At 39.7% G+C, this 143,662-nt stretch overlaps 8 protein-coding genes, 1 long non-coding RNA gene, 1 other non-coding gene and 1 pseudogene across 14 annotated transcripts in view; 7 read left to right on the top strand and 4 right to left on the bottom strand.

Annotated features, from left to right (window-relative positions):
- LOC103713488 (hydroxyproline O-galactosyltransferase HPGT1) overlaps positions 1-7,698 on the top strand; it is an 11,113-nt gene extending 3,415 nt beyond the window's left edge. Inside the window, exons 7-12 of the mRNA XM_008800440.4 lie at positions 583-706; positions 1,485-1,572; positions 1,682-1,732; positions 6,747-6,818; positions 6,937-7,052; positions 7,310-7,698. Of these exons, the coding sequence (XP_008798662.2) occupies positions 583-706; positions 1,485-1,572; positions 1,682-1,732; positions 6,747-6,818; positions 6,937-7,052; positions 7,310-7,335 (477 nt within the window). The 3' untranslated portion in view covers positions 7,336-7,698. The remainder of the gene's footprint in view (positions 1-582; positions 707-1,484; positions 1,573-1,681; positions 1,733-6,746; positions 6,819-6,936; positions 7,053-7,309) is intronic.
- Positions 7,699-8,416: 718 nt separating this feature from the next.
- Positions 8,417-16,800, bottom strand: LOC103713487. The gene is given in 7 exon segments (XM_039116707.1): positions 8,417-8,761; positions 8,763-8,807; positions 9,693-9,794; positions 11,938-12,088; positions 13,964-14,009; positions 14,012-14,032; positions 16,475-16,800. Coding segments are annotated over 7 exon segments (687 nt in total). The 5' UTR covers positions 16,629-16,800; the 3' UTR covers positions 8,417-8,593.
- Positions 16,801-24,286: 7,486 nt separating this feature from the next.
- On the top strand, positions 24,287-29,361 carry LOC120104847. The gene is made up of 5 exons (XR_005507201.1): positions 24,287-24,623; positions 27,284-27,363; positions 27,900-27,944; positions 28,050-28,142; positions 28,321-29,361. It is a non-coding gene; the product is annotated as an uncharacterized LOC120104847 (long non-coding RNA).
- A 3,348-nt stretch (positions 29,362-32,709) lies between these two features.
- On the top strand, positions 32,710-36,733 carry LOC103713486 (common plant regulatory factor 1-like). 3 transcript variants are annotated; one of them, XM_039116704.1, is made up of 8 exons: positions 32,710-32,784; positions 32,990-33,050; positions 33,205-33,361; positions 33,493-33,546; positions 33,656-33,705; positions 34,336-34,601; positions 35,151-35,472; positions 36,017-36,733. In XM_039116704.1, exons 3-7 carry the CDS (start codon positions 33,267-33,269, stop codon positions 35,235-35,237), a joined length of 552 nt encoding a protein of 183 aa, XP_038972632.1. In that variant the 5' UTR covers positions 32,710-32,784; positions 32,990-33,050; positions 33,205-33,266; the 3' UTR covers positions 35,238-35,472; positions 36,017-36,733. The 3 variants fall into 3 exon arrangements, with proteins under 3 accessions (XP_038972632.1, XP_038972634.1, XP_038972633.1); XM_039116706.1 differs by having other exon boundaries at positions 32,717-32,784; positions 33,179-33,361; XM_039116705.1 differs by lacking the exon at positions 32,710-32,784 and adding an exon at positions 32,791-32,809.
- A 5,407-nt stretch (positions 36,734-42,140) lies between these two features.
- LOC103713484 lies at positions 42,141-51,790 on the top strand (annotated as a pseudogene).
- A 1,490-nt stretch (positions 51,791-53,280) lies between these two features.
- On the bottom strand, positions 53,281-57,831 carry LOC103713483 (exosome complex component RRP41 homolog). The gene is made up of 12 exons (XM_008800428.3): positions 57,682-57,831; positions 57,557-57,603; positions 57,372-57,432; positions 57,002-57,040; positions 56,837-56,904; positions 56,310-56,388; positions 56,180-56,216; positions 55,850-55,966; positions 55,671-55,756; positions 54,611-54,700; positions 54,317-54,378; positions 53,281-53,659 (listed from the first exon to the last, which is right to left on the bottom strand). The coding sequence occupies exons 1-11, from the start codon at positions 57,736-57,738 to the stop codon at positions 54,331-54,333; spliced, it is 729 nt and encodes a 242-aa protein (XP_008798650.2). The 5' UTR covers positions 57,739-57,831; the 3' UTR covers positions 53,281-53,659; positions 54,317-54,330.
- Positions 57,832-71,150: 13,319 nt separating this feature from the next.
- On the bottom strand, positions 71,151-72,405 carry LOC103713482 (sphinganine C4-monooxygenase 2-like). The gene is made up of 2 exons (XM_008800427.4): positions 72,049-72,405; positions 71,151-71,882 (listed from the first exon to the last, which is right to left on the bottom strand). Exons 1-2 carry the CDS (start codon positions 72,268-72,270, stop codon positions 71,340-71,342), a joined length of 765 nt encoding a protein of 254 aa, XP_008798649.1. The 5' UTR covers positions 72,271-72,405; the 3' UTR covers positions 71,151-71,339.
- Positions 72,406-86,083: 13,678 nt separating this feature from the next.
- On the bottom strand, positions 86,084-87,141 carry LOC103713481. Its single transcript, XR_001879811.3, has 2 exons — positions 86,853-87,141; positions 86,084-86,435 (listed from the first exon to the last, which is right to left on the bottom strand). It is a non-coding gene; the product is annotated as an uncharacterized LOC103713481 (transcript).
- Positions 87,142-87,188: 47 nt separating this feature from the next.
- On the top strand, positions 87,189-93,948 carry LOC103713480 (vacuolar protein sorting-associated protein 25-like). Its single transcript, XM_008800425.4, has 7 exons — positions 87,189-87,330; positions 90,552-90,655; positions 92,402-92,541; positions 92,820-92,873; positions 93,010-93,098; positions 93,190-93,265; positions 93,561-93,948. Exons 2-7 carry the CDS (start codon positions 90,597-90,599, stop codon positions 93,680-93,682), a joined length of 540 nt encoding a protein of 179 aa, XP_008798647.2. The 5' UTR covers positions 87,189-87,330; positions 90,552-90,596; the 3' UTR covers positions 93,683-93,948.
- A 1,498-nt stretch (positions 93,949-95,446) lies between these two features.
- Positions 95,447-110,349, top strand: LOC103713479 (ubiquitin-conjugating enzyme E2 28). Of its 3 annotated transcripts, XM_026807123.2 has the most exons (6): positions 95,447-95,708; positions 95,800-95,886; positions 106,983-107,110; positions 108,984-109,088; positions 109,163-109,275; positions 109,922-110,349. In XM_026807123.2, exons 2-6 carry the CDS (start codon positions 95,817-95,819, stop codon positions 109,947-109,949), a joined length of 444 nt encoding a protein of 147 aa, XP_026662924.2. In that variant the 5' UTR covers positions 95,447-95,708; positions 95,800-95,816; the 3' UTR covers positions 109,950-110,349. The 3 variants fall into 3 exon arrangements, with proteins under 3 accessions (XP_026662924.2, XP_008798643.1, XP_008798645.1); XM_008800421.4 differs by lacking the exon at positions 109,163-109,275 and having other exon boundaries at positions 95,456-95,708; positions 109,922-110,346; XM_008800423.4 differs by lacking the exon at positions 109,163-109,275 and having other exon boundaries at positions 95,551-95,708; positions 95,807-95,886; positions 109,922-110,346.
- A 6,352-nt stretch (positions 110,350-116,701) lies between these two features.
- On the top strand, positions 116,702-118,543 carry LOC103713506 (ethylene-responsive transcription factor CRF1-like). Its single transcript, XM_008800461.4, has one exon. The coding sequence runs from the start codon at positions 117,435-117,437 to the stop codon at positions 118,293-118,295; it is 861 nt and encodes a 286-aa protein (XP_008798683.1). The 5' UTR covers positions 116,702-117,434; the 3' UTR covers positions 118,296-118,543.
- Positions 118,544-143,662: the final 25,119 nt, after the last annotated feature.

The raw sequence follows: 143,662 nt of genomic DNA, 5'->3' as shown, positions 1-143,662 counted from the left end.
AATCTAGTAGCTTCAATAAATGGATGATGAAATGTGTTTTTTTGTTGTAACATTGATGATTTTATATAATAGTGTTTAGCACCTAGATAACACTAAAGAATAACATTATTATCGCAACAGAGGACAGCCCTATTTGTTTGGCAGGATCTTATAGTCTTCTGTTTTCTTGTAGTAGGAATTTTTTACAAGGTTTTGCTTGCTGGATCTCCTTATTGTTAACTTTTTTTTTTCTTTTTCTCACTTCGTATTCTGTGTATCATAACTTCATGATGATATTTTTAGGACCTTGAACTTGTTAAGAAATCAAAACATGCGTCACATTTTGTTTTTATCCATTATTATTAGACACACCTCGAATCTATGTCTTGGACACATCTTTAATATCATGTAGTAAACTATGGCTGAGCTTCAGTTTATGTTGTGGTTATTTGTTTGACAAGTTAGAGAAGCCTGTGAGCTAGTAAGCTGTTTGTTTTAAGTAGAGAATTTTTAGTGGAAAAATTCCACAAATTGACTTTGATATAACCTATGTCTCTTTCTTTGGACGGCTCAGACTGGCTTATATTATTTAATCTCCAATAGGATAATCATATTGAAGTACCAGAAGAACGTCCAAAAAAGACAAAGCGGTTTTTCGCTCATGCTGCAGACACCTGGGATGCTGAGTTCTATGCTAAGGTCAATGATGATGTTTATGTCAACATCGGTAAGAATTGTCCTTAACATGTTCTGGATGACTTACACTGGCATTTTTTTTTGGTCAATACACTGTAAGAACAATTCGGTTCATCTCACTAATGCCAACATATATCATGCCTATAACTACTAAAAATTAGATTGAACCTTAAACTGACTTGCTGTCACGATAGTTTTGTTATATTTTAGAAATCTGATGTCTGATGCATAAAAATTTGTGGATCCACATCAAAATCAAAATTTGCCCTGTGTTGTAATAAAATCATGAAAAATCAACAAGTTATGTGGATATAGATAAATTAGTCTTCCTTGGTTGAGTCTTAAGGTAATATAGAAAATTGTCTGTAAGTGCTATAAATTATCTACCAAATGTTCCCTGATGATAATAATATAGAGTGATGATGCTGACAAATGACAGTCTGACATGCTTAAAGTAGCTTTTTGGCATATTAATGTTATATACTGTCTTCATCCATTTATGGTACACTATAGAACGAGGTCAACAGTCACTTTAATTTTTTTTTAAAAAAAATGAAGTTGGAAATTGCTGCCGACTTCACTTTAAAAATTTCAAAAAATATATATAAAGGTACCGAAGCCCCTGTTCTGGCATCTTAGAGAAGAGAGGGCTTCAAGTGAACCGGACAGTTTGCAACAGTATCACCAACCTTGCTATAGAATGAATAAGTGAACTGCAAGTGTGGGCATATACGCATCCTGAAATATTTTTGAAGGTATTTGATATTATAATAACTCTTCTTTCTTTCGAACTCTTTTTTTCTTTCTAGATGCTTTGGGAGCAATGCTTGCAACTCATTGGGACAAGCCCCGCGTTTATATGGGATGCATGAAATCTGGCGAAGTTTTCTCCCAGTCGTGAGTAGTTAGTTTTTTTGAGTCATTGATACTTTTTCTTCGAGATTAGTATTAAGGAAGTTGGTTTCTTTTTCATATTTATCAAATATTGATCTCTATATTTATCCAGGAACCACAAATGGTACGAACCAGACTGGTGGAAATTTGGCGATGGAAAATCGTGAGTGATATTTTACTGCCTTTTCATTTATGCTTAATTTAAGGATCATTAACATCTTGCGACAACTTACAAGTGTTGAGCATCCTTTAAAAGATCTTTTTTTGGTGTACTTATCTACGTAAATTTGGTAATTGCTCCTAGTTTGGTTTAATACTCTGAAATATAGAAACTTTGAGAAGAGGATTTCTATCATGTACCCTCCACAACCTTATAGCAGTATATGGTTTCCCTAATCTTTAACTTTCTGGGTCGCTTTAGCATCTGGTTTGGTCACATGCAAATTACAGAATATATAGCCTGAACTGTAACACCTAAAAAGATTAGAATGAAACTGCTGAAAAGCATTAGTTTTTTGACAGAAATGAATCACATCACATCATTTGTAATGCTTACCACAAGTAGCTCTTGTTAGGTTTGTCAAATTTATCAGCATGTTGCTTGTTGTGTTCGTTTTTGTAATTTTATTTTTTCATTCTACAATATATGACTATAAATGATGAAAATGTTGTAATATCTTTGATCTATGCCAAGGTTTTAAATTATGGTATTATAAGCAATATAAAGGTTTCGATGCCCTCCCATTACATTATATTTAATATGGGAGAAAAAGATAATGGCCGTTGTTTTTGCTTATACTTGTCTTTAAATAAAATAGTTTTTTTTTTAAGTTGAATTTGTTTGCATCCAAGTTCCCTCCAAAGGTAATTGTTTGGTCCATAAAATAATATTTTTATCCAATGAAAAGTGAATAGAAATATAAATTTTTAATTTCCCTTCTTTGCCCATTACTTTCTGCATAACACCATTACAATAGCCATCATAACGGTGATTATTTTTTTATTTTAATATAATTTGAAATGCTTCTTCTTGAGGCAAATAATGGTTGTTATAATTTTTTTAAATAACAGTTTTAGATGGGGTCAGTTATAAATGTGTAACACGTTATGAACCTTGATATATGCTATCTTACAAGCATGGATGCATGGTTACAAAAACTGGACCAGAAACCAACCCTGCCAAGGGTCTGGGTCACTGATCCAATCACTGGGTCAATTGGTCAGACCGGGTTAATATTTAAAATATATTAAAATATTTTGAAAATGTAACATATTAGACGTATTCTAAGAATAATATGCATAACTGTTGATAAGTTTTATACTTAAAATATCACTCATTTACATATATCTACATTCTACACTTGAATCATAAACAGACAAAAGTTATAAATCATTTAATTTTAAAATATAAAAACATATAACATAGAAAATATGTACATTGATATTAAAGTGTTAAAAGTAAAAGATAGATCTTATTTCTTTTCAAAAAAATGATTATCGAAAAAAATTAGTGTTGCACATTATCAGAAGTGTTAAAGTGCAACTTTTTCTAATGATTTTAGTAAACGCAATGAATAATTATTGTACCAAACTGATTTGGTTGCGTGGTGGCAGAGGGGGTATGTTGGTACCTAGGAGAACAGCAGTTCGAATCAAGTCAGCATGTAATTTTAAATTTTTTTTGAAGCTGGTTGACCTTGTTTAACCACACAGGTCACGTGTTTTCGTGAAAACCAGCTGGTTCAAGTCAATTCTTACAAGGCTGATTGTATTTTCGGTCCTTTTCCAAAACCAGACCAGACAGATGATCAGCTCACCTGTTTTCTTATTGGACCAGCCGGTCTGGTCCAGGTTTTTATAACTCTGTATGGGGAAATTCTATAAACTAACTCTTGCCTAGGCATTTGAATGACAGCATGTCAGGTAATCAAAGAACGGTAATTTTTTTGTTTAAAGCACTTGGATCACTGATTTGCATGAAAACCCACTGGTTCAACCTGATACTTATTGGGTCAACCACATTGCCAGTCCATTTTGCAAAACTGGACCGGACAGGTGACCAGTTCACTGGTTATCCTGTTGGACTGGCCGGTTTGATCTGGTTTTTACAACTATGGAAGTTCCATGAACTAACTTTTACCTAAGCATTTAGGATGACAGCATGTCAGGTAATCAAAGAACAGTAATTATTTGTGGTTTGCTTAGTGTTTATCTTGTGAGAGGTGACAAAATGATTAAACAATAAAGAAGCATGGAAGGAGTGATCAGATTGATCCCAGTGAAAGCTTGGAACATGAAAATAATAATTGGCAAAGTTCACTCAAGAGTTACTTGAACTTTGGTACTATTTGATTTTTGGTTGAATACTATGAAGAGAAGAGATCCAATGACTTGATTTTCGAACAGTTCTAACTTTTAAGGGTGTCAGTATATCAGGCTACCTTCTAGCACAAACTAGGCCCAACCTTGATTGGCAGGTTTTTTTGCTTTGCTGGTCATTTTTAAGCTTTTTTCGAACATCTGGCCATTAAGGGCGAGGAGTGGGCTTGATATGCTTGAGTTTTAGTTGGGCCTTCTTCAATCTTCTTTTATGGGGTTGATTTTTTTAATTTTTTGCTCTCTAAAGATTTGCTCTGGAAACCACTGGCCTGTTGTCTGCAGTTATTATATATGCTACAAGATGTCAGATATGTATATTTGGTTCACCTAAGTCATACTCATTGGATCTACGAGTAAACCGGATCTTATCAATTCATAGGACTTGAAGCAAACCCGAAGGAAACTCTATACCCACTGTATATCATATTACTTAGCAAATTAAAGAAATCGATTATTCATGCTTTTAAGATGAAAACTAGATGGTGAAAACTCTTAACATGGGTTGGTGATTGAGATGAGTTAATTCTAAATATGTCCTGAACTCGTTTTGAAGGTACAAATTAATTGGAACGCCATTTTAGTTGATTTGGCAACACGACGTTTTCAAATCAGTTTGGTTCAATCCAGGTAGTAGCGTCCCAACTGTATTTTCCTCAAGAGGGGAAAGGAAACCATTTTAGTTGACTTCTAATGTTATCACAGGTAAAATCTTAGATGCTAGGTGCGAGTTTGATATTCCAGAAGTTTCCTAGCAGATGCGTGTACCTTAGGTAGAAGATTCCTACTACAAGGGTAAAACAGAAAAGAAGTTTATTGTGACTACTTGTTTTGGGAATGATTCTTATTAGAGATATCTGAAACAAAACCAGGGAGTCTTTTTAACTTTACCATCAAATGTTGTCCTAAGTTTCTGGTGTCAACATCAGGAGAACTCTCTACTTACAATAGGTCCAACCAAGGACTGTCGAACAGGCCGAGTTGGGACATACAGAAACGAACTAGTCAGTTACTAGTATGGTTCAGCCTTTCGAAATGGATCATAGCCTCGCTCGCTTCGTTCGACGCCTCGCTCGCTTCGTTCGATGCCTTTGAAGCCCTAATCCTATTTGAAGCCATCTGCCATTGGCGACGGACGACAACGACGGCAGGTGAGTCTCCCCCTCTCTCTTTTTCTCCCTCTCTCTCGATCAATTGATCGATCAATGTCTCTCTTTCTCTCCCTCTCTCGATTTCTCTCTGTCCCTCTCCCTCCTCTCCTTGTCCCTCTCTTATTGTCTTCTACTTCAATTTCACAGGGTTAGGGTTTCCTCTCCCCCTCCCTCCCTCTCTCCCCCCCTCCTGCTCCTTCCCTCTCTTTTCCTCTCTCCTTCTCTATCTCACCCTCCCTTTCTGTTTCGGTATGTCCAAGAATGGCATGAGACAGACCCATACCATGTTGAACCAATTGCCGACCAGTACACCCTCCAATACTGATTCGGCGAACCTGGGGTCCAACACTTAGCAAGACATAAAATCTAGTTTTTTGAGCGATATTCTTAATGGTGATTCTTGTTGGAGTGAGCCTTGCCGGTAGGGATATTAGCAATATTTTTTTTTGTAATTTTGATTAAAAGAGAGATAGGAACTACCCAAAAGGATATAAGCAACATATCAAAAAAAATGCACTTTTTTGCATTGTAGAGGATCAGATAGAAGATAATTTTTGTATTACAAAGTGGCCAAGTTTGTTAATCAGAAACATATAAAAAATGCTCCTGTTTTATTTTTAAAAGATTAGATAAAAGATAACCACCAGTGCATAGTACGGGTTTGAGTCTTGAGGCTGTCACTTTGCCACAAGTGCAATGGTACAGGTTTGAGGCCTGGGGCAGTGACTTTGTGCAAAAATATCAAAAGTTAGGTCTGTCTCCAATTTGCCCCGATCAAGATTTTGGATTTCTAGAATCATAACTGCGCTAATGTACCTTCTTAGATAAATGATAATTTACCATACTATAAAGTGGCTTCATTTGGTCACAGCAATGCTCCCAACTTTGTGACTTGTACAGTGGACTTGTAGCCCGGAGACCATTAATAAATAAGATTGAACAGAAGTGGATTTAGTACCAAGTTTATCTGGTAGTAAAGTTTCAAAGAAAGAAACAGGGTGCATTAGAAGCCAAGAATGGAGGGTGAAGGCACATTTCAGGATGTTGAAGCCAATTATCAGTGCTTCACTGGTATATGGGATTTTTTTTTTTTGGAAGTGAAATAAAAAGAGAATAGTTGTTTAGGGATTTTTTTATTTGATCAGAGATCCTTGTTTATCTCATAACTTTTTCTGTTTATGAGATTATTTAGGGATTTGGATAGCACTATTTTCCCTGTTTTATTAGTGATCTAAATTAAGGCTAGCTGCTTACTTTCTTGGATCATTTTTTTCTCTCTTTTTTAGGTAAAATTGAAGATATTTATTCATTTATCATTTCTCTCATTTGATATCAAATCTTCTCTTTTCCTTGTTGTCTTCCTTTTTTAATAATAATATCTTTTGATGTTTCTCCATGATTTCTTTTGGGAACCTTATTTTCATATGACATTCCACCTTATTAATAAATGCTTCCTGCCTATTGAAATAAATTTTGGTCCTTCAGTCACCAAATCTCATTTGTGCTAAGCTTACATATTCTAGTGTAGATTTGCATAAATGAGCCATGGTGTTGTACTCGATAACATAGTTTTGTGCATGTAATTTATGGATTATGGATTCTAATAGTGCCTTAGCTCATGTCCTGTTGTTTTTCCCCTTCATTTAACAGATATTTTCGTCATGCTTCTGGTGAAATTTTTGTCATATCCAGAGCTCTAGCACAGTTTATTTCCATAAATAGGTGGGTAGACTGTCACTTTCTAAAATTATGTTTGAGTTGCATGAATAATAATGAGATCCTATTCTCTCGATGAATCACTTGTGTACTACTATATGACCATTTTTTTTTGAACCAATAGAGCTATTCTTCGTACGTATGCCCATGATGATGTTAGTGTTGGATCATGGATGATTGGGCTTGATGTCAAGCATATTAATGAGGGGAAATTTTGCTGCTCATCATCATGGTCCTCAGGTTTTTCTCTTGCCCTATGATCACTTTAATGATTTCTCAATGCTATTCCTCTGCACTAAATTTACTTATAGATAATTATGCTAGTCTTAGGTTGGTGTTATTTACCGTGCCTTGGCTGGTAAAAAGATCTGATGTTCATACTGTGCACATACATGTTTCATGACTTCCATCTTCCGCCATGCTCGAACTTTTCACATTCTGCACAGTAGCTAAGCATTTTCCCCCGTTGATGGAGTTGGTGACCCTGTACTTTGCAGGAGCCATATGTACAGCTGTGCGATGATGTGTTTTAGGAGAGAGGTTTACAATTCAAGTGGAGTGTCCCTGGCTCTGCACCGGCCCATCTGCATCACTAGTTGAAAGCAATGGGCAGCAAGTCTGACAGGAATCCACGTCGTCTTGGATTGGGTCTACTAGAAAGATGGCATGAGACCCCCAAATCTCAAGAGGACCGTATTCCTTCAGGATTCAGTTCAGAATACTACAATGGAGCTTTGTCCCAGAATTGAGAGAGGAAATTTTGCCTCTAATTGTTAGCACATTCTTTTGTCGAGGATGATGAAATTTTATGCCGCGCGATTGATTGATGGGACTACAGGAAATCAATTTTTACACGAGTTGCAGTTTTTGAGTTTTAAAAATATTTCGTGCATATGGCTGTTAGCACTGCTTCAGCTCATCATTTCTTCCCTATTGTTGGCAGTACTCGGAGCAATAGGCGTAGCAAATATAAATGCTTAAGAAATTGGTGATTTCGGCAACCGATGTTAGGGGGTGGGTAGAAGTACTGGTGAGATCTTGTTGTACATGCAGATTGAACCGGATATTCCTGGCAACAAGGTTAAATCTGTTGCAATCCATGGATAACTGCATCTTGGGCGGTGCTGGAAATTCCTAAGCCTCCTTTCCCGAGTTTAAGATGAATATCGTGCCTACAGAATATAATATAATACAAAAAAAAAAAATTGAAATTAAATATCATCTGCCACAGCTTCAGTGCAACGATGGATCCATGATGCGAATGTCTGCCCATTTATGCACACGAGAAGGTGCACAGCCGTTGATGCGCAATTTCGTCCTCAATTGTGTTTGCACCGCCCCCTTCCAACCACCTAGATGAAGCGGCAGAATACTCAAGATACCGGAACCCAGGAATATACATTGTTTATGAACATTTTCAGATGAGATTAGATGAACCCAAGAATGAGCAGCGCATCAAGATTTGAACCATTTGCAGATTCATGCATAACACGGTAAGTTGCAGTGCCTCGCAGGTATCGCGACAGAAGGAACTACAGCAGTTACAAATCATAACTGACAAGACATGGCTAAAGGGCCTCCTTATAAACCGAAAATGCATGAAGTTGCCCGTCAACACCACATTTCACATTGCTGGATATTGGATAAATGATCCAATCAATAGGATCTCGTACGGTAAAATATAGCTTCGATACCTTGAGTTCAACACTTAAATCCCAAATGTAGAAGAATGAGAAACTCCTATGTTTCAAGCACACAACTTGCCTACAAACACTCCCCTTCTATAACAGAGGGTGAACCCTGACATGTAACACGCAACAGTACAACAGTTTTAAACACAAATGATCTATGTACGCAGTCATGATGAACTGTTGAGGAAGTAAGCCCAAAGCCTTGTCAGTGTCATTATCATACATCGCCAGTGCTTCAGCCACATTCTTCGAAGAGAAAACCCATTTCTCGGAGAAGATTATAGCCTTTCACAAACTCCCTAACCTGGAAGGATCAAAAAAATCCCGAGTCGGTGAAAATTCATACCTCCAAATCATAAAAATTTAACAGCAAACTTAATTGCGCATTTTCATTAGCTTACCACCTTGACTCATCCAATCAGCAGATAATTCCACCGTAATATAGTCTAACAGGCAAAAGTCAGATTGTTACCAGACTAAGCTTGTAACACGAATGGCAATCTAATAAACTGGGCTAGTCACCAGATTAACTGATGATAATCAACTTGGGTTGCTGCCTTAGACTTGACCAGAGTGCCATGTTCCATCTATAGGTTGGTTTCACTGATCAAAGAACAATCCAATAAAGCTTGCAGATTCCTTGTGAGCCCTGCCAATTTAATCCTTAGTCCAGAATCAGGATTAGATGCAGGAGCAGGCAAAGGTGCAGGTGCATGGAAGCCAATATTCTAAAAATATTTGATGGAAGTGCTCAGAGAGCAGATGCTAGTTTGAGTTCCTTTCAGAGCAAGGTCGTCAACCTAGATAGAAGTTTCCTGCTACCAAGTCTCTAATCTGATGTGCCTCTGGTTCCACATTCCTTCTAAGGCAATTTCAGGCAACCGAACTACACCAAGAGGATTGGTTGGTAGGAGGGACAACCTATCTTAACAAGCAGCAAACAAATTGGAAACATAGTTATGAAAATTTAATTCACTTCAAATATTTATAATTGCTTGCGCAGATGATCTAGCAGCAGTTAAGACTTGACAGTAAAAACAAAAAAAAAATGTATTTATGGTGACACATTTGCTCAGTGACGAGTGGAGCTGGGCTGACTGGACCAAATAGACAATTAATTATAATTGCTAAATAGTTCATTAAATATAATCTCTTTTCTGACAAAGGAATTTGGAGATTTAATTGTTACCTTTGTTGGATTATCTCCATAATTTAGAACTGCAAGTGATACAGCTTCTCGTCCAAGCCCTGAGGCAACATATTTGTCCACTACTGGATCCCCTGTTGAACCCTTCAAGGAAAAGCAAATGTCAGGTTCATAACTTCTTGGAACACATACATATCATTCTATTGCATGCAGTTGAATGTCAGTCGACAGGCATCTAAGTCATATACATTATCATTTAGTCATGCTAATCTGATTTTGACTTGAATGGGCAGCCAGGTCACAACAAATTATCTGGTATTCTCATATTGTTCAGATGATGCATATTGTAAAGAGATTGCAGTGCATTAAAAAAATGTATATACAACAGTGGACATAACATATAATATCCAGTACATATGAGCAGCAAGGGAATTGGAGCTCCATGATCCTGAATAAACTGATTATTCAATTTATACTGCAGCTTTGCACAATGTCTTAGTTATCTGTCATCATCCATTAAGACTATTACAAAGATTTAAGCATATATCATGCACCATTGATCTAATCCCCGAATAAAGACCACGTCATGACAATGTTGAGGATGCTGATGTGGGTAATTCAGGCTCTTTTAAGATAATCTCAGAAATGAGGTTTAGTGGTTGCTGGGAATGCGACCAACCCAACAAGGCAAATGATGACAATCATCAGGGTTAGGGTTAGAGGTAATCAACATGGTGGTTCTGCATACTGCAAGGTTATCAGTCTGGGAAACTAGCATTAGAATAGGGCGATCAAAGATGTCCCTAGAACAGCAACGATATACCAGATTATGGACTCTATATCACTTTTCGCCTAACCATCCACATTGGACAAATAAGTACACCAAATATCATTAGGCAGCTCATCAATTTTGAGATATTGACTAGATAATGGAGAAAAGTACTTTTAAATTGCCGTTTTCGTTCACATACATGTAATCCGTACTATAACTAAATTCTAATATTGCTGTTCTGATTCACATACATTACAATCTATACCATTTAGTAAGTTCTAATCCCGCCCACTATCTATATTTTCAGCATAAAAGGCATATAACACGATAATCTTCCAACTATTATATTTTTTCAAATGATGCAATTTCATGACTACATAAGGTCATAACATCTTGTTCCGCCATTGTAAATTTTCAGAGCACATGATTTGCATCGGCTTCTTGCTGCATTGCACTTCGTCCAATAAACAAAAAATATTAACATGGTACTCCTATCTATTATAATTATGTTTTCAATTATATTACGGCAATTTAAAACTTTCTGAATTTTCTAAAACATTTCGACCACGGTTTCAGTCTGAAACTGTTTTAGCCCAAGGTCCGCCGTACCGGTCCGGATCGGCGTACCGGTGGCCGCCGGACCGGTACGGTACCGGTCCGGACCGGTACCGTACCGGTCCGGACCACTTTCTTTCCCATCAAAAAAAAAAAAAACCACAGCGAGGCACTGTGGTTCTCCCCCCCCAAAAGAAAAAATACCGTACCGGTGCGAACCGGCCGGTTCGCACCGGTACGAGGCCGGTACCAAGCGGTACGGCCCAGGTACGGCCGGTACGGTCTCCGTACCGGCCGGTTCACAGAAGAAAACCGGAAATACCGGTTTTCATCTGTGTCCGGTACCGGTCAGGACCGGACCGGTACGTACCGGCCCGTACCGGCCGTACGGACCGGTACGCATTCCTTGGTTTAGCCCTTCATCATATTGAGATGTCAACCGGAATTTTTTATTTTTTGCAGAGATTGAAATTGTAAAACCATGCCCAACGCAAAATAAATTAAGCAGTGTGTTGCTTAAAATTACAATAAGTTCCACCATTAACTATTCTAAGAAACCAAACTTCCAAAAAACAGATGTCTAGAACAATGTGACTTGTGAAAATGATGAGCAGGATATGGAATAATCTTTGACGCATAGACACCTTCTTATTCAGAATTTCAGAAAAGCATTTAGAGAATGTCTGAATCTGCTTAAACCAACTAAAGTTGCGTGATTATAATAACGATAGCCACAATCCTTTGATGGGATTGGTGTACTGGTTTTTTTAATGATCACTCGAATTCCAGAGTTATTGTTCTGTTTAATTGTTCTGTCCAGAAAGTTAGAATGCCAAAGAAAAAGGCATAAATTACCCTATGCTATTAACATCACCTAACTTCTAGGCTGTCAGAAAAATAAACACATACTGTATCTGCGCACTAATATTCAAATTAACAGTAGCGAGAAAAATAATATACCACAGATGGATGAAGCTGCAGTTTTGATGACTGACTTTCCACTGCAAATTTGCTCCAGTTCTGGCTATCTCTCTCTGCCTCAGCAAGTATTTTCTTTTCAAAGTCAAAGTCGAACTGAAATGTGCTCCTAGGAACCTCTGCCACTTGAGTACTAGCTGAGGCTGAAAATAAAAAAATACAAAAAAGAAAAACAATATAATGTAACAGCATTCTCATATAATTAGAGATGAAACTGGTCGGTATCATAATTAGAGATTTGCCAGATGCGAACTTGAAAACAATCAACAAAAACAACATACAATTATTCCCTTGGATGTACAAATACAATCTAAATAACTTAGTCCATTTTGCGAATCAATAGAAGCTCCATAAGAAGGACAAATACATTAATATACACAGCAAATAATTGAGAAGCATTTCAAACAGTTCTAATATCAGGTACTTACAGAATAAATAAGGAATAAATGCAATGTACCAGCATATAATCTGGGATCAAGCCAATAGTTATAGATACCAACATGAAACTCACAAGGTAATGACACAGATGCAAGAAGACAAGTTAAACAATAAACAATGAATTAACACAGTCTTAAGATCAAAATGTCATTGTCATTCCCTAAAGCAGCAAAATAAACCATCAGATGAACCAACATCTTCTCAAAGTGCACCACCAACCTTGTGTAGCCAGTCTTTCATGAACATTAACAGCGACATAACCATAAGAAACTGAACTTCAACATGTTCTGTGACTAGTCAACACACTGATGTTTATCCTGAGAAAGTCTACCAAACAGAACCGAAAGAATCAGTGAACCTACGTCTTAAAAAGACAAGATGATGAATCACCTTGACATTGTCACATAAGCATTGTCATCCAAGACCATAGCCATCAAAAAAGGGTCAGTCATGATCACAACTAAAAGTTCATAATGCTCATGGAAGAGTAAACCAACTTTTAACTGACTGTCAACTTAATGTCAAGCCTCTAAAAAACCAGCATCAAGTCTATAACCAAGGCAATTTTAGTCCAGACAGGGACCTGCCATGAAACCTAAAAGGCATATTTATGGATAGGAGGCCAACCTAGTGTTTTCAAAGGTTAAGGTGGAAATGAGACAGAGGCAGTTCAACCTAAAAAGTGGCTTATAAAGAGACAAGGTGCAGCATCAACATTGAACAAAGTGATAGTGATTTCAGAATAAATATTCATGCTTAACAAAGACAAATGGGTCCTTTGTCAACAAAAAGGCACGTGCTTGTGTTGATGGCTCAAGCAAAAAAATGAAAGACAATGGAAATAGGATAGGTTGCAAAGAAGGAATAGAATAAGTTCTCAAGGCTGAAACTCATAAGATGGTGAAGATGGATTCATAAGATTATATCAAAAAGATGATTATTTACTCCATCATGAGCTTCTTCTCTACTTGCATGTCAAACACGGTGTATAATTTTTCACGGACGGCTCAAAAAAATGTATCTTGAATTATCATAAGAAATTAGACCAACTTTTATGGATGAACTGAAGAAGCTTTCATTGGCTTTGTACTTGTGATCTTTTGATCCATTTCTTTACTATAAGGCTTCAACTGGCTATTGATTAATTCAACTATTATGGCATGCCAAGAAAATTTTCATTATAATTATACCTTTAATCAATAATATTTTCTCATTAATATGGCAGCTCTCAACATCAAAGTATGATCCACCAAGTATGTCAGCTCTCAACATCAAAGTATGATCCACCAAAGTATGTCAGCTCTCAACATGATGCCAACCTTACATAAATCATTTCCAGTATAGATAACTTTTGGCAGGAGAGGGATCTACAATTAACTCAAGTAGCTAATTTTGAGTAGATAAATTTACCTTGTCTTAACTTAAGCTCATGCTAGTTGGAGAAACCCTTAAGGTTCTCATAGTCACGGAATGAACCAAAGAGGGAAGAGTAAAAGTTCAGACATAGGAAGTAAACAAGTACTACGAACAGAATTCAATATCAAAATAAATCCGCATCAAAATAATTAACAGCAAATTGAATCTTACAGGAGGTGTTATCTGATATTCTGGTTTATTGTAACTCGAATGCCCAATCCTGCTGCAAAACAAGATAGAATACCTGAGCTATAAGAAATGTTCCATTCATGAGGAGCCAAAGGCTAAAAGTAAAATAACAAACAGCATTTCCTATGGAGTTAAAAGTGAATTGAAAACTATAACATATAATAAGTCTCAGAAACAAGCTTAGTTAGTAAATGTTGCATCCAATCATGAGTAACATAAAAACTATCCTGATCGTATATAACCTTCCCTGCTCAGATATAGCATTATGACGAAACTAAAATAAACATCAAATCATTCTAGTTGTGCATCTCAACTTTACAATGTGCTTTTCAGACAGATAACAAGAAGCCTTAGTGAAATGAGATGATAGTATGAAAGGAATTTGAAAACATTGGCCATAATGAACAAAAGTTTATTGGCCATGATTTTATACTCCAGATCTAAAAAGCTTAATCTTTTAGAAAGTATGCTATATTTTGACCATGATATTTCCCTTGATATGGTCATTGTAATGAAGATCAGAGAAACACAATGTGCTCATGATGTAAAAAAAATTGTAATAGCAACTGCTGCCATAAATAGGTGTATCTTATTTAATGATGCACAATGTCGGCATGCTATAACAAAAATTGGATTGGTAATTTGGTATCCATTGACAAATATGGATAACTGTATGGTATTTGAACATGTTAATTAAAATATAATTCACAAGAATCAAGCCAGGAAGGAGGGAGAAGGGGGAGAGAGAAGAGAGAGAGGGGGAAAGAGATTATAGTATGCAAAGATGAGAAGATATACCAGATTAAAATTATTATCTGAATTTAAGTACATAAGCTTAAATTATTATAAGCAACAAATATTTGTTTGAAAGTATCCAATATTGTCATGCAGTCAGAGTCCAGTAGTAATCACAGTATCATATCCCTGGAATAAAGTAAAATTAGATAAGGCTGGTAAACTGCATAATAACAGTAAAGAAAATAGGAACTCTTGTCATTCAATCCAACCAACATATGCCCAGGTCATTCAAATGAAGAAAAATTGTCAACACTCACCTTAATGTAATTAGAAGATTAGAAGTCACATTTTGCTTTACTTAATAAAAGTAGTATTTGACATTGTATGCAGGCAAAATGATGCAAAGGACCAAGCCCGAGGATAGGTTGGAACCAGGCATAAAATGTGCAAAATTCTTTTGATTCTATACCCAATTAATCAGCATCACTATGTAGTTCAGTTATCAAGTAACACAAATAGACTTATATTTATTGAATCCTGTCACCTGTGGATTATAAAATGATAAAAAAAGATAGAAATTGCTCGAGAATAGCATGATAATACCAATATTACGAAAGCTTAGGGTCATACAGAGAATTTTCTTTCAAGAAAGTATGCATGAGCCATAAATTGATATGAACTACTTACATAAAGTTCAAATTGACTTGTCCTAATTCTAAAATTTAGCTAGACATCGTGCTCAAATAAAAGACTAAAAAAGAGAAGCCCAATATTCTATCAATCCCATATAAGATTCTTTTGGGCTTGATGTGTGAAAATAAATCTCATTGGTAAGTTTAACACTAAAGAAAAGAAAATTGCCTCCCCAAACAATCCCAGAACATATCTAGAAACTATAGTTTTAATCTTCATTGTCTAAGATCTTATTTGTAGTGTAAAATGTTAGGTAATTCTGGGAAATAAACTTAGGAAGGTGGGGAATACGGAGCCATTAAGAATCCTAACTCAAACAGGGATTCTTTTCAAAACCAAAATCACTTTGTATAGATATTGAGAAAGAAAATACTTAGAAAAGGAGATTACATCAGAAAGATTTAATCTAATTCAATCACCTTTTGTAAGAACTGTCTTTCTGACGTGCTACTAAGTTCTGATCCTAAAGATTGAATTACAAATCATGAAAATGTTGATATCAAGAACTTGAGGGACATTGGATGACAACAATGTTTCGAGGAACTCGGGTATCAATCTCAATGGCACAAAATATCATCTCTGCTAATGCAATAACAAAGAGAACAGTAAGCCTGGTAAGTTTACACTACGAGTATATTGTAAACAAGGAACCATTTCAGGATTGTGCACGAAGTTAACATGATTGATGGTGCAGACATCATCAAAAAAAAAGAAGCAAAAAACAACAATAATTAATATTGCGAGACTGATCGCACTTAATACTTGTCAATTAAACCAATAATTCTTGAACTGGTCGAATTTATCTTAAGCGACAAGAAACCGATTATAAGAGATGATTATGACCTATTTTTGTCATCAACTATACTTCTTTTCGGTGCCGTGTTCCAATTAGGGTTCAAGAAAAAGAAAAAAAAATGAATTCCTCGTCATAACCACAACGAAACCATAACCAACAAAGCCCTAGCGACTTGGAGATACGATCATCGCTCATCGAGATTGATGAAAATAGGGTTTTCGAGGGAAAGGAGAGAGGAGAAGGTCTTACAGGACGGAGGAGCAGAGGAGGATGGATGAAGATAAGGGGCTCGGGAGACCGGCGGGTGGCCGGGCTGAGCGACTCTGGGGTACAAGGAGGCGGCGCCACCGCCGACGCCGGGACGGTACGTCGGGCCCGTCCGGTTCCGATAATCGTAGTCCATTGGAAATAGGATAAAAGAGGGAGGTGGAGGAGGAGGAGGAGGGTTTCGGAGAGATTTGGAGGTGGTCGGAGTTCGGCAAGAATTCCTTCTGACGGGAAGGGTAGCCTCTTTTTCCCGGACTCGAAAACTTCGCAACAATTGCCCAGATTGGGTAGAAGCGACTTCGGCAAGCTACATGCGACTTTGTTTTATTCAAGCGGACCAACCGTGTTGACGTTGGGAATTAGGAAGGGCGGTATGTGTGTGATGTCGGAGAGACGCTGTGGACGGCTGCGATCGGATGATGGAGAAGGATTTTTTTTTTTTTTGTATGAATCTAAAATTGGTATTTGCATGGGTATCCTAAAAATATTTATTTTGTTATTTTATTTTTTTATTTTTATTTTTATCATCTAATGCCATTAAAAAATAATAAATTAACGGTTTTAATTTAAAATAACTAAAGGCTCCGTTTGGAGAACCTGTTGGCAGTAGATCTTTTGAAAGTAGAGTTTTCTGAAGTGGAGTTTTTATAAAAAGTTGTTTGCTGTTTGGTAACTAAATTTTTAAAGTGATGTGCCGCTTTAACATGTGTTTGGTAAACAAACTGAGAAAGTATTTTTAGTATGACAAAATGACCATAAAGAATATTGCATAGTATTATACAACAGAGCATAATAAAATATAATATGTATTAATAAATAAATATATGATATAGTATAATATTACTGTAATATAATATAATATATTATAATATAGTAATATAATATCTCATACTATAGCATAATAATTTAATATAATATTAAATTATTAACGTAGTATATCAATGTATTATGATATAATGTAATATAATATTATATTTATAGTATAATACAATAATAAAGATATAAAATATTATAATTATTAGCATAAATTAACTTTTCATAATAACAAATTTCCTAGCTAAGTTATAAAATTGATTAAACAATTATTAAAGGACATTTTGTGTAATCGTTATATTTTATTATGGATATTTTGGTTAAAAAAACAGCTTTCCGGCCGGGCCTAAAAATGCTTTTTCGAAAAGCTCCAAAATGGAGCTTCTCCCAAAAAAATTATTTTAGTTTTCTGAAAAAGCTAAAATAGCTTCTCAAATTTTTTACCAAACATCCCTATTTCATTTAAAAGTGCTTTTGGAGGAGTAGAAAGTATTTTTTGGCCCTCCAAAAGCTCTTCTAAACGGGGCTTAAAATATACTTAATGGATAGATGTGTAAAAAAAAAAATATTTACAAGACGGCCATGATAGAGAACAAAAAATAATAATTTCAAAATTTATTTTATTTTTAATTAAAATAAATATGATTTTATTAACAATGTTAGAACAATTGTTATGTTAGGGGCATTTGTGCAAAAACAGTATTTATAAGAATATAGAAATAAATATAAATTCGAAGAAAATATTTATGTAAATTTAAATTTTTAGAAGGATATTTATGTTAAAAAAAAAAATCAAGAATGACTTCAGCGCATAGAATGTCAACTACACGCCACGTTGCCCTGTGGGCAGGGCCGGACCCCATAATTCGGATTTGATATCCAAACCAATGTTTAAAATCACACTCACAAAAACCTTTTGCGTGCCGATGCTTGGGAAACTAAATTAGCAATATCATATGAGCTGCTTTTAGGGAGGGGGTTGGACTTAAGCAATGCTAGTCCACTAGATTTTATATTATTCCATGCCTTTCTTCTTCTCTTCTCCATTTGGTGATATAATCAAAAAAAAAAATTATTCTTTCCTTTCAACAATTTCAACAATTGCTTCAGACCATCCCTTGCGCATACCTTTTTCAAATGTTCACATATCATGAGCATATTCGGAGACAACGATCCATTTCAGAATATGCGTGAGGTGTTTGAAGATATTTTCTAACTTTTACGACCAGTTTGCATTAAATATAACAAATACGGTAGTTCCTGACATGCAAACGTGAACAAACTTTTGTGCTGACTAAAAATATCCTTCCATGTCACTTATATTGCTCTTCTCTGGATTAAGAACTCGATCAAGCAACATGTTTTTATTTAAAGTCATATGTATAAGTCCTTTTGAAACAAGGTTTATGTTAGCAAAATAGGATGGCATTGGAGATCATTAAGACGGGCTAAAATCTTTTAACACAAAGTATTACATGAAAGAGCTGATACGTAGTTATCATTCTGTTCAATAATTTATAAATTTATTATCAAATAAATTAAAAAACTTGCTTGAAATTTATGTTTGTTACATTTACACTTATATATAATTAAATTAACGGCATTAGTGAATTCATTTACCTTATATAAAAAGTCAAAGTACATATATTTTCTTATATCCTTGGGTGATTGCTATGTTACATAAGGTTATTTTGGTTGTTTTCAAAATTTTTCTAATATGGTATTGGAGTCCTATTTTAAATCAATGGTTTGACTGACGTTTATTAAGTTATGAATTAAAGAATTGGATAAAAATATATCTCGAAGAAGTAAGCGTAGATTTTTCCGGGTGAAGTGTAATTTATTTCTAATTTTAATGAGGTTTTTATAATTTACTCATTATTTCTGATGAATACACGCAAAAGGTTTATAAACAAATACAATGATATGTTGAGGGCGTAGAAGCAAAAGTGCACGGAGGACCATGCGCAAGGGCACTCCCGTAGTTACATCCAAAGCCATGGGCGATGAAATGCCCTCAAAGACCCGGCCAGCGGATTTGGACCACAGGTTAATCCCAGTTTTCTCGATGGCCACGACACTCCGCCGAAACCGGGTCCTAAATGACAAAGCCTTTGCCTTTCCTTCTCATCCACGTCTTCTGGGCCCCACTTCACTCAACACAGCCACGTCATCCCGTAGAAGTGAGGCACGTCGAGATCTGTCCTCCAAAACAGCAGACAGCCATACACGGGCCCCTGACTGGAGCCGAGTATTACGACCGAGCATAAAGTTTTTATCTAGATGCCACGTCAGTTAAAAAGAGCCATGCTGTCAGGACCCAAGCAGCTTCAGGAGCTGGAAGTGCTGATAAAGAGGTATCGAAAGAGGAGAAAAATTAGTACCACGTCACATCCTCCCAATCGTCCGTGCCTTTCTCTCATCCAACGGCTGTTGTCTCGCGGTGATGTGGACCCGAGTGGATGACGTCACCGCGCACTAGGGCTCTCTGTCGCGTCTCGCTTTAATATTGGAGCTAGGCGTAACCTTCTTGATGAGGATGGAACGAAACAATCAGAATCCGACACGTAAAGATACCACGTGAAGCACCGCAGCGCCACGTCGGCGATCGGGAAAAGTCTCTGGAGCGTGAGGCGTGAGCTGGAGGCGAATCCCTGGGGATCCTCGTGGTGGGGCCCACGGGCTTTTTTGGGGGGCACGGGGCCCACAGGTTTTCGAGGCCACGGTGGTGCTCCTCGAGTGGGACCCACGGGCACCGACAGGAGGCCGTGGGGACCAGCTACCGGCTACTGTGGATGACGCCAGATCGCTGTACCCCTCTAGAGCGCGGAGTTATTGGACCGTTGATGCATTAGCGGTGTTGATGAGCAGTTGGATTTCGTGCGGGTGTCAGGTGCGGGGCCCATGATAGGAAATTTTCTCTCTTGAGTTGCTCGACACGTGGCGGACGAGGTCCAGGAGGAGCTTGTGTTATGAGTGGACGGTCGAGATTGGAGTCCGCGAGTGGGGGATGGCGTGGGGAACGGGGCGTCAGAGATGGGTGCGGTCAGACGTCGGAGTCCAACCAGAAAATGGAGATCAAATTACATAAATGCCAGGGCGGTTGGGTTCTTTTCGGGTGGAACGTTACAAAACGGGCTTCCACGTGATCGGGACACTTCTAAGGTCTCGCACGTGTCTTTCACGTGAGATGTAGTATAGCTTGTATCTTCTCGCCTCAAAAATTTTGTTGGATTTTTAATTTTAAAAACATTCTTATCTACTAACTTTTAGTTATTTTAAAAATTTTAAAATATTTTTTTTGAGGCATCTTTCAGAAGGGTTGTGACTCTTCCACACAGAACGTTGGTTTTCGAAAAAACGTGGTGTTTCTGAAACATTACGTATCTTCGGAATCATTGCATCTCTTCGGTCTTCGGATAGAGTTTATAAATAAACTTCTCCGAGATTAATCATAATCCAATCCAATCTTCCAAAAGTTTCTTCCACAGACATAATTTTTTTATTTTTCAATTTTATACTATCTACCTTCTTTTATTTTCTGGGCAACTGAAAACGTCGGTTGAGTCAAGCCTCTCAGCGATTGGGCTGAGCCAGGTTGTTGTATCTTGATGACGAGATCACTGCAAATTCGCACGTAGGGGGTGAATCACGTTCTTAGAATACTATATATCACACGTCTCGATTCAGACAAGCTTTTTTCAATTTGTTGAATCTATTTTAGTAAATTATTTTTATAATACTATCATAATATGACGATATACCAATTTCTAGACAATAGTTTTTCAACAAATTTAAACATTAGTCTTGAATTTGAAAGGCGTACAAGTATATTTGACTTGTTTCTCATAAATGGATTTATTTAGTTAAGATAAATTAATGGTGATGCTCTCAAAACAAACGAGCCATTCATATGAAATAATATGGTTTTTTTTGTATTGAAATAAATTAACAACCATCTTAGTGTGTCAAAAATGACTATGATAGGCTCAATAAACTTGCTAGTTTGGATGGAACTTGCATGGCGTAACTCGCTAACTTTCGTCAATGATGTTATACGCTTCTATGTTAAGTTACATTTGTTGTAGCAAATGCCATTTAGTAGCAATCATTTATCAGCATATTATTTTTAAAGGCTCGTCAATATATTCCAACAATAGTACAAGAAATATCAATGGCCATTTAAGTAGTCAAGACTGCAATAATTCTCTCATGATTTCTCAAAAAATTGTGTTAGCATCATGCATGGGCTATTTAAGATTATTCGTTGCAATTTTTTTTTCCCGGCAACTTGTTATGATTTCGAACTTTAGTATTATAAGAAATCCTAATATGTTCAAGGCTATGATTACCAACCATGCAAGACCATTCTGAATTTCACCTCATAGCATAAGCTCCAGAGCAATACACGAGGAGTAATGAGTTTAAAATGTAATGATGTTTGAAAGAATCTATACAGTGCACTAAATCCATGCAATATATATATATATATATATATATATATATGCAGAGGAATATGCAACATGGGATGGAGCAAATATAATTAGTACATGCATTCTAGATGTTCCCCGTCTGGCTCATCCGGTGGAGTCGTTATCTAGTCTGCTGGTACTGAGGTGGCGCTGGGATGACTACTCACACATGGGTGTTGATCCTAGTGGGAGAAGCCCATGGGTCGGAGAAGATACGCGAAAATTTGCGGCCTGCATCGAACATTCTTCAATGAAAAAAGGGTTACTAAGTGGGTGAGGTTCGCCTCCCTCCCTCGCCTTTTATAATTTTTTTTTTAAAAAAACTAAATTGAGAATGATAACCAAAGAGAAATTCGTTAGGAACAATTGAGGGAGCAAGATTGACACCCTTGTCGAGGAATGCATGTTAATTCCTCCATGAAACGCAAGTACACAGACCATCCGTTCCTTGTTACCAGTTTTATTTATGATCAAGATGACAATAAGACATCCAGGTGCAGCAAAAACAAAAGCGTCAAGCAAGGGGACAGAAGAGCATGAGCTCACCGTGACTTCAGCAAATTGGCAAGCTGTCGTTGATGATGACAATGTGGCACAGAAAAAGTAGAGTGGATTTATGAGGTGAGGGAAAAAAAGACATAAAAAGGGCTGTGAGAAAAATTGGTTTCATTCTTCTCCCTTAGAGGTGTGACATTCATGGACTGCTATGATTCTAAGTGACGCATAGCTCTAAAAATTCTCCAAGACATTCCGAAATAACTTCCCAGCTGGCCTATAATTAAGTTAGGACGAGTAGACCAGAAGCAGCTGATCTCTAGAGTTCAATTTTTTCTGGTGACCTCGGCAATCAATTTGGGTTGAGCAGAATCTCTCCATGACAGAGGCAGCTTGGTCCTTTTATGTAAATACACACGAGGTTTCAGTAATTCCATCATATTTTAGGTGGTTACATCATGTTTTTGGGGTGTTACGCTATGTTAATGGATTGTTCTGTCATGACTCTAAGTTTGTTAAGATACGATCCCTAGAAGATTTAAGATTATGGCTATAAATAAATCAAGAGTCCTCCTATAAAAGGTGAGACAAAAAGAGAGAGAAAAAAGCTCTATTATCTAATCTCTCTCAAATAAGTTTGCTAGCATTGATATTTTTCTTCTTCCTTCTTGCTTATAACTAAATAATCCTTTCGGATTTTTAAGCATCGCAGGCTCGGCCAAAGCTAATATGACAAGCTCTCCGGTTATGTTTTTGTTGCCTCACAAGTCCTTGAAGGTAATCCGCATCGGATCCTAGGATCGACGGCAGCAAAGTCTGATGCACGTGTTTAATTGTTTACCCAAAAAATTAGAAAAAAACATCATGATTCGGGACACCGGATGTTTGCCATTACAAAGATGTACGAAAATGCAAGAGATCGTCATCAGCTGGTTGTTGATATGACGAAATTTTTGATTTTGTTCATTGACCTTGCTTTTGCAAGTATAATTGCACACGAAACCCTAGTAGCAAATGTCATGCTAAGTGCCATAAGCCAAATAACAACCAAATAAGGTTCATCTGCCAATCACTTTGACGTGATCCGATGTATCAAACGTCAGAGCTAGTGAACCGAACATGTACTTGCATGTAAGGAACGGGTCAGCTCCGACACCCAAAACTAGTCAACCCATCAGCACATCGAGCCCAACATTTTGCGAAGTTGGTTCGCCGGACCGTGACAGGTGCTGCATGGCCACCTATTAACTAGTAGAAACTCGATGTAACAATATCCAAGATCGGAGCCAAGGCCTTTTTCGTCTTTTCATCAATGCCTTAAGATTCCCGTAATTTCTTCAATCTTCGAGGGCATTTCAGAGCCAATGCAAGAAAAGTCATAATTCGTCTACTTTTTTATTCTGAAGGCACGCGGCGGATCACTGGGATCGGGTGGTCCGTCCCGCGTCGGGCGTGAGGCGCAACTCCAATCGAATTTAATCTAAATAACGATAGCCAACAACAAACCACACAACAAATAATCTCACCTATCCAACCCAGTCAACATGCATCACGTGCTTCCAGGTGGTCCCGGTGCCAGGTCACGACAGCTGTCCAATGGGAATAAAAATGAGGTCTTGCGTAAGGACACGTTGTAATCGTGGTGGTGCCGGTCGTCTAGATTTCGGGGAGTCTTGGCGCCTCCCGGCCGGACCACGTCGGCCACATGACGGGAGGTTAGCTGGACCTCGAGAGGCGCGACCCTTGGCGCAAAGATCGTTCCCGAACCCGACACGTGTAAGAAGTGGTGACGAGGAATAAACTTTCCCTTCGCCCAGACCGACGGCCAACTCGACAACACCATCTTGTCTGCACAGCCGACGACCCCATCGAGCCAATGCCGGAAGTCAGGCCCCCGAAAAAGAACCCAACTCCAGTTTTCCATTGGGATTCGTGGATAGGCAGGTTTGGTTCTGTGGGTTTTCTTTTTCTGGTCCATGTATTATATGAGATATAGGACGTATGCCGGGAGCGAGAGATAGACACGTGTATGTGACGTGGCAGTCGCTTGGCGCCCGCTTCATCGCCTTGGCTTGTTGCTTCTTGGCTTTCTTCTTCCCGCCTCTTGCCCCCTCTCTCGCGGCCTCTCTTTTCTTGCCTTTTCCGCTCCGGTTCGAATTAATGGCGGAAGAATAGAAGCTAGGGTTTTTGGGTAAAGGTTTTGGTTTTTGTTCTCTTCGTTAAGTTTTATTGGGATTGCTCGAGATCGCGAGTTCTGTGGGTAGTGCTTCTTTTGTCCTCTGGAGGAAAACTGATAGCGATTTGGTGTATTTGGTGGGTGTGGTGAAGGATTTGTTGGAGGAAAGATTCTGGTATGTGGATTTTTTTTGTTTATTTCGTCGATTACCTTTTTTTAAATGGTGGATTTTGGTTCTTTTTTTTTTAGACAAAACTGGTTCGAGATCGTTGATATGTTGATGTGTTGGTGTTCTTGGACTGGATTTTGATTTCTCGTTCTTTTGGTTTGGATAATCGCATTTGCATGGGATTGGTTTCAATTCTGTGCGCTTTTTTTCCTTCCGACGATCACATTAGTATGGGAATTTGATTAGTTTGCTGGTACGATAATCCGAAAATTTGAATCCTTTCTGCTGAAATTTGATTTTTTGTGACGTAAATAATTTTTGTCTGAAGGGAGGGGGTTTAGATTCGGAAGAAAAAACTAGATTCCCGGAAAGAAAAAGAAAAACAAAAGGAGGAAAGAAAACCCGGAAGATTAGAAAAAGAATGAGCGGATACGGTAGAAATTTCAAAGTTAGTCTCTGTTCATGCCGAGAGAAACTCGCTCCGAGTTCGAAACCACTAGGAGCTCTGGTTTTCCAAATCGTTGCTCGTCTTTCCCTTTTTGATTTGGGTATTCTTGTCGTTTCGCCTACTAAATTACCATCATGATGCGATTAATGACTTTCCAAGGTTTATAACCATCAAGTTCTACAGGCCGATCTGTTGTTTTCTCTGATAAAATGGCACTTCTGCCCCTCTGATTAATCGAAAATCGGCTTCCAGGACCCATTACTTTCAGAAAAAGGAAAATTTCTATGTGGATCAGAAATTCTGTTCACGTCTCTTCAAATTAAGTTTCGAAAAGAACAATATTAGCAAATTTAACCACCACATTCACCCCTTTCTGTCCTTTTCCTTTCTTTTTTCCAACCTTTTCCGTTTATGTGGCAAGATTTGGTTGTGTTTGAAGTTTCTGGTTATGGATTCAATATGAAACTCTGAAACATGCATAGTTCCCTACTACTGCATGCAAATCCTTTGTTCTGTTTTGGTCAGAAAACCTTTATTCTTTTCTGGATTAATGGAATGACTGTAGCAGAGGAAGTTGTCACTTCTGCCGGTTGTGGTGGTTGTTACTTGTTAGTCATGCAGCTGCTTTAATGGTGTTGAGGATAATTGCCATGAATTACAATTGACATGGGATTTGTTAACTCATGAAATAACTAAGAATTAGTTATTTTGGTTTATCTTTTTGAATCTCACTTTTAACTATGGCTTGCTATCTGAACAATTATTATAAATTGGCCATGTCATCTTTTTTTTTTTCTTTTTTTTCTTCAAAATCACATTGACCAAAGAAAAGGTTGCAGAAACACATGCATTCATAAGGCTTAGTTTAACTCACTTTCACCATAGAAAAGATGGAATTTTTTTGATAAAATATTCCACTTAGAATTGAAAAAATTGCATATGGTAGGGAACTAGGTATCCAACACTTTCACCTGCAATTTTTTTTTGTTTTGTTATGGTACTGAATTAGCATCACTTATGGAAGGAATATTTTTAGAATCTGCAAATTTTGAGCTGGATCTGGGTCAGTGCTTGAGCACTTTTGTCTAATTCTTTCCGTGATGCATTTTGCCACATTTTTATCATTTTAGTCACCAACGCTTTGACATATTATTAACTTGTGACTGCCAAAATAGATGTATTTGCAGTTGCTTCTGGTTGTTTCCTTAAACTAATCTGCTATTCTATTAGCCCATTAAAAAATCAATGTTTATGGGATAAAATAATATTAAGCCATGTGATTATTATTTTGCCAAGGAATATTTACATCTTTTTTATAATCCTTTGGCAAAAGGTGCTAAAAAATGGAAACGAGGGGTATATATGAATATAGCTGGCTTTAGTATTTTGGAAATCTCCAATAACCTGTCAATTATTTAAAGGGATTTAGCACTTGTTGGAATCTTGTATTATACAGAATGAATTAACGAGAGTCAGTAGTGTAAAAGGTCTTAGTTGTTTGGTGGCATATGTTTGTTATATATTGCAATTTTGTTTTCTCCCTTTATTGTGTCTCACTACAGTATGCTGCTATATTAAAAATTATTTCTTTTCATGATCTTGGTGCTCAAGAACATGGTAACCCTTACATGATGTCAGGAACATATGACCTTTACACTTGGCACAATATTGTGCTGCTTAATATCATTTTTATCTGAGAAAGAAAATTAAGCCTACTATATTGCAAAAATTGGTATAGAATATTGTATTTCTCTGGTGCATCATGTATTCTCCAATATCTTTCCAATTGGAATTCCTTGCTATATTTTTCTGTTTGAGTGGTGATGCGCTGGTTTCAGCATTGCGGATACTCTCTATACCTATGAAACTTCATGTTTTATTTGTATCTTGATCATATACGATAATAGATGCATCTTTCTGAAGTTTAAATGTCATCTGGAAAGCTGAGCATGTTAGACTTTATACAGAAACTGGCATATGATTTGGGTAGTTTGCTGGTTCATAATCTGCTATTTAGCATGTTTGTATTTGGGATTGCCTCATTCCCCTTAGCTGTCAAAAGATTCACATATCTCTAGAGATATCATTCTTCCTTTTGTCCTTTTCTAGATTTTCTTTTATTATTTAAATATTTTACTTTATCATCCCTATGGAATTCGACTAAACTTTGAAAACTTCAAAAAAAAATTATTCTTTAATACTTATATACCATGTTCAGGTGACCTACAATTCAACTTTCATGGGGATAATGAAGCTGGGACTCCTCCAAAGTCTGACAAAACTTCTTCATCTGTGCAGGTTAGCAGAAATTCTTTTAGGACATGGATAGACGGTCTTGTGAGAATAAGTTATTCCTATATCGTAGAAAGCTATATATCTTAACCTGACTGAAATATCAAGGACTTTATTTCTGAGTTTAAAGTACATCTTACACATATTCTTCTGTATATGCAGTATGCTGTGTGTAGGCATTATTAGATAAGCAATCTGCACTATGTTGGCAGTTTGTAACAATAACTGCTTGCCAGTTAACTTAATACAGGAAGAAAATGAGAGTGAATCATTGTCAAAGTGGTTGGTCTAACAAGTATCAATTATCTTGCAATATTCACTTTGTACAGCTATGTATTTTAGCATAAGCTGGGTGCTGTCATATAGATAGATCACGGCCGATGTTAGATTGACTCAATATGCACTTAGATAGAATCAAATCTACTGTAATAATAAACCAATAAGCAAGTATGTATAGTCTAGACAAACATAAACAGTCCTAGTTTTGCTATTCTATTATTTTTGTGATATGAGGCAACGGTTACTTTAATTTTCCTTCGCAGGAGAAACCGACCATTCATCCGTATCCTGATTGGGCGACTATGCAGGTCGATTACTGCCAAGGATTTCACCCTTTTCTCCTGAACACTAAATTTTTAAAGAATTCATTTTAATGAAATGTAACCAAAAAGGCCTTTTTCTTCTCTTTTCAGGCATATTATGGCCCTGGAGTGATGCCACCACCATTTTTCAGAACTTCAATTGCCCCTGGTCATCCACCCCATTCATATATGTGGGGGCCTCAGGTACTTTATTTTTTTTACCTTTTTATGCTGTTACGTCATTTCCAATTCATAGGTGCTGTAAGAAATCCTTGTAAAACCAACTTTAATTGTCATATATAAACCATATAAGAAGAAAATGTCGTAACTCCATTTGCTGGTGTTTTAGATAGACATGTGGCATTGCATTCTTTGGTTTCAGGATATAAGTGATGCATCTTACATGGAAGCCTTTCGTGCACTGGGAGAAGGAATGCCTGTACTGTGTGTTTTCTTCCAGCCATGCATAAGAATGTACCAGGCTTTTTTTTTTGGGCTTACAGTTTGATTTGGCACCAACTGATGCTAGTCATTCTGAAACATTTATGTGAATAAATGTAACGAAAAATTTCAAATGGCTTCTTTGACTTAAGAAACAAAATTAAAAGAGCCTTTTGGCTTATATTTTGATTATCACCCAGTGGTGTAAATAAGTATGAGACTGTGAGCAAACGTAATAAAACATTTCAACTGGCTTCCTAGCACAAGGCAATGTTGCAAAATTGCCTTTTGAAGTAAACAAGACTATAAGAGTGACATATTGGATATTTAGAGCATGAATTTGGGCCCTTCCTAATATAGATAGGCATGATGGCAGTGTATTGCTTCATGCCGATTAGTTTTAGCCTTCGTAGACAAAATGACAGGCTTCTTAGCTGGAAGCGGTGACAGGGGTAGGGGCACTTGTAAGATGTTTCATCTCAGATAACAACCAAGACGATAATACTGGTGTGATGCCCTAGTTGGGGGGCCAGATGGTTCCTTACCCCATGTCATTGAGGCCCTTCAAGCCACTTTATCTGGGGCTCTATCTCAACGCTCTTTTGTTGACCTCCTAAATTGCCCTGTATAATTTTTTGACCAAGTGTTGATGAGAAGCCTACTGAGTTGGGCTTGGACCATAGTGTTTTAGGTTTTTATTTTTTGTTTTTCAATGGTCTGCTTTGTTCAGGGTTATTGGCACTGGGAAAAGACAATGGTTGTAAGGAAATGGAGAAGCAATAGGAGGCTGAACTAAATCAGACAATGGTTGTAAGGAAATGGAGATGCAATAGGAGGCTGAACTAAATCAAGTTAGATATATTCTGTTCGATGTGGTGGTTACTTGGCATGATCCTTCCCAATGGTTTAGCACCTATTATGGGTCTAGTTGAGCCAGCATAAACCGAAAAAGATGATTTCCACTATTACTCATAATAACTACCAAAAGTCTAACAAAGAACCATTGTACTCAATCCTTGTAGTTGATGCAAGTATCTGACGACGTTCTGAAATTATGGTTAAACCCAAAACAGACCCCTTTTATTATTGGATTCCCATTATTCCTTTGTTAGCCTATGATGAATAAATTGTTCATTTCCAGTAGGAATCCTACAAAAAATTATTTTCAACGGCGATCATGGATAGACAATGACTTGATCTCATAGTCTTATAAGATACCTGGCCCCCTAAAAATATAAAAAGAAAAGGGAAAAATAGAGTTGATATCAGGTGTTAGGTGTCTAAAGCTATTATGAATAGCTTAATATTTCTTTGGCACATGCAAATAAATAGAAAGAATTGGCAACTTTCTGTTAATGCAATTTGTACCCTAAGTGCATTTGGATCACTAAAAGATTGAATGCTTTGTTTTAGCAAACAAGCTCCTCACACACATATATATTTAAATTAAATGTTATACTACTATGACCACTGAGTACTTTCTCAGATTGATATCACTTCTTGCCACTTGGGGCCAAGGGGGCTTAATTTTGGTTTGGAGTCGGCCCCCTGAAGGGGGGGGGAGAAAAAAGTTGGGATTAACCCCTCCTAATCTGAAAAAAAATTTGAGTTGATGTTACTACAGAAAAGACTGGTAAACCTGGATTTTTACGTGGGGAAGGCTATCTACATTTATTGCGAACCACAAGGAGCCTCTTAATGTGAGCCTTGCATCTTCATTTACATTTTTTTTTTTTTTTTTTGGGGGGGGGGTGTTTTTGAAGCCTTGCATGACATGTAAGGGGCCTAGATATAGGGCATGCAATGCTGAAGTGTTCTTCACTATTGTTTTGGTTGCTGACTATGCTGGTCCATGCCAACTAACAAGTACTGTGCTCGCTGAATATCAGCTCCCAGACTTAGGTCATCATTGAAGAAGGCATGCCTAGTCGACATATACCTATGCTGATTTGGCATCATTCGTATGCTTGGTATTGTTCAGCACCAAGTCAAGTGTTTCCTTTTCAACATAGCAACGCATGTGCCGTGCTATGCACTAGCTAGCATTGCCATGGGGGTGCAATCGAGCCAAGCTGAGTCAGGTAGCTGGAGTCTCGAGCTCGATTTGATTAAAAAAAAAAAAGCAGTACTCGAGATCGACTGTGACTTGACTTGAATATCTATCGAGCCATACTTGAGCTCAAGTTCGAGCTCGAATTTGAGCCTTGATCATAATTAAAAAATATGGTTAAAATAAAATATAACGTAATAATACAGTTTAAAATATTATTTAATATTATAAATTATAAACAAATATAATATTATTAAATATATATATATAATACTCGACTAGACTAATGAGCCTTCAAGTTGAGTATTTTGCTACTCGAGCTCGTAACAGTCTAGTCAAGTCAAACTTGGACCCTAGTGAGCTGAGCAACTTATGAGTTGCCCAACTCATTTGCACCCCTATTGCGCAAGGACACTTAAATCTTTGGTCTTTGCCTAAATGCTCATTTATGTTTAAGAAGTTTCCTATCATAAGCTAGAGTCATACGGGTGCTTGAAATCTTGAAATTGGCTATCATTTAGCCAATCCAAGTACCCAGCTACATTTCTAAAATTATGAGTTGAATCCAAAACAAACACGCTACATTTTTCTAGGTAATCATAATTTCTTTGATGGTAATTGGGAAATAGATCAACCTCAGTGGCTATCTTGCCAAATAAAATCATTGGCTTTGGTGATGTTGGATAGACATCACTTGAATTTTCAATCTTAAGGGGAAAAAGTCGATATCCATGTATTAGGTGTCTGAAGCTATTATTAATAGCTTAGTATGGTGAATATTTTGCTTCGGCACATGCAAAAATAAATACGGCAACTTTCTGAATATGCAATGCATACCGTGATGCATTTGGATGCCCCACATGGTCATAATAGTTTTTCTTGAGCAAACAAGATCATAATATATTTTGGTACTTTTTTGGGAAATATTGCAAGTTATGATGCTATAGAGGAGAGCTGTTAGACCTACATGTACATATAAAACAAAGGCCACGTAGATCCAGTCTAAACCGCATGGCAACCCTCTCTTATGTGGATCTGCATCTCATACATCTGAGCCAATGATTTATAGGTGCAAGGTGTAGGACATTTAAGGTGCATGGATTTGAGTAAACCTGTGTTGGTTCATGCTGTTTGACACATACTGTGTCAGGTTAGTATTAGCACCTGACATTGGATTGATATCAAGTACTATGCATCTTGGGTCTTATCGACTCACGTGAACTTGGCATGGGTTGATACACATATCATTGCTCCTTATCGGGCCAAAAAGTCTTTTATCTATGTTTTGGGGTTGGGCGTGATACAACATGTGCGTTGGCCACTAGTCGACTTGTCTGTGCCAACAATACTTTAATTATTGTTCTTTGCCTGCATGCCCATATAGGTTTAGAAAATTTCATATTATAAAGTTGATTTTTTTTGTTGTGTACTAAAGTAATAATCCATATATATTCATAGAATTGGAAACTTTTGCTTCAAATTAAATCTTTTAGGTTTATGATCCATTTCCTGTTCTATCATTTTATAGTTCGATGTTTGGATTTGCTGCTTTTAACAACCAAACACATCCTAAGATAAATTCTCAACTCTTAACATGGGAAAGTTGGATTCAAGGACAAAAAAGGATGAATTATGATTTTAAATTGGAATCCTTAAATGTCGAACCTTTAAATGGAGTCTAAGGTTTGCAACAATTGATACATAAGATTAAAATATGTCATGCACATCAGATACAACACCAAAATAATACACAAATATATGGTGTATGGACATATTGAACTGCAGAAGACCACGTAATACAGCTACATGCAACTTATATTTCTATATGACATAGGTTAAATTTAAACTCCTCTATGTAGAGTAGGAGTGTAGACCACTTGACCAAAATCGTCATTTTTTGGTTGCTATATTTGTATGTTTGAGTATTGGAAATCTTATTGAACACATATCAAGGACTCTGCAGATTGTCAAAATAAAAGTGGCATCAATGACTGAACACCCTTCATGTTGGTGAGCGCAGTCTAACATCTGCCATGCAGTGCTTGATCAGCATGCGACATGGCTTGTGTTTATATATGTCAAGTTTTAGCATGGCATGGCATTGTGCTAGTGCTAGATGGAAGGGCACCAGAATATAGAACATAAAGTCTTGGGTGATACTTTGTAGTAGCTGCATCTACTAGCTTACATGTGACTACAGTTTGACATGGCTACTAAGTCATTGATTTTACTGTCATTGAAACTCATTATTCTAATGATAAAATATTTTTATTTCAGCCTTTGTACCGCTCCTTTTGGACGCCGTATACTGCAATCTATCCAGCTGAGAGTTACTCTCATCCCTCGATGCCCTTTGTGAGTAGAGATAATTTTTTTGGGGGTATTATTTCCTTTTCTTGCCTGGTATCCACTGAGACGTTTCTAATTCTAAGTGATTCTTTTCATGAGCATTTAAGATAGCAATAATTTTAGTAGATAAATATAGAAGAGGCTGTACAAACTGAAATACCGTAGGTATGGTGTGAAGTGCTTAAATCATAATGATTTATTATGCTTCCAGGGATCTCACATGCAATATCAAGGAATTTGCACCATCTCCCACTATTAGTGAAGCGGTAGTGGGTAGGTGCTGTTTAACCTAGGAAGTCTGACTTTACATTATGTTTCTAGTAGTCTAGCAACTCGAAGTACTGATAGATACTGCATATTCTGTCATATTTACTTTTGTGCTGATCATTCTTTTGTTTAGCTTTTATTGTTACTGCTGTTGTGCAGATTGCAACTCCTTTAAGCATGGAGATGCCTGCTAAGTCACCAGGCAATAAGGATAAAGGCCAATGAAAAAGCTTAAAGGGTTTGATGGGCATGCTACGGCAATGGGCAATGGCAGTGCTGAAAATAGAGGAGGTGATGTGAATGGGTCATCAAAAAGGTTAGTTCACATTCAAAATTGCTTGATGGTTCCTTATTTTTCTTCTAGCTTTTTCGATGAAGCTAGTTTTAATTCAATCCGAAATGGTGTGCTTTGGTGGCTGTTTTTTTATTAAAAAATTTGTGGTGCAGTGGGGGTGATAGTGTGGAAGGCTCAAGTGATGCAGTGATGGTAATAATGCAGGGGTAATTCTTTTTGACTCTTTAATTTTTGGGCCAACCAATTTACTTTTCAAAACTTGCATCTGGAGCTATGCTACAGCAAGTTTAATCAGCAGTTCTCTTCTATTTTAAGGGGAAACAAAACTCAAAGAAAGCGAAGCTCTGAAGATATAGGGGCTCCAGGTATTGCCATTCTTGCCTGCCATGGATAGGTTATCTTAATCAAACCAACAAGGTCCTGTATTTCTGGCATGCCACCCTTCATCATGCATCTCAGAGAACTTAAAGCATAATCTTTTATTTTGCAGAGATTTTGGTTTATTTAGTTAACATATTTGGCTGCAATGGTATATGTGTTCTGCTGGTGGATTTATTCTCATTATGGCTAACATATTTGGCTGCAATGGTATATGTGTTCTGATGGGGGATTTATTCTCATTATGGCGGGAAAATGATGGTGATGTTTATTAACAAGAATGGCCTGTCAACTTTCAAATTATAGCATTTCATTGTATCACGAGTCTTTTCTTCTTCATCATGCATCTCAGAGTATTTAAAGCATAACTTTTTGTCTGCAGAGATTTTAGTTTATTTAGTTAACATTTTTGGCTGCAATGGTATATGTGTTCTGCTGGTAGATTAATTCTCATAATGTCTGAAACATAGCGGTTATGTTTATTAGCAAGAATGGTCTGTCAACTTCAAATTACAGCATTTGCTCGTGTCACTAGTCTTTTCTTTACAACATGGATTGTGAATTTTTTGGGGTTCCTTAGCAGTTGTGGCTAAGGTACCTTTGTTGAACCTTTGCAGGTGACGGTAAGGTTGATGCACAGGCCAATGCTGCTCATGGTGGGGAAACAAGTGCATCCTCAAAAATGTCTCTTGGCATTACTGTTGCACCTCCAAATATCTCAGGAAAACCAGTAGGCACTGGACCTTCATCTAGTCCAACACCAGGAATGGAATTCAGGGTTGCTACTACTGGAAAAGTGCAAACTAGTGGGACAACTATTTCACCGGCAGCTGGTGCTATGATGCCGGGTCGTAACAGAGGTTCTTCTGAACTCTGGATACAGGCATGTCCACTCTGCAAATGTTTGTTCCCTTGGCGTTTGGTTCTTGTTATTGCAACTGTTCCCATATTATTACTTCCTACCTGTTTGAAGAAATTACACTGGCTTGCTTGTGGCCATTTTTAATGTATTCTTCACCTTGCTCCTAGACTTTATGTTTAACTGTTGCTTTCATCCTTGTTGAAAGACTGAAATTCTTATAGGCTTACAACTGGTTTTGTGCTTCTTAATTGACTGATATTCCGGGTTTCCTCCCTCCCACCTTCCATCCTGAATTAAAGCTTATCCATGCTTGATAGTCTTTCTATTCCTACATTGAATCCTAAATTTAATAAATATATTGTCAGAACATCTTCCTGTTGAAGGTTTTCAACAGAAGTAAATTTCAGTATTTCTGAAGTTACGCCGCATTAGCAAATTCTTGGGGAACCTTATGCTGTTTTTATTTTCATCGTGTTCTGTTCGCATGAATCTATTTTCCGAAGAATGTTTTTATGTTGTTCTGAATTGAGCTTTTAGGCTTCACCTTTTTTAATGGTATACTTTCCCCAGGACGAGAGGGAACTCAAACGTGAAAGGAGGAAGCAATCCAACAGGGAATCTGCTAGAAGGTCAAGGCTGAGGAAGCAGGTACACTAGAGCAGAATTTTGACCGTATACTTTTGCTAGCTTTTATGAGTTGTCTCCATGATATCTTTTATCTTCTTCCCTTTTCTTCATATCTGAAATCTCATGCTTGCTTCAGGCTGAAAACTGAACAACTCCGCTGTGAAAGTTTGCAGACCCTGATGCCGAGACATGGGCTTTGAGATCTGAAATCAGTCGGCTATCAGAGAACTCAAATAAACTCAGATTAGAAAATTCAACCCTAATGGTACCCTTCAGATTCTCCCTCCATAGGTTTATTGAACTGCAATTCTCTATAGGGATGATCTGGGAGTAGAGCTTTCCTATCATGCTTTATGACTAACATGTGAAACTGCATGACATTGAAATTTGAAACATCATATGCAGAATTAGAAATTGGCAGTTGTTGAATGTGAGGAGAAATTGAGAGAATGACAATTTTAGATGGTTTTGATACATTAATACGAAAGAGCGGTAGGGATGGATCCAAAATCACATGAAATGAAGTAGTGAGGAAGGATTCAATATCTCAACATGTATAGCCCTAAACCAAGAAGAATGGAGGAAAAGGATTCATGTAGCTGGACCCCACGAGTTTGGGATTAAATTTTAGTTGAGTTAATATAGATCCATCAAAATCATACAATAAAAATGATTGACATGGAGAATATATTATCAGCAGATGTGTTACATTTTATACTTGCGTGATATGTATATTTGGTCTGATGTCCGCTTGTTTTGGCATAGTGAGGTTCAACTAGTTTTGTTTTGTTTTGTATTTTGGTTCACAGGAGAAACTGAAGACTGCACGATTAAGCCAAGAAGAGATTTCTACTGCTAACATGGAGTCTGAGGGAGCCCCATCTGTTGTTGCAGAGAATTTCTTGTCAATGATAGATAACTCAAGCTCGATTAGTAGAAGTGTGCAGCAGGAGGATGAGGCTCATGAGAAGTCCAGTGGCAAGCTCCACCAGCTTCTCGACTCCAATCCTAGGACAGATGCTGTGGCTGCAAGCTGATCTGCAAGTGATCTAACTAATCCATAGTTTGGGTCCAATTATAAGCCCAAAGATATTGCTGACATTAACATAAGGTAGGTATCAAGTAAATTAGGCAGTGATAGGAGACTGATCAGCTTGAGAAAATGGCCTTAAGACTCAGGAAGTCTGCAGGCCTAAGAGCTTCTGGCTGGGGGGTCTACTATTATCTGAAAAAAAAATTGTGCTAAATGTGTATGATCCATGCAACTTGTATGATCCAATCATGGCGTTGGAAATCTTTATAACTGGATGTTGCTGAGGATCGTAATTAGAGAAACATATCTGTATATTTTAGGATATCTATAGGAAAGTGCTCTTCCTGCCACTGTGGTTAACTGTGGCCTGCCTTTGATATTTTACTTGGCAGGCTAGTCATATTAAGTGCTGTTTTTTCCTGAGAAATTCGGTTGTGTGTGGTCTGGGCCACTTGTGTATGTGTTAGTATATTACTTTTAAGTTTTGGTGCTATCTGAATATGTTGTTTGCACTTTCCAAATCGAGACATGTCTAGCAAAGTCAGGTTCGATATTCTGATCTTGTGATTTAGTCGAGTCTGATAATGCCCTCATTCTGGGTTGGATTTGCTGCGTGTTCTGGTTCTTAAAAAACAGTAAGGGTTTTTGTTTATTAGAGAGGGCTCTTGTTATCATATTGATGGGCTGGTGTCTCGCAGGTGTTTTGTTTTTTGGGGTAATTTGGATATGTGGAAATCAGAAAATAAAATATTTAAAAATTAAGGTGGAAGACGTGCTGAAGAGTTCCTGAACATGTGTGTATATGTAATTGATATTCATCCCCTACCTTCTTTCAGGACTCATCTAAAAATATTTGCTAGAACAGTCTGCATTGTTTGAAGAACAAATTAGTCTGAATAATGTAAATAATATGTCGTGACAGGTAAAAATGATTCAATTAATGTGATTCTAAATGGCAATATTTCTGGAGGTAAAAGTTGAAGGCTCTCATTCAGAAAGATTTGCTGCTAAACCTGCCCGATTTAAAGATGTCATTTCTTTTTCTTTTTGCTATGTGCTTTCCTTTTCCAGATCTTTGAAGATCATCATATGAGAAGGCCTTCTTCCTATTAGTCCATGAGACTTGAAGCCGGCATGGGGAGGCTGGTTGCATTTGACCTTAAAAGTAAAGCCAAACAGCGTAATTCAACAGGCGTCACCAGGCAAGTTATCACCATCAACAGCATTCAGGTACTTGTCCTGCATGATATTGTTTATCTTCAATACAATGAAAATGCTTTTGTGTAGAACCACTGTACAAAAAAGGAAAAAGAAAAAGAACGTGATGCTTTGGCCTTTGAATCATCATCTTAGGACCTAAGACTGTCAAAGGACAAGTTCTCGAGCCAACTTGAGTTTGGCTCAATTAGAAAATGAATCGAGCTAGAGTTATTCTTAGCTCACTCATGGTTAGGTTAATTTAGCTAGAAGCATAAATATATAAACATATGCTATATTACTATTCATGTAATTTTTTATGTTTTTAATTAATATCAATCATGTAGCATAAATATATTTTAATTATAAAATTCAACTATAATTGAAATTATTAATTTAATTATATAAATAATAATAATAAAAAATCAAATTCTAACTTAGATCCTTTTTAACAAGTTATTAATGAGCAGGTTGAGTTCGGCTTGAAATTAAATAAGTTGGCTTAAGCTCAGCATGATTATAAAACGAACAAAAGTTGAGCTAAGTCTAGTGTGCTTCTATTCTACTAATTTATGACCTTAATCTCTCTCTCTCTCTCTCTCTCTCTCTCTCCCCCCCCCTCTCTAGCGTATTGGTTTGACCGGTAGTGAAGGGCATAATTAGTCAAATATATTTGTTAAAGCTTGATATAAACTGTGATGGATAATAAAAGAAAAAAGTCCTGAGCGCTCTCGTCAATGCATGCAATTTATATGCCGCCACTATTCTTAGAAGATAATGCGTTTATACTGTATGTAATCTTGTATTATTGAATTATTTTCCCTTTTAATTAACAAAAACTTTTGTACGCTCGTACCGTCCAATACTAGGTTTAACATAATAACAATATTATTTTTATAATGGTATGTAATCTTGTAGTTCAGTCGAGAATAAACCTCCATGCATCCTGCATGCCAACTCCCTGTGCCCCTCCTGCACCTCGTCTCGCCATCAACAACCCCTTCCTCCTTCCATGCCCCACTCCAGCCTTACCCGTCCACAGGTCGGTCGAGATTCATCAAGGCCGGGCGATGCTCGTAACATCGACCAGTGAAAGAGATGAAGATGGAGTGAGAGGTGGGAATATGAGTATATGACCCCCTTCCTGCTACTACCATGGCAGTAAGCAGGTGGTGATGCCCCAAGGAAGCAAGCCCGGCCTGGAGGTCAATGGCGGCAACCATAAAGGCATTGTCGTCGGTCCCGCCCAGGGCTGGGCGAAATCTCGAGCTCTGCCATATATATATATATATCAACAGGATCCGGTCGGCTGACTCTAGGATTAATTTGGGTTGTTGCATGAGGATTTAAGAGTTCTAGAACTAGAGGAGTTCTCCCACTTCGTTGCATCTCCTTCTCCCTACTCCGGTATACCTTGGTGCTTTCTTACTCGCAGAAGCCTGACCAATACTGCAGGTTGAGTTCCAAGGCTTCAAGGCTGTTAATATTAAAAATTATTAAAGAATGAGAAAATTATCTTTTGACATGTTGATCTGGCTCATTTTTTCCGTTATGATCCCTCCATTTGAAAAAATTGCAAATAAATCCTTGATATTGCATTCCATATTGCAATGTAACAATTTTTCTTTTTCTTGGTCGCAAGAGGAGCCGCAGCTTAATTATAAATAACATAGCAAGATCTGAACCGGAAAATACAATATAGATGCAGGACACGATGGCACCAGCAACGTAACAACTTTAGCTGCAGGTTGAATTATAACAACCATTATTTATATACGAGAAAACCTCTCTTTTGACATGTCAATTTGGCTCATGTTTCCCTTAAACCCTTTGATTTTGAAAATAAAAAATCGATTAGATCTTTGACATTATATTTCGTTGCAATGTAATCCTCCTGTCCATCTCTTCTATAATGCCATTGGCCACTATTCTCAAGTAATCAAATACCTTACCATTTTTGAGAAAAAATTTCAACTTTTTATTTCTTTTTTCTTTTTATTATTTTCCTACTCCTAAAGAGGCCTCAACACACCACCACCATTGTTACCATCCATCATCATTTACCACTACAATTATCAGCACCACCACCATCACCTAGACAACCACATAATCATGGCCACCACCACCACCATCCTCTATTCTCAAGAAGTATACTAGTAACCAATCTCTCACCCTCACTGCTTTTCTAACTTTTAAATAGATTTATATTTACATCTCTCGATCATCATCATTTCCTTTCTGGCGAACATAATATTCTTAATTTTTTTCCTATTAAAATTAGAACAAACTACAGCCCCATGCCAACATCGACCACCAAAACCCACTATACCCGTTGCTTCCTCTCATCTTAGCCTTTTAAGATGTATTAGTTAGCATGATAATGGATATCATGTGTAATTAGTTCGGGTCTATTTGTGTACCCGGACGTAGTATATATATGTGTACATCTCGTAGGTATTAGGTCATAATGAATCTCATGCTTTATATGCAACAGCGTTATATATTGGTCCATAGATTCCTTGACCTTCCAACAAAAAGTTGTTTACTAAACACAGCGACTCTGTGAAGCCAACATATGTGAATTAGAGCATCTTGCCACACTCGTCAAAGAAAGCTCCTACTCTTCTACCTGCCACACAAGTCCAAATACAAGAGGACAATACGGAAGGATCAATGTGCATGATGTAATGTTACTAAAATATTTGTCTTATTTGGTAAGATAGTATATTTTAGCTAGCTTCGGTATGTAAATATCGGGATAGCCAACTTTTTCTATAGTGAATTACCTAATGTTTTTGGCTTGGGAAGAATTCAATTTGGTGTATTCTAGTTGCGGATGATATTTTGCTACATATCAGTATACATGCTCCAAAGTATGATGCACATTTGCAAAAAGTAATTATTTTTGATTTTATATTTTCATAAGATGATTACACATATATCAGAAGCAATACACATCCGATTGAAATTGGGAGATGCATATATTGACTTATATTTTAGGTGGTAGTGATCTTAAGATGGGCACATATAATTGTATTCTGGTACACAAATGTAGTTTGTGTACATATTAGCAATGCGATATCAATATGTATAAATATTCAAGCAATATAGATATCCATCCCCTTCCTAGCGGCCATCCTGGTCACCACTTTAAACTTTTCTTTCACTCATTTCTTCTTTCTTTCCTTTCTTTTGCCATTTTGTTCTTTTTTTTTTCTTTCCCTCCTTCCTTCTATCCTTCCTTTCTTTCTTCGTCATCATCATCATCTTTTTTTTCTTTCTTTCCTTTTATTTCCTTTCTTTCTTCTTTCCTCCTTGTCTTTCCTTTTACACGCTTCCATTCCTTTCTTTTTCCTTCCTTCCTTCTTTCTTCCTTTATTTCTTTCTTGTTCTTCTTTCCCTCCTTTTTTCCTTCATTTCATTCATATGCATGGGTTTCAAGGTTTCACCCCTACCCAGGTTTATAGGGTTGGAATCGAACCGAACTGGGCTAGGCCATGCCTCTGTCCAAACCCGGCCCCAATTTTCTCTTTCAAGCTTCAGGCTGGGCTTAGGTCCATTTTTGTTAGAAATGGATAGACCTGGTTGGAAACTAAACTGGTTGTGAAGCTCTTTTCATCTTCCTTGGAGTCCACCCAATTGAGGAAGCATCACCAAACAAAGTAGGCACTTCTTGTTTCTCATTGCATATTAGTTAGATTTTCATTGGTACTTTTTGTTTTTTACTATGTCTACCAGATACCACTATGGCAGCTATTATTTTATAAAAAATGTTAAATACTGATGGGCAACAAGAAACTAATGACTCGTTAACTCTACCAGATAAATGTGTAATTTAAGTAAATTCTTGTTGATTCTCATTTGACGTTTTGTGGGCATCCATATGCATCAAGAAATTTTACTTTTATTTTATTTTTTGAAAATAAAAAAGACACATAAGCAATGGAGGTTAACTTCGCATCCAAATGCAATTAATGCCAATTTTTTTGATAAAAGCATGATTTTAGATCTTGATTTAGATGCTTTCACCAAGAGACCTCATCAATTTGGAAATTTGGTACCCCATAAAATAGTTCTTTCTTTGGTGCTCCCGATAGCAAATTATAATCATTATTTTTATCATAATCCTCAAGAATGATAATGCCACTTATTGGATTATGGTAACCCAACAATTTGATTAAAATCCTGCATTATCCCGGGTGGCTAGGTGGGCAATAAATCGATAACCCTTCTCATTTCTCAAAAAAGAAAAAAAAAACTCAAAATTGATATTGCCAATGAGATGTTGCAACATTGTAATAGCATCATTGGGAAGATATACTTCCTAAAAATCATCAATGCACTTGTTAGCCTTGTTCGCTCATTGTATCTATTTGTACGAATGAGCTGTTGCAAACTTACAATGGTGCAATATAACTCCATCATTGGAAGATTTAATTCATAAAATATCATTCAAATCTCGTGCAGTGCACTTGTTTTATCCATTTGTTTGAGGATGTACAATATTATATAGCCCAGTATTTTTTAAAAGATTGACATGAAACAAGGATCATTATTCCATCGTAACATTTAACGGTTACTGTAACGGGATAATGTCGTTATCATGGAAGAGAGCCTCCACCTTTTGAAATTTGACCGTTGGTTCTGGAGATCCACCGAGTCACGTATCTCCAAAAAGATAGCGAGGAGAAAATTTTTAGAAACAAAGCCCGCTTTTCTTCTTTCCTCTCTCCGACCGGAAATTTTCCCTCACCTCGCTGTCTGTGTCTCCAGTCTTCCCTCCGCTTTAACTCCCCTTTCCTTTCTTGGAACCTTGGACAAATCCTTTGATTGAGTACGTCCTCTTTCCGCCCGTCATGCACGTGTCCTCGTTCTTGGATTTCCTTATCCTCTCTGGATTCTGGCCTCGTTTCCATGAGCGGGCGGGTGGGCTTGTAGTAGAGTTTGGGAGGCATTAGAGCGGTCGGTCTTGGTTCTATTCGTGGATCTCTTTTTGGGAGGGGTTCAGGGGATCTGGGGCGGGGGCGGGGGCGGTGGCTGCGATTCCGGGCGACGGGGTGCCGTATTTTGATGGCAATGCGCGAGAGATGGGGGAGAATTTTCGTGGAAGCATGGCCTGCTTCGAGTTTTTAATGCTCTCGAGCGTTGAGATCGGGCTCCTGGTGAGATTGGGTTGGGCGGCCCAGGGAAAGTATGGCGTTTTCTGAGGTATTATAGCTCCCGACTTTGGAAAGTTTCAATTGTTAACATTTTTTCTTGATTTTTCTCTGACAGATTGTGCTGGCACTGGATTCATTGTTTTGACAGGGAAAAAATAATTTTGCCAACCTTAAAAAGATCTTTTCGAGGTTCACTGTCCTTGGTGTAAGATTGCGATTCCTTTTTGGTTCTCTCTGAAATTTACCAATTCGAGTCGTCTGCTTTAAATCCAAAATGTGAGGGCTTTGGTGAAATCTGTTAACTTTTGATATACCGCTATTTTCATAATTGCTAGTTTTTCGTTGGAATACTTTTAAAAATTTAAGATACTACTAATAATTTTCTCTTGTTTCTTATTTGCATTCGGGCTATATCACTTCGTGCAAATTTGAAGCGTTCCTTGGAGGAAAAATTTTGTTTTTTTTTTTTTTCGTTTATTGAAGCTTTGAGGATAGAAATTCAATTAGATTTGAATTTCTCTAGTTTGAGGACTGATCTATACGACAGATTTGGGCTTGTCTATTTAAGTTTTTGAGCGTAGATTTTCAGTTAGACTTAGATCTTCTTTGTTTTTGAGGAATCATCTACTGATTTGGGCTTGTCTATTTTAGTTATATATCAAGAGTATAGCTAGTGCAGTTGGATCAGGGCTGCTGCTTTTTGGCTATTGGTCGGTGGTGCTCTTTTAATGAGTGCTTGAAAGGTAGTGCTTTTGGTTCTGTAATGGGATCCAACGTTCTTTCTAGCTCTCCACTGATGGCAGGTTTTTCTTAGACCATTTTTTCGAGGTTGGATTAGTAGTTGGGGCTCACGAGATATAGGCTCCTCCTACTCACAGGAAAAATGTTGGGAACTGTTCATCACATGCCCGACTGTATGATGATGACTGTTGTGTGAGCGGTACAGCCTTCTTCTTTTTGTGTGTTTGGGGAGAAGTTTTGGGGATTTTGTTGAAGAGAGGAAGCAGAAGATCAGTTTTACTCCACATTACATTTCCAATATGGGCCATTCGACAACTGTTTGGGATCAGAGATCAGAGCTCGAATTTACAAAGGACTTGAACGGAATCCATCATGTTTACACTTAAAGCACCACGAGGAGCTTCTGCTCGAGTGAGATTCTCCCCTTCTAGCTTTTTGTTCTTTTTCTTTTCGTTATCCGTGCAATTAAACTGAGATATGTACATAATTTTTTTTCTGTATTTGGTTTATGTTCCTATTGGCTGCTTCTAAGGGTAAAATGGATTGGATAATATCCATCCGGATCTGCTTTCGTATCCGAATCTATTCGGATATGGATAAAAATTTGAGCATTCCGACTAATATCCGTATCTGTATCCATATTCATTAAAGAAAAATGGATATGGATATAGATAGACAACTATCTGATCCATATCTGAATATCTGATTCCATTTGTTATCCTATTTAATTTTACATAGCACTCATAATTTTTTAAGAAAAATAAATGTCCATATTAACATGTAATTAACTTGTTTTACTATTCACTTAGCAATATTTTTGATTTTGTAGTCGTAAAGTTTAATTATCTGATTTATATCCGTATTTATATCTATACTTTTGGTATCCGATTTGTATATGTATATGTTTAAAACAAATATTGATATGAATTTTTGCATCCAACTAACATCTGTATTCATTAAGCAAAACAAATATGGATTGGATATGCTAGTATCCGATCCTTATCCGATCTAATTTCAGCCCTAGCTACTTCAGATATTTTAGCTCTAAGCCTTGACTCTTAGACATTTGCATTTTTCTTTAATGTGTTAAAGTTCTTTTCTGAATATCCCTCTGGTTTATTCTGATAATTCTTCTGTCAGCAATTCAGGTAAGTTTGCACGGGGGGCAGGTTGTTTCATGGAAGAATGAAAGGGGCAAAGAACTTTTATTCACTAGCAGTAAGGTGCAGTTATGAGAATATTGCTGAATCTTTTTCTTTCCATCAATGCTTGAAGGGCTGTGACATGTTAAGTCAGCTTGTATTCTTCTTATTTCTTTATGTCATTTCCAATTTTATATGTCTCCATTCTGAAATCCAATCGATATGGAAGAATCAATCCAATAACGGATGTTAACTTAATAAAAGTTCAGTCTTCATAGAAATTCCTATGTTTTGATTAACTTCAGGCTTCGTAGAGAATCATATGTTTTGGTTTTGCAACATATTTTTGTAAAAAAGTGCTGCTGATTCTAATCAATGCTGTTAAATATGCCCTGACTCAATAAGGCTATTGTTTTTATGGTATTATTTGTGGTACAACATCGATTGACTTGATACTATGTATGCCAGAGTATGTAAACCTATAACCAATGTACATGTTAGCTGAGAAAAACATGATCTTCACGACATGGCCACTGCCACTCTCACTGCCATGGCCACCACATTATGCAAGTATTTTAGCGGGCAAATTATAGAATATAAATGTCTTATGTGATCATGCAAGAGAATTTAAAGAAGCAAGAGTAGGATCTAGCATGCTAACTTAAGGGAATTGATATGATGTTGGAGCTCATCTGTTAATAAAGACATTAATGACTGTAGTATGATATCAAGCATCTATTGTTTGGTATCGCTGGATATAATGGTATTGGCAATATTGGTAACTTAGACAATCCATGAAGCCAATATATGGGACGCATTGCCATAGATCTTTTAGAGCTGAACATCATTGATGCACCTATTTAAGAGGATTTTATATAACTTCTGTGTATGCTTCTTTATGAAATGATGAGAGCGAGCATTCTGAATCTAAACATGTGATATTTTCTGCACCACAAGTACCATGGTAAATTCTCTTTATAGGTTAACTATACAGATAAGTTATATACTCAGCTGTACATTATTTGGAAATCTGCTGCATCTCATGGAGGTTACTGTTGGAAATTCAACGCCATTAGGATATGGCTGGTTTGTGTTATATCTTATATGCTCCCAACCATTCTATTCTGTCTTTTTACTTGAATTTTAAGAACAAAATATGCATCTCTAGAAAACTTGTGTGTAAAATTCTTGTGTTTCCTGGTATCTTCTGTCAGTGCCTATATTATAAATTGTACTGGAGATTTCTGCTTGAGATATTGTATAAACACACTCTAACATTCTGCTGATTTCTGAACTCAGGCAATCTTTAAGCCACCAAAAGCAATGCGGGGAGGAATTCTTATATGCTTTCCACAGGTGATCTCCATCATTCTGATGGTTTTCTATGTCAGTTCAGCAATCATCTCAACTTGCTCCGATTTTGGTTTTTTACTTTGTAGTTTGGTAACCGTGGTTCACTGGAACAACATGGATTTGCAAGGAACAAGACATGGAGCATTGATAACGATCCTCCACCTTTGCACCCCAATGATAGCCCAGGCAAAGTTTCTGTTGACCTGCTGCTTAAACCATCAGAAGATGATCTGAAATGCTGGCCGCACTGGTATGGGGTTTTTTCTTGTAGGCAATTTTACAATATTTTGTATGGCAAGGACAAAAATAGTGATATCTGGAACTTGCTGTGTCAAACAGTTTAAACGAGAAGATAATAGTTGACATGGGAGCCCTTCATTTCTCTGCGACTTCTAAAATTGTTTCAATCTAAAATTTGCAAATTTTTCTTGTTCTCATTTGAGGTAGTATTGTCCCTCTGCAGAAGCCATCTGTCTGTTAAACATTGAAAGTATTAAACTGTGGAATCTCAAAACCAGTGCTGATACTTTTAAATCAATTTGTGGAACTTCTGCATCAATGTGGTTTCTGGATATAACATTTCAAATATTTTATTTACATGAGAGCAATTTAAGAAGTGACTCTATTGTATCACCATTTGAGAAAAAATATATATTTGATTTGAATAGGTTGATTTGGCATTTTTCTTGGAAATGATGAGTGTCGATATATTACATATAAACACCTAATTCAAGGAGTTTGCGATTATCTTAAGGTTTGAAGCATATTTATAGGCACTACTTCAACTATTTTTCCTTTTATAACTTTAGAGTTATGAGGGAGAGAATCATTCATTACTTCAACAGGAGTAGATGGCATCAAGAACAAGATTTTAATTCTCATCTGGCAAAATAAAGTGCACCCTGCCTAATTGTAGTTTTTCATTTCAAAACTTTTCTACAGAACTTGATACATGTTGGATGTATTCCATTAAATTTTAGAAAATATTGAGTACCACTTCTTTAATAGCTAACTTTCCATTCCGAATTGTCTTGACAGTAATCATGCATGCTTTAAATGGATATCTCCTTTTGCCAGTAATCATGCAAGTTGGTATTTCTATGACAAACAATTTACATCATTACATCAAACAGTTTTATCATTATAATGAATTGTTTTCTCAGATGGACGTTCCTTTCTCAGGGATACATTTACCAATAAGAATTTGAAGTGCAAATAGAATTCTGAACATTATTTTGTAGGATATTAAGGTGAGTCATTGCGGACATGAAGGTGATTAGTCTCTAATGCTTTGGTCACTTCTTGAGCATATATCATTACTGGCAATCTGAATAGCACTTTCATTGCGTTATTGGTTCACAACATAAAAACTCAGCTTACTGGTTACTGCCATTTTGCTGGAAGTTAAGCCATTGGCAAGATGCAATTTGATCATACGAGAATGATGAAGTATACCAGTTATGTAGTTCTGTTGGGGAGAATTTGTCCACAAAGTTCTCTAAGGCTTATGAAGGTCTTCCAGTTTATTTTGGTATTGAGGACTTGAGGGTGCCTCCTGTCAGACTGAAAAGGAATTGGATAGTTACTAATATATAATTATCAGGGAAGAAGAATAAGGATTCTAACAAGTCCTGAATGTGACTACAAATGAAGTGATTCAAGCTCGTAGTTGCTTGACTGAATTTCGTAAACCATGTAGCAGGATCCTAGCGAGAGAATTAATTACATGATTTGATTGACAAACATGTGACCGATGTTGCTTAAGATGGACTGGAGTGTTTGTCCATTATGAAGCTCTTTTATGAAGGTCATTTTGAAGGATTTCTTCATATCAAGCTGATATAGAGGCTGCTACCAAAGATAGCTATGACTGCAAATAGATCATAACTTACATGGTCATGTTGAAAGCCAGGGCAAATGCGTACTTTATGTGAAGCTGACCAATCACATGTAATTTTCTGTTATACATGGATGACATAAATATTGGACTAAAGATAATGACCATTTATGCTGCAATTTTCTGTGTATCAATTTTATTTTTTCACTGTTTCTTTTTACTTTTATCTTATCATTCTTTCATGTTTCTTTATTTTATTCCATCATTTTGCATCTATATGAATAACATAAATATTATTTGGGTTTTCAGTTTTGAGTTACGCCTTAGAGTATCTCTTGCAATGGATGGAGGCCTTGCAATAGTATCACGTATCAGAAACATTGATATGAAGCCATTTAGCTTCTCATTTGCTTATCACACATATTTCTCTGTTTCTGACATCAGGTATATTTTCTCATCATCATAGCATAGTTAATTTTGTTTAGTTAGATGGGGACTGCAATTAATCTGATTGAAAATTGATGATGATCATACTTTCCATTTACTGTGCAATTGTACTTTTCTTTTATGTAAACATGGCATTGTCTGTTCTTTTGCTATAAACTCTAGTGCATTTTAAGTATTGCACAATACTTGGCAGAAAGGATTTATATAAAAAAAAACTCTTATTTTCCAGTTATATCAAATCTTGAACTTCGGAAAATAAGTTCTTTCTTTTTTTCAGATTAGCACAGTATATTGTAATATAGATTCGAAATTGTGGTAGACACTAGAAAGGACGAGGCATTAGGCACTAAAATTTTTATGTTATTTATGATGACTAGAAATTTTGATTATATATGAAGTACGAGTTCAAGTTTGTCCTGTCAATTCCCTGAACTATGCAATAGTCATGGTTTCTTAGTCTTATCAAATACTGTCAAAAATATTTTGTTTTTCATAATTGAAAAACATTATTCAACTTGAGTGATCACTCATCTTTTTCACCAAATTGCTCCGAGTGGTGTATTTTATAAACTTGCAAGGTTAAGACTCAAGATATTCTCACTTTGTTGCATACATGAACCTTGTATCCACAGTGAGGTGAGGATAGAAGGTTTGGAGACACTCGATTATCTGGACAATCTTTGCCAACGAGAGCGCTTTACAGAACAAGGAGATGCCATAACATTTGAGTCTGAGGTAAACACTTTTTGGTTATTGGTGTCGCTGAGAATCCTTATTTTTCCAAAACAAAACTTATATCAAGTGTTTGCACATCCTACCAGACATCCACCCTATTCTATTCTGGAAGTTAGAAAACATGATGTACGTGCCTCTACTTATTGCAAAATAATACGAACAGAGAATTTAAATGTGGTAAAGTCGAATTGTCATTTGTGCTTGTTAATGCATTTTTTTTCTGCTGATAATCTTTCCCTCCACCCTCTATTCCGCTTGTTATGGTTTTTCACTGAATGGTTGTTGCTGCGTAACGTTTCATTTTGCTCTGATAATTAGCAGGACAAATGATTTTATCAAATTGTCGTTAACTAAGGATAATGAGAACACTGCAAATCTGCCAGTAAAATGTAACATCTTGAAGTAATATGGAATGACAAATGCTAGATGAGAATTTCGGTGCTGATTGTTCGAAATAACTAGGATCTTCCAGATTGTGACTAATACCATGCAAGGAAGTAGGATTAAGTTAGAAAGAATATATTATATAACTTTTAGGAACAGAACCAATCAAGAACGTAAAAGACAATGTACTTAGATCTTGTCTTTATTTAAATCTTAGTGGTCTCTAGAATTCACATCTTATAAGTCTTTGAATAATAATGATGTTGTCTGTCTGACACTAGTTTTCCATCTTTGGATTATCATGGTTCTTATGAATTTCTAAATTATTCACAAAAACAAGAAGGATGTTGAAGCATCATGTGGTGGCTATATTACATACATTAGTTCAGCATGATTATAATGCTAAAATACACTTTAATATAATATTTTTCAGTCTTGGGCATGAAAGATCACAAATCTTTGTTAATTTGCAGGTCGATCGCTTTTATCTTGGCTCTCCAAATATAATTGCGATACTTGACCACGAAAAGAAACAGACTTTTGTTATTAGAAAGGAAGGGTTGCCTGATGTTGGTAAGATACACTTTCTTTGTAAATTGTCCAGATCTGCACATTCGTCTCTGTTGTAGATTTGCATGTGGTTGCTATCGGTATAGTACTTCTTTTAAAATCTTTTCTATTTAAAACTATGAACATTGACTTGATTACTTTGGGCTAGGGAATTTCTTACAGAAAGCAATTTACCAAGGTAACAACTAAGAAGTGCTAGATATACGGTTCTAACATAAGAAATCAATTCAGATTATGCATCTGATTTTCTTTATGCCTTAAATGCAATTAGCTTGCCTGATATTAGGATTGCCGGGTGATCCTTTTCTCCTGCACGTCTAAAATATGTCAGATTGACAGGTGAACAATAAGACAAGAACTTAATATTGCATATCATTTTTGGAATAAGAGTTTCTGCAAATGTAAATTCAAGAGAGGCACTTGAGGAAAGATGCTTGTGCTTTTGCAATCCCTGTATATAAAGAGCTCTTGGGCATGTAGAAGTTGTACTTATATTAAAGATTCTATACCGCTTTCGTTGTTGCATGGCTAAATATATAAAATGCATTCTTTAGAAGTATTAGTCGGTCTACAAAATGTTACAACAAGATTCCTTCCTGCTGTAACCCTCTCAAAATCCAATTTAGGCATTCTCTTGTAGTATAAAGAATGCCATTGCTTTTGTCTGTAAGGAGAATTTATAGCTTTTACTTGATCTAGTTCGCTGCTAGCTCATTTCGTGATGCCATTTATCGCAGTTGAGCAATTAAATTTTGTCACCCAACATCTAGAGTCTAAGGTTCTGATTCCATAACCTTTGGGAGGGTTCATTTTAATTATTTTCCTAATGTTAAACCAGTACCTCTTATGGTGAAGATGCCGGCAAGTTCCAACATGCAAGCAAGCTTGGGATCTTTCTCCATGTGATCTTTCTTAGTTATCCATCCATCTTTTTTTCGGTAAAGAAATGATGTATAACTGATGAGGGGACTAAATGCATGTAACTCCATTCCTCGTTGTTCGTGCCCCTACTACAACTTCAGACATCCGTACAACTTGATGATCTTTAAACGAAAAATAAATTAAGAGGGCCTGGTATATAATCTAGCTTCATCAGCATATATGAAAAATATGAGGTGGGGAATCAATGTGAGAATGTAAAGAGAAGCAACTTACAGTAGTTTTGGTTTATAGATGTTTTCAGTTCAAGCGCTTATTAAAGTTTCCTACCCCTTTTCTTTTACAGTTGTCTGGAATCCATGGGAGAAGAAATCCAAAACCATCGTTGATTTTGGAGACGAGGAGTATAAACAGATGTTGTGTGTAGATGGTGCTGCGATTGAAAAACCGATTACCTTAAAACCAGGTGAGGAATGGACGGGGCGGCTGGAGCTCTCCGCTGTTCCTTCCACCACCTACTGCAGTGATCATCTTGATGACATTAGAAGCTTGTGAAGACAGACCAGCACCAATTTGCACACTACTTTTTACCATGTTCAGCGTATGTCTGTGATGCATCTGAGATATTTAACTTGCAGGAAATTTTCATGACATGGCAGTATAAGGAAAATAACATCTCATGTTGGAATGGTGTCATCAATTGTTTGTTCATGATTGATATAGTTACTTGAGCAGCAGAAAGTATGAGAGTAGGAGCCCGGTGCGCATCTCGCTGCTAAACTTGATTACATGTTGCTCGTTCTAAACCTGAGATTCTTCCCCCGGAGTCTGATAACTAAGGTCAACCGTCTCAGCCATAGTTTTAAAGCAAAGGCCAATACAGTATTATGACAGATGTCATTATCACAAACCTGGTTCTGAATAAACGTATATATCATCAGAACGCTGTTATTATGGTCTTGGTTTTTCTGCTTTGTTAGGAATGCAAGTAGTATTGTATAAATTTACTGCAAGTGATGGTTACCGGCTGTGGGCATTAATTTGGCATGATGAAGTTTTCAAATGTAATCAGATTATGGATATCTAAATTCTATGGTTATGGTGCATAAGTATATAAATTGAACTCCTCCCTATCCTCTGGAAGGAAAATCCATACAATTCCAAATGAATCATAGCTACAAAAATCGAACCGGTGAGTAATAATCAGTCAAACTGAGTAATAATTAAAAATATAGAAAAATAAATAATATATAAATATGCACAACTATCTGTAATTCTTTATTAATTGATGAACATAATTTATTATTTTTTTTATTAAATACCACTTTTTAAAGTACATTGATTTACATTCTATACTACCTTTTTAATTGTAGTATAGATCGAAAAGTATGATTCATTTAATTTTAAAAATGTAATAAAATTGTATATAATATAGAAAAATATATAAAATTTACTTTTTTTTGCCAATAGTAAAATTTTATAGTATCCAAACTATTTTTTTCTTTAATTTTTTCATCAAAGAATTGTTTGCTTTTTATTGGAACTGATTATTTTAAATAATAAGTAAATGATCTTTTGAATAAAATAGATATAATTATAATGCTGATAAGTTATCAACAAGCAATTATTGGTTAAGGATTTCTAGATGAACACGCGGTCACGGGTTTGTTTCCAATTCACGTGTTTCTTCTTCTTGGTTCAGCGGTTTTCATGCAGTTCGGCAGCATTTCTGCTTCCCTTAGAAAACCAATCCGGCCAGGGGTTTAGAAGCAGTAGCATCCATTGGGTGGCATATAGCATCCAGGCTCAACCTGACCCTCATAAGAAATTAAATGAGCTTGGACAATTACAATCTCTTGAATGGTTTCGAGGAACTTTAAGATTTCATAACTATTTTCCAAGGTAACTGTTCTCAGAAAACAATTGCTAGCCTGCCAAAAGAAGGTCCACTTCTTCAGGCTGGCAGCCGATGCCCCGGCTGCAAATTTTTCCTACAAGTTTAGGGAGAAATATTAGCTACAATGGTAAAGCAATCAAATTGTCCTTAGATCTTTAGGTGGAATTTATTCCGTGCTGCAGATACAGCACTAACTAATAGATCTTTAAAATAAGCACAGAAGAGAGATCATATCTAATCAAATTCATGAATGTTGCTGAACCCAATAATATGGAGTTTGCCACCCATCAAATGCTGCACCGGCATAAAAGGTGAAGAAAATAAGGGGCAAGGATGCAGAGAATATGAACTGAATCAATTATGAATCAGGCTGTGATCGACCCAACCTAGACCACATTGCGTCTTGGGTTTGAAACAAGGACCAGTCTCCCCTATGGCTCATTCTCCCTGACCCAAGACAACAAATCTATCAGGTTTCTCTATGTAACTTTGGAATCCCTGGATACCAGACATCAACCACTCTAGAATTGCATCTTTTTTTATATCTAGTGCAGCCATCCCTGGAGCATCTCGTAAAATCACCTCCAACTCAAGTGTCTTCCGAGCACATGGAAAAGTAGAAATTGCAGGTGATCCAAACATCAGTTTTCTCCTTACCTACTGTAAAATTTTGAATCAGTGAATGTACGCAATACCATGTACAGAACAATTAGCAAGAAAGCTTTAAATATGCACTTTCCTTCGAGAATTTGTTGACAACTAGGTATAACCAGAATCACTTAATAAAGTGTTAATGGACCAAAATGCTATTAGTCCATGTTTTTCAGCCTTGAAAACTTGGAATCCGACCAACTAAAATTCCCTGTGGAAGAAACAAAGGGCCTCTAGTCTGACTACATAGTGAGCGGATGATATCACATGAAAACCCGTCCTTGTACCCTGTGGAAAGAACATGATGCAAGCATTTGACTGCCACAATCTCTGAAACATTATCTTCGCCGAAAGTGCAATTTCATTTTTACTTAAGTGGAGCACTGATACGCTCGATGTACTAACGCTCAGCCCAAAGCCAATTCACCTGCAGCGCAGCAACATGGTAATTACACAACCCGTAATCAAAAAAGTTTACTTCGCACATTTGGATCTAACTTAAAAAAGTAATCCACAAAATGGAGTGTTTTAGAGGTTCGCAGAATGATACAAAAATGAAGTTTAATCAAGTGCAACTAAATTGCTTGAAGTAGGAAATTTTCTTAAAGAAACACAATCTCCCAAATCCCCAGTGACCAGAGATCCTGTAGTGGTTACATAATATCATGCAATCTTCAAACTGTAAATAGAAGGTAGAAAGAGAAACAATTATCTTTTATTATTTATATAGACTATGGATAAGCAATTCAGTTATTGTAAGGGATAAATGTTGATGAAGTAAAGAAAGGAAAGATGAGAATCAGAATTTGTGAATTAATGAGATACGATTTGGTTGAGTCATGTTATTTCTAATTATTCAATATTGAGTTTAATCCAGGTCTTTAACTTTCCATTTTACAATCGAACCAAAAATATTCAAATAGGTATAATATCCGGGCCCACTCCCAAAACCTAAGTATCAGTTTCCAGCAGTGAATTTCATAACTGAAATGATGAGAGAAGCTGTAAGATTAAAACCTAAGCAAAAAAAGGACCAGAAAAAGCACAAGAAGCCCAGGTTAGCCCTAAGAAGTAGAGGGAGTACCTTAAACCGATCTGCTATGCACCACGATGACACTCCAGCTGCTTTGTGTGCTCCAGTAGAACCTGTATCAGATCAGCCATCAGGAAACATACACAAATTAGTGGCAAGCAGGTAATGGGGGCATCCATATTTTAGCTTGTGCATCATGGCATCTGATATAATCTTTTTAGAAGTATGCAGAGCATAGCATAAGAATACAAAAGATAAGGATAAAGTAAAAATTAACGGATACTCTAAAAGCAAAACAAATTTTGAAAATGTGAACAAATGTAAGAGAAGTACAACATCTCTTACTTCTCGTATGTAGTGAGCTACTGCTTTGCATCCTTCTATTGCAAGTTGCATTACATTTTCAAAAATATCCATTGGTAGCTTTGCATCCATCTGAGATTTAAGCAACAAAACCATCAATGACATCAAAATGAACTCAAGAGAAACTGTGCATGAGCCACGAAAACAGTAAAGCCGCACACCAAAGTCAAACATATTTATACTCCTATAATCTAGAAATTCTAGATTCAGGTCCCAAAGAAAGAATTTGCACTCATCACGATATTTCCAGAATCATACACACATTAACAGATATGTAGGAATCAAAAGAACTGAATGTGCAGTTTCTCAGTATTATCGGTTACTTTGTAGTAAGATTATGTTATGAATTAAATGAAAGATAACAAAATTGTTTTGCAGTTTTTCTATGAAAACTGTCACTCCTTTGTGATGCCTAGACAGTTCAGATATCAAATAGACATGATAATATTAAGAGCTATATTTTATTGATTTGATGAAACCAACATTTTATATCAAATAATAATCAATTTTACAGAAACAATGAATTTCGACCAATTCAAGATAAGCTAGAACAAAGGTTTGTTTGCTCATAAAATACAGCTTAGAATTGTTTCATTATTAGGGAAAATAAGATCCATTCAGATAACAGCATGATAGCTGTATCTCTTATTCATTTTTCACTAAAATTTCTGCAAAGACAACTTATAAACCTTAACAATGTCTGCATAGAATAGAACATTTCTTTCAGAAAATGTTTTAATTACACATATATATGTTAAACTAGAAGTAATGAATTAAGCACAAAGCTGTAAACATATATATTAACTCAAGTTATGAAATTGTTATTAATAATCTAAACTAAATAAATAAATAAAATAAAATGACTGTCATACTACCTGCTGCATATTGGCACACTGCAAATAAAAATTATTTATGATTGTTTGAGCAAAGATAAGGCCATGGAACTCGATAAGCAGCAATCCAGGAATAGAGACATGCTAACTAGAATATGTACTGCCAATGAAATTTGAAGATCAATCTATAATTGTCTTTAGTTATAAACCTGAAGAAGAGTGACTTTATCCATCTTTGCAAGCATGCCCACCGTGACATCTGGGCCTCCAGCACTATCCTCTATATAGTTTAGATCTGTCCATAAGGCAATCAACAAATTTCTATCAATGCTGCTAATATTCTGATAGAGATAGTTATGCAAATCCACCAAAAAGCAAGTAGTCATACCAAGCAAAGGAGTGGAGCAAAGATATCCAGCACTACAGGAGGTAACTATATCACGCATTGGAATCCCAGCATCTGCAAGCGCTAATGTTGCAGCATTGATGCATGCTGATCTTGTTCCTATAGTGAAGAAGACCGTATTCAGATAATTGAAACATAGAGATGGCAGTGATCTTTCAGTTCATTACACTAGAATGAGGTGTATGATGATTGGGAGGCAGGGGGGAATGGAGATAAACATCAAGAACACAATAGTTGCTATCAAAATATCTAAACCAGTTCATGAAAAAGTAACTCGATGAGCCCCAGTGAAGACAAGAATGTCTAACATACCACCATCAGCTTGAAGAACTTGGACAAATATATCAATCTAGAAAACATATGAAGAAAGAACCGTTAGAAAAGAAACAGAAACTGATTCATTAAGTTCTAACAAGCAATGCCCAAGGACAAGGAGACTGACCTGGGAATGTGGCAATAAATGTGTCAAGATACATGCCTCCATGGTTTGGCGAATAACTAAAGATATTTCAGTAGACCGCCTGCCAGGAGGACAGGATCAAATATGTTTACCCGTAAATCAAGGTGATAACACATATCTACCCTCCTAAGTAGCATATAATCATGTTCATATAAATTCACATGTACCAATAAATTATATCTTGTCAATTTTTCCATCTAGTAGAGCAAGAACAGAAAGACAAAATTTAACTGAGCTAAAATATAATCTAGAGTCGCCACAGGGAGAGTGGGACTCATCATTAGGTGACTCCTTTTTTACCCTATCTGGTAAGTTCCAGCAGACTATATTTATATGCATATTATGCCAGAATCAAATACTCTGAAAATTCTTACATGTAGCTCTACATCATGATAACTACAGCTCTATAGTGCCAAGACAGCATCAAAACTCTTCATGAACAAGAACATAAACCACTATACAGAAATTGGCAAACAAAGAACTTTCCAATTGCTTTGAAGGGGATTCACCTGTCACCTTTCGGTCTTCTTCTCCTATCTCCGGTGCTAAAATTAGCCATACTATACTCACAGCGTACCTGTAGATGCAATTACAACATACAAGAAGATGTACATGCATCTCAAAAAGAAACTTTTGGTGCTCAAAAATGGAAGTTGCAGAGGGGCAAGAGTTACCAGTGCTCGATTGTTAATCTGTTGGCCCTTATTCTGGACCTGAAGGTTCAAGAATCAAAGCTAATTTGTTCAGAAATTCAAATAATGAGACACAAATTTTAGGGAAAGATTAAAATTTGGGGCTGTTAACCATCTCTTCTAATAATTCTTTTCTATTTGAAGCCTCTTTCATATGATCCCATTCTCTTTTAAGCCTCTTTCATTTCATCGAATAGATTTGATACCATCGGAGTGGACAAGTAAACAAATCAAGAAGAAAAAACAAATACGAACAAACGGGTACAAGCATGGCAGGAATAAATTTTTAAGTCCATAAAAACAAACAACAGAGGGTTATAGAAAAGAAAGGGAAGGATTTGGGAGTTCAAACCTCTCTGGGTCCATACACAGCAGCGATAACCTTGGTGTTTCCCATCTCGAAAAGGGCAGAGCTGCATCCATCCAAACCCAAACAGAAACCAAAACTCGTTAATTTTTCCCTCCTTGCCTCCTTATACAGTTTCTTGATAGGAACAAAGGGGAAAGAAACCAAAAAAAGGCCAAAAAAAACCATACCCATCGGCCTTGGCAACAACGCCGATCTCTCCACGAATCTGCCTCATCTGCAATCAAACGAAAGCGAGGTCGTGAACAAAATAAAATCAAATAGAAGAATGAGAGAGCGAGAGAGAGATTGGTACTTCGTTGGGACGGCGACCATCTAAGCGAAAGCCAGTGAGGGGATTCACGTACTCCATGGTCGGAATAGCTGGGAGTAGCCGAGGGACACGAAGAGGGTTTTAGCTACAGGGTTCCCCTCAAGCGCGGCCGGAAAGCACCTATAGGGTCTAAATTATTTTATAATGATCGAGTGTCGATTTAAATTAAGTTTTTAATAGTTATATTGGATAAAACTTCAATTCTTTATATAATTTTCAATTTAATGATTTTTATTAATTCTTTTTATATTTATATTTACATCTTTTTCTTGTGCACATTGTTCATTACTATTTTAGTTTCAAAATTCCAAATGACATTTTGATTATATTTTAATCAAATTAAATATAAATAAAAATTTAAAATCTGTCTCAAGTGGTTGGTTTTCTTTCAAAACCAATGCTCTTTTTATGTTATAATCTGGCAAAGGCCATTATGGTAAAAGTTCTTCTAATTTTGAAAATTGTTGATGCTTGATCAGTTGATCTACTAAAATCATGTGCTAAAAAAATGCTTTTTAGGTTTGACTTTTTACTAGAAAAATTAAGAATATATGCTTGCTTTTCAAAAACTAAATTGCCGAGATTGTATGAATTTATTGTGACATTTTATGAGTTGATTGGCAAGAAAAAAATTCTTTAACCAACTCAACTTGAATTTTTCAAAAAAAAATAAAAAAAATTGGGAGGGTAGGTTTATGCCCTCCTTGTTTTTTAATTAATAATCCGCACATAAATTGAGGCACATAGCTCCTATTTATAATAGTAGTGAGGTCCTTTCTTGCATAATTCAAATCAAATTTCTTTTCTAGCTCGAATAAGATTAGATTGTCAAAAATAAATATGACAAATAAAAATAATTATGCAAACTAATTAAAATCTTATAGAAGTATATCTTGACTTTTATGTCAACTTTTGCTTCCATTGCTCCATATAATTCTTCATGAATTGAGAAATATATTTGATCAAAATCTTTCTCGAAAAAAAAAAGGTTTGACCGGCCTGCTTCGAAGTCCAAAGGATGAATTTCAGCCCATTTTAATGTTATAGGGTTTTATTCTAAGTTTTAAATCTCGAAGAGTTATCCAATTTTAAAAAAAGATCATTTTAATTGGGCATCGTATGACTAAGATATGGCTTTTGAAAGTTTGGCTCATCACTGGTTTCCTGAAATAGTGGATCTTACTCTTGGACCTTATCTGATTTTATTCATAGTTGCCAAAGTCATCTATATCAAATCATACCTGTGGTGATAAAGTGGTTCACATCAAGTCTAGTGATCCTTATGAATCATTCGACTAAAAATTGTAGAAATGAACTAAACCTTGATATCCTTGCAATGTTTGAGGAGTTCTACCGTGGAACCTTAATTAGACTTTGAGTGTATTTGGACCTTGTCTAATTTTTTTGTAGTTGCTAAAGTAGTCCATATCAAATGGTACCTGCAGTGATCAAGTGGTCCACATCAAGTCTAGTGATGCTCCTGAATCATTCCACCAAAGATTTTGGAAATGAACTAAACCTTGATATCCTTGCAATGTTTGAGGAGTTCTACCGTGGAACTTTAGAATTTGAGTGTATTAACTATGCATATCTTGCTTTGATTCCAAAGAAGGAAGGTTTACCCAAGCACAAGGCCTTTGCTCTATTAGTTATTTGAACAACCTTTACAAAATCATAGCAAAAGCACTTGCTTTGAATCTGGCTAAGTTTCTCCTAAGTTTGGTTGATGATTGTCAAACAACTTTTGTGAAAGGAAGGTGTATTTTGGAGAACTTGAGTAACCATGAAATTGTAGCCTTTTTTATTTGGTAACTTGAAATTGTAGCCTTCTATAAAAGAACCAGCTACAAGGCTATCCTATGGAAGTTGGATTGCCAAAAAGCCTCTGACAGACAAAGCTGGAAATCTCTTTTTTAAATTAGGGGCAAGAAGGTCACCCGAAAGTGGATTGGTTAGATTAGAATGCTGCTAAATTCTTCTATTAGTCTTGCTTAATGGTCCATTAAAGTGGATAGGGTGCAATGGAGGATTAACCTAGGAGACCATCTATCACCAGGTTTATTTATTCTAGCAATAGAAATCAGGACTGTGCACTTTGCTGATAATACACTACTCGAGCCATTATCAGAATGGTCAAAACTTCTTGTGAGGAAGGCCATCTTAATTGGTTTTTAATGTGCAATAGGGCTGAAGATTGATCCTAAGGAGGACGGTAGGATAGCAAAGCCTTTGTTCTGATCCTCAAAATAGGAGAGAGAAAAGTTTTGGGACCAAGGGGTTTTATTGGGAAGAGTTCTCGTACACCTATTGGACTCTCTCTCTGTTACAAGGTCAACTCCCTACTACAGAGGCTATCTCTTCTCTTCAACTCCCAAAGTACTCCTCTCCCAAGCGCTCTCTCTCTCTCTCTATCTCTCTCTCTCTCTCTCTCTCTCTCTCTCTCTGTTTCAGAAGATGCTTTCTTTACAGAGGCTAACACTCTTTACACCACTTTTTCCACCACCCCCCTCCTCACTAGTCCCCTCGGACTAATTAATGGCTGGGGGCTTAATGAAACTTTCCCACAATCCCACGAACCCGACGTGGACAACTTCTTTCATAGTGGGCAAGGCATGGAGGGGTTATGCAGTGCAACCGCATGGGACGAAGAGGCTGGTGGTGAGGTTCCCTCTATATCACCTCACCAAATCAGCCAAATCATAGAGGCCAAGGCGGAGCAAGAGCAAGGCTCATGTCCACCTAGTGGCCATTTATCCTTCCTTGGGGCACAATCGAGGTTCGGCCAGCCTTGGTAGGCAAAGGCTGGGCCAATGGCAACATCGACAGGGCACAGCAGAGGCACGCCCAAGGCCGCAGACCTTCGGCTGGGGCGCCCCTGCAACCGAGACAAGCATCAGGCCACAAGGACCAAGCGCAAGGCAAACCGAATGGCCAGGAGGGCCAGGCCAATTATCCAGCCGCGCGCAAGGTCTGGATGCCTTCGGTCCAGACCAATGCGCGTGTGCACCCACAGGCAACCGACAACGGGATAGGCGCAAGCGCGGCCAAGGCAATCCCAGCACAAGCCAAGACACGCGCAGGCCAAAGGCAGCCAACGGACAGCAACGACCAACGCGCACCAAGGCACAGCAGACGCACAGGCAAGGGGCAGCCAACGGGCGGCAACCGCCGACGCGCGCCAAAAATCAGCTATGCGCGCGGGCCCGTGGCGCGCAAGACCAACGCGCGCATAGGCCAGAAGCAACGGATGGCAACCGCCAGCACGCGCGGGCCCTTGGCGCCCAATACCGACGCGCGCACGCGCCAGAAGCAACGGAAGGCAACCGTCGGCACGCGCGGACCCGTGGCGCCCAAGACCAGCGCGCGCGTGTGCCGTGCACAACAGGAGGCAACCGCTCGAGCGCGCCAACCATCAGCCAACCGAGCTCATGCGCGCGCGGGAGCCAACAAGCAGCAACCGCCCAGCGACCAGGCGGCTAGCGACCAGGCGGCCAGCGCCCAGCGGCCAGACCGTCAGCGCCCAAGCAACCAGAGGGTCAAGCCGCGAACCAAGAGGTCAGGCACGGGAAAGCAAGGGCGGCGCTTGGCTTGCCAATGCCAATGCGCAGCCCACCAGACCGCGCGCGACACGGGTAGAACCAGTGCGCCGGACCATAACCACAAGATCAGCCATCTGTAGAGGCAAGCACAGAAGAGTGCCAGCAGCTAAATCCAACCAAACCAAGGCCTCTGCAGTAGCTAAAGCTTGGCCAACAGCAAGAAACCGCCGACAACCATAACTGCAGGCCAATGCCAGCAACAGCAAGAAACTACAAGCAACCACCGCCAAGACAAGCAAGCAGCCAAACCAATGACAGCAACCAAATGGCAACCGAATTAAGACAGCAAACTCTGCAATGGAAGTTCCAAAGGAGTTGCCAAAGCATACCAACAGCCAGCCAAAAGGAAGCCAATGCATGGCAATGTAGGGAGTCTACAAATAGATCCGAATTGAGTGGGGGGAGGGACTTTTGGTTATTGTTTAGTTTGCCACTTGTAAAGTGCATTCGGCCATTAGGCTTGGGTAGGCATATTGCCTAATTCGGTCCTAAGGGACTTGGGCTAAGGTAGGGTACATCAACCTCCCTTGGATTAGGCTAAGGCAGGGAACCATCAACCCTCCTTAGAACATTGTATTTCCTTTTCACTTTGAATCAAAGTTGCCTTTGATGCCTCTGCATTCTCATATGAGTGGTCTTCATTGGCCAACAAAGCTTTAAATTCCGAAGAGGAGTGCAAGACTCCATCCATAGCCGAGCATACTTGGAGTTTGGAGGAGCAAAGTGCCGAAATTCCCTTTGGCTGGCGCTATTTATATTCGGTCAAGGCGGCACACCTTGATTTGGCCAACGCCAAGAAGCTAAGAGGGACTCTTTGGTGTGGGAAGTGCATGACCGACACTTGGTCCCCACCAATTTGGTGCTTTCATTGAGAGTCTTCATCAAGAAGAACATCTTGAAGGTAGCGCCATTTATCTGAATTCCCCTCCAAGTAAGTCAATCAACCTTCATTTCATTTGCCATTTCCGAGTGGTAAAAGAGGGAAGGGCTACGTGAGGGAACCTTGTGGGTGTTGATAATTCAGGACTAGTTTTTCCCTTTGAATGCCTTTGAAGGATTGTTCTGAATCTAATTAAAAATTTTCATGGATTCCGGGGATAACCAAAGGTTAGAGGCCCTTGAAATTTAGTCCAACCGAGTGAGTAGAATTTTGGAGGAACTCTCCAATTCAATGGCTGAAATGAGGAGAGATACCAATCAAAGTTTGGAGAGGTTGGAAAGGAGGGTTTCAAGTGGAGAAAAAAATACTAACAAGGAGTCTTGGCCGCATGCTAATAAGCAGGACCAAGGAAGGGGTAATTAGGAAGAATTGGCAAGTAACCATAGTGGATGCCGGGTTAGAGAAAGAAGGAGTGAAAGAACAAGAAGAGGGAGTTGAGTGGAAGGATTTGGGGTATGTGTAGATCGATTTGGGAAAGGAATAGAGTATGAGGAAGTCCTTAGTGTGAGGGAGTCCGAAGAAGAGCCCCGGGTTACCACTAGACCGAGAGGAAGAAGAAGGGATGAGAGGGTGAGAAGGGCCCATCATGATGAGATAGGAGAAGATGAGGGAGAGCCTAGAAGAGAGATTAGAAAGCCAAGGATTGAATTCCCTAAGTTCAGTGGGGGAGATCCTTTTGAATGGATGGATAAGGTGGAACAATACTTCTATGTTTATGAGGTTCCACATAGAGAGAAAGTAACCCTTGCTAGTTTCATCTTGAAGACAAAGCAAGTAAATGGTGGAGATGGTTGAGAACCATGTATGAAAAAGAAGGAAGGAGATTGGGATGGACTGCATTTGTAAAGGAGTTTATGATTCAATGGGGGCCTTCCCCTATTGTAAATTACCATGGACAATTGGCAAAAATCAAGCAAGAAGGAAGAGTGAGGCCCTGTGTAGAAGAATTCCGCCATTTGCAAACATTGGTGATAGGTTGGTCGGAGAAAGCATTGATGGGCACATTCATTGACGGCTTGAAGCCTTGGCTTGCCAAGGAGATCAAGTTAAAGCAACCAACTTCCATGCAAGAGGCCATGCGAATGGCTGAAATCCTGGAGGATGGTTTTCAGTCCGAAAGAAGGATGATCAAAGAGACCATCAGCCGTGAAGCCAAAGCTATGCCGCCCAGAATTCCTTGGAAGGGCAAAGATGCAGTCGGCACCAATCCAAGAACCCAGCCACAGCAAGTGAAGAGGCTGTCAAGGGAAGAAGTCCAAGACTTTATCAAGAAGGGGCTGTGTTTCAAATGTGGGGAAAAATGGGGCCGAGATCATAAGTGCAAATTAGACCAAGCATTCCTTATTGAAGTTCTGGATGTAGATTTTGGAGATGCAGAAACCAATCAGTCAAGTGAACATGAAGAGGAGCCAATCCGAAATCAGGAAGATCTTGTGAAGGCTGAAAATAGTGATGCAGAACTTTCATTGAATGCACTAACAGGGATGTCAAAACCCAGCACCATGAGGCTCCTAGCATGGGTCGGGAGAAATGAAGTGTCTTTATTGGTTGACAACGGGTCATCACATAATTTCATCAACGCTGCAATTGTGGCCAAGTTGGGACTACATCCTATGGACATTCAGCCATTTGAAGTTAAAGTGGCAAATGGTGAAAAGCTCACATGCAAAGAAGTCATACAAGAGGTGAAAATGAACATCCAAGGGGTCAGAATCAAGGTTGATTTACATGTGATTCAATTAGTTGATCTTGACATAATCCTTGGGAGTGTATGGCTTAAAAGTGTGGGGAAGGTGAACACAAATTATGAAACCATGACAATGGATTTCAAGTTGAATGGCAGGAAGGAAAAATGGACAGCAATACAAGGTCAAGAAGAACCACAAGCAATAGAAGACCCTTGGCTACTTCAAGAGGAAAAGGAGTTTATCTGTTCTGCCATCAGTGGGATAAAATGGAGAAATTGGACCGAATCAGGGAAGCACTCAAGTTGGATGTTCGATCTCAAGAAATCCAAGAAAAGATAGAAGCCACCTCGGATGGAGTTAAAAATTTCAGCATTAGGGATGATCTCATCTTCTACAAATCCAATGTTTATGTCCCGGATGTTCCAAACCTAAGAGGTGATATTCTTTCCCATTTTCATAATAGTAAGGAGGGTGGACATTCCGGATGGTTTCATACCTATGTTCGGATAAAATATTTCTTTTATTGGGAAGGATTGAAGAAGGATGTTAAAACTATGGTAGCTTAATGTGATATTTGCCAAAAGGTAAAGTATGATCCTTGATTACCAATTGGCCTACTCCAACCATTGCCTATTCCGAATCAGATTTGGGAAGACATTTCGATGGATTTCATTGAAGGGCTGCCAAGTAGCAAGGGCTATGAAGTGGTGTTGGTGGTGGTTGATAGACTCAGCAAATATGCTCATTTTATCCCGGTCCAACATCCATTTACTGCCAAGTCCATAGCCCAAACATTTGTGGAGAATATAATCAGATTACATGGAGTTCCGAGAAGTATCATATCTGATAGGGATAAGATCTTTATGAGTTTGTTTTGGAAAGAATTATTCTCACTGCAAGGGAGTATGCTGAAAGCAGGATCATCATATCATCCCCAAACTGATGGACAAACAGAGGTAACCAATCGAATATTAGAGCAATATCTGAGGTGTTTCTATCATGAACACCAAAACAGATGGGCTGATTATCTACCATGGGCAGAGTATTGGTACAACACTTCATACCAAGGATCAACCAAGAAAAGTCCTTTTGAATTAGTGTATGGGCGAACACCTCCCACACTTACTCGGTATGAGATTGGAACAACCAAAAATTATGAAGTAGAAAAAGAGTTGCTAGCCCGAGAAGAAGTATTGAAGATTGTCAAAAGAGAGTTGAAGAAATCCCAAGAAAGAATGAAAAAATTTCATGATCGGAAGAGAAGAGATGGTGATTTGCAGCCGGGGGATTATGTATATTTGAAGTTGCAACCCACACAGTAAAAATCATTGAGGAAAAGAATCAGTTACAAGTTAGCGAAGCGGTACTATGGACCCTACAAGATTTTGGAACGAATTGGTAAGGTTGCATATAAATTAGAGTTGCCTTACAATTCACTATTGCATCCTGTCTTTCACATATCATGGTTAAAGAAAAGAGTAGGAGATCCATCTACTATTGGGGTAGAATTACCAAAATTTGATGAGGAAGGACGAATCGTTCTCCAACCTATGAAAGTCCTCCAATATTGCATTAAGAGAAAAGGGAGGAACAAGAGAAAAGTTTGGCAGGTTCTCATGCAATGGAAGGATATGCCGCTCGAGGAAGCCACTTGGGAAGAATATGATGAAGTGGCTAGAAAGTACCCCATATTCCACCTTGAGGACAAGGGTGTTCTTCAAGAAGGGGGGAATGGTGAGGTTCCCTCTATATCACCTCACCAAATCAGCCAAATCATAGAGGCCAAGGCAGAGCAAGAGCAAGGCTCATGTCCGCCTAGTGGCCATTTATCCTTCCTTGGGGCACAACCGAGGTTCGGCCAGCCTTGGCAGGCAAAGGCTGGGCCAATGGCAACATCGACAAGGCACGGCAGAGGCACGCCCAAGGCCGCAGACCTTCGGCTGGGGTGCCCCTGCAACCGAGACAAGCATCAGGCCACAAGGACCAAGCGCAAGGCAAACCGAATGGCCAGGAGGGCCAGGCCAATTATCCACCCGCGCGCAAGGTCTGGATGCCTTCGGTCCAGACCAATGCGCGCGCGCACCCACAGGCAACCGACAACGGGACAGGTGCAAGCGCGGCCAAGGCAATCCCAGCACAAGCCAAGACATGCGCAGGCCAAAGGCAGCCAACGGACAGCAACGACCAACGCAAGGGGCAGGCACAGCAGACGCGCAGGCAAGGGGCAGCCAACGGGCGGCAACCACCGACGCGCGCCAAAGATCAGCCATGCGCGCGGGCCCGTGGTGCGCAAGACCAACGCTCGCACAGGCCAGAAGCAACGGACGGCAACCGCCAGCGCGCGCGGGCCCTTGGCGCCCAAGACCGATGCGCGCATGCGCCAGAAGCAATGGGAGGCAACCGTCGGCACACGCGGACCCGTGGCGCCCAAGACCAGCGCGCGCGCGTGCCGTGCACAACAGGAGGAAACCGCTCGAGCGCGCCAACCATCAGCCAGCCGAGCCCATGCGCGCGCGGGAGCCAACAAGCAGCAACCGGCCAGCGACCAGGCGGCCAGCGCCCAGGCGCCCAGCGGCCAGACCGTCAGCGCCCAAGCAACCAGAGGGTCAAGCCGCGAACCAAGAGGTCAGGCACGGGAAAGCAAGGGCGGCGCCTGGCTTGCCAATGCCAACGCGCAGCCCACCAGACCGCGCGCGACACGGGCAGAACCAGTGCGCCAGACCATAACCACAAGATCAGCCATCTGCAGAGGCAAGCATAGAAGAGTGCCAGCAGCCAAATCCAACCAAACCAAGGCCTCTGCAGTAGCCAAAGCTTGGCCAACAGTAAGAAACCGCCGACAGCCACAACTGCAGGCCAATGCCAGCAACAGCAAGAAACTGCAAGCAACCACCGCCACGACAAACAAGCAGCCAAACCAATGACAGCAACCAAATGGCAACCGAATTAAGATAGCAAACTCTGCAATGAAAGTTCCAAAGAAGTTGCCAAAGCATACCAACAGTCAGCCAAAAGGAAGCCAATGCATAGCAATGTAGGGAGTCTACAAATAGATCCGATTTGAGTAGGGGGAGGGACTTTTGGACATTGTTTAGTTAGCCACTTGTAAAGTGCATTCGGCCATTAGGCTTGGATAGGCATATTGCCTAATTCGGTCCTAAGGGACTTGGGCCAAGGCAGGGTACATCAACCCCCCTTGGATTAGGCTAAGGCAGGGAACCACCAACCCTCCTTAGAACATTGTATTTCCTTTTCACTTTGAATCAAAGTTGCCTTTGATGCCTCTGCATTCTCATATGAGTTGTCTTCATTGGCCAACAAAGCTTTAGATTCCGAAGAAGAGTGCAAGACTCCATCCATAGCCGAGCATACTTGGAGTTTGGAGGAGCAAAGTGCCGAAATTTTCTTTGGCTGGCGCTATCTATATTCGGTTAAGGCGGCACACCTTGATTTGGCCAACGCCAAGAAGCTAAGAGGGACTCTTTGGTGTGGGAAGTGCATGATCAACACTTGGTCCCCACCAGCTGGCTCCCCAGGCTAAGCCATGCATGGCTTAGAGGTACTTCAAAGCCTCCCGGGTCCCACGTTGTATGAGACTATGCATGGCTTGGAAACACTTCAAAGTCTCCTGTGTCCCACGTTGCGTGAGACCCATGCCATGCAACAAAACTCGTGCCTGATGCGGGATAGTTTGGAAAACTTCTCCTGTTCGTTGTGCATAGTTCTTGGTGTGGGACCCAAGCACGGACGTGTGATGGCTCAGAAGTAGGCTTGGAAAACGCATCCCACGTCCGTGCAATGATTCCCGTGCATGATGTGGGATGGCCCGAAAAAGGCTCGTCATGCATAGAACGAGCTTCCTCCTGCTTGGCGAATGCGTAGGACTCGCCATCGTCTTCACGTCGGGTATGGTTCTCCTCGCATGGAACTCGGAACGCGCTTCCTCCCGCTCGTCGTGTGTCGTCTTCGCGTCGTGTGGTTCCTTTTGTGTGGGACTGAGACAACGGAGACGCTCCTAAGTGCCAGAGATCGTTCCGGATCAAAGATAAACATTCACAAGAGTTTTCTAGTTGGTTTGAACTTAAATGAGGATAAGAGCAAGATGTTTGAATTGTCTGGTTGCTTCATTTTTATTTAGTAACCTCGGTTTGCTAATGAGCTTCTACTATTAGAGAAAATAAAGAAGATGTTATCTGCTTGGAATGGAAGGTTCTTATCATTTGATGGGAGACTGGCTCTCCTTAATGTTGTCTCGTAAGCGCTACCAAGCTATTATATGTGAATTTTCAGATTGCCAAAATGGGTTATTTCTAAGATAGATAACTGAGATGGGCATTTCTTCTGCAAGGCAAAGATAAAATTTTGGGGTTCAATTGTTTAGTTAATTGTGAGGTTGTCTGCAAATCTAAAAGTCGGGGGATTAGAGGTGACAAGCATACAAGATATGAATGCATCTTTGCTAGCATATGGGCTTAGATGTTCTTGCAAACAGAAAATAGCCCACGGAACAAAATAATCAAGCTTCTTCCTAATCTATGGGAAGGATGGACATGAGAAGTAGGAAGTCTAGCGGTCTTATACCGTAGTAGAGCTGCTAAAATCTTTCCGGCGTTGATTTGTTTTGGCTGGATATAGGGGGCAAGTTGCATCGGAGGACCGAATCTCTCTATTGACATGAGATGTTGTGGGGGTAAAGGTGGGGTTGAGCACCAATAATTGTTAGGTGAGAATCCAATAACGACTTTACTTTTGCAGGATATATGGTGGGTCTGACTTAACTGAAGAACGGGGCCAATAACTGTTAGATGAGGTCCTTATGACTTGGAGATCAAGTTGGCTACAACTTGCTTGAGAAGCATTGTACAAGAAATTATACACTCATCGTTTATGTGTCGCCAATAACTGTTAGATGAGGTGGCATGTAAATTAGTGGGACCGTAGCACCCCACTTGAAACCTAGAGTCGCAGGTTTCCGTTTCTCTACCGGAAGAGTGTAAGAGATTCGAGAAAATAGTGGGAGGTGTTTGTTTTAAAAGGCCCTAAAACAAATAGAGTTCAAGTACAAAATTCTAATTAGAATCTTTACTCTCTGATGATTATAGAGTCAGCTTCTAAACTCTTAACTCATATCCTAGAGAACAACCCTTTGACCAAACCCAATTATAAAGACTGGCTCTACAATTTCAAAATAGTTTTGAATTGTGAGAAATTAGGACATGTGCTGGACCATGAAATCTCCGTGTTGCCAGTCCGTCCGATCACTGATCAGCATAAGACGCATGACTAGTGGACGAACGATGACAATAAAGTTAGGTGCTACATTATGACATTCATATCTAATGAACTTTAAATGACCTGCAAGAGTTGTATGGTGATCAAAGTCGCGCAGCACGGTTTGAAATGTCCAAAAGGTTCTTCAAGACCAAAATGCGCGAATGGCAGTATATCCATGATCATGGTTTGACCATGATAAGGGACTTGGAGGAGCTTGAGAAGCTCGACATGAACATGCACAAGGAATTGCAAACAGATCTGATCCTGCAATCCTTTTCTGCTTCATATAGGCAGTTTATAGTAAACTACAATATGAACAAGATTGTATGCACTAAAACAGAATTGTTAAATAAATTGGTAACTATCTTAGGGACCTTGAAGAGTTCAAAGGGCATCATTCTCGCTGTCAAGTTGGTTTCTACTTCCAAGAGAGAGTCTATCTGTAAGAAGAAGAAGCCTACGAAGAAGCAGAAGACCGAAAAAAGACCAAGTAAGGAAGTTCCAAGAAAAAAGTCGATTGCAAGGGAAAGTGTTTCTATTGCATCATGAACGACCATTGGAAGAGTAACTGTCCTACATACATGGGAAGCATAAAGAGCATTAAGTTTTCAGACTAATGATTTAAATGCCGGAAAGATTTTAGCAGCTCTACTATGGTGAAAGACTGCTTGACTTAATATTATGTGGGTACTTGCCCTAAAGGAGAGATATTAACGAGAGCCTATGACCTTTTTGAAACTATTTTCTTTCAAACTGGGCAATGGCAACAATTAATGCGCGTTTTGGGAGAATTGATGGTGTAATGGTGTGCCATTGAGGATGGCTTTTTTATCACAAGATGCGGGAGTTGAAGAAAAAAGTATTGGTGGCCTCTCAATGGAAGTAGAGGAAGATTTGCTCTTGCTAGATCTGAATATGAGGATTTTGAAAAAATCTCAGAATGTTACTGGGTAATGTTAGGCCGATGCGAAGACAGACCATTGTGGAAGTTAACAATAGATCAGAGCTGCTCTATTAAATCTCTATACCAATTTATATATGAGGTTGTATTATAACCATGCTATGGAACTTCATGGAAGACTCAGGGTGCTACATGTGAAATTTTTAATAATGGGGTTAAAGAGTGCGGAGACAGGGTTCGAACTCAGGACTTCTACTCTAATACCATGTTAAAATCACCACTTATCCCAAAAATTTAAATTGATAGGATGAGATAGACTTATTTATATATTTTATATTTTCTTACAAAAAGGATAGCCTATAGCATCAACATGATCTCTACGTGGTGCCACAACTGAATCTGTTAATCATCTATTCCTAGTTTAATTCCTACAGTGCTCATAAAATAAGAGCGTCTAGTCTGCTGTCAAAAATTTACCTTGTCATCAAAGAGCACCCTCCCACAATTCTTAGGTTTTGAACAAAATAGAGGAAGAAGAGAATTAAGAGATGTTTTCAGAAAGCTTGGGATTTACCAAAGTTGGCCATATGCTGGAGATTGTGGTAGGAGCGGAACTCTAGTATTTTTTCAAGGAACTCAACTTTAGCGAACACCGCTCTTCGTTTGGTGCCGGTGATTTCATAAGCTGGGTAGAGCTGTGTTCATCGAAGGCAGCTAAGTCACATTTACAGGTCACACCGAAGATGTCCGATCTGCTGAGAGGCTTTTTAGTTTCCTAAGCTATTGTTTTCCTGTTCCATTACTGAATTTTTTTTTCTTCTTTTAATTATCTTCTTCTGTTTTTCTGCATTTTTTTGTGTAAATACCTCGTTTTCTGATTTTTAATAAATTATCTGATGGGAGCGTGTTCTAGCGCTCCTTCCATTTCTTAAAAAACGAAGAGAAAAAAGAGACTAGAATCTAAAAGAATTGCTTGGTCAATGCAAGTTTGAAGAGGAGAAATGCTGTAGGCTCCGTAGTCACATCCCATAATCCAAGTCTTCAGCCTCTTGTACGCAACTTAATAAATTGTCCTTCGAGTATCAAGAAAGAACAAGTAATAGGAAAAAGATTTATAAGAAGCAGATGTATATATCATTCTCCTACCACTTGTGCACGCCTTGCTTGATTTTATGGTCACCTTGCCATCCTAAGCTACAACAGACATTTATGGCTACATGAACTCCCCAGAGGGGAGCCTAAGGTTTTGCCACTCGGGCTTCAAAGCCACCTCCAACCCTTCTCTCAATGGTGTAAGGCACGTAAGTTCCAAGTATCTTATCCCACATAACAAAGAAAGGCTGTGCGAAGTTGCACTTGCTGCCTGCAAGTTGGTGATGGATATCATGGTATGCAGTGTTGTTACGAAACAGCATGTGGAAAGGGTTCCAAGGAAGCATCAGCCCACAGTGGTCGTCGATCCCTTTGATGGTAGCGAAGGAGAAGAAGAAAATAGAGGTCCGGGATGACATTCCAGAGATGAAGAATGCCATGGCGCCGGAGAGGGTCTCCGTTACAATTCCATCGATCGGATGATTGTATTGTGCCGCGAAGGCATACGGCGCAGCGATGCGATGGTGCCATGAATGGAAGTTGCGGTAGAGAAACTTGTTAAGGTGCATGTATCTGTGTACGAAGTATTGCCATGTATCGAAGACGACCATTGCAATGAAGAACTGTCTTGCCACCGTAAGAAGATACGAGTCTGGGCTGGCTGCGGCTTCAGCATCTTGACCACTCACCTGCAAACACAAACTAAGAGGGTTAGCACTCTGATGGAATGTTTTGAGCTTGCTAGGTACAGCACAACTGAAGGATTAATTGCATTTTCTTGTTCTAATTCCACCACCACCAACAACAACAGCAACAAGAACACAGACGTTATGAAACGAGAAACAGGTAGCACACCTTGCATGCAGCTAGTGAAATTGCTGCCTGAATTGCTTGTTGGAAGAGGACCCCTTTAACTACATCCCGCTTGGAAACCAAATTCTTGATTTCCTCATCTCTTTTCGAGTGCAACCTATAATTCTCCAAAGGGCTCAACACCTCATAGATCCCTGAGTAAACCCAATAAACTAAGATGGGCACGAACATCACCAAAAACTCATCAGATCCAAAGAAGCCCATTGTGCAAAGGAGAGAGACAAAAAGAGGATGGCTGGAACGGGGTGGTGGAGTGCCCAAGGATATTAACACCAGAGACGAGGAAAAATTCTAAGGACATAGAAAACAATGAACTGTGACGATGGGAAAGGGTCTGGGTGTTTAAATACCAAATGGCAGCGGAGCTGGAAGTTGAAAAGATCGTAACCGGGCGACGCTTATCCAGCCGCGGTTTCACTTTTATTATTATTATTATTATTATTATTATTATTATTATTATTATTATTATGATTATTATATGCGAGGTCCAAATCCCGTTTTACACACAATATTAGTTTCATCAAAAAAAAAAAAGGGAATGTGAACCTGCACCTCTGGGTCCCCAAGACCGCGTCGGCTGATACATAAATGACTCATTTAGTCTGCTTGCCCAACTAGAAGGCAAGATTGAAAGGTCAAGCACGCTTCATCGATCCTCATGGATCATTCTGTGGCCATGGATAATACTAAAGACGTGCTGAAAGGAACGACGAAGTTGGTTTCCACCCACCCAAGATGTTTACGGTAGTAGTTGGTGGCTAATGGCAGTTGCCGTCCAGAGCCACCCAAGGAGTAGACTCTAAGATGAATGGAATATAACTTGTGTTAGGGTGACGAGATCTCTAAGACAAAAAGAGAACAAGCTAGTGAATTTTTTACTATTCTCTAAGGGCTCGTTTGGTTCGCAGGAAAACGAGGGGGGAAAGTGTGGTCAACGGGAAAGTAATGAAATGCCTCTTGTTTGGTTGGAGTTTTCAAAGGAGAGAGATGGAAAAGTGGTATTCCCATGGGAATATGATTCCCACATTTCATGGGAAAGTCTTTCCCATGAGAAACATGGGAAAGTTACTTTCCCATGAGGTGGGAATCACTCCTTTTTTTTTTTTCCCAAAAAGACCCTTCAGCATTAAAGAAGCATTAAAGAGGCATTAAAGACCTAATTTTTATTAAGGGCATAATAGGAATTATACATAACTTTCCTAGGAAAGTGGATGGTCAACCAAACATAAGCACTTTGGAAATTAGTCACTTTCCCATGGTTAACCAAACATGTCAAAAGTACTTTCCTAGGTATCCTCTTCCTAGGAATCTGATTCCCAGGAATCATATTCCTAGGAGGGAAAATACTTTCCGCGAACCAAACGAGCCCTAAGAGATTGATCGACTAGTATTTCCCAGTGTCATCATCCACCTGCGCATGATTTTTGTTTTTTCCGTTGAATCTGATGTAATTTTTTCTGAAATATAATAAAGACAGGATGCCCATCTGCCTCCCTTTTCATCAAAAATAAATATCTAAGAAAATTAGAACAAGTAATTGAATTGAGTGCTCCACTAGCAGGGCACTGATAACATGTGATTCATGAGAATAGGGAATGGGTGTTTCCTACAGTAGCCTTCTTTTGACCTCCAGATTTGGATGGAGTTGGGAGAGGAGCGGCGCCGCGCAATTAGATGACCCCCTACGTGGACTCTTACCTACGTTTCTATGGAGAACCGTGTATAGCAATCAGAATTTCCATAATTTATGTTTCCAAGTTATATATATATATATATATATATATATATATATATATATATATATATATATTATTTTTTGTGTGTGTAACAGCACATCTAAAATTTTCACTAACAGGATAATAATTTATTTGTTTAAGTTGCGAGTATTTTAGCTATTCATTAGCTAATCAATAAGCCATCAAATATCTTATAGTTGCCACCAAGGTGGAACCTCAGTTGGAACGAGGCATATGTTTCCAACCAAGTGGTTATAGGTTTGAAACGTGCGAGTATCGATTAAATTCGAGGAATAGATGCCTCACGCGTGGACATGGAGTCTGGAAGCGCTACTGGTCGGCTGGTACTAAGATGGCGACAGGATGACGACGTACTCACCCGTGAGGGGGCTGCCATGTAGGTGGAGCCGCCCGCGAGGTGGGAAGGGTATGAGAAAATATAGGTATGCCTCTATCTCCAAAGGGATAGGAGGTGCTTTTTACCCGTATTAGACATGTCCTGGTGGGAGAGGGGCTCAATGTGGGGTTGCTACACGGGAATGTTCGCCCCCCAACCCCCCCCCCCCCCCCCCCCCCCCCCCCTCTTTTCACCAATTTTTTTAGCAAAAAAAAAAAATCTTATAGTTGGATGTAATATTTATTATTGATATAACTCTTTAGCTGTTTCGGTGAAAAAGAATTATAATGCTGAATAATTTTGATTTTGTCACTTTTAGTTGCCTATTTATTGTTCTCCACTCTATAAACATTTTAAAAGTGCAAGGGCAATTTCTTTTTAATGATGACACTCAAAAATCATATTAAATGCGCATTTATCAATCCAACTAACTATCAAAGACCAAGATGCTGCCAAGTCTCTCCCTCGAACAGGACAGGAGCTACCTTTTCCCAAAAACAGAACGCTGACTTTTGTAGCTGCTCTCCCTCGTATTTGCTCGCATTAACTGCTCTCCCCTGCCATCAACTTCTTTGACTATCCAACTCCCATCTAAATAAGTTTTGAGGGGATACCCGGCCGCGAAATCCCCGAGCATTGCGCACAGGGTGTGAACTCTACCACCAATTATTATTTTAAACGATCCACAGCAGCTGGTGGATCAATCCAACCATGAAGCAATATGTATTAAAATTAGAAAAAAAATATACATAATACATACATATTCATACGTGTTGACCAGGTTGACAAACTCCATGATAGATTTGATTTTATTAAAACTTTCACCGTACTCTATACGTCGCCCACTCGAACTTATTAATGAGGGCAGTTCTTGCTCACCGGCATAGTATAATGACCGGCGATGCGGAAATGTTCAAAGCACGCAGAATTTAGGTTACAAGTGCAATGCGAGGTATCAGTAGTAAAGACCAAGTCACAAAAGTGATGCACATTTCACAGAACTCATGCTTGCTATTCTCCTTTGTAGACCTAAATCATCAATAGTCTTGGTCTTGTTACTTCCATTGAGATCGCTTTCATTTACTTTCAGATTCGTGGCAATAATGAGCGATGAATCGAGCAACGGAGAATCGATCCATGATGATAACCTCGTAGCACTTGAATTTTTCAAGCAAACAATTAGAGTACCGGTCGGCATAAGTTGTTGAAAAAGCATGACAAGCGCTTGATTGAGGTGGTCCATCTGAGAATTTTGCTTCCTTGACCAAATTTGAGCAAAGGAAATCTGCCAGAGGATTCCAAATTGTGGGATGTCAATTCGTTAAGTGCAACCCCGAGTTCTTCAAACGGTCATTTTGACAAGTTTTTAAGGCAAGGAATGAGCACGAACAAGCACGGTGCAGAATATTTTAGAACAAGGATGAGAGAAGAGGTGAGAACATAGCGAAAATATAGAAATGCATTCCTCAGACATTAGTCTTAGAAAGATGATCTGAAGACTAAATAAATGTTAAAAATACTATAACAAGGTGCATGACATGATAAACTTTCTTGGAATTTGAATTTTAGTTTAGCAAAGGAGAACTTCTGAAAAATTTCAAAGTTTTGATGCGAATGCACAGAATACCGGATAGAAGGATGAAGAAGAGGTGAACTTATAACTATATAAAAACATAGCATGCGCCTTTGCTCGTGAATCAGTAATGCTGAATTCAGAACTGCATGAGTATTAGGAAAAATAACAGAGATATCTAGGAAAAATTGGAACATCTACATTTAGACCCAAAAGTTTAAAAAGTATTATTTAGCCATAGAAACTTCGAATTAGTTGCACTATTGTCCAGTCACCTATACCTGTTATAAAACATTATCATATAAGAGACGCTTGATAACTAAACTTTTGTAAATTTTTAGAATTGTGCTTTCCACTAATGTAGCAACTAGCGAGGGACTCTTGTTTTGGCATGAATTGAAAAAGAAGGAAAGGAGAGTCACACGGACGGAGCGCTTTGAGACCCCATGCAAGTGGATGACGGGTAAAAGACTAAATACTTTGCGATCTATGCAGACAAATGGGTGATAAATGATAGGCTGCTTTGAGATATGTGCAGATGGATGAATGATAGAGATCTAGTGCTTTGAGATTAGTGCACTGGATGGGTCACCTGATAAACTTTCTAGAAGTACCTACTTTTTATCAAGTGCAACGCTGTATACTTATGAAGAGATGTAGAAAAATTCAGATCAAGGATACACGACTAGCGAGCATATGCTGATCCCAGAAATAAACTAAAGTCTTGGAAATGTTACAATTTGTCCACTACTCCATATTTTTGTGCATCAAGTGCATCCTAGAGCCTTGATGTTGCACCACGGATTAACTAGTAATTTACGGGTTACAATATATGATAGCGAAGGCATTTAGCAAACCTTGCCTTAATGCAAGGGGGTGTGGTTTCTTATGTGGCCATGCGATGTGACTAGGGGGGTCAAATGAACTTAGCAACTTGAGCTCGGGTTGGGCCCGGTTTGAGAAAAACTCAAGCGAAACTTAATTTGAAATTAAAAAAAAAAAAACAATCTTGAACCATCCAAATAGAATCGAGATTAATTTCATGTTGAGTCAAAAATCAACCTAGCTCGATCAAGCTTGATTTGATAAGGCACAAATATATCTAAATTATGTATATATAATTTATTTCATATATAATAGTCATTGAATTAAAGTTTGAATTGGTTTTCTATTTTTGGATCAATTAAATGTTAATTTAGACTTGAACCAAACTTTGAAGCAAAACTTGATATCAAGCATCCACTTAAACTATAAATAGCTTGGTTTAATTTCAAGCTGATCTCAGCTTTATTTTTAGGATTATCAAGCTAATCAAGTAGGACTCTGTTCAACTTGATTTGAAATTAAGTTTGAATGGACGTTGAAATCATAGTAAATAAACCAAGCTTGATCTTAGAATTCAAGATTAAAATTAATTTCAAATAAAGACTAATCAAACTCGCGCTAGATTATGCTCTAGTCAATAAGGCCCCTAGATGCAACTCTTCTAGGCCATACCATGAATATAACCTACTTATGCAATAAGCACCATATCTCATTCCAAACATAGGACTAGGGATGGCAATCGAGTTAGGTCGGGTCGGGTTAAATACTGGCCAGATTGGATGAGAGTCAAATTAAGAATTTATCAACCCAAAACCGACCTATTTATTAAATAGATCATAATTTTAAATATGTATCCTACCTTTTTATTAAACAGATAATCTGATCCGACCCACATAACTCAGTTATTAATACATTGAACGGGTTAAACGGGTTAGATGGATTTTTAATGGGTTAAATAGACTTAAACAGATTAAACATGTTAAGCAGGTTGGATTAAATAGGTCAGAAACAAGCTAAGCAAGTTTCAAACAAATTAAATATATTTTAAATAAGTTAAGTAGGTCTGATCATAATCTAATTCACTTATTAAATGGGTCAAAAGTTTAAATCTGAACCTAACTCCTTTAATAAATAGATTCAAATATGTTGACCCATTTATGATTCAAACTTATTTATGTCAACTTCAAACCTACTTAAAACAGGTTGTTTAAGGATCAAATTGATGGATTGGATTAGAAATTGCAAAACATGTAGCTTGCCTTTATAATTATTGCAAGAGCACAGAAATGGCCCATAAAAAATCGAGAAAGAACACAACGGGACACGGTGTTGAACAAAGCTTTTTGTCTGCTCGATATTTTCTTTTCCTGAGCAATGCACGGTGCAATCGTGAGAGGCAGGAGAAATAAAATACAAATGCTTATAATGTGAAGATCATGCAAATATTTACTCATAGAATGTGAATAGGACAAAGCGGGTGGTGCATGTCGGTCAACTACCATTGATTAGTGGAACAGTGGCCGTTGAATTAACCTCATCTCCTTCTCTCCGTGCGCGTTCTCCATATCTCGAAAAGAAGCGAGGGTATGTACGAACATGCAAAGGAGCGTATTGCATGTCTGTTAACATGTAGTAATGTAGGGATAAAGAATTTTGGACTTAGTCCCACATCGGCTTAATAGCGAAAAGATCTGTGCTTTAAATGGAGGGCTCGATTACCCTTCCCTCAAGAGGCACTTTTTAAAGGGCAAAACCATGAGGAAAGCTTCTACCTGCTCCAAAGCGGACAATACCTTCTGTGGGGACGCAATCTTCTTTCCTTGTTTCAGTTCGGTGGGGGCTAAGATCTGAGGTCGGGAAATCCCGATCTCAACAAATGGTGCGCCAGGTAGGGGCCCTTGACCTCAGCTCAGACCTTCTCGTTGGGGGGGCTGATGTTGTGGGAATAAAGGGTCTCGGACTTAGCCCCGCATCGACTGAATAGCGGAAATGTCTGTGCCTTAAATGGAGGGCTCGATTACCCTTCCCTCAAGAGGCACTTTTTAAAGGGCAAAACCGTGAGGAAGACTTCTACCTGCTCCAAGCGGATAATACCTTCTGTGGAGACGCAGTTTTCTTTTCCTGTTCCAGTTCGGTGGGGGCTAAGGTCTGAGGTCAGGACAAGCTAAAACCAGCAAGAATCGGGTTGCTGATCACCCTTGCTGATATGGCCTCAAATGTCTCGGGTTATAAAATCTAGATTGCCAAGTTGCCAAGGACCATCGGTCAATATGCAGCAGTAGCGGAATGGCATCACCTTTGGAAGATTGTAGTGAGCTTGACCCAAGATCGGAGAAACTGATACCGAATACCGTACCTGTTCTTCGGTGGCACGATTCGGTAAGGGCCATGCCAAGTCTGTACCGACAGAGGATACAACACTGTGTGAGAGAGAGAAAGAGAGAGAGAGTAGGAGAGAGAGGGAGAGAGGGCGGTGGATGCGGCCCGGCTCTTATTTCGTTCGAAACAGGAGGAGCAGTCGTGGCCTCACTTCCGGCGGACTCAGTTGGCCTCCGCCGGTCTTCCATTGGCATCCTGACCTCTCATTCTCTCTTCCTCCCCCGCTTGTTCTCTCTTTTCTTTTCCTTCTCCGGCTCGAGCAACAAGTCTCGTTCCTATTGCCGGAATCGTACCGATAAGCCAACGGTATGGCTCAAAACAGTCGAAATTATCTGGTTTGAAATGATTCCGTCGTTCTTGATTTGACCCCTTCTGACACTGATAGAGCTGTCTCTCTGTCCTACAAAAGAAATGAGACCCTACAGACCTACAGCACCAAACCCAACTCAAATTACCTAAACGAGTAAAATAATTGTTCCTCTTGTTTATTCCGACTAAAAATTAAATGACTGTGCCCCTTGTTATTTAACAAACACAATACTAGCCGGCCATACTCCATGCTGTCATTAGTGTTTGCATGGGCATCTGCATGTGGGTATACGTGTGCTTCTATGCTCAGGCACATACAGATGTGCAAGTGTGCTTGCATGCAGAAAACTGGAACTGTAGACGAAATGGCCGACGCAGAGAAATGAAACACGAGCTTTCTTCCTCATTCTGATCAGAAATAATGGATGCAATTACCGGATGTGCCGACCATTCAAGTAATAGATGCATTTACAGTATCATTTCAGAGCACCAGGACCTCAAGTTTGACAGAAGAAATTACCCTGACACAAATAATAGAGATCACACAGATGGAAGAAAAAAAGCCTTGAATAGAGCACAAAATAAATTGTACAGGCAGTAAATATCTCCACCTCTCAAAGCCTCAACATAAAAGAGATTGTTCTCTAAAAAGTCAATGTCCCATCAGATGCCCCAATATTATTCACTTTCCTCTTTCGTGAGCCTTGTTTTAATACCTCCTGCAATAAGATATAGAAAACATCTACGCTCTTCGATCTATGAGCCTGTGTGCATGCAAGGGGAGGGTGAATACAAAGTGAAAAGATGAATACACAATGCAGCTGTATTTAGAACTAGAGATCAAAGCACAAGTTCAGACCCTGACAGGACTCATAATCTATCATAAATCGATCGCAATGTCTACAACATGATGAATTTCTCACTGATGTGGAGAACTAAAAGAAGAGGAAACTCTTGAAAACAATTGAGACGCCTCTCCTTTTAAAGGTAGGATCTTTCTCTTGAAAGCAATTACATATGGATGGAGATCCAGATCACTCAACTAAGGCTTACACTAGGCACAGGTGCAGTATGCATTTTGGAAAAAAAGTTGAGGAATGGACAACGGGGCGAGTCACCGGACGCACAAGGTGTGCAGTGGAGAAGACCTGGCTAATGGCTGTGCCACCTCCAGGGATTCAAACCGCCTCTGCTTTGGCTTTGAGAAGCCTGTGAGTGGATATGGGTCAGATGGCACATCACGGAGGACGTCGTCGTTGCTAAATTTCCATCCAGGTTTTGGTCTTTCCTTGTGCTGTAATCTGTTAAGAAAACTATTACTGATCTATTTTATACATTTTTTGTCGACGAGTGTGAACAGACCTGCAACAAGGCAGCGAACTTGCTTTTTTTCTGTCCGATGAGAAGGAACAAAGAATTGATGTTAGGAAGCAAATAAATCAGCTCTTTTGCAAAAGATTGCACACATGCAGTAAGTTTTGAATAACAATGCGGACATTTGTGGTGTAGCTCTCTTTTGGAGAGTTTTGGTGGGCTGTCCCCCCCCCCCCCGATTTGGGGTACATATCATCAGAGGTTTGAAGTGTCACGGCAACGATTGGAGAAATTAAATTTCTTTAGTGGAGGGATTCCTGATTCTTCTTCTCCTTCTTCTTCTTCGTCCCATGGCAGCACGGGCATGAGCACCATGTATCACGCTCACTCCTGGATAAACACTCATTGGCCGTAGAGCATATCCCACTCGTATGGATATGATAACCGATCACTTTACTGTGCGTGTATCAACCAAGTGAGAGGGTCTGGATGCTCTTCTTCTGCTTCTTCTTCTTCTTCTCCTGCTGCTTGTCCTCCAAAACTCTCCTACTTGTCCTCCCAGAACGACCGATGCAGTGCTCTGTATTTCTTTTACCATCATCACTGCAAAACTCTCCAAAACTCTCCTGCTCCACCATGTATATCATCATCATTGTAAGAGAGTCCTTCGCCATGATCCAAGAGGTGGAGGCTGGGGGGAAGCCAGAAGAGCAGGAGGAGAAAATTCGAGAGCATTCTTGGTAAAATTCCAAATGCGAGCCCAGATACTGCCCGAAGCTGCTGCGATCTATGCACCAAGGCCATTACCCACACTTACCTGGTGGAGCAGACCACCTCACTTTCATATTCGGACGTTCTTTTGCTAGCTTCAACTAGCACAGTAACAATTTCTGTTTTCCGAGTGCTGGCCATTAGTAAGTCATACTCGCACAATGAATGCAAAAAATATCACTCAGTTTGCTCAAGCAAATCTTGTCAACAGCTGCAGCCTGCAAGGGCTATCCACTGTTTTAACACATCAGCATCCCGATAAACAAGATAGATGGCAAAATCTGGAATTACTAATATACATCTCTTCATCTTTCCTGATCCTGTGAACTTCAAAACTGTCTGCAAACAATAATGTGTTGTCACCTGCAAAGATGAGAACAGTTCTAGGCATTGGTGATGATATCGTATGATCCTGATGGTATATGCCAACATGAGGACTATAACTTACTCAACTATCTCCCTGATAATGAATTCACCGCCTGCCTTACTTCTAGGCAGCATAAACTTGCATGCTAAGTGAAAGTAATCTTATAGGTTTAATAAATTTTTGGTCATAGACGCAGATCAAGTTTACCTTAGGAAATCTTGCTCCTGATCATCAGTCAATTTCAGAAGATAATCAAGTCTTTTTCTCGACCAGTTTCAAACCCCTTTTTCTAATAGTCATAAGTTGAAACATTGGAATGTGATGATAGGAACAATTGTTGTTTTATGTAAACTTATATTGATATCTTCATTTATGATGCAAACATTTTCAAATATAAGTTACAGCTTATTTTGATATTCTTTAGATGCTGATACAACTGGCGCCAACCAGTATGGTTCGGCCATGGAAAACGGTTCCAGCTCCTATGGGGTCAAAACCGATCAGTTTTCGCTGCGTACCAGTGCGAACCGGACCAGTTCGCACCTGCCCGCATGAGGGGTAGCATGCTCGCGGGAAAGAGGAAGAAAGAAGAGGAAAAAAGAGGAAGAAAGAAGAGGAAGAAGATGAGAAAGAGGAGAAGAAGAAGAAGGGAGGCCGGGCCTCGGGCCGACCCCCTCCCTCCTGAGCACCCCGACGAGGATCACCCCCCTCCCAAGAGCTCCGTTCGCCCTTCCTTGCTCGCGGGAGAAGGGGGGAAAGAGAGGAAAGACAAGAAGAAAGGAGGAGAGAGAGGGTGCTTCGGGAAGAAGAAGGAAGAAGAAAAGGAAAAGAAAAAGGAAAAAAAAGAAAGGCGGTAGCGTGGGGAATCACGGGGAAACGCATCCACAAGCGGGGAAACGAGCGGGAAAAAGTGCTCGCGCACGGGGAAACGCGCGGCGAAGCGCGCCCGTGCGAGCGGCTCGCCCGTGGAAGTGCGGGGAAACATCCCGCGCGGGTGCGCTCTCTCGCAGCAGACCGGATCAGTACCAGTTTGGTACGGCCCGAACTGGTACCGACTTGGTTCGGATCGTCACCGGTATGCCAATTGGTACTAGTTCGGCGTACCTTAGATACAATCCTAACCATCAACCCTTGTCCCAGCTATATAGGGTCTTAAGATACTAATATACACTTTCAAAATAATCTTAACTGGATCACATTAAAGTGTACTCCATAAAAAAAGTTGCTTTGGTTATTTGCTTCTTCTAAGACTCTAAAAAAACATTTATAATAATCTTCTAGAACTCATTTTCAGAAAGGCAACAATGTAACCAACATCATTACCCTTAAAGAAAAGAGAGATATAAAACTCATAATAGCTGCCTCATTACTTGCTTTCCCAGGTATCTGCCCGGCAGATTCACAAGCAAGATAAAACACAATGAAAAAATAAACAAATAAATTTGTCAGGGCAACTCTGTTCAAAGGCTAAGACAATATGTTTGTAAGATGTCACAGCAGTGTTTGGAACAATGAGTTAGATTTCACAACCATGGATGATAAGTTCACTGACAGAAGAAAATGAAGGATAGTTATCAATAGCAAATGAACTGTCAAGGGATATGCTGATCCGAATTAGTCAATTTCATGTATGAGAACTGTTATGAGCATAAGTTGTCCGAGTCACTGGATCCCTGAGCTTGAAAGTAACTTAGAGAGATTCTAACTCATCAATATAGGTCAATTAATTTTACCAAAAAAATACAGGTCAGCTAACTATCTTAAAAGAAGGATAATAGTACCATAAGTGGGCTCAAGTATGGAGATTTCGCAATGGGTAACTCATAAATGTTAAAACAGTTTGCTCACAAGTGAACATATTTAACTCATATTACAAAGTATTCATCCATTGATCAACCCAACAACTTTTAAGTTTTCATACTTGATATCCTACCAAACTTACATGGACTACTCCTAGCTTCCACCTACAGTTAAAGACCTTTGTTCCTCAGAGCAAGAAAATATGAAAGGTGTGCTTGTGAAATCTTTGCTGCCCTGACCAACACTGAAGTCATTGTGAACCAGATTATAGAAAGATTTGCAAATCAAGGCAGAATATTGAGCCTTTTCTGCTTGTCATCAAAACTTAATGATCCATACCTTCCTAGCAGAATTTTAACTAATCTACCCTTAAAATCTGATTTCTGAAACTTCTGTCTCTACTAGGAGTATCTGTGAAGAATAAAATGAATACTTTCTCAAGATAAAGGCAGAGCACCATTAGTGCTAGATTTTTTTTTTTAGAAAAAAGAAAATAAACCAACCATATGAGGCTGTTGCAACTAAGGTGCAACAACTGACAGGCATATTACAGGAAAGGAGAATAGTTAAAATGAAGATGGAAAAACTAAAGAGTGAAGAAGAGAGTACCAGAAACATAATAATAGATAGGTCTAAATCTATATCAAAAACATATCAAATACTCCTAATCCCAACATAACAAGAGATAAACTATAACAAATACATAAAATAAAAATCACTTAAACATCAACCTGACAGATTTTTGCTAGAGAGGTTATATAAATGTGCAAACAGATAATAACCAATAAGACTGATGTTTTCGATACTGGCCTGAACACGACAGTACAAAGCGTACTGTAGTGACCTGGTGGAGAATCGGTATGAAAACCAGATCCGGAAGCTGGTTCTTGGCTGGACCAGGCAGAAGTAGTCTGAATCACTCGGTATTGACCAGTACTGACACCAATACAGCAGTTGCTGGTCCCACACCAATACTGGTCAATGACGACCCCCTGTTTTTTTTCCTCATCCAAAACACAGAGAGAGGAATAGTGAAGGGGAATTGAGTGGAGGAGCTCCTTTTTCTCCAGATCTAGCTGTGAAGTGGTGCATTCTAAGACCTAAGCACTTCTGTTGAGGTATTCTACCATCCCTTCCCCCACTTTTTTGCCAAAAAATTAGCTGACAGTGAAGGAAAGGGGAACTCATGCTAAAATTTCTTCTTTTGGCATGAATTAATAAGTAGAAACAAAATCATTCATTTTTCTCATCAGGGCAGGCTGGTTAATCAAAAGCAATGCCCTGTTAGTTGAGGGAGGCTCATTCATGCATTAAGAAGGAGGCCACACAAAAACTTTCTGAAAGAATGTTTTATAGACTACAGAACATGAAAACTATGAAATATGGGCACGCGTGCAAAATACATTATGACATGATATGGATATGCCAACATAACAAATCTTGAAAAAACAGGATATAATACAGCTAGTATATGCCAATAAATAAACATACTTTCATATAAATATTTTTTGAAAATATCAAAAAGGCTTAAATAGTTATCATGATGATATAATTCCTGCTTGATATCAGAACATCGAATATCACAAATTCCAAGATTAATCATCCCATGACATCCATCATGTTTATTATCAAAATGTTAACAAACATCAGAAAAGAAAAGAAACTCCTCCACTATCCCTAGAGTCTGGAAAGTATCCAGATCATGGAATGCCGTACCGGTCCGGCCGTGGACCGGTACCGGAACGGATAAAAAACCGGTATTTTTCGGTTTTTTATCCGAACGGGCCGGTACGGGTGCGTACCGGCCGGTTCGGAGCCCGTACCGGCCGGTACCGGCCTCGTACCGGTGCGAACCGGCCGGTTCGCACCGGTACGATTTTTTTTTTTTTAGAACCACAGCGCCGCGCGCTGTGGTTTTTGAAACCACCGCGTACCGGCCGGTACGTACCGGACCGGACCGGTACCGTACCGGTCCGGCCGGCCACCGGTACGCCGACCGGTACCGGTACGGCGGACCTTGATCCAGATGTACTGGGAAGCATCCAGACCTTTTCTATTCCTTAATGAATGAGATACTTATTAGAAGTATTGGACATGTATCCAAGTCTTTACCAACGCATATTGATATCTGATATGCATTAGATATGGACATAACATGTAAAATGGAGTATATGTGCTCCCTAGGGAGACAAAAACTTTGCCAAGAAAGTGCTATATGTAAATGGAAAGACATTGCTAGAAAATGAATTAATATGACATTTGATGTACCTATTAATTGGGAAAAGATTTATGTCTTAGTGCATGGACACAATAGTTAAATATTCTGGATTCATTGATACAAGTTTTCATGAAAAATTTTGATTGGTGAGCTTGAAAACTTTTTCTGGCCTTTGACTATGACCAAGTACTTGGTAATGGGATTCGACGGGGAAGGTGGTGATGATGGAGACCTAGATGAGGTGGAAGAGATGAGAAAATTCTTTCATTTGTTGGGTAGCATAGAGTTTGGAAATGATGGGACAGACAAGATGACTGGGACACAGTAGGTTAGAGAAGTCCTAAGTGCTAGTCATTTTATAACTTTACAACAGATGACAGAATCCATAGAGCATAATGTTGTATTGACTGAAAACTTAGATGAAGATCAAGTTGGACAGACTTCTTTTTAAACTCTATTGAAAGATGTTAAACAGAATAAATACATTTGATAGATTGCAGTTGAATAAAGAGTTTTAATCATCAATACAGCTTTAAAATTAATCATCACATTGTTGCATTCAAACCATCACTTCTCTGATTGCTTGCAAAGGCTTTTCCGTCCATACAAAAGAACACATTATTCAAAGAATATTGCCTCACCGAAACAAAGAGAGCTTCCAAATGTGAAAGGACATATAGCTGCAATGGAAATATCAAGATCAATCACATGTTCATAACATCATAAAGCAGGGTATAATGCCTATAAGTATATATGAAGCAAAATTCAGCCATAGAAGGGCTAAAAGTCGTAGCTGAAAACCGAAAACCGAAAATTATGCCTATAATTTCCCTCCCAAAGCATAAGAACAAATATCAAGATTCGATATATAACACAAAAAAAATATTAAATTATGCCGCACAAGTGAAGCCAGACCCCTATAATAAATCAAGATTCTCCACATATTATGTGCATTGACATGAATCCATGCCCAATCTGGTCCACGACCCAAATCTACGATCAAGTAATCACCAAAAGATCTTTAAAAAAAAAAAAGAAAGAATCAGAAGCAGAAATCAAGAATGACGACGATTCTTTTGAGGGGGGAAGATCTCCACCGATCCAGAGAACTGTCTCGGTGACATAGGGATCGGAAGCGACGCCGAGGTAATCCCCCTTGCAGTCCCGTGGATCGAGGCTATTCTCCATACCTTCATCCCCATGAACAGCGTCGGATCCTCCGGTGCTTCCCTCCCTTCGGCCCCTCCTTCGCCGCCGTTTATCGTTTCCGGCGCCTCCTCACCGCGGACCCTGTTTTCTTCTGGGGTTTCCGGCGATTCGTTCTGGTCTCTTCTGAACCCTTGAATCGATCCATCGGGCGAGAGCAGAAAACGAAAGATTTCGGTGGGAGGGCCGACTTTATATAGTTACTCCCCTTCTTTTTAAATACGCCCCACTAACTATAAGAGAGTACCACTATAGCCGTCGATACACAATAGAAGGTTGTCCCGGCCAAGCCGTCCCAACCGGCCGGCCGCTGCGCCTCAACTCCCCGGACGGCGCGCGAAAGCTCTCCTCTGCCGTTGCGACGTAAAGGTAAGCGCACCAACCACCCCCCCCCCCGGCTTCCCTCTCTTCCTCTCTCTATGAGACCTCGAGGAGGATTTCATCGCAAGACCCGCAAGAACAAACCCCAATTTAATCTTCAAGGATATTTAGGCTGTTTGGCTCTCCATGTTCGGATCCTCTAGATTTATTCTCAGATACATGAAAACATGACTTGTTTTCCTAGGATTTGGTATTAAGGTAGTGATATTCTTCTCTTTCTTTGCTTAAATCTGGGCATCTTTTATTTTTCTTTTTATTCTTTTTTGTCTTATACTATGCTTAACAGTGTTGCACTTCAAATGTTCTTTCTGTTACTTATTGATGCTTGCTCATACTAATCTATATTGTGATAGTTTGATAGCATGACTTTATGCAGTTATGTAAAACTAGTGATGGGAGATTTATTACTTATCATGTTTTAGCTCTTCCTTTATGCTTTTCCGTTTTCTAGTTTCCATTACCATTTGGTTTAACCTTTATTTCTTTCTTTTTTTTTGCACCTTTAGATATGCAATTGGTTCTCAATGATTACTTTTGAGTCTCCATTCGATTGTTACAACGTTATTCAATATTGTAATTATTAATTTCACTTGAATTTCAAAAGCCAAAACCATATAATGGTTTCATTGTGCCAATTTCATTTAGCAAAATGACATATGTTGTTGATAGGCCACACTCTACACCTTAAGACATATACTATGTTTAAGTTATTCTTTATGTGCGCTTATATTATTTCTTAAGCATATTGTCATCCTCTACTTCCCAGCTGTGACTTTGTTACAGATGCTACTGGTGACAGTACTATAGGGGCTCCTATACTTTTAGAGGCTCTTCTACTTTTAGAGTAAACAATGCCCTTAAACATTTGTGGCTAAAACTTGCATCATCTGAACAGCCCTGTTATTTGGACTAATGGTTATAAGCACTCATCTTAGGTGCAACTAAATAATTAGATATCTAGTCCTCTTAGATTTTATCTCCATACACATTTGTCTCCAAACACTATAATTCACCTTGTAATTTTAGCAATGGCGTGCTCCTATTTATTTTATGAATGCTGTACTTATGAGCAAAATATGTCTTTAGAGGTTTTTGTCTTTTACTTCCACCTCCAATATCACTTCTTCTATGTGGCCATGTAAAAGATCTCCAACTTAACATGCTTAAATGCACCACCTCTAGGGTTTGCAAGTTGTGCATTTGCTTCTTGCTGTGCATCAAGCATTAGCTTCTTCAAGCACTTAACTACATTAATCATTATCAAAGGGTAGTAGATGGGAATGTACTAAGGTGATCTAAACCAAAAAACAGCTTTCCGCACCAAGATTCTTTTTTATGGGGGAGGGACTTCCTTTTTATTTTTTTACACTTCATAACCTTGATCCTAGTACACTTGTTTGACATGCTCACAACAAAAGGAAGCAAACTTTTTTTCCTCATTCACTTGGCTAACTGGATAACATCGTCCACGATCCGTATCATTTACATTTTGGGGCCTATATTGTATTTGATAAATATGGAAAATCCTATCTTGATACGTGGGGGCAGAGAATGACTGTTTCATCTCTATGTTGTACCATAATATAAGGCTTATTTGGAACCGTGCAACTCAAGTTGCACTATATCTCAATCGCCTATGGCATGATAGCATGCAATTAAGTTGTAGGGGGATGAATCCCCATTATTTGGAGGAGGGGCAGGGGATGATGCGGAGGGAGGGGGATGAGAGGGAGGAGCAATGCAGACGGAGAAGTTACGACCAGGGAGAAAGCAGAGGTGGAGGCGGCCATCGGTGGTGGAGGAGACGGAGAAAGAGTTGGAGGGAGTGGTGAGGGAAGAGGCGACAAGTACCATGGAGGGGGGGAGGGCGAAGGGGAAGACTGAGCTGGAGGGGAGGGAGGAGTGGTGTACAAAGAAGTTGAAGGAGGACTAGTGAGGGAGGGGATGGAAATAAAGAGGAGGAAACCATCTATGCAGGGGATAAGGGGAGGTGCAGGAAGAGTCTAGGGGAGTGTGGAGGGGGGAGGAGGAGAGAGAGGAATGGCCGGTGGAGAGTTTGAAGAAGCGGTGGGGAAGGGAAGGAGATGGAGGAAGATGAGGAGGCTGCTGACAATGATGGAAGAGAGGGAAAAAGGGTAGGAGGAGAGGTAGGTGGAGTAGGCAACAAAGTCAAGGAGGAAGTGAATGGGGAACACTCGAGGCAACTTGAGCCTTGTAGTTTGTCCCATAGTCATTTTGGCTTTCAGATAGGTTGTAGACTTTTAGGCCTAAGCTGTCCCATGCTGCAATTGGCCTATAGCATGCGATCAAATTGTGAGCCTCCAAAACACATGCTTGGCTGCTATTGTAACTCAACTTATAGGCGAGTTGAGTTCTACGGATCCAAATAGCCCCTATGTCCGACAATAGGCATCACGAATAAAGTCCACCTAGTGATTATATATATATTATGTAGTTGTTTCATGAACTTGTCGGTCTCAGTTTTTAGGCTAAAGTATCTTACTCTCTCTTTTGACCCTTACTGATAAAGGGCTTGGCACTAGGGTTTTACCCATGGTTTCGACCTGCAAGAAAGATTGTCATGAGCTTAGGTTTCTCTTATGGATTGAACTTCCATTTCCCCAATTTTCTTCGAATTCTTGTGCTTTGCTTTATTCTAGTTGTTGCATATTAGTTGCATGAGATTTTTTCCCTCTTTTTAGTTCTTAAGAGATTGATGAATCCCTCCTGATTTGTCTCAAGCTTTAATTATTGAGATTTTTCCTTGGGGATTGGGGTTTCTGTCCCTCCAAAAACTAGTTTTGGACACTAATTAGCCTAACCTATTTTTAAGCATTATATATTCAAATGGAATGTGTCAAGAAAAAATGTAGTACATAGTAAAAGAATGTAAGAACAGATAATATCTTTTTATGTAATGGAAACTATACTTTTAGTGTTCAAAAAAAAAAATCTCTCAAAAAGCACCAATTTTGATTGCTATAATTTCATGACTCTTTTTAAGTATTATTTACCTTGTCAAAAGGTACCGGGATCCTTGAATTTAGTAATTTGGACCATTTTCACTTTGTAACATTTATTCTGGTATATATTATCAGGTATTCTCTACAATTTTTCTTTTGATGTATTTCTTATGCCTTTTTTTTCCTTTTTTCCATTCAACAACCAAATCTGCTTGGAAGTTACATTTATAAATGTTTTGATTGCAGAAGTGCAGTAGAAAGTTTTGTGCTTGAAAGTGAAAGAGTGGTAAGATGCAGAAATTAGGGGGCTTCAAGCTGCCCCACTTCTTCAATTATCCACCCTATTTCACGTAATCTACCGAACCTCTTCATTTTAAATGTGGTTCTTTCTAAAGTTCCTGCTTTAGTTTTACTTTAACAAATTTTTAATATGTTTTAAAATTTAAATTGCGATAGAAGAATGAAATATCTTTCTTATGATCTCGATCTAGCTGACTGATATGATTTTTCTCCTTTTATAAGGAATGGGGAAGGGGGAGTCAGACTGCATCAATAATCAACAGATGAAAAACTTTTTTATTGAATCTGTTCTCAAAACTTGAACTTTATTTGTCTTGTTCCAAAGTTACTACTGAATGATATATAATTGGACCCTGCCACAAGTTATACTAAACCTGGATCAGTAAGAAATAGATTCGATATCAATGGTTTGATTTGTTAAATAGGCCTTGTTACCATGCATAAGAATGGACCTTAGGCATGGTGTTATATTAAGGCCATCTTAGAATAAACCTGATTAATGTCCAAACTGGACTATAGTCACAACTCATTATCAAAGATGACTTTACTATAGTTAGATATTGTGAATTTCTGCAAGTGCTAACACATCAAAATAATCCATTCAGCTGACTTATTTGGTCTGAAATTATTGACATGGATTTGGATGTAGGCATGTTTGTCTTATTGGTTTGGTCTTCTAGCTTATAACCAATTGCCCTATGTTCTTTTTTCCCTTTTCTCTCTGTTTTGCATTCATTACTTTCTCAAAGATTATCACCATGCTCAATCTTAAACCTGCACTCTTTTCACATGGAAATTTCCCTCTTAGCCTTAGCGGTGTCAGATAATATTACCATATATCCGTTTATTCTATTGTCAAGTTTCATAAGCAAAGTTGTGCAAATTATTATTGAGGAAAGCCTTTTTTGTTCTAATCTTATCTGATACCTTTTTGGTGTTTTGTGCCAAACTTGCTCTTTTCCTTACAACCTATTCCTCATATATAAACACAAATACCTATATTCTTGCCTCATCATCTTTATCTAGCCTCTTTTCAAGTATAACAAAACCTTGGGTCTCTCCTCTATTTAATGAGCTTTGGTTGGCCAACAAACAAGTTTTACTTCCCACAAGGTAAACCCCTCTCGTGCTAAAAGTTGTGCTGCTGAAACTTTGCTCCCTAATGATGAAAGTTTGATGTCAAGCTAAGAACTTGCTATATTGTCCTCAAACTTTGATGGACCACCCCTTATATTCTATAGAGCAGATTGTAGGTGGGATAAGTCTTGTAGCTTGAAGTATGTTTGTCATAGACATAGTATATAATATAGACTCGCCCTTTTAAAAATCATTTCTGTAGGGTCTTTCCTCCTTTGAGTTAATCATGAGTTGAGAGCCCTGGACCTTGCTTTAAATTTCTAAACCAGATCCACCCTCTCTTAAGTTGTTAGTTCCTGAGCAGCAAAACCCAAACCTAACCTGGTTATGCAAACCCCTATGAAATCTACTTATTTTGGTCAGCCTGATGGGTTTTTGCTGGAAATTACCAATAAAAAACATGCCTTCATTGTTTTAATTACACAACTTATTGATTGCTAAGGAAAATAAATTCACAGTTTTTAGCTTAACTCCATATTTTAGTAAGTATTGCTGGCTTTTTATACTAATGAAACACCCCGTATTATTTTTACCAAAGAAAAAACATTATGTATTACTTGTTCAATCGTAGATTTTGTCCTTGTCATGGGAATTTTGTTCCTTTTCCACTTCAGCAGGAGGCCATCTGCATGTAACTTTTATTATATTTGTCCTTGTAGTTTGCAGCCAGTAAGGGAAACACGTGAGAAGCAAGTGCAACTATGGAAGGAACTGATACTTGATTACTGTAGAAGTCAAAAAATATTTGTTATTGGGCTGGAAGAAGATTTTCCCCTGTTTTCTAATCCAGTCATTGAAAGTAAGTCATGTCTCTTGATGGAATATGTGAATACTTCTGTGTGTTGGAAAGATGTCAAACAGTTCAGAAACATGTTAAATTAAAAAAAATTATAAGATATATATTGCTTCTTTAAAACATTTTTTGGTTGGGCCTCGTTTAGCATTTGAGAAAATAACCAAGTTATTATTTTTGGCCTCACATGCTGCATTAAACATATGGTTCTTTAGTTATCATTTGCTGGTGGTTTCTTAGTTTTTTCATAACTTTGTTACTGAATTTTCATGGTGGGCTTGCAGGATCTCTAAGCCATGAGGCAAGAGAGGTATTTCTAAGTGCTCTGGTTGCTGAAGGTTTGTCATGATAGTTATTTGAAAGCTAAAACATAGTGTATTTGTTTGGTGAAGAAGTTTGAAAAAAAGGTTGAGCGCATTATAATTACATCATCATGAAAGTAAATGGCTTTTCTTAACTTGTACATTCTTGCAGGCCGTGCAGAATGGATGGACAAAAGCCATAAGAAATGTCTTATTCTGTGGCTAAGAATTCAAGCTTGGGCAGATTATATTTTGAACTTTGTGAGTTAACTTTAATTCAATCTCCAAAGTATTACAACAATATTCAGCATGTGCCAATCATTTCCGGGTTTTTTTTTCCTGATTTGATCAGGTAAAAGAAAATGGATTTGAAGACAGCGTCATGACTGTCGAGGATATACAATCAGGAATTGAAACTCGTGGGACCGGTAATCCCAAATCCCTCAATGTTTGAATTGTCTTTTAAATGCAACAATTTTATTGACATTTTTTTTTTGGCATGCACCTGATAGCATTATTTGCTTAAAACTTTCAAATATTTTGATTATTGTGGTCTCACTTATTGGTAACTCTGTTCTCTTGACATTCATCTAAATCTAGCTGACATCCCATATCTAGGATTCCTGTTGGTTACACCACGATGCATCTTAGCATATAACTGAACTTCTGCTCGAATGTCGATCCTCAACTTTTTTCTGTGACATTTACTTCCTATGCTTCCAGAGCTTGCGGGGATTGATCGTTGTGTGCTGATGCGTGCCCTGAGGTTACTTGAACAGAAGGGTAAAGCAGCAATTTTCAAGGGGACTTCAACAGATGATGAAGGAGTGAAATTCTCTGCTTAAATTATACATATCCTGTTTCCCGACGGATGGTTGATCATTCCCATTTACCAACCAAATTCCTAATCCTCAAAAATCTTCACATTTTATATTTTGTTTATCAGATTGATGAATAAAGTGTGTATGAGTAGCCGTTTGCAGAGTATAATTTGTTGATGCTTTAAATCCAAGGAACATGTATACAAGTCCATATCTCATTCCTCAGAATATCGAAAAAAGGCCAGACTGTAGTCTGAGTGAGCTCAGTGCTTGCTGGTTTTTGGGGACCAGGTTCGTTTGAATTTTAGGCTTCATTATAGTTGCCACTTGTTGCTGTGTGTGGTAGCTGTTAAAATGTGCAAATGAACACCACACTCGTTTGATTTTGGAACACCTGATCCTTGATTCATGTTAGCTGGATTAGAGGTTTACACACTAATTCTTAAAGAGGGCATTAAGGTGCCGGCCACTATCGTATGAGTTGTAACTTTTATTCCTTTCCTAGCTTACATTATGGTTCTATTGTGGGGACAAAATTATTTTATGCTCAATTGGAACAGGTTGGACAAGATACGAGTCAGGTCAGATGCAAGTTATATTAAAAACCTATCAATTCGAATTTGATTTGTTTATTAAACATACCTAACTATTTTATTAAATAGATAATTTAATCCGATCTACAACCTGTTGAAACAATTTAAATTGTCTAAATGGTTAAGGATTGCCACTCTTGCTCAACTTTAATATAACTGTTTTGGTTGAATTAGATACTACCAGGGATTGGCTTATTAAAAATGCAGCTGTTTGGTTGCTATAGTATTTCTGATTTGCGCAAAGACATGAATGCTGTCATTTAACAATTTATTTAGATAATTTCCTCCTTATCTATATTTTCTTGCAGATGAAATACTTCTTTTTCTATTTAATGATGGCAATAATACAAATTACAGAGGGTCACTACTTTGCTTGGATCAATTTTCTGTACACAAATCTGCTTTTAAAATTTGTTTCTTTTTTTTTTTTCTGGTGAACTGAAAAAATTGTTTCTTCAATCTCTTATCAATCTCTTCTTTTTTCCTTCATTCACGCGCCAACTTCCTGTGCCGTTTCATGGGAGACCTACCAGTTTGTGAACTAATCTAGCCAATTCCAGCAGCCTCAGCAAGCCTAATTAGCTGCCTAAGTCCCCTTTGTCAAAATTGATGAAACTTTTTCCTGAAAGATATATTTGTGATGAGAGGTCTCGACTTGAAAGTGGAAGCAATCAAAGCATAAATAGTTGGATCATTTTATTATTTAATTTTTATTTGTAAAATCTCCATACGTGAGGATTCGTGTGGAAGCGTGTTTAGTTTCACAACGATTAATTGCCGAAGAGATTTTAAATACTTATATAGGACTACGAATTTCAAAAAATATCTTTTGGCTAAACTTTTTGAGTGAGGTTTCGTGCGGCCGTGTGTTTAGTCTCACATCGATTGTTTATCGAGAAAATCTTGAATATTTATACAGGATTAAAAAATTTTCATGAATCATTTGATTATTTGTTTTTTTTTTTTATTTGTGTTAGTAAGTTTGGAAGTTGGCCGGTATATGCGGCTTCCCTTCAAAATGGTTAACAAGTTGATGTAAGTCAAGGTACCAACACTTTTGGCTAACAAAGCAAATTTCTCGTTGATTAAATTTAAAAACGAAGAAACCAGTATAATTTGGTGTCTTAATTGATTAAACCGTATCCTCGAACACAATAAATTTATAATTCGATCACGTGCCAGGCAATGATTGTTGTAGGGATGGAACCTATGCTATATAAGGCCCCGTCAAAAGCACGCATGCCTTCCGTTGCGATGATCACCGTCGCCATCACCGTTAATACCCTTGGAACACGATTCCTTTCCTCTCCCTGGTGCTTGTAAAAAATTCAGTAGGGGAAAACAAAAGCACTCCCTATAAAACTCTTCCTTCTTCGCCTTTCCCCTTTTTCGTTCCTTGCAAACCGCGTTCAGGAAGGGATAGAGAGCGAAGGATCCAAGAAATCCCCAGCCCTACGGTACTCCATCTCTCCCTCCCTCCTCCCTGCTACCTTTGATCTCTTTCTCCTCCTCTCTTCTTCTGTCGTTCTGATCTATTTGGTATTGAAGGGATTAGGTCTGCGACCATGGCTTCCAAGCGGATCCTGAAAGAGCTGAAGGATCTCCAGAAAGATCCCCCCACGTCTTGCAGCGCAGGTATCCCAGATTCAAAACCCTCCATTTTGCGCTGCTTTTCTCCATGATTCCGCCGTGTTATGAGGTTTTCATTGGTATGAGACCTGGATCTAAACAATCCGTCATTGTTTTCTGATCAGAGATGTAAATTTTCTGGATTTTGGTGTTGTATTTTTAGAATATTGTGAAACAAGTGTCTTGGATTTCTTTTTTCCCCTATTTATGTATATAGAATAGGCGCTCGAAGGGCGGTTCTATTTGCTTGACTATCTAGATTCTTGGTGTCAATCGTTCCATAGATGGGTGGAAGCAGATGGGTTTCCATAAAGGAAAAAAAGATTTTTTTAAAAAAGACAAATAGAATTTGAGGCTGCCTTTACCCCCGAAAGCCTGGTTGCTTGTTGATTAGTATGTTGTGTACAATGATAGAAATACAGGGCCCATTTTCTAGGTTCGTTTGGAAGTGTCTGTAAGGGTCTTTCAAGTGATGCAGTTGATACGTGTGGTTTTTAGGTTTAACCATTTTCAAATATTTTAGCTCTTTCTCGTGTATGATTGCTGATTGAATCAAGACATTAGATTCTTTCTGTTAGGAGCAGGTTTGTACGATTTTGATATCACCTGTTCAGATGTGTACATATTTGGAAATGATGTCATCGCATAGCATCATGCACGGTATACATGATATCCATTCATACAGATGTCACATTAGATTCATTTCCCACGACCTGCAAGTAGACTGATGCACATAGTTCAAGGCTGGAGAGAGAGAGTTTTTTATATGTTTATAGTAGGCAACAATCAACCATAGATGTTCGGATTGTATGTGCCTGTTGTTCAGTTAGAACATGCATTGGCCAACCCCTTTTTCTTATGGTTTAATGTATGGGTCAAGTTATGTGTGGAGGAAACATGGATAATGGGGGCACCTTTTTCTTGCAAAAACGCCTCTTCGGAAAAAAGTTGTGTGCGGCAATCCATTTAGAAGCACTGCTCATGAGGGAGATGGAAAGAGTAGATTTTTTTGGGAAAATTATATGTTTATGTATGGTTGTTTGTCATTAGGCTGACTTGTCATATTGCAAAAGAATGTGAAACTGCTGACATAATTTGTTATGCTATTATCATTAATCAAAGTGGAACCATCAGTGCCACCATAATGATATTGTTGTGGTTCAAATTTGGCCTCGGGGTGACCACGCCGGAGGAGTCGAGGGAGCCGCTGGTGGTTGGAAGAAGAAGACGGGGGCCACCTCCTGCGTGACGGCGGCGGACCTGCACAAAGCCTCACTGGTATTTTCGGTGAGGGCCCTCCGACGATCAAGTTAGAGTGGGGTAAATTTGGTCCAGCCAAAAAGTTCCTTAGAAGTTACCTGACCGAGCTATTTATAGTCTCCGTGGAGAGGCCCAGGTGGCAGAGGCACTGTCACCCCTCATCATGAGTGGGCGTGGCTTTGAGCCGAATGGCGTGCAGCTTAGGCTGATTGGTAGCGTGTGGTACTGTCCGTTCTTGAGAACAGTAGGGTGTTGACAGTTACAACATGGTATGGCCGGAGTAGTCTTGATGCCGTCCTTTGACTGTCGAGGGTCAGCTATGGAGGCATGGCACGGTGGTGTTGCAATGTACGGCCATGTAGGAGGGTGTAGGCGTGCACACAGGTGCAGTTGTTGGCGAGGCCGAGCTCGTTGAGAGGTCGCATCATGCGTTTGACGAGGTTGGCTAGACGAGCGTTGGGGGTAGCTCGGCTTTCCGGGTTCCGAGGTGTGCTCGGTGGAGCACCCCGAGCTCGAGGGTCGGGGCGTACTACTGAAGTAGGCGCCCCAAGCTTGGGCGGGGCGGGGCGGCGTACATTAGAGACACTCCAAACTTGGTCGGAGGAGTCGGCGAATATCTGAAGTCGATGGAGCTTTTGGCGGAGTCTGAAGCCGAGCTTGTTCTTGGCCGGACTGAGAATTCAATCGGGCGGCGTTGGCGTTTATTGGGCCAAAACTGGGCGGCCTTTTAGCTGTGGCTTGGACGATCCATTTCGCCCCCCATCATTTGCCCCCCACTTCCAAGGTCGAGTTGCCCTTCAGCTCGGGCGATGGAAGTAGCCGGACCATTGATCGTCCAACGCTTTAGTCAAGTGTTTAGGAAGAGGCGCATACCAAGCTAGATATACCTCGGCACATTTTATAGCTGGAAGCTCGTCGTCGGACTTGGGAGGCTTAAGCCACCACATTTTCCTGAGTAGAATCCGCTGTAGGAATTTTTTGGTGTTCCATGTGGGCGTTCTTTTCTGAGGGGTTGCAGGAATAGGACGAGGAGGGTTTCGACCATTAATACCCTACCCCCCGAAGCATCTCGTCTGGCGGAATGCAAGAAGCCGGCCATTAATGCTCCCTTCTCCAAAGCGTCTCGCCTGATGGAATGCAAGAGGCCATCCATCAATGTTTCGAGCTCCGGAGTGCCCTCCATAATGATCAACATTTAGTGTGGCAATTCGGGAAGATTTGTTGAGGCCGTCTTAAGGCCCGCCACGTGGCGAACCCCGGCTCGTCTGATCGTTTAGGCTACCTGATCGGAGCCGCTGCAGTGGGCTATATAAGGCCTGAAAAGGGGAGCCCTAAGATTGTTGCTTGACCCTTCCCCGCTCCTGGTCTTCTTCCTTCAGCCGCCATTGCTGTAGTGTTCGAGCTTTCCTCCAGGCACTCTAGGAGCTTTCCGTCAACCTTCGTATTGGGCGTTACTTTCACTTCCCGACGGATATTCTCTTTCTTTTCCTGACCACCCTTTTCGGCGAGCTTTCGGATAAGCATTTTATCCCTTCTTTCGGTCGCTCGGAGTCTCTTTCATCTTCCCCCCTCTTATAATCTTAAGACCAAGGTAATGGACTCGCCAACGAGGGCATCGATGTTCGATGTAGGTCCATTGCGAGCTTAGGCATCTCCGATGTGGGGGAGGTTGAGCTCGAGGTGGGCCCGAGCCCGTATGGAACTGGCTCGCTCATGAGCGACGAGGATCTGAGCTCGGTTCAAGCCCGATTCTTTATTCCTCCGGAGTTCGTCCTTAAGCTCCCGGACCTCAGGGGACGAGTTACCAACCCACCTAGTGGTTGGGTCGGAGCATACGTAGATACGGTCCAAGCAGGGCTGAGGTTCCCTTTGCACGGATTCGTGGAGGAGCTTTTGACGGCCTATGGCCTGGTGCCTACGCAGCTCGCCCCGAATTCGTGGAGAATAATCATCGGCTTCTTCGCCCTTTGCCTGGCACATGGTCTGTCCCCCTCAATGAATGTCTTCAAGAGTTGCTTTATATTAAAAGGCAACCCTGTGGACAAAGGGTGGTGGTACTTCTCCCCTCGAGGAGGCTGCAAGCTGTTTGGGGCATGCCCACTTCCATCCACGGATGGAAGGATAATTTTTTCTTTATTTCCTCTGAGCAGTCGTGGGGATTTAATCCGACCTGGAGCTTTCCGCTGGCTTCAGCGAACAATAGGCTCCCGCAATTGTCGTAGTCCGAGCGGGGGACCTTAGATAGTTTGCTCGGATTGAAAGAAACTCCTTGGCTCCCTGACCTGCTCAGCGAGGAGGCCTTAGTGAATTTTGGTCTGAGCCCAGCTCGTCTCGAGGGTAAGAGTAGTTTAGCTTTTTCTTCCTTTTTATGTCGGATTTCGATAAGACCTTTTGTCTCCAGACATTGTATGGATGATCTTCAATACCGAGACGCTGATGGCCGTATAGAGGAAGAAGAGGGCCGCCTCCGAAGGGGTCCGGCCTGAGGGGAGGCCGAAGAAAACAAGAGTCACCCCTAGCCTCGAGACTGAGCGGGGAGAGCTTGAGGCCATCGCCCCTGCCCAGGTCGGACCCAGCCAAGGGCTTGCGGAAGAGGCTGAGGTGCCCCGGTCGATGGCTGGGAGGGATCCTTCCGACCGAGCGGCGGTTGCACTCGCTGATCAAGTCCCGAAGGTCGGAGCAATCACCCAGCTGTTCGAATCAGATCTCGAGCTGGGGTGTAGGCCCGGGACTTCAGTCCCCTCCATGGTCCCGTCGCGCGCCGAGGCTGCGACCTTTTCCGAGGTTCCGGCCTTGGCAAGAGTTGAGCCAATGTTTCCCGAGTCCGGCGGGGAACAATCGCGGCATCAACATCGCGCACCTGAGGGCGATTCGGCCCTCGAATCTGAAGATGTTGCTCGCGGGCTCGTGCGCAGCATCATGCTCCCGCGCGACTGTGCACTGATGGAGGAGAACCTTGGCGACCTCGTCTATCACGTCTACTCGGCGAGCGTGCGGGTGAGTGATGCTGCCCTTTTGTTTCTTATTTATTTTCTTTGTGAATGCTCGATTTTTGTTGACACTTTATCTTTTCGTGCCAGTCTCTTCACGTGATCGACGTGCTAATGTTCAGTATGCTCGTTGACCGGGAGGAGCTAAGGGCGCTCAGGCCGAGGATGGAGTGTGCCGAGCTCCAAAAGCAGGAGGCCAAAGCCTGGGCGACAACTGTTGTGCAGCGGCAGCAAGAGGCCGAAGATTGGGCGGCGGCCGTTGAGCAGCAGCGACGTGAGGCTGAAGAGAAGGCTGCAGCCACCGCGTAGCGGCTTCGGAAGGCCAAGAAGAAAGTGCGGGCTACCGAAGTCCTGATAAAGGATAGGCTCGCCCAAATTTAAGACATGGAGGCCGAGCATTCTCGGGCTTGCTCATCTGCTGCAAGCTGCATTTTCGAGCTTGAAGCCATCCTGATTAGCCTTCAGGGCGAAGCGGAGGAACGGGAGCTGAAAATCGGGCGGCTCGAGAGTTTAGTGGAGTCGTCCGCCCATGAGGCCATCGAGAAGTTTCGCCGGTCGGAGGAGTACTTTGCCGAACTGGCGGAAGGGGCTGCTGCTGCAATGGTTCAAGGCTTCGATAATTGTCACCTTCAAGTCCAGCAGTTCTGCCCTGGAGTTGATCCTAGCAGCCTTGAGCCAAATCTAGACGGGGCTGCCGAGGCGGACGGGGACACTGCAGAGGTCAATGCTGAGGTCAGGCTAGAGATCGCCCCCGAAGCTGCCGACGGGATGGAATCATTAGCAATTCCTGGTGCCGGCATTGGAGCTGAGGCCGCCTCTGAGGCTAGCGAAGACGACGCTTCCGAGGTCCCAACTGGGACGTAGGCCGCAACTGACGCCAATGTGGAAGTCGTCCACGTCGATTGATTTTTTTTGTTTTTATTTTTGTGAAGTCGGCCGTTTGGGCCCTTTGTAGCTAATCCGATCTCAAGGTCGGGCACCCTTGTATTTGGCCTTCGGCCTTTATCAATGAAGTTCATATTTCTTTCAATATGTTTTGCCCTGGATCAAGTATTTGAGCTCATCCCGCTTTATGCTCGGATGTCGAGATCCGAACTGCATAACTTAGGTCTAGGCCTATCTCACATAGCAGGAGCCACATTTGGCATTTGCAGAAGTCTTCTGGCTCGGTATATACCTTCGATTCGAAGATAAACCTTACATGGAGCGAGCTTGTAGCTCTTTGTGATGGGGACATCAGAGCCCTTCATCCAGATGATCCTGAGCCTCCGGATTGAGTCAGACCCGTTTATTTGCATATTTATTTATTATTTTTATTTCTGGGCTTGTTTGCATTTGAGGGCTTAGTTGTGTTATTTGTGGGCTTATTAGGAGTTATTTTTATGTAAGGGGGTTTTATGTTAATTGTTCTTATTGGGCCCTATATATAGGGAACTTTTATGTTGATTAGGGTTGATGAATGATTAAGAATTTCTTTTCCCCCACATCTCATTCTTCTTCCTCCTCTTCCTCCTCCCCTTCTCTTCTTCCTGCGTCCCTAGAACCTCTTCTTCCTTCTCCCTCTTTTGTTCTTCATTCTTCTCCTCTTTCCCGAAACCGGTTCTACATCACTTTGTTTAATAGTGCGGGCCGCTTTAAGCCTTGCCCAGGAGAGCGAAATCGGAGGAGGAAGAAACTGACTGAAAATTAACTTAAGGATAGAAGCCCGCCCGAGGGCCAACGCCAACTCGGAAATACAGGTGAGCTCGGGGATAAGCATCCACGCGAGAGTAGAAATCTACTCGAGGGTTAATGCCAACTCGAGATTAGAAGTCCGCCCGAGGGACAACGCCAACTCGGAAATAATAATGAGCTCGGGGATAAGCATCTATCCGAGAGTAAAAATTCACTCGAGAGCTAATGCCAACTCGAGATTAGAAGTCCGCCCGAGGGACAACGCCAACTCGGAAATAATAATGAGCTCGGGGATAAGCATCTATCCGATAGTAAAAATTCACTCGAGAGCTAATGCCAACTCGAGATTAGAAGTCCACCCGAGGGACAACGCCAACTCGAAAATAATAATGAGCTCGGGGATAAGCATCTACCTGAGAGTAAAAATTCACTCGAGAGCTAATGCCAATTCGAGATTAGAAGTCCACCCGAGGGACAACGCCCACTCGAAAATGATAATGAGCTCGGGGATAAGCATCTATCCGACAATAAAAATTTATTCGAGGGCTAATGTCAACTCGAGATTAGAAGTCCGTCCGAGGGACAACGCCAACTCGGGAATAATAATGAGCTCGAGAATAAACATCTGCCTGAGAGTAAAAAATCCACTCGAGGGCTAATGCCAACTCGAGATTTAAACGAACCATGCAATTGCCCCCTTACTCAGATCAGAGGCGTACATGTAGAATCCTGCGGACGGGGGTGCTCTTCCTTGGCGCTCCCCGTTGACGCCGCAGGGCATCCCGAGCCGAGCTCGAGGGATGACTTTGTAGATGCCCCCACTCAGATCAGAGGCGTATTTGTAGAATCTTGCGGACGGGGGTGCTCTTCCTTGGCTCCCCGTTGACGCCGCATGGCATCCCGAGCCGAGCTCGAGGGATGACTTTGTAGATGCCTCCCACTCAGATCAGAGGCGTATTTGTAGAATCCTGCGAACGGGGGTGCTCTTTCTTGGCTCTCCGTTGACGCCGCAGGGCATCCTGAGCCGAGCTCGAGGGATGACTTTGTAGATGGCACCTGCAGTTGCGAGGCCCTCGGGCTTTCGCTAAGTCTTGCGGGGCGCCCCGAGGCGAGCTCCAGGGGCGACTTTATAAATAGAACCTGCAGTTCCAAGATTCTCGAGCTCTCGTTAAGTCTTGCCAGGCGCCCCGAGACGAGCTCTAGGGGCAACTTTATAAATAGAACCTGCAGTTGCGAGGCCCTCGGGCTCTCGCCAAGTCCTGCAGGACGCCCCGAGGCGAGCTCTAGGGGCGACTTTATAGATAGAACCTGCAGTTGCGAGGCCCTCGGGCTCTTGCCAAGTCTTGCAGGGCGCCCTGAGGCGAGCTCCAGGGACAACTTTATAAATAGAACCTGCAGTTGCGAGGTCCTCGGGCTCTCGCAAGTCCTGCAGGGCGCCCCGAGGCGAGCTCCAGGGGCGACTTTGTAGATAGAACCTGCAGTTGCGAGGCCCTCGGGCTCTCGCTAAGTCTTGCAGGGCGCTCTGAGGCGAGCTCCAGGTGCGACTTTATAGATTTTTCGGCATATCACTCATGTCGCCAGGGCATCCAGAGCGCGTCAAGCCCACGGGGGTTTCAAAGACGCCTTGGGAAAGTCTCGGAGGATAACTTCATTAATTTACACGGCCTGTAAAAAAAAGAGCCCTGACCTGAAGAGACTAAGGTCCTTTTCTGGGAAAGTAATTTACATCTCGAGTCGCCAGTCTCGGGCCGATGAGTGTAGCCTCTTCTCGACCCCTTGGGGCCAAGGCGGCGTTAACGCATAAGATGCGTAGACGGGGCGTTGATAGTACCCACGCCGGGGCGTCCGTCGTCGCGCCCGTCAGATGGTCCCGAAGTTTGTACATCGAGCTACGCTATGTCGGTCGATCCACCGACGAACCGGCTTAGGAGGCCTTGGCGGATGATCACTTCGATCTTATCACGAAGCTGGTAACAATCCTCCGTGTCGTGACCATGATCCCTATGGAAGCGGCAGTATTTGCCCAACCGCTTCCGCGACTTGGATGGTCGCATCTTCGGAGGAGATTGGAGGTAGCCGCAATTCTCAATTTTCATGAGGATCTCGGTCCGGGAGGACGTGAGAGGTGTGTACTCCTCAAAACTTCAATAGGAGACATGTCTTCCAGACCTTCGAGGGGATCTGCTCCTCAATTGATAGCGCTCTTCGCGGAGTTCCGCAACCTGGTCCCAAAGCATCTGGATTTGTCGCCCCGCTTCCTCGGCTTTCCTGTCGAGTTCAACGATTGATGATGCTCCGGCGGGATGAAGGGTTTGAATAACCACAATCAGAGCTTGAACTTGCTGGCGAACAAATAAAACTGTTCTGGCTGGATTTGAGAAGTTTGATCTGCCGGTACATGCGGTGCAGTGGGTGGGCTTTGGAGGGAGCAGTCGGGCGCTGATTTCCGGCTGCTCGACGCGTTTGGGGCTCCCTGGCTCATTATCCTCGCGGTCATGGCTCAGGCCCTTCCTCTAGCGCCAGAAATGTTGTGGTTCAAATTTGGCCTGGGGGTGACTACGCCGGAGGAGTCGAGGGAGCCGCTGGTGGTTGGAAGAAGAAGACGGGGGCCACCTCCTGCGTGACGGCGGCGGACCTGCACAAAGCCTCACTGGTGTTTTCGGTGAGGTCCCTCCGACGATCAAGTTAGAGTGAGGTAAATTTGGTCCTGCCAAAAAGTTCCTTAGAAGTTACCTGACCGAGCTATTTATAGTCTCCGTGGAGAGGCCCAGGTGGCAGAGGCACTGTCACCCCTCATCATGAGGGGGCGTGGCTTTGAGCCGAATGGTGCGCAGCTTAGGCTGGTTGGTAGCGTGTGGTGCTGTCCGTTCTTGAGAACGGTAAGGTGTTGACAGTTACAGCATGGTATGGCCGGAGTAGTCTTGATGTCGTCTTTTGACTGTCGAGGGTCAGCTATGAAGGCATGGCACGGTGGTGTTGCAATGTACGGCCATGGAGGAGAACGTAGGCGCGCACATGGGTGCGGTTGTTGGCGAGGCCAAGCTCGTTGAGAGGTCGCATCATGCGTTTGACGAGGTCGGCTAGACGAGCGCTGGGGGTAGCTCGGCTTTCCGGGTTCCGAGGTGTTTTCGGTGGAGCGCCCCGAGCTTGAGGGTCGGGGCATACTACTGAAGTGGGCGACCCGAGCTTGGTCGGGGCAGGTCGGTGTACATTGGAGACACCCCGAACTTGGTTGGGGGAGTCAGCGAATATCTGAAGTCGATGGAGCTTTTGGTGGAGTTCGAAGCTGAACTGATTCTGGGCCGGATTGAGAATTCAACCGGGCGGCGTTGGCGTTTATTGGGCCAAAACTGGGCGGCCTTTTAGCTGTGGGCTTGGACGATCCATTTCACCCCCCCATCAGATATGATACTGTAAGTTTATCACTTACAGGGTGATGTTTAAGTAACTTCGACTTGTCAGATCAAGTTTAAGTCCTATGGATGTCCATCCTCAGTTAGGTTTTACTTCAAAATTTCATGCATTGATCACAAAGGTAATGATATGATAGTCCATGTGAATTATCCAATGGAATGAAGTTGGCTCCAAATCTGCCATCTGATCACATATCAAGGTCTATGGACATGATTTCTTTGTATATGGTATAGTCAGTTCATAGTAAGATGGCTCACTTCTCGTAGCAGTTGGTCAGTATGTTCAGCATAAATTGCGATTCTTCTAGGTAGCTGCTTGATGTGAGGTATATTTCAAACTGATGCTCAATAGTCCTTTAGTGTAAAGTTGATTTTTCCATGAACAATGTGTTGTTTGCAGAAAATCAAGTTCTGAGGTAAAATCTGCCCTTGTTTTTTTACCTAATTGAGACTCTATTGTAGATAAATAGTCTTCAGTCTTTCTGAATCTGAGTTATGTTTTTGCAATCCTTTGTGTATTATTTTCCTTCCAGACTCTAATCTAATGTTCATCCTTAGGATTCAGTATCTTTCTCTGTGATCTAAAATTATTCATATATTATGTGATTAAGTTAATTTGTATAAATTCACTTGAACAATTTCATGTAGCATGTTTTTCCCTCCAAATTAGCTTTTGAGGAAAATGAAGATTTTTATAACATTGTAGAAGAAGGATTATAAGGTATTACAAGTTAGTGGTGTCAATGGTACTTGACCTGGAGATATAAGGGTATCTTTTAACATCATTTGGTCTTCCATTTTGCTTATCTCAGGGTAAGAGTGCGAGTATTGAAATTCATCTGGACTATAAGTCTATAAGGTCTGTCCAGATGTTTTGCAGATTAGCACGTGCGCGTGCACATGCATATATATACAGTATTGGGATTCAGGAGCTTCTGCAATAAGTTTATGTTCTATCCTGTGTGGTCTTATGGCTTGCTTGAGAGGACCTATTGCTTTGAGTTAGTTCGTCTACTTATGTTAAGGTGGATGGTTGCAAATGCATTCTATAATTCTATAAGTTAATCTGCAATGTAGCATGCCTGTGCTATATTAATGTCTTAGGGAAACATGAACATATTAGTAACATCATGGTAAAAACATTTGGTTTCATATTTTCTTTGGTAATTGATGATTTGCATGCAAACTGCCGCTGTTAGGCAATCTCTGCTGAAATGATGTCTGACACACAATGCTTTCCTTTTTTTCTTGTGCCCCATTTGAAATCTTTGACAGATTTAAAATATTAATCAGTAGTTGGCTTGCATTTTGTTCTATTTTTCTTAATCTTGTTTTGTTCATTTAGTCAACTGCATTAGTGTTCCAGCAAGCTTGATGAAAACAAGAAAAGCACTTTTAACACACTTTCTCCACATGATAAATTAATTGTAGTACGGATTTTTATAGTATGAATTGGCACACTAATGTTTTTCATGGTTTTGAACAAATTTGAACATTTATATGCTGCCGTCCAGCAGTTTTGCATTTCAACTTTAATGGCCTTGTGAATATTCTCATGTGTTCCTAACACCTGCTACCCTGCCAATGATCAAATGCTTCTGGCTGGATAGGGACTTGCTATCATACTTTACAGACTCAATTGATTTGTGGGTCAATGTATCAAGTTTACAATTACACTGTTGTTGTAAATATGGACCTACTTGCAAATAAATTTTCAAATGAAATCTTTAGCTTATATTACGTGTGCATGTATTGACCTTGACAGGCCCTGTGGCTGAAGACATGTTTCATTGGCAAGCAACAATAATGGGCCCACCTGACAGTCCTTATGCAGGTGGAGTCTTTCTAGTCACCATCCATTTCCCTCCAGATTATCCATTTAAGCCACCAAAGGTATTACCGCTGTAACGTTTCAAGCATAGGCTGGTAATGGAGCTACTTGTTGATGCCTTGTAATACGAAGAAATATTTTGTTCTATACTTTCTACCTGTGATCGAACTCTAGCTGTCCAAGGGAATTCCTACAACTTATGGTGGTTGTTGGAACAAAATTGCCCTATATTCACATTCTGCTTTGTTTGACATGATGCTAATTTTGATGTCTGTATTCTTGGGTGATTTTTAGGAATATAATCTAGTGGAACTTGAGTGAGTTAGGCCATACTCAGAAACTGTGCAGCACCATCTAAATCATAGTTCAAGCCCAAATCTCAAGCTTAGACTTGACTACTGCAACTTTGAGCTGAACTTTAGTTTTCCGAACAGCTTGTTCAAGGATTGATGGGACCCTAATTGAGCTATTTGCAGTGTCATTAAATCTCATTTTAACAACTGTTATGTTTTATTGGCAATTAAACATTTTGGAACCATTAAATTGATACCTAATGTTTGCAAAATTCTTCTTTATTTGAAACGAGGATGTTTTCAGAATTAAATAGTAACTTTTAAAATAAATAGTAACTTTTAGACATAAATAGTAACTTTGTACAAATAAATAATAACTGAGGTTACTAAACTATGTATACACTTTGGTGTATAAGTTTAAATAGTATACAAAGCTTAATCCAGTTGAAAACAAGTAAGCCAAATCATTATTACACTCTGATGTTAAGTATTTTGAGCACTGTATCTTTAGCTTCAATCTCAGCTTGTATAATGCATACTAATAGAGTGAGTCCTTGTTCTCGAATTATATAAATCTAGAAGCAAACTGTTGGTGCTACTGGATGAGATTCTTTGTGGCAAACTATTACAATGATTATAACTTGCTTCTGTCAGTAACATAATCAATCATTTCTGCTTTATCCAATTATCTTGTTTGTCTTATTGTTCATGTTTCACATTTGGATTCTACTAAGGGCCAAATATTTTTTTCAAGGTTTCAAATAGCAGTATCGAACTCCGTACTTTTTTTTCATCATAGCGCTATGGTGTTAGTATGGTACCTATGGTACCTGTACATCCGGTAGATACTGAAACTGAAAGATTCTAAAAAATCAAAAAACCATCGGCACCAATAGCTATGGTACCACCAATACAGAGTGGTACAGACTGGTATTGCTGGTATGGTACTGGTACAGCTATTTCAGTGCCTAAGTGCCTGTATTGGTGCCGATTTCATGCTGAGACAGTACGGCATCTGTCATATCACCCTGTTTCAGTAGTTTTTGAATCCATGATTCTCTTCGTGCAAATCCTTTTTTACAAAATTGGTTTAAGCTCTCCTAGGTGTAGTGAATTTCAATTATCTGGCCCTGTAAGCAAATTCATGCCTGCCTATTCAAGATGGTTGCTTATAGGACATCAGAGTACAACTTTTTTGGCATTTGGTGCATTGTTGTACTCCAATGTCAAAGCCTTTCATTCTAATTTTATAGAGAGTCTCCTTGGTAGTTTCTCTATTTGCAACACTGCATCTGACATTACTCATAAACTACCAGAGTGACAACAATCACTACTTTTTTGTCTAATATTTACAAAATTCTCTAGCTGCTGTTTGCAAACCATGGACGGAGTGTTTGCACACAAAATCTGAGCCATCCATCTACTGTTGTCTGGTGTTACCAAGAAACTGCTTAATTAGATTCCATCACCTCTTAAATTAAGATGCCAAGTGGTGCTTGGGGGTGTGGGTGTGTTGAGCTCTTGTCGCAATTATTTTTCAAAGAATTTCTGGTGGACTTGAGCAGTGTAAAACGATACTAACTTCTGTTTAAATGGCTATTTCGAAGAATTGATGGTGTGATTTCTCCAATGTGTTTTGCAGGTGGCATTCAGGACAAAGGTTTTCCATCCGAATATTAACAGCAATGGAAGCATTTGCCTTGATATCTTAAAGGAGCAATGGAGTCCTGCGCTTACCATTTCCAAGGTTATTCCTTTTTCTTTGGTTGTACGCTGTCTTTTACTCAATTTGATGCTCATCACAAGTTCATTATCTACAAGGAAATTAAACCAAAACTTTGGACTGTGAGTTCGTTCGACTCCATGGTTCTCAGAGCCTTTAAGGCTGTGAAACCCGTGTCCCATCACAGCTGCTCCATTTTTTTCCTTCACAGGTACCCCTTTTGTTAATGTACACTCTCAACTTCCTCTCTTCTTAGAGGAACACTGTAGTGCATCAGTGATAAGCGGGAGACTGGGAGTGCGCGTTTATCAACTCTCAAATAAATTATCTTTGCATAATGTTAGAATCACAACTAAAAAATGGTTCACTCTCTTCAATCAGTCATGTGCATTTACTCCCATGAGACTCCACATGCTATAAGTATAACTACTCCCATATTGGGTAAATGCATCCTACCTAGTTCAGTTCTTGTAACAAAGGCAGCGCACGTCCCAAAACTGAGAGTATTCAGTCATCCTTGTGTGTCACACATGCAGTGATCTAGAAAGAATAACTACAAGGACTTGCACTAGTTTGGTAAAATTACCTAATTTAACTATAAGCTTAGAAGTAATTTTTGTTCTGCAATCTAGGAAGCTCTCAAGGATAGGCCTACGATTGGTAGATTAGACCATCTCCAGACAGTGACTCGTTTCTGTAGCCCACTTCAAGAGTTATCGATTGGTCGATCCTAATGAGGTGCAGAAACGAGTGCATATTTCATGCATTTATTGTCAATTCTCTACCCTGCCTATTCTGTCCCTCTGAGTACTTTTTGTTTAAGCAAATGGGAAGGGGTTTCTTCTGTCCACTTTCAGGTACTGCTGTCAATTTGTTCCCTGTTAACGGATCCAAACCCAGATGATCCATTGGTTCCAGAGATTGCACACATGTACAAAACCGATCGGGCGAAGTATGAGGCAACTGCGAGGAGCTGGACCCAGAAGTATGCAATGGGCTAGCATTGGTGGCAGTGGGAGGTTGTTGAGGTCATTTGTCTGTCTGTTGTTAATTACATTTGGTGGCTGTATCATCTGTTATATGTAAAATGAAGTTGTCTTGTGTTTCTCCCTTGACCTACTGGAAGTCTAGGAAGGAAAGCCTCGACAAGCTCTCCCAAAAGACGAAACATTTGCGTATCTGATTGTTTGCATGACAATTTGATAACGGATCCTGTAACCCCTCATTTCTCCTTGTTTGCTTAGATTTATGAATTATTAAAGCTGCCTGTGGTTTGTGCAGATAATCTGGGCTTCATGATCGTCCTCAGAGACAGTACTGATAGGCCAATAAAGGGATGTGAACTCATGCGCATTGCTGCAGCGCCGATTAGAAATCCTAATATCATGGCTTGCGTCCAGTTTGGCAAATTTGCATTTAAATTTTACTGCATGCGTACATGCAGTCTTGTTTTAATTGTTTATCTGCAATTAGCCTTGCTCTTGCTTTTTGTTTTTTTTTCCCGTCCATTCAATATCTTAGGCAGCTGAGCTACTTTAAAGCTTTTGCTTTATATTTTTGTTTTCAACAAACTCAAGTAGTATTGTTTATGTGGAAATCTTTGGAAGCTTGGGAAGCGAAAATTTGTTGCTTCCAGAAACGAGCAAAAATGGACGGACGGAAGGAGTAGCAGAAGTTTTGGGAGAATGTTCTCTCCGTTTTGGGATCGTACTAATTTGTAGAAAAACAAAAACATAAATATGGGATTTTTCTAAGTTGCAGAGCTCTTAGTCTCGCCATGCATTTGATTGGTTGTATACTACCTTCAAACTGGTGAGTAGGTGAGATTCCTGGGGGGTGTGTCTCTTTACAGTACAATCTAATGGGAGGTATGACCAAGCCAGCTGAAAACTCGCGTCTCGTTTTAAGTAGGATTCTACTTATTAGGTTGAGCTGATTTATGAGAACTAGTCTTCACTTGTTGGACCACTAAGCAAGCCAGCTATCTGTTTAAAAAAAAAATGGCCGTGGAACACTGAGTTTATTTATAATACTGGCTCCTAGCTATATGGCACATGTGTGATACTTAACAAAACAACTATATGGTACACGGTTGTCTGTTAAATAAACGTATATGTTTATCGCTATTTTAAAAGAAAGAAAATTAATGCATTCAGCAAGAACAGTGCCGTCCTTTGGTAACACTAGATAATAAATACAGTGCATGCGATATACTCCAGTTGCAATTGATGGATGGTTATGATCCAATCAGCTGCTTGAAATAAATTCATTTCATATGTTCTTATTTTAGTTTGTAGTCTTTTCTAATTATTATTTATCGAGGAGTGTCCAATGAATGCCTTTAGTACGCCAAAGGTTGGCCTGGGATGGGACTCTTAAGACCTTACCAGGAATAAGGAGGACTCATAAATATTAAAATACATGTGGTCCTTTTGGGCTTTGGAGGAACGTGCATAAGGAGCTTGTGTCAATTCATTAATAAGAAAATGTTAACGAGAGATTGAAAGAGCTACTTTATGCGAACAACTGATATTAGAACGTATTCTTAGCTTAGTTCCTATTTTTTTCTCCCTAAAAGTACAACAAAATAATACAAACTAAAATAAGATATGAACGTTATATAAGAATATACTCGTATTTCTCATCTATGAAGAGCATTATATGGCTAAAGGATGGCCATCTTCAACAACTATCAAACAAGTCATAGACTGAAAAATTCCAATGATCTGTAAAGATGGTAATAATACACAACTACTACACCATCCGCTGCCTCCTAAGACGCTTGCAACGGGACCGTTCTGCGCCCGTCACCCCCCGGCTAAACGGCGACAGCGGAGCTTTTGGGCGTCCAACTCCGGAAACCAAGGTGCATGGACACGGCGCCACCTACAGGATTGCCGCTGCCGTTGCTTTTAAGGACCTCTATGTTCGCCACCTAAAACCAATGTCCCCAAGCTTTTGAGATGCGATTTTTATTATTACTTGGTTCGAGGAAAGAGACTGATGTCCTGTTCCACATTATCTTAACCTCCATGTACCAAATCCAGACAAAGAATCCCCGAGAGGAGGCCTCTCTAATACGTTATTATAACTTCAAAGTTCGCTGTAATCTACTAATATCATCCTCATATTTTTGTCCGGCCGGGCTCACTTTCCGAGCATGAATAAAAGTTAATTGTGTGAAGCCGTAGGTGTGGGAGACTTTGGGATACCTTAGCCCGATTCTGGTTATTATATTTTAAGAAGAAAGAAAGAGGAGTTAATTAGTTCAGTTTGGTCATCAATCCTGTGGTTTGGAATCTGCTATCCTACGGATGGCAAGTTGATAGCAGTTTCCTTTGCACGGAAAACTATCATTGATAAGTTGATGACAAGTTGGATAAGCACTATCGTTGCCAACCATCTGTTATTATATCTTTTATTTTATTTTTTATACCTTATTAATCTCAAATGGCCTAAACTGTCCACAATTAACAACCAAATAAATTGCAAATAAGTTTTTTTTTTTCTCCTTTTCTTTGAAAACTAGGACAAGAAGAAGCTCCTTAGAATCGAGGTGAGGGTGGGATCAAATCTAGATCACTAGATATCTGGTATTCAATACCTGTTATTTTATTAACTCAACTGGTTAGCATCCTCAAAACGGCATGGCTGGCCATCACTTTTTCTCATGACGTTACCTGATACAATATTAATTAAAATCTCAAATGGTATAACAGCTTTCCAATTAAATTGAAACTTTAACGGTCTAGAGGTAAAGTAATTCTGAGTTGCTCTACCGGTTTCCGTACTATGCTTGAACTATTTTACATGAGTGGGGACCTAAAAGCCTGAAAACAGGCTCCCACATTCTTAAGTATGCCACGACTTATTTGAGAGGTCGCCATTTGCCTTGCACAGAAGGCCAAAAACAAACAAACAAGAAAAAAAGTTTAAGGAGCCATAAAGCCAAATGCTCTGGCAAGACAAGTAAGGTTGCAAATAGGTCGAATCGAATCATGAGTCATGAAGCCGAATACCCCTATAAGACAAGTAAGGCTGCTAATGGGTCAGGTTGACCCATGACTCAACCCGACCCAATCCGCTTAGACCCGATCCAACTCATTTTAAAGAACCCGTGGGGTAATGTCGGATTCTAAAATTGGATCCATTCCATTTTTTGGATCGGATCTGGATTTACTGAATTGTGATCTAACCCAACACAGTTACTTTTTGGATCAATTTTGGGTCGTTTACTCAATGGCCCGATCTACTCCGATCAGAATCCGGATATACCTTTAGGGCCCAAATGAAGATTTTAGGTTAGGGTTTTTTCTTAATGCAGCTAGAATTCCTTGAACTGCACGTGAAAATAGTATTAAATGCAAAGGATAGGCCATCAAGAGCTTTTGGTGAAGCTTTTCGACTACTTCTCATGCATTTGGAGCATGAAGATTTTAAGACTCTTGCGGTCCGTCGTCCATCAAAATGCTAAAACATAATCCAAAGATTGTGTTGGAATATATTGGAGATTTATTAAAATCAGTCAATCTTGATTCTTGAAGCACAGGTCTCACCATCCAAGTCAATGTCTCACCTCCTGCTTCCTCATTCTCACATTTTAACACCAAAAAAAAAAAAAAGAAACCAGTGACCGACGCATCGTATAGCCTCTGATTAGTGACTACAAGATAACTCTCCCAGACCATCTCCCTGGCTGGAGACCCATCACCATGCTCATGTTCCTGCCATCCATGCATCGACTTCCCACGACTCAAATCGCGTCATCATGTTCAGTAGTAGAAATTATTGGCTCTAACGAGAAGCAAGATAGCCAGGAGAAATTAAAAGCTTAATATTCCCATGTCCTTCTCCATCTTGTATGATTACTGATTAGTGCAAGAAAGCAGATCCTTATCTGCCCAAATCTATTAAAATCACACACTTCGTCAAGAAAATAAAGAACAATGTTATCTTATTTGTTAAGAAGAACAGTCTTATCCTTTGGATTGGATCTTGTGGCATGGGCCGTTTAGTTATATGTCACTCGCCTTAGGGAGATGCAAGGTTCAAATGACATTTTTAAATTTTTTTATGGGTAAATTATATCTTGTTCTGCAAACTAGATACCATAAGATCCACGAATCTTATGCAATCATTCTCTTTGGGTTACTTTACTTTGTATAATTACATATTTTGCAAATCTATAAACATAATGTCTGAACTTCTAAAACGAGCACCAGTGTTTGTAGCTTTGGCCAATATGGTATAGGTAGCTAGTTAAGCTGCAGAGACCCCAGCTAGATTGGACAAAGTTGATCTGGATCTGAACTATACACGATCTAGATCAAATTTTTTGGATTGAGATCGGATTATATATGAACCCAACCCAACCCAAATGATCCGTTAGGTCAAAAATTTTAATCATGGATCCGACCTGATCTTTTATTGGATTGAATATGGGTTTAATATTAGAACCCGAACAAAAAATTGGTTGAGTCGGGGTCACTTATGACTTGGTCTAACCCAACCCATTTGGACCTCCGAAGATAAAAATCTGAGTGGTTGGTGGAGTAGATGGCATGGCTTTTGTAAGGTCCACATGTGGGCAGCACCCAGTGGATTAGCTGGGCCTGCCGGTGGGTCCATTTTTAGGCTTTTTTTTTTGTGCGTGGGACCTACCACCTCAAGTCATCCATGGAACCGGGGCAGTTACCCTGAATGGCCATTTGTTGAATGTGACATAGAGCTACCACCAATTGGTGAACCACATCCGATAGCCCAATAATATTCACATTCTACTTTTCTTCTTGAGCATAAAATAGTTTACCTTCTTTGCCAAACTTTATACATTCTAAAATTGTTCCAACGATAGCGCTTTAGCTACCCAAGCATATCAAATGCACTCACATACATACCCCTTGAGTCATGCAACATCCAAATCAAATTTAGTTAGCGCAACCACACCAAGCGACTACCCAACTTTCTTTGCAAATAGTTAAAATGATTCCATCTTACTACCATGTAGCACCTGTCATCATGAAGCATCAATTTTAATGTGAAGTCAAGATAAGTTCTATTAATTAAAGAAGACATAAAACTTGTCATGAATAAATGCAGGGCTCAGTAACATGACAGTCCTATATATTTTGTGATGACCCATTGCCATGTGATGTTTAATTTCATACAAGAAGCCTCGTCACCACACCCCCTTGAACATTAGTTACAGCTATAATAAACTAATCCACTCCCTGTGCTGAAGGGAAAAAAGTTATAAAGAGGGGAAGGCTTTAACCTAAGTATCCCCACGGACGAGTTAATGCACAAATTTGCAGTGAGAGAGAGAGGGTGAGAAGAGGAGCTAAATTACGTTACGGTCAAACGGCACTGACGCGGTGCCTAACCCAAGGATTTGACCGTTATTATTTAACCCAGGCGGTGATGGAGCCGGGACCCTTCGTCACGTGACCGCACCACACCGTCCTCTCGTGGTCTCGAGACCCGAGGGCGAGCCGGGGTCCGAGTCTGCGCGCGCGTCGCCTTCCCATTGGCTCGGCCGCGGGCCCCGAGGTCAGGTCGGCCGGCTTCCTTCCCGCCATTTAGAGCACATCGTCGCGGGGAAAGAGCTGTGGCCTTCCAAACAGCAAACATTACTCTTTGCCGACGCTTCAGAATCTGGTTGGCTAGAGACGGTGGGACCGGGTAAATCTATTACGTGGGTCCCATGTTTCCGACGTTTGCGTCTCTGTTTGCTGTTCTCAATGAGACAGCTGCTCGGATGGATGGGGAGCAAACAAAATAATAGGTTTAAAAAAGAGGGGGCAAACGAGGTGGTTAAAAGGTGTCGATCATAAAATCTAATCCCGCGGCGTGTCCAATTCGGCAGTTGAGAGATCCTATATAACAGCAATCCAAGTTATGATCTCTCTCTCTCTCTCTCTCTCTCTCTCTCTCTCGTTTTTTAAAAAAATAAAACATAAAAATCGAGCGTCATCAAAATTACATTAATAAATTTGAAAACTTTAGTTTATAAAACTATATTTAATATTTTGTTTAATATAATTTTATTCACGGGCTATTGAAGCCTTATTTGAATATGGTGGTGTTCCTTTTGTTATTATATATTCTTTATTTTTTATTTTATTATCCAGCTTTTATTTTTATTACTTTTATGGCTTTTGTGTTTTTAATTTTAAATACTAATCTTTCTTATATCATCACAAATTTCGTGCTTGTTATCTCTAAATAACACGCCTACCAATCTTTTAGAAGGCATGTAAAATAAAAAGCTTGCGAGCCCAATATTTTAGAAAGCCATCAAGTTACCAACCTTTTTTATATTCGATTATCCCACTAAAGATAACCTCTGTCTTAAAAGATAACCTGAGTCTTTAAACAGTAGCCATCTTTTAACTGAAACAAAAACAGCAGTTTAGGTGCAGCACATAAGTTTTTTTTTTTTTTGTTTGTTTTTGCTCATAAAAACGCTGTTTGATGTGTTCTAGGAGACAGCCACTTCATACAACGAGTGAATAAAATACATGACTAAAATACAAAATCTCATCGAGCGTGCGGTCCGATTTCGGCCGTTGGGAGATCCTATAAGACACACCACTGCATCCTTTTACTCTTCGTCCCTCTCAAACCAGTCTCCGCAGCTACTCTCTCTCTCTCTCTCTCTCTCTCTCTCTCTCTCTCTCTCTCTAGCAAGGAAGTTTGTGCAGCTGTTCCATTCCTTTCTCCACCAGCAGAGTAGTAAGTACTCTGCCTCTGCTGACTCTCTCTCTCTCTCTCTCTCTCTCTCTCTCTCTCGCAAGGAAGTTTGTGCTGTTGTTCCATTCCTTTCTTCACCAGGAGAGTAGTAAGTACTCTGCTGATATCTTATCTTCTCCCTGCGAAGATCATAGCCGTTATCTCTTTTATCCTTTCTATTCTATTTGGGCCAACTCCTCTATTTCTCTGCTCTATCTACTCCTTTTAACTCTCTCACTTTCCTGGAAATTTCTCTTCTTACTCCTCCTCCCACGTCTACCGCTCGATCCTCTGCTCCTTATCCCCTGTCTCCACTCCGTATTCCGTATATCTTTGTTCCCTTTTCCCTCCCACGTTCTCCCGAATTTCCCCCTTGGAAAAATTTACTGTTACATTTCTATTCTCCTTTTTAAACCCCTCGCACTTTAGTCTTTATTCGCCTGCCAAATCTCAGAGGAATCCCTCTTTCTTACCTCCATTTATACTCTTTGTCCGCGGAAAAAAAAATGATCTTGTTACCGGGTTTTATACCCAGGGATAGTTAAAGGTGCAGGGGAGCAGGGATTGAGTCGAATCCATCGTCAAGCTTCTGCCTTTCCGTCACCGGTAGTGGAGATACCTCTCCAAAGACACGAAGAGATGACAAAGCCGCGAACTTTGAGGATCTTCTGGAACGACCCGGAGGGCACCGACTCCTCCGGTGACGAGGAGTGCTGGTTCTCCGGCCGCCGACTTGCGCGGCTCGTGAGGGAGATTGCAGCGGACCCTTGCTCTGATACCAGCGCCGGCAACGGTGAGGGGGCGCCGCCACCGTGCCGGAGCCTCCCGGGAAAGGGTGGAGTGAGGAAGAAGGCCGCAGCGGCGGTGGGTAAGGGGGCGGCGGCGGGGGGCACGAAGTTCCGCGGCGTGCGGCGGAGGCCGTGGGGGAAGTACGCGGCGGAGATCCGCGACCCGTGGCGGGGAGTCCGGGTGTGGCTCGGCACTTACGACACCGCCGAGGAGGCCGCCATGGTCTACGACTCCGCCGCCATCCAGCTCCGCGGCCCCGGCGCCACCACCAACTTCCCCTCCGCCATCGTCGCCTCGGCGGTCCAGACCTCTCCGGAGGCCAACCCCGCCTCGGTCTCCGGCGGATACGAGTCCGGCGACGAGTCCCACGGTGTGTCCTCGCCGACCTCCGTTCTCCGGGGATTCTCTTCGGCGGCGTCCTCGTCGGAGAAGAATGGCGGTGACCAGACCCCGGCGGTGAGGTTACCGGAGAACTTGGAGGAGTTCTTGGCGTTCGAGGACGTGCCGCTCTATAGCGACTTTTTGGACTTGGGGGTGTCGGAGCCAAGGATTTTGGGGGACGCGGCGGGGATCGGGTTTTCCGCGGACGAAGCGAATGAGGTCGTGCTCGGATCGGCGTGGGACTTCGGATCGGCGCCGTGGCAGGGCGACGATTATTTCCGAGAGATCGGCGATTTATTCCCGCTCGATCCCCTTCCCGCTATAATATAACAAGTGTCGATTCGTTGTTCGACGACGCCGACTTCTTTGCCGATTTTGTTGCGGCGGAGGGAAAACGCAACGGGGTTGCTTCTGTTCTTTCGTCACCTTCGTTTTATTTGTCTTTCCTGTACTAAAATTTTGATGTGTTTTCGAGTTAGCCGTTTTACAAGTTCGAGTTTTTGTTGAACTCAGTTATAACGTATATGCTGGAACTAATCTACTGTCTAATATATGCCTTCGAATGCTATCCATTTCTATGTCATGATAGCAATAAGCTAAGTTTGTGACATTTTTTGAAAGTTCAGCTGGTTGGTTAAAAAGATAATTCTTTCATATTTAAGAAGAAGCTAAAATGGCTTAAAGATGTCTGTATGCATGCATGGGATTGCTATCAATTGCATTTATATGATATTTCTTTGTTTGTTGTGTTGTATGCTATGTTGTTTTTGTTGAACTCAGTTATAACGTATATGCTGGAACTAATCTACTGTCTAATATATGCCTTCGAATGCTATCCATTTCTATGTCATGATAGCAATAAGCTAAGTTTGTGACATTTTTTGAAAGTTCAGCTTGTTGGTTAAAAAGATAATTCTTTCATATTTAAGAAGAAGCTAAAATGGCTTAAAGAGGTCTGTATGCATGCATGGGATTGCTATCAATTGCATTTATATGATATTTCTTTGTTTGTTGTGTTGTATGCTATGTTGTTTTCAAGGAAAAGCAACATCTAAGTAGGACACGCATATTTGGCAAAATGTGTTAATAAAGATAACACTTTCTTTCAGATGTGGGGCATCATAATTCTTATGTGGAAACTGAATCTGTCGTGCATTTGTGCAAGAGAAGTCATCTTGCCTTCCATGTATGGTGTCACATGTATGAAACAAGGATGTCCAAATATCATGATGCCATATATGATTAGATAACTTTTAGTTGTTGGGCACCAAAACTTCTACACTTGACTGATTCTTATATGAGGATTGATCCTAAAAAATAGCGAACTAATAAATACAAAATACTTTTTCCAAATTTATATGGCATGAAAAAGATAGCACGGTTAATGGAATTGGCATAATATACACAAGAGGTTACCCATGTCAAGTTAGCAGTCTATAAGTAGGAGGTATTTTTTTTTATTTGGTAAAAATGTTCGCATGAGCGATCATAACCTTGTGTGACTAGCCAGTGTCATGGCATTTGTTGTTGATAGATTCTAAGCTGAGGTCAATGAGAAGTAAGAAGAATTAAAGTCGCGTGAGACTAAGGAGAACAGAAACTGGTTGCTACTAAGGCTAATTTGTAAGAAGTCCGTTGGGCGGAAAATTTCTAACAGAACTCTCCGATACTTAAGTCAGAATACTAGAACAATAATAAAAGAAAGTAAATGCATCGAGAGGAGTCTTTGAATGAAGAGAATCCCATGATTACTCTGTTATATATATAGGATTATCTAATTTGGCGCTATGTACATTGTGTAACAATAGTCGGCTATACGTTAACAACATGATAACCATCCCATGCTAGCATCATTCGATAGCAAGTACGCCGATCATGCATTAACTGCAGTTTTACTTTTTTTTGGATATGATCGGAAAAAAAAAAAAAAAGTGAATTCCAGTCGAGGTCAAAATATCCGATATTTTTTTTTTCCATCAATATTTTTTTTCTGAATATATAATTTTATTCCCTTCAAGGAGTTATAAAAGTAAGATTGATGTTGCGACGGACGTGGAGCAATAGAGAAGCTCCACTGCCGTAAGCTGGGTCAGTATTTTTTGTATTAGAGTACTCAATTGCGAATTCCTTTCCTATTTTTATATATGACGTGAAGGGCATGTGGCATCCAAGCAAATGGCCACATGCACATGGTCTCAGGGGACGCTTTACGGGCCAGCGCGTGGCTACGTCTCACGGGGCCTGCAGGCGACGACACCGCTCGTCCCACGTGAAGCTTATTCCTTTTTTTTTTTTTTGAACTCCCACGAGGGGTCGCAGTGATGTGCTCACAGGAACTTTAAACGATGAGCTTCATTTTGTTCTCATTTTTTTAAAATCAAACCCTTGGGCTTCTTCTGTGTACCGACGTAAAGTCTTGAGAGGCTAGCCCATAAGAAAAGAAAAGTGCTATTGTTCTGGGGTCACTTTTTTAGTTTCATGGAAGTCCATGAAGTGGATGCACGTTATCTTTGGCGAATATCTCCTCTTTTTAAGGGGCTTTTTGACTGATCTGAAGTTTTGTGTTGGTTTTAAACCTTAATCGATCCTTCTTTCACAATCTGTAGTTGGTTAACTTCGGCACCACTTTTATTTTTTATTTTTTTTGCTAGGACGGGCAAGTCATACCTGACGAGTACGAGTGAATTCAATAAAATCAAAAATAAAATATTTCGGAATGCCCGAGGTAACTCCTTATCCCAGCCCATAAGGTGCTATCCGCATGACTGGCCACATAGGCGGCTATCCAATTTGCAGCTTTGTTGGCTTCACGAAACTTTAGCACCACTTCACTGGGTTTTGGATTTTTACCTGCATTTTTCGCCGAGACCTTCGACGGGCTATTTCGTGGAAAGCAGTCCTTTGAATCGCTCAATGAAACTTTCCTTACTACCGCTAGTCACTTGTTGTAAGCTTAGACGGCTGAGATTCTTCTATAAATATGCTCATTTTTTGTCACTGTATTTTTCTTGTCTACCTCCGTTCAGAACAGATATGATTGAATCAATGTGTTTATCAAGGATCAAAACATCTATAAATGTGTGAGAGTGGAGACGGGTGCAGTCAATTATCCAAGCCCATGAGTACGCATAGTAACAGTGAATAAGTATATTTATCCTCAAGAAAAACTAAATAAATATTTTTTAAAAAAGAGAGATTTTCAGATTGTGCTTTTGACCAATTCTTTTTCTCAAAACAGATATCAGATATTTTACATTGTGAGTTGATCGATTGTTTACATATGGCATATTGAAGTCTTCCTTTGACATCAAAACACCTTGTTGAAAACATCTACAAATGTTTGACATCAATGTGTTTATCAAGGATCAAAGCGTCTATAAATGTTTGACATCAAAACACCTTGTTGAAAAAAGTATTTCAATAATATAAATACAACAAACAGATATATTATTCTTTAGCAACTCGAATCTTTCTTAAAAGTAAGGAAGCAATCAATCCAAAGAAATGAACAACTATGTTAAACTCTTAACTCTTCACTTCATTAACCTTTGTCACAATGGACCGCGAAAATTTCTTCTCCATTTTCATTATAATCATCAAGGATAATCCGAAGGTGGTGTGGATTAATCTGAAAAAAATGAAGAAAAATAAACTCTTGAGTCAGTAAAGTTATGGTTTAGTGAAAAGTGGTTGGTTGGGAAATTCGATGAATAGTTTAGGGTTATAGAATTGGGTTGGGTTCGGGACGAGCATTACCATCACCTGCACCGCCCTGAATCGGTTGCAGGTTTTAGAATCAAAACCCATCACCACCGCTGATTCTAGACAGGTCGAGTAAAATCCATCCCATGGGGATTAGGCCAGCTTGGCGGCTTAAATTGCCGTCTGCATAGATCAGAGAGGATCTGCTACGCGATTTGCCTTCTGCGAAAGGTGTGAGACTGAAGGACCGAAGGTTTTGTAAGAGGTCACGCAGACATCCATGAAACAAGGTGAAATATGACATCAAAGCTGAGGAGCGGCAAACAAACCATTGGACAAGGCAGCTCACCCTTGACGTAGAGATTGGTCTGCTTGCAGTGTTAATAGCAGAGGTGATTGCCCACCAGGCTAACAGAAGCTCTTGTTGTGAAACAGACATAATATTCAAGAGAACAGCCCTGGTGCAATTGGCGCAGATGACAGCCTCTGCAACCCCGGATGACAAAACCAGCTCCAGCAACATTGGTTGTGGCACTAAAATGAAGCTGATCATCAAAGTCCAGATGAATGCAGCGACCAGACAGACCGTACTGTGCACTGAACAGCAACCATAGATTCTGATGCGTAGCCCATAGCCTTCCCTGCAATGAGTCGAGGCATTGTCCTCCAAGTCTGAAAAAGTATAATTCATTTCCAGGCATTCCAGAGCAATCAGCCAGCATAGATTACCGTAGTTTTGATTTCAGAGTTGGGTCCAATCAAATGCTGCAAATCATTTCAAACATAGCCCAACCTAACCTGTCCTCCCATTGACCTCTCAGAATTGGAACCAACGCTATAGTTCTAGCTAGGTTGTCCCTAAACAGTTGACTCGAGATTCCATTGCCATAGGATATCGCCCAACCTAGCTCAAGATTCCATTGCTTCGTTTCAGTCCACAAATCAGAGAATTGAAGAACAAAAATATTGCATCAAAATTGTCACGAACATGTGGAATTTTTTGACTCCTTGATTCACGTGTGTCAGTTGTATTGCACCAATAACCTAACAACTGTTGTTTGGTTATTAAATTTCAGAATATTCAGCAATGCTAATAAATAATAATGCTCAGGTCTTGAGCTACAATAGCTTGACCTTTCATTCTATTCTCCAGATATCTTGTTTCTTCAGCATTTACTTTTTATGCTTGTTATGTATTTGTGTTCACACATACAGAAAGACATTCATCATCTGTCCTGGTCTGATAATTAACAATAACTTACATGTCTGAGGTGATGGCACTATGGGTAGTTTGTTGTCTGGTGACTCATTTCATGGTAATATTTCTTCTGGTATTGATTGCATCCTCTTCTAATGTTCTGGTATGGTGATTACAGTTTGCTTTTGTTTACTTCTTTGAAGATTCATTTATTATCCTCCTTTGAAGAAATGGCTTCAGCACTGCAGAAGCCAGTGTATACCGCAAACAGACTGTGAATCGTTCAGCCAAAACAACTGGATAGGTATGGTAAACTTCCCCTCAAAATCACTTTGTAAGGATTTGATGGCCCTAAAGGAGGTTGTGGCTATTGCTTTATGGAATCAGGGTAGAGCATAAATGTATCCAAATCATCTGTCCTTTTCAGTCCCCGGACACCACAAGGAACACAGAGCTTGCTGGTTTTCTTGTGTAGTGTCTGTTAGAGATGGAGGCTGGACCTATCTTGGTGTTCCTATATCCGCTTGTAGACTCTTAATCTTAAGCCTCTTCTTCAGACAATTAGGGAGAGATTACAAGGGTGGTGTTGGAAAACTCTTGCATTGTTGAGTTGGGTAGTTTCACTCAAAATTTTTTATTGCCATCCCTGTTTATTTTGCTCGCACATTGCCGGGTACCTTTGAGGGTGGCGGATCAGATTGAATCCATGATGCAAGACTCTTCTGTGGGCTGTGGCGGTACAAAAAGGAAGGGCCTTCCATTTGTTTCTTAAGGCTTCAAGATAGGAGGATAGGTCTGGTGGATAAAAATGCAGGGGAGGAAGCAAATCTACAACCAGATAACCTCTGGAGCAAACTCAATTACTCGATACCCGTGGTTATCCTTGATCCCTTTTGCTTCATTCCCTTTAGGAGCTAACTCGATACGGTTGCTTTTCTTTAAAATATACCCGAAACATATAAAATGCATAGTCAAGTGAGCTCATACAAGTTACAGGATTCCATTTTATCCTGCTTTCCTCCTCAAAAATGATAGAGCATTATATTTTCAAAAGCATGACAGTTACACAGTCGTCTATGAAGGAGATTTTAGTAGTATTGGAGAATCAATGTATACATATACATTCATGTATACTTATACTTATGTATACATACACTCATACATATATAAATATATGTATTGTAATATATTATGTATAACTTTCACACAAAAAATCTGTCTTTCCTTAGTGCATGACTTTGGACTTCGTCTTTGTAAAAATTAATAAATAAGCAGGACTCAGTGCCTTAACCACAATGTTCCAGACAACTTCATGACCCTGCTTCACTATGGTTTTAAACCTCACTTAAGGGCAGCTATAGACAAGAAAAAATTTAAAATAAACTTTTTGAATGTCAAGAAGATCCAAGTTAGGGAGCCTGCGGTGCTAGAAGAAATAAGATGCATATACAAGCAAGTGAAACAACACATCATAGACTGAAGAGGCTTGTTCAAAGTGTTAGAAATCAGGAAAAGCAATTTGTTATTATGCAATTAAGAGACTCGCTGTCTCTAGCAGAACTACTAATCAATAATCACATGCTTTTGATGTTAACATACAAAAAGGCATATAGTAGAGTTAGACCAACTTTTTTCAAAAAAGACTACAAATTATTGCTGAAGCCAATTAAAATTTCCATTTAGGCAATGAAACTGTGGTAACTCGTGTACAAGGACCTATTTTATATTTTATAACAAGCTTAGTAGTATTTATGCACAAGCAACCATTACCACAATAGTTGATCATTTTGATTTAAAAAAATTACAGAGAGCGGACAGAACACTGACACTAAATAACAAATAAACATCATCCACCCATGTCAATTACAAAAATCTAAATAGATTAGAGAAAATAATCATGACACTTACTTGAGCATTGAGCAAAATCCCCCCTGGTATAATCTCAGAAAAGCAAGATTCCACTTTGGCTGGAAAATAATGAAAGCCATGAAACTGCGCCTATACAAACTAGAAGAGGTAAGCATGAAACTTGCAAGATACGTACCCCTTCTTTAATAACAGTGAAATACCCACCATAATAATATTTTTCATGTTCTGTAATGACAAAGGCATCTTCAATTGGAGACAATGCAGATAATATAACAATCTATTATGCGTCAAGTGGTCATCCACACAGTCATCACACCACATATACACCCCCACAATATAAAAGAGAGGGGATGAGTGAATACTAGATTGGAACAATTAAGCAGAAGGTTTAATTTTGATAACAACAATTATGACAAGATGCTTAAGCTGTCACTCCCAAACAGGAAATGACATAATAATAAGAAATAAGACAAGGATCTGGTTGGCATGCCAAATGTGATGGAACACACACAGAATCATTTTTTTTCATGAAAAAGGTGCATACTGACATTACATACCAGTTGAGCTTGGATTAAGAATTTTAAGCACTGATTTTATGCAAGGTTTGCCTCAAATGGACAGGACCACTATTTGATTGGAAAACTTCTTCTATTAACTCCAGTCCTACAAGCAATGTTGCTGGTTCTCCAATAGCATCACATGATAATTCACAATCTCACAAGATATAAAATCCACCAAAATTCATTGCTAAATATTTACGCAAAAAAATTATGTATTCTTATATCAAAACATATTCGTTTTGGTGCTTTTGAAATTGTCATGCTGAAGGCTTGATAAATCTGACAACTCAAAAGCATCATACAAGAAGACGAAGGAAGACTAGGAAATGCCACATAAAAGTACTAAGATCAAAAAAGCAATTGGAAAAATGAAATAGACAAAATAAGCACATATGATTGGTGCAATCGCAAAAGATTGGGCAGAAAGGGCAATGGCGTGAGTTCAAGTCCTAGGATAGCCACTTTGTACCCAAAAAAAATGGCCAAAGATAAGTATGCCCCCTGTCTGCCCCTCCTAGGATCCTGAATTGTCGGGACTGTACCTGGGTAACGTCCCTTTAGCCAAAATAAGCATGTCTTTATCTAAGACTTATTTGACATTTCCTGTGATAAGTCCCATAATCTAGAAATGAACTAACCATACAGTAAAGCAAATCACTCAAGTAGTTTTGACCAAAAAGTTCTTGTAGAGATGTTTTTATCTTGCTCTTTCCAGATGATTAATGTAATCGTATAGATAACTGTTCTTCAAATGTGGCAAAGGTCACTACAAACTCCTGTTGTACGAAGCCAAAACACATATCAACACCACACTCCAGCCGACATATAACTCAAGGTAAAATGATTGACATCCCTCTCTCCAGTGTTTCCACATAATCTAAACCTACTAAGAAGCTGCAACTTCACCTCTATAAAAAGCACATGCCATTTGGTAGAGAATGCTGACTTGATACAGTTATTACAAAGGTCTCTGTTTTAATAAATAAGCATGTGCTGATAACCACTCAAGCAAATAAAGGAAATATTTCTTAAAACCAATGTGATTTTTAGAGACCAGGGCAGCAATTTAAGCAGAAACCCTGGCTTAGATGGATAAATAAACAAAGATATAACTAAAAGAAGGGCTGAACAGAAACTTTCTGTTCAGTGGCTGAGAATATACCCTAGAGGTGCCCAAAGTATGAACGAAATCAATGTCAACTAGCTGTTAATTACTGCTGCAGAAATATACTACCATAAATATCTTGCAAATCATCCATTATGACATCATCACAAAGAAAAGCATGCAACCGATCAGATTTAAAAAAGCTCCATGTTCCTGTCAATTTAGAAACCACAAGATTCTAACAGGAATCAGGCCATTGTAATCACAAGCTATGCTAACTCTCATGTACCAACTGTATTTTCAATACTTTGAAAATATTATGCTATTCATAATATTGTTTACTGAATCTTCAGAACCATTGCATGCAATATTGAGATTTCATGCCAATCTTAATGCATTACAACTGTATACACCTCGTGAACTTGGTAGTTCATATAAATGTGTACTCATCTCCTTCAAGAATGACATTGGAATTGATTGGAATTAATCAGCTCAACCGGTGAGCCTACCAAGCAATATAAATGAGTAACCCTTATATATCTTGCTAAAACAAGCAGAAGATAAAAAACGCAAGGTGAGAGTGTGTGTGTGAGAGATCCTGATTCAAACTGGTCAACAATGTGGTAAGAGAGCCATTTGATAGATCATGATTAGCATTATTCCTAGAGTTAAAGGCAAAAAGAGTTATAAAAGCATATTCAGATAGATCAACAACTCATCAAAATATTTTATACATACTTCATGTACCTTGCACCAACTATGTTACATGTCATCAGATTACAAGCTTGAAGGCATTCAATAGTTCTATCAGACACATTCAAGTCAAATATAATAGTTACAAAAGAGTAGAAAATCACAAATACAAAAATAAAAGGAAAGAAAAGGACAAAAAGATCCTGTCTACAATTTAAGTCGCTGAAAGATCCTTCCAAGGCTCCAACTTTATTAAAGAGACCAAGTCTCTATATCCAGTATTAGCAAAGACATGCCTTTACCAAATGCAATTGCAAGAGGTGTGAGAAATGACAAGCATGCATGAAAAACTACAAGTGGGAAGAGAGCGTATCCATCTCTGCAACCAAGGTGGAATGACGTAACATCAACCTGACACACACAAATAACAAGCAGAGGTATTACTACAAAAGCATTGAAAAACTCAACTATTATAAACCAAAAAATGGGGTACAACTGTGCAACCATCTCTACGCTATGCAACCATTCTATTAGGTTATCATATTATATATTTTGAAAGAGGTCGCCATGCTAAATGCACATCCAATGAGAGAGAAATTTATCTTTTAGAAACCCTCAATAGGACCACAATAACCTTAATTTAATGATAGCCACCATATGATAGCATATATATTAATACATGCTTAATGCTAGTTTTGACACATTAAGGCATTAAAATGAGGCCTTATTCCATCACTTTTAGGATGGATAGAGGTCCTACTTCACCATTAATTCCAATCCAAGGCCAAGTCATGTTAAAAAGATTGAATACTATAATGAAACACACCCATTCAATCAGTTGCAGAAGGGTATAATTTCTTATTATTAGTTTATTGCTATCGTATAGGAAGTCTTCAGTGAAATGAAAGGAAAGATGGCATTTGCAAGCATTGCTACAACATTCACAGCTTCCTATGGCATTTGCAAGCATTGCTACAACATTCACTGCTTCCTATGGCATATTCTTAAGCAAATATCGAAACATGGTATGACGTATCACCATCATCATGATCCAAGTGTCTTCCCATCATATAAGGGGACAGCTATAAAGGAAAATCTAACAAGATTACAAAACTAAATGAAAAATAAAATAAAATGAAATGAAAAACTAAACATATGCATATAGATAACACAAATAAAATAAAAGAAAATAAACCAAAAAACAGAAAATGCAAAATTAAACTTGCGAAAGTGAAATGCAGATTGGAAAATAAGAAGAAAGAAACAAAATAAAAACAAAACTGAATTTTCAAGAGCAAAAAAATGCTACAGGAGCCACCCTGCCACAGCAAGTTTTCCATGCCAATGTGACACTGGCATGGCACATTGCTACCAACCAATTGATTGCACCTGTGCCCACAATCTCTCTAAAACATGAAACAAGAAATGCTTTGTGGTTAAGTGGCAGCCTGTTACATTACTCTTTAAGAAACGAAATACCAAAAAATATATAAAAACAGATAGACAACACCAGATAATAAACTAATAACAAATCTTAAACTAAAATAAACTGAAAAAACTAAATTATAAAGAAAGATAATAAAAATAAAAAATAACTAACAGGAAACACGAAATTAAATTCATGAAAGTGAAATTTAAAAAGTAAAATAGACAGAAAATATAAACAAAATTGAATATGAAAGGAAATATAGCACTTGAATTTCAAATGAAAAATGCTCTGGGTACCACTCTCACACAAGAAGTTTCATGGACTTGACATTGCTTTGGTGTTGCACATCATTATTTGGCCAATCTTAATAGCACCAGCTCCTATAAAGCACGCCAATTTCCTCAACCATGTGGCACCAGGAACTTGTCATGTGATTAAATGGTTCCCCGTAGCACTCCTCTTTCAAAATGTAAAAATAAAATGAAATTTCAAACAAATATGTAAAACCAGTTCAGAAGACTAAATAAAACAAACGAAAAGAATGAAGAACTGAATATATAAAAACTAATAAGAGGAATAAAAGAACATCAACAAAAAAGGAAAATACAAAACAGAATTTGTAAAAGCTAAAACAAAGAAAAATAAACAGAAACTACAAACAAAATTGAATAGAAAAGAAAATATAAAACCCAAATTCAAAATGAAAATTGTTGGAGGGTGCACCATCACACCAAAAGTTCCGTACATTGACATGACGCTAACATGAACCAATCCCTCAGGAACTGAAGCAGCCCCCTTGAAGCACCACAACCCCTCTACACGTGCCAGAGCAGCAATAGTCAACATTCCTTTCAAAAAGAAAATAAGAGATAAAATGAAATTTCAACCAGGTTACAAAAGTCAAAGAGAAAATGAAACAAACTGAAAAAACTGAATATATAGAAAAATGACAACAAGAATAAAGGAAAATATAAAGTGAACAGGATACAGAAGCAAAATACAACTAGAAGGCAGCTATAAAAACAAAATTTCAAGAAGAAAATGCTATGAAGTGCCATGTGTCTCATAAAAGTTTCCCTATGTGACATACCACCAGCATGGAACAACATTATTTGACTGACCCCTTTCGAACAGCATCAGCCCCATGAATCCACACCAATCCTTTCTACCACATAGGACGAGGAAGTTTTGTGCGACCAAGCTGCTATCCATGGCATTACTCTCTCAATAAACAAAAATAAAATGAAATTCGAAACAAATGTATAGAAGCAGATTATGGAACTAAATAACAAAATAAACTAAAGATTGCAATTGAAATAGAAAAAAAAAAAAAAGCTAAAGAACAGAAATGCAGACCAAATGCAAAGTAAAAACAAATATGAAAATCAACAAAAGAAAAGAAACAAAATATAAAAAAAAGAAATACAGAACCAAATTTTCAACAAGAGGAATGCTATGTGACATTATCTCCGAAAAAAAGAAGTGACACCAAACTATCACACAAAAGTTTCTTGTGCCAATGTAGCACAGGCATGGGATGTCATTATTCGACCAATCACTCACAAATTGCACCAATCTAATATCTGAAAAAATTATGCTAATCCTCTTAACCACGCGGCAGGAGGAACTTTTTGTCATATTGAGCAAGCCACATGGCATTACTCTTTTTGCAAGATAAAATAGAATGAAATAACAAAAGTGTATGGAACCGGATCAGAATTTTAAAAACCAAAAATAAAATAAAACAAATTGGAAAGAGGATATACAAAATGAGATAATATAAAATGAAGATAACTAAAATGAACTTGTGAAAGTAACAAATAAAGGGAAAATATAAATAGAAAATACAAAGACAGCAGAATAAAAAGGAAACATAAAATCAAATTCTTAAAAAGAATAGCTACATAGTGCAACTCTGCCACACAAAAGTTCATTTGCACCAACATGAAATTGGCATGACATATCATTATTTGACCAGCCCTTACTACTTGAACCAGCCTCCCTGACTTGCGCCAATTCCTATCTACAAGACAGCAAAAAGAACTTTTCTATTACAGTGTGGGTCCCCACAGCATTACTCTTTCATAAGATAAGAGCAAATGAGATAACAGATGAGTACAAGAAATCTAATTACATGGCTAAATAACAAAAAAAAAATGGAAAGCTGAATATAAGGAAACAGATAATAGAAACAAAAGAAAATAAACTGAGCTAGTAAAACTAAAAGAATAAAGGCAAAAGATAAATAGAAAATTCAAATAAAACAGAATAAGAAGTAAAAAACCAAAGACTTAAAAAGAGAAATGCTACAGGGCATGCACTCTATCACATCATTCCTTGCACAAACATGGCATTGGCATGGCATATCCACATTTGACCAAACCCATAGAAATTGCACCAGCCTCCATGAATTGCACTATCATGTGGCATAAGGAAATTTTTCTATGATGGGGCGAAACCCAAAGCATTCTCTTTCAAAAAATAATAAAGTAAAACAAAACAAATAATTGAAATCATATACATATAAAACCAGATTATAAAACAAGAAAAAAGCAAAACAAAATATAACATTGAATATATGCAAAAGAATAAAAAGAAAACAAAACAAAAAACATGAAAAAGAAACAGAAACAAAATATACAGAGCTGAATTCATGAAGGAATAATAAAGATGGAAGCACAATAATATATAAAAGAAAATAAATAACTGAATTTGGGAAAAAAAATGCTAAGGGCACCATTTCGTCACACAAAAAGTGGCCCATGCCAGTGTAGCACTAGCACCTTTTCATTTAAACAACCCCTCAAAAATCAAACCAATCCACCCTGCCATGTGGGGCAAGGAACTTATTGCGTGACTAAGAGGTACCAATGTAACACTACTCTTAAATCAAAACTAAATATACGGAAATGAATAAAAAAACAAAAGAAAATAAATTAAACAAGAAAAAATCATGATTTATGTGCATTACATGAGCTAAGTAACATATCATCAGATTATAAGATTGCAACATCAACGAAATCATTATGTAGTCATGGATCATGCATGCGGAGTTCAAATATCAGAAAGCTAACCTTACTGAAAGCTTCTTTTATTAAAACTATAATTTTTCTTACTTAAAATCTAATGGTTTTTTCCGTAGAATCTCTGACAAGTGGAATCTCAAAACTGAAATTTTATAGAGTATAATATGATTTATATCTTTAGATGTACTCATTTTATCTTAGTCCCTTTTTTATTGTTTTTAATATCTTTCTCCTTTTCTACATCTGAAAAGTACAATGCATTAAATGAAATTGTGAAGTAGTAAGTTAAAGTTTAATATAATCTACAACAAACATAACAAGAGGTATCAAAAATATCAGAATGTAACTTTATCGACAATGCACATATTACAAAAAACAGTTATATAAAATAATCAGATAAATCAAATTATTAAAGTATCCGCGATTGTCAACAAGGCTACTGATTGGGACCTATTACGGAGCCCATCAATGTTAGGCCCTACAAGTATGCCCATTTTCAAAAAGCTGAAATTAAGAAACAAGTTCATGACATGCTTAAATTGGAGCTTATAAAACCAAGCACTAGTCCTTTTTCTTCACCTGTTTTACTAGTTAAAAAAAAAAAGACGGGACTTGGCGTTTTTGCACCGATTATAGGGCACTTAATGCTGTGACTATTAAGCATAGGTTTTCCATTCCCACAATTGAGGTAATGGTCAATTGGCCACGGCCTAATAATATTTCGGAATTACGTGGGTTTTTGGGCCTTACAGGTTACTATCAGAAGTTTGTTTGAAACTATTGGCTCCGAGCAAGACCCCTCACCAACCTACTGAAGAAGGGCCAATTTGGGTGGAATAATGAGGCCGAGGAGGCCTTCCTTGGGCTCAAGCACGCTATGACCACAACACCTATTTTGGTAATGCCAAATTTTAATGAACCATTTACAATTGAAACAGATGCTTCTAGTGACGGAATAGGTGCGGTACTCACTCAACAAGGCTAGCCGATTGCCTTCATGAGCCGGGCCCTAGGGGTTACCAAACTATCTTGGTTCACCTATGCCAAAGAGATGTTGGCCATACTACAGGCGGTACAAACTTGGAGACCATATTTACTCGACAAAAAGTTCTTCATCCAAACAGACCAACGGAGTCTTAACTACTTATTGGAGCAAAGGATTATGATCCCAAAACAACAAAAATGGGTGGCCAAACTGTTAGGGTACGACTATGAGATCGTGTATTGCCCAAGACGTGAGAATTTCGCGGCGGATACATTATCCCGAGTACCGGGGAGTCCTATACTTAATACTTTATCTGTGCCGCAGGTTGGGCTATGGGAGGACATCAAGGCGGCTTCCAAAAGCCACCCATATATGGAGCATATCTATCACCATGCTCAGAATAATCCGGGAAAACCATACACATGGCTAGACGGGCTGGTCTTTTACAAAACTCGAGTAGTGGTGCCACCCAACATGTGATTGGTTACTCAATTGCTCCAGGAATTCCATGATACTCATATGGGAGGTCATTCGGGTGTTTTAAGGACGTTCAAGCATCTGGCACAGCAATTTTATTGGCCATCCATGCACCGAACAGTTAAGGAGTATGTTCAATCTCGTGAGACTTGCCAGAAAAACAAGATTGACAATCTTTCTCCAGTAGGACTCCTCCAGCCTCTTCCGATTCCTTGCCAAGTGTGGGACAACATTACGATGGATTTTATTGAAGGTTTACCATCCGCTTACGGCAGGAACTCAATTCTGGTAGTGGTGGACCACCTGAGCAAATATGCCCATTTTCTACCTCTGTCTCATCCATTTTCAGCAAAGGTAGTGGCAGAAAAATTTGTGGAGGGCGTGGTAAAATTGCATGGCATGCCAAGAACCATTGTCAGTGATAGGGACCCTATTTTCATCAGTAAGTTTTGGTAAGAATTCTTCAAGCTGTCAAGTACCCAATTGAAAATGAGCTCTGCCTATCATCCTCAAACGGATGGTCAGTCCGAAGTTGTTAATAGGTGCGTGGAACAATATCTACGTTGTTTTGTCTACCAACAGCCACGCCAATGGAGTTCTTTCCTTCCCTGGGCAGAGCTATGATATAATACTGCCTATCATTCCTCTACGGGTATGACGCTATTCCAGGCGCTGTATGGGCGACTTCCACCTGCGATTCCCTTATATCCGACTGGTTCTTCACTGGTTGGTGAAGTTGATCAGAGCCTTGCAGCCTGGGATGTGTTGCTGAAAACCATACACATGGCGAGACGGGCTGGTCTTCTACAAAACTTAGGTAGTGGTGCCACCCAACATGCCATTGGTTACTCAATTGCTCCAGGAATTCCATGATACTCGTATGGGAGGTCATTCAGGTGTTTTAAGGACGTTCAAGCATCTGGCACAGCAATTTTATTGGCCATCCATGCACCGAACAGTTAAGGAGTATGTTCAATCTTGTGAGACTTGCTAGAAAAACAAGGTTGACAATCTTTCTCCAGCATGACTCCTCCAGTCTCTTCCGATTCCTTGCCAGGTGTGGGACAACATTACGATAGATTTTATTGAAGGTTTACCATCCTCTCACGGTAGGGACTCAATTCTGGTGGTGGTGGACCACCTGAGCAAATATGCCCATTTCCTACCTCTGTCTCATCCATTTACAGAAAAGGTAGTGGCAGAAAAATTTATGGAGGGCGTGGTAAAATTGCATGGCATGCCAAGATCGATTGTTAGTGATAGGGACCCTATTTTCATCATTAAATTTTGGCAAGAATTCTTCAAGCTATCAGGTACCCAATTGAAAATGAGCTCTGCCTATCATCCTCAAACGGATGGTCAATCCGAAGTTGTTAATAGATGCGTGGAACAATATATGTATTGTTTTGTCTACCAACAGCCACGCCAATGGAGTTCTTTCCTTCCCTCGGCAGAGCTATGGTACAATACTGCCTATCATTCCTCTATGGGTACGACGCTATTCCAGGCACTGTATGGGCGACTTCCACCTGCGATTCCCTTATATCCGACTGGTTCTTCACCGGTTGGTGAAGTTGATCAGAGCCTCGCGGCCTAGGATGTGTTGCTCAAACACCTCAAGAAAAATTTAGAAGCCGCGAGAAATAGAATAAAGCAATTTGCAGATCGTGGTCGGCAGGACATTTCTTTTGTGGAAGGTGAGATGGTTTTCCTCAAACTCCAACCTTATCGGCAGCACTCTGCTTTTAAGCGTGCCCATCAGAAGCTTGCGAGCAAATTTTATGGGCCATATATAATTGAAAGAAAGATCGGTGCAGTGGCCTACAAACTCAAGCTTTCGGAGGGTGCACGACTACATCCTATTTTCCATGTTTCGCTGCTGAGAAAGAAGATAGGTGATAACACAATAGTCAGCTCGGAGCTTCCACCTATCACAGATGATGGTGCAATTGTGGTCGAACCTGAAGCTATCTTGGACACACGATGGGTGAAACGCAGAGCTAAGTTCATTGAAGAAAGTTTTGTCAAGTGGCGTCGGCTGGCTGCAGAAGACGCCACGTGAGAGAGCACCAACGAGCTCCTGCAACAGTATCCAAACTTGGACCTTGCGGACAAGCATCCACTTGGAGGAGGGGGTAATGATACAAGGCCACGATGTCCTCAACATGTAATCAAGAGGAACCCCAAGTATCTTGCATGAGGACACATTCACATACACATGCAAAGGGTGGATTTGTTGAGTTAGTCCAAGGAGAGAACTAGTCAAGCTCCAGATATTGGGCAGCTTTAACGTTCACGTGCTACATGACCGAGTCCTAGTAGTTGTAGAAGATATAAGGCAGCCATTGCATTTTGTTGAGATTATTTAGCATTCTGTTACGTATTCTGTTGCATGTTTACATTAATTTGTATCTTCAAGAACCTTTAATTTCAGCTGCATATGCTGAAGGTTTGTTAGGAGGTTTGTCTTATTTATAGTCCATGGACATCAATGGAAAAGGGAGGATATTTTCATCCAAATCTGTCCTGTGGTTCATTCTCACCCCAAGATAGGTCCCAATCAGTAGCCTTGTTGACAATCGCGGATAATAAGAATTCTCTTGGGGTGAGAATGAACCATAAGACAGATTTGGATGAAAATATCCTGTTAGAGCGTAGAGAGAGATCTCTGGTTTAGGCAGCTCCTCTGGCTTATCTTCTATTGGGTTCTCCTCGGTAATCTCCTCACAAACAATTCCGTTGGCTTCAGTGTGGCTCTCTAGCAGCAATATTTGAGGTCCCTGGCATTTATGTCCTGCCATAAACCTATCATTACAATTAAAACAAAGCCCTTGTGCACATCTTCGTTGCACCTCGTCGCAAGTCAATCTCTTTATAGGCGAAGAAGTAGTGGCCTTTGCTGGTGGTGGAAGCACGAGTGGGGCGCAAGTTGGTAGGGCTCCACTAGTCACATGCTTCAAATTAAGGAAAACAATTATGCAATATCAATAATTGCTGAAACAAATAAGCACATGCTAAGGGCCTCAGTTCTACTAAATATACCCCTTTTTAAAATAAATAAACAACATGAAAGACAAATCGAGAAGATGCAGAAAACATGAAATTATCCAATCCACAAGAGAACATACAACCAAATATTAGAAAAATCTCCAAACAAACACCCAATGGTATAAAGCACAGGGTATCCACGTAAAAAATCCCTGCAATTAGGTTATATTAACATATTATACTCGCCGCATCAAATATTCCAAGATTCATCCCTCGTTCACACCTAAATCAAATCAGGGTATTTCATAAAAAAAATATTTGGTCAAAAAATTGCATCTTTTGGAGGACTAACACGTTATCTGCAGCATCTAGTAAGAATTCCACCAAAAGAAAGGAAAAAAAGAAAAGAAGGCCGATGGCGTAACGATCTTGAAAAGGCTCTGCATTTCAAGGCACCAAATCAAGATGCGCACAGTCTCACAAGAATCTAAAATTTCATTTACTTACCTGCAATACAACCATAGGATGAGCAGAAGCCTGGCCTTTCTCACCGGATGGCTGGATAAAACAAGAAAAATCCTAAAAATATTAGAATCCGAGAATCTAAAGTAACAAAGAAAGGATACTTACAAGTTGATTGCACTGACCAAGAAGTGGCGTCAAATAGTGACGATCTTTAAAGAACTGTACCAAGAACCCTTGGATCAATCGAACACCCAAGAATCACGGAGAAAGAAAAGAAAGAGAGAGAGAGAGAGAGGGAGGAGGAGAAATAGACCTTATTCTGGTGATGTTTGTAGTTTGGTAGACAAACAAACACCCAACGGTACAAAGCACAAAGTATACATGTAAAAAATCCCTGCAATTAGGTCATATTAACATATTATACTCGCCACATAAAACTCATCCCTCGTTCACACCTAAATCAAATCAGGGTCTTTCATAAAAAATACATTTGGTCAAAAAATTGCATCTTTTGGAGGACTAGTACGTCATCTGCAGTATCTAGTAAGAAAAACACAAACAACATCCCCCCCCCCCCCCCCGGCCCCCGGCGGGCCTCACGACAACCTAAAATTCCATTTACTTACCTGCAATACGACCATAGCATGCGCAGAAGCCTGGCCGTTCTCACCGGATGGCTGGATAAAACAAGAAAAACTCTAAAAATATTAGAATCCAAGAATCTAAAGTAACAAAGAAAGGATGCTTACAAGTTGATTGCACTGACCAAGAAGTGGCGTCATATAGCGACGATCTCTAAAGAACTGTGCCAAGAACCCTTGGATCAATCGAACACCCAAGAATCACGGAGAAAGAACAGAAAAAAGAGAGAGAGGGAGGAGGAGAAATAGACCTTATTGTGGCGATGTTTTGTAGAAGGCGTGCCCATATTTGGCAGGGTTTTCTATCGTGCCTGTGGTACTACGGATCCCCGATCGTCCGAGGCGATGAGGCTTGAAGCGACGGGGAGGAGAGAGCAAGGTCTGGAGACCGCGCCGTTGATACGGAGGGGAGATAGCAACCGCCGGCAGCAATGACGGTGGCGGAGAAGGGAAGCGGACGCCACCTAGGTTATCACCTCGGCGCCTTGCTCCAACGGTCGTTTCGATTGCCCCACCGGACCGTGGTATGTTACGCGTTATATAGAAGGGCAAGTCTCCGACTGCAATGAGGCGTCACCACGGTGGTTGATTGGATCCGGAAGGGGATTGGTGAGGAGACAGCCATCCGTTTGATGGACACCTGGTGCGGAAGTTGCCCTCTTAGTTAGATAGATTGGATCGTGTCTCTTATATTGTCCCACATTTCGATTCATTTGGATAAGCTTAGCTTGCATCTCACACCCATTGTACTGTTTATTTTTACTTGGCCTAGCTGATTGTACTCAGTTATATAAAATGGGACGCCTTTTTCACAAAAAAAAGAATTAGAAAAAAATTCGATTTCCCAAAAAAAAATAGAAAGAAAGAAAGAAAGAGGCATCGCCACCACCGACCTATCACTCCAGCCCTTGACCGAGCTGGATTACGTTTTCAAAGATCTACGTGTAAATCCCTCTGTTAATAGTTTCACCTTTCACATGGGGCTCGTTTGGTTCGCGGGAAGTATTTTCCCTTCTAGGAATATGATTCCTGGGAATTAGATTCCTAGGAAGAGGATACCTAGGAAAGTACTTTTGGCATGTTTGGTTAACCATGGAAAAGTGACAAATTTCCAAAGTGCTTATGTTTGGTTGACCATCCACTTTCCTGAGAAAGTTATGTATAATTCCTATTATGCCCTTAATAAAAATTAGATCTTTAATGCCTCTTTAATGCTTCTTTAATGCTGAAGGGTCTTTTTGGGAAAAAATAAAAAAGGAGTAATTCCCACCTCATGGGAAAGTAACTTTCCCATGTTTCTCATGGGAAAGACTTTCCCATGAAATGTGGGAATCATATTTCCATGGGAAAGTAACTTTCCCATCTCTCTCCTTTGAAAACTCCAACCAAACAAGAGGCATTTCATTACTTTCCCGTTGACTACACTTTCCCCCCTCCTTTTCCTGCGAACCAAACGAGCCCATGATGTTGGGGGGCTCTCGCGTGAAACCTGCTTGCTCTGTTAACTCCCGTGGCGCCTACGATGGCAATACTATTTAATCTATTTAACTTATTTAAATTTAGCATATATATCTAACAAAATTATTTATTTAATTAAAATAATCAAATTTGATTATATATATATATAATTTATTTAATAAATAGATTGATTTAGATTAGCAGATTTTTGATCATATCTGACCCGATCTAAGTGTCATCTAATAATGGATTGCAGTGATGTGGTTTCAAAACTTAATCTTTGAGATTTTATTTTTTTTCTCAATTGCTTTGTTTTCTTTTTGTCAACAAAAGAAGAAATAAAATTAATAGAATATATATAAAAAAAAAACTAAAGGAAAAGAAGGAAAAAGTTAGGCATTTTCTTGGGCTGGATTCATATGAAAGTATTACAAAAGGAAGTTATTAAGAAATTAATTAAGAAATGATCAAGTTATCTTGAACCAATTTTTTTTTGTTATCTTCTCTTGAAACCACCATCATTTGGAGAAACAAAAGTTGATAGAAAAAAAAGTCTTGACCTTTTGTTCTACTTTCAACATCTCTCTTGATTTTTTTTTTTAACCTACCAAACAAACCTTTTTTTGAACTTCCTCGTCACCAAAACAATCCTTAAGAACCTAGCCCATATAAAAGAAGAATGGAAAAAAGAAAAGTGATATCTAGCAAAAGCAAGTCGGTTTTATTTTATAAAAGCTCATGAAGTGAATGCAGGCCAAGTTGGACCGACATCTCTTCTTTTTTATGAGATTTTTTGACTAATTTTTGAAGTTTTATGTGAGTTTTAGACTTAGTCCTTCCTTCATAATTTTTAATGTTCACATCTTTGGCACCGTCTTAAAATAATTTTTAAATGCATTTTTGCCTCAACTTCCAACTAGCTATTCATGTTAATTAGTTACTGAATCATGCATTAATTAGAAATTATGGTACAACTATTGGTTTATTAATTAAATAATTTAAAATTATGCAGTTTTAAAAATACTTTTATATTGAATATAAAACTAAACAAATACCTGCTTAAATATAAATATTTTCCTAGATACCAAAATAACTTAGTTTGTTAAGTGGATAAAGTTTGGTTGTTTCTCTCCCTTCCATCAATCAGGTAACATCTATAACTTATTTTTATTTTCTATGCGTGTGAAAAAATTATTTGTTAAATAATCAAACAAAAACATAGTAAATATTAAATTAAGTTGTCCAACAACAGCCACTAGTCACTCTGCAGTGAAAAGAAGCATTTTTAATGGAATAAATATGTTTACTTTTAGCCGCTACACTTTTCTTGTTTACATCCTCCGGAAAAAAAAAAAGATAGAGGATTCAATTGATGTGTTGTGGTTCAAATTTGGCCTGAGGGTGACCATGCCGGAGGAGCCGAAAAAGCTGCCGGAAGGTTGAGAAAGAGGATGAGCTACCTTCCGCGCAACGGCGTACCTGCACAAAGCCTTACTGGTGGTTTCGGTGAGGGCCCTCCGACGCCCAAGTTAGAGTAGATCTCAGATGGATCAAAAGTCCTCTAGGCGTTACCTGACGGGGCTATTTATAATCTCTGTAGAGGTGCTCAAGTGGCGGAGGTATGGCCCGTTCTCATCATGAGAGGAGATGGCTTCAAGCTAGATGGCGCGTAGCTAGAGCCTGCTTGAGGCGCACGACGCAGTCCGTTCTTGTGAACGATATGGCGTTGACAGTTGTAGCAGGGTATGGCTGGGCAGTATGACATTGTCCTTGACTGTCGTTGGCCAGCAAGCAAAGCATGGTGTGGAGGCATTGCAATGTACAGTCACGTAGGCGAGCGTAGGCAAGCTCGTGGATGCAGCAATAGGCAAGATCGAGCTCGGTGAGAGGTCACATCATATATTTAGCAAGATCGGCTTGTCGAGTGTTGAGGTCGGCCTAGCACCCCTGGTTCCGAGATGTGCTCGGTAGAGCGCCTCGAGCCCGAGGGTCCGAGTGCGTTATTGAATAAGGCGCCTCGGGCTCTGTCGGGGCGCGTCGGCGAATATAAAGGGTGCCCCGAGCTCGGCCAGGGCGCGTCAACGAATATAAGGGTGTCCCAGGCTTGGCCAGGATGCGTCGGCGAATATATACGTGGTCTGAGCCCTTGGGATCGTAATCCGATTAGTTGGGCGCCTCGAGCTCAAGCTCAGGTCGTTGCTATAAGCATCAGAAATAAGTTGACGCAAGTCGTAGCAGCGGAGAGACCCATCTGAGGTTGGCTGAGCGCTCGACAAAGTCCGAGCTCTGCTCAATTGGTGTTGGGGTTTATTTGGCTAAAATTGGGTTGCCCTGCTATAGTGAGCAGGACAATCCATTATGCCCCCCATCATGATGTATTTATCATAGTTTAAAATATCCATAGATGTTTGAGAGAGTGAAGACATGTTAGTCGATCGACCAAACCAATAAATTTGTCTTATAATAGTAAGTAAAAATATTAGAGAAGGCGTTTGACTATGTCGACTAGAATTTCCTTCTAGAGCTCCTAAAAGCAAGGGGATTCAGTACCAGCGTGGATTGCAAACCTGTTCCACTCCAGTAAGATGGCTCTAATTATTAACAGCAAGCCTATAAGGTGGATCAAAACTAAAAGATCTCACATCGGCTATACTCATTTCAGAGCTTGGGCATATAAGGCGGGTGTCTCCAAATCCTGCAGATGCGTTTTGGGTCGAAAATAAAATCAGAAAGGGGTCTGAACGGTGCGTGTGCGCACGTGCGGGCCTCGGATTCAGACAATATATGGCAGGGGAGCTTCATGTTCCTCCCTCAGGTGGCCCCCTACATGGGCACTGGGTGCCTCATGTGCCCCACGCAGGCGGGGGCATGACATTTGGTATCAGAGCCGATGACGACTCTAGTCCGAGAATGGGTGAATGAAAGATCCCACATCGGCTAGACTCATTTCAGAGCATGGGCATATGAGGCGGGTGTCTCTAAATCCTGCAGATGCGTTTTAAGTGGAAAATAAAACCGAGGAGGGGTCTAAGCGGCGCATGTGCGCGCGTGTGTGCCTTGGAACCGGACAATATCTGGCAGGGGAGCCTCGTGTTCCTCCCTCATGTGGCCCCCATGTGGGCATTGGGTGCCTCACGTGCTCCGCGCAGGTGGGGCGCGACAAAACAAGTAGAGGTCCCAAGCAGGGGGACCTATTATCCCCACTGCTTTTCACCCTAGCAGTAGATGTGTTAAACCGAATGCTCAGTTTTGCTGCATCCAACTATCCCATCGCAGGCATCGGATCGCCATTCGCCACAGGCCACTGGAGACACTCTCTGTCTACAATATGCTGATGATACCCTAATCTTTTGCGGCACCTCAAAGCAGTATATTAAGTATCTTGAGTTCATCATTTATTCTTTTGAGTTAATGACTATGCTAAAGATCAATTTTATGAGCAGCTCCCTCCTTGGACTAAGCATTGATGAAAATACCAGCCACAACTAAGCCAGGCTGCTTGGATGCTCAAACACTAGTTTGCCGATAAAATATCTAGGATTTCTCCTTCATTACAACAAACCAAGAAAATCAGATTGGGCATTCTTGGAGGAAAAAGTATTAAAAAAAAAAACTAGCTGCATGGAAAGGCAGATTATTAACGTTTGCATAGAGATTGGCGCTAGTGAATACAGTTTTGAGTGCAATCCCAACCTATTGGATATCAACCTTCCAGTTGCCTTTAAACATCATCGAGCGAATTGATTCTAGAAGGAGACAATTCCTCAAGAAGGGTAGCATTGTTTGATCAGTTGCGAGAAAGTATGCCGACCTAAGCGTCTGGGAGGACTAGGAGTTATCAACATTAGATTGCTAAACCAATGCTTCTTCACAAAGTGGTGGTGGAGATATTATGGTGAACCTTTCAGACCCTGGAAAAAGCTCATTCATGATCTGCACTATTCTCGCAAACCACCAAGCCAGGCTATAAAAGATACAAGTCAGAAAGCATCCCCACCATGGACAAGTATAACGAGAACAGGCTCTTGGTTTTTCGCCAGTGTCTCACTCAACCAAAAAAAGGGTGATCAAATTGCATTTTGGCATGATTATTGGTCATCAGAAGAGCCCCTAAAGACCCTTCTTCCCACCTTGATTCTCCTCACCAACAGACCAGACTCTTCAATTGCTGCTTTTGTTCAAGATTCAGCACACTGGCTCTCAGAAAGACCCATTTTAAACACTGGCTAGGAATGAATTGAATCAACTGTGAGACCTTCTGGACATGATAATGCTTGCCCTTAAAGAAGATACTGCATGTTGGAAATGGAACATCTCAAAAATATTCTCGACAAAAAGCTGCTACCAATTCTTGAGCCATAGAGGGATAACATCCCACTTTGCAACCCTCAATTGGAAGCTCCCACACCTGGAAAAAATTAAAATCTTCAACTGGTTAAGCTATAACAACATAATTTTGACAACTGAGAATTTAAGGAAAAGGAGTTGGACTGCCCCACTAGGTTGCCTTCTCTGCAGCAAAGAAGATGAAACGACTAACCACCTATTTCTGAAGTATTCCTTCACAGCAATGGTTTGGCAACAAATCACCAATGAAGTTTCAGTGCCCCCACTCCCTCCAACAATGGAAGAATGATGGAATACAAGGAGAATAAGAATAAAAGGTAAAGAGAAAAAAAAAAGATGGGACTATGTGTTCTCCACAGTTTGTTGGTGCCTATAGAAAGAGAGAAACAAAAGAGTTTTTGAATTTCAAGCTACATTTCCAGGACTTGTGACTCAGAAGGCAATACCCCTTTTTCCAAGATTGGACATTCTTTTACAATGGCGCAACAAAAGAAACGACCATGAAAATTTATAATATTGTTACAAGAACAACAGAGGAAAGCCTACATGCATGACTTCCATGATATGCAAAACAAAACACAACAAAGCATACTACTCAGAACGAGATGGATGAAGTCATAAATCTACAAACTCGTGTCTTCGGGATTAGTCCTTTTCTAATCCCTACCTAGGTTCTTACATCATCTCTCAATATCTATGGGTTCGGCCAGCATCATATTGCTGATGAAGCAATCCAATATGTACATAATTTTTA

The sequence above is a fragment of the Phoenix dactylifera genome, unplaced genomic scaffold (genome assembly GCF_009389715.1).
Source record: "Phoenix dactylifera cultivar Barhee BC4 unplaced genomic scaffold, palm_55x_up_171113_PBpolish2nd_filt_p 000121F, whole genome shotgun sequence".
Lineage (NCBI taxonomy): Eukaryota > Viridiplantae > Streptophyta > Magnoliopsida > Arecales > Arecaceae > Phoenix > Phoenix dactylifera.
The sequence above is the reverse complement of the archived record's forward strand: the minus strand, read 5'-3'. Positions and strand labels throughout refer to the sequence as shown.

What these genes read in the sequence shown, in the direction of transcription:
- LOC103713486 (XM_039116704.1), top strand. Translation starts at nt 33,267, where the DNA reads ATGAAAAAGCTTAAAGGGTTTGATGGGCATGCTACGGCAATGGGCAAT. An exon ending in GTGAATGGGTCATCAAAAAG is followed by an intron (nt 33,362 to 33,492) that starts GTTAGTTCACAT and finishes TTTGTGGTGCAG; the next exon opens with TGGGGGTGATAGTGTGGAAG. An exon ending in CTTCTGAACTCTGGATACAG is followed by an intron (nt 34,602 to 35,150) that starts GCATGTCCACTC and finishes TACTTTCCCCAG; the next exon opens with GACGAGAGGGAACTCAAACG.
- LOC103713483 (XM_008800428.3), bottom strand. Translation starts at nt 57,738, where the DNA reads ATGGAGTACGTGAATCCCCTCACTGGCTTTCGCTTAGATGGTCGCCGT. An exon ending in GTTGTTGCCAAGGCCGATGG is followed by an intron (nt 57,433 to 57,556) that starts GTATGGTTTTTT and finishes GGATGGATGCAG; the next exon opens with CTCTGCCCTTTTCGAGATGG. An exon ending in AGAAGACCGAAAGGTGACAG is followed by an intron (nt 56,389 to 56,836) that starts GTGAATCCCCTT and finishes TCCTCCTGGCAG; the next exon opens with GCGGTCTACTGAAATATCTT.
- LOC103713482 (XM_008800427.4), bottom strand. Translation starts at nt 72,270, where the DNA reads ATGGGCTTCTTTGGATCTGATGAGTTTTTGGTGATGTTCGTGCCCATC. An exon ending in TTTCACTAGCTGCATGCAAG is followed by an intron (nt 71,883 to 72,048) that starts GTGTGCTACCTG and finishes TTGTGTTTGCAG; the next exon opens with GTGAGTGGTCAAGATGCTGA.
- LOC103713480 (XM_008800425.4), top strand. Translation starts at nt 90,597, where the DNA reads ATGCAGAAATTAGGGGGCTTCAAGCTGCCCCACTTCTTCAATTATCCA. An exon ending in TTCTAATCCAGTCATTGAAA is followed by an intron (nt 92,542 to 92,819) that starts GTAAGTCATGTC and finishes GTGGGCTTGCAG; the next exon opens with GATCTCTAAGCCATGAGGCA. An exon ending in CAGATTATATTTTGAACTTT is followed by an intron (nt 93,099 to 93,189) that starts GTGAGTTAACTT and finishes TGATTTGATCAG; the next exon opens with GTAAAAGAAAATGGATTTGA.
- LOC103713479 (XM_008800421.4), top strand. Translation starts at nt 95,817, where the DNA reads ATGGCTTCCAAGCGGATCCTGAAAGAGCTGAAGGATCTCCAGAAAGAT. An exon ending in ATCCATTTAAGCCACCAAAG is followed by an intron (nt 107,111 to 108,983) that starts GTATTACCGCTG and finishes TGTGTTTTGCAG; the next exon opens with GTGGCATTCAGGACAAAGGT. An exon ending in CTGCGCTTACCATTTCCAAG is followed by an intron (nt 109,089 to 109,921) that starts GTTATTCCTTTT and finishes GTCCACTTTCAG; the next exon opens with GTACTGCTGTCAATTTGTTC.
- LOC103713506 (XM_008800461.4), top strand. Translation starts at nt 117,435, where the DNA reads ATGACAAAGCCGCGAACTTTGAGGATCTTCTGGAACGACCCGGAGGGC.